A 144,179-nucleotide genomic window follows, 5' to 3' on the forward strand; every position below is an offset into this window, starting at 1 on the left:
AGCAAACAGACTACTAAAGTTCCTAGCCCAAACCCGAACTGACAGTACAGTGATGTGCACGAGATTCCAATATCTGACCTCAGTTTGGAGCAGTCAGACCTAGAGAAGAAGAAACCAGATTGGCCATTATACTGTAGGCTCTTGCTCTTGATACAATGCCTTTTCAATAAATATGCCGCTAGTTTCACACACATATGAGATGTGTTTATTTATTCCGCCTACATTATTATAAAATCTAGAAGAGGCAGTTAGTGACAAAGAGATGAGACTCAACGTTTTCAGTTCTTCTCTGCATTTTCTCTATGTGAAGATGACCCCTATTGTGTCCTTGCAGATGCGTGTGCATTGACCGCCAGTACGTCCCTCGAACCGTCCTTTTCCCAGGAGAAATACTTTGCTAGGAAATTTGCTTTACTCTGCTTCTGCTAATTTACGCTCTGCCAGGTTGCACTTTTTCTAAATTCCCTTTTGTCAACTTCTAATTCAGACAAAGGAAGGAGAGGGACAATAAGGAACACAGAAAATTAATCTATGTAATTGGTGTACAGAAAAAGTGGCAGAATGGGGAGACGCAATGTTTAAAGAATTATTGGAAAGTTCTAAAAAGTTCAAGCCTAGTTATAGACAATTTTTTTCTTTCAGTTTTGGATAGACGGGAAAAGGGTTACAAATACTATCAGGTTTTTATTTTCCTATGTGACCAAACTAAATGGATTCTCCCTCACTTCCTGTCTCTGGGAAGCTAAGTAAGGTTGTCAATGGGACAAAAGATTTATACTTTTGCCACTTTGTTAAAAATATGTTTTTATTTTTTCCTCTTTTTTTAACAGTAATATATCAGTCTTAGTTGATTGAGAAGTTATTAGTCACATAACATATATACATATATTAGTGTTATTGTCACACCACCAAAACATCTTACAAATACATTATACAAACTAACATAAAAAACAACAAAAAATAGCCACAGAGGGGCAAAAAAAAGAAAACGAAAAGATAAACCAAACAAAAAAAGAAAAAAAAAGGGGGGGGAGAGATTTCCCATCACGTCTTAGCCTGACAAGGGGTTAAAGGGGTTGTAAACCCTTGCCGTTTTTCACCTTAATGCATTCTATTCATTAAGGTGAAAAACCTTCTGTGCTGCAGCAGTGCCCCCGAGCCCCGTAATCCCCACAACGGGCACGGGCACACCAGCTCCGGCCGGTGTCTCATGTCCTGATTGGATAGATTGATAGCAGTGCAGCCATTGGCTCTTGCTGCTGTCAATCTAATCCAATGAAGGGCCAAGTAGTGCTTTCTGTGTTTGTGTAAACATACCTTGTAATAGAAAAAAAAGCATGACAGGACCTCTTAAATATGAGATCTGGGGTCAAAAAGACCTCAGATCTCATATTTACACTAAAATGTAATAATAATAAAAAAAAAATGTAATTTCAAAAAATCAAATGGCCCTTTAAGAGCTATGGGCGGAAGTGACGTTTTGACATTGCTTCCACCCTGCAGTGTCATGGAGACGGGTGGGGGCCATCTTCCCCCTCACTCATCTCCATGTCAGGCCAGGAGACAGACTCGATCGCCTCCGCTGCTGCTGGCGACTCCAGTGGGCCCCTCTCCTGCCGCCGATAAAAGTGATCTCACGGCGAATCCGCCACAGAGACCACTTTTATCTTGTACTGGGCCACCGGCCGAACACGGGGATACCAGGGTTACGGCAGCTAGTTGCTGCCATAACAACAATATCTGTCCCCAAAGTACATCAGCGGGCAGCGGTCTGGAAGTGGTTAAGCTGGCCATGCATTATACAATTTTATTATTCATTTTCCTTCAAAAGAGCAGAAGATAATGGAGGAGCCCGGCAGAAAAAACGGAGAGCGGGAGAAGAGGCCAAAGAGCGGGAGAAGAACCGGAAAGCGCGGAGAAGTCGGAAGAGACCCCCGAAGTCAGAAGAAGACCCCCGGAGCTGCCTAATAAACTACTTTAAAAACCCGTGTAGTGTGTGTTTTTTATTGACCCTTTTTCCCCCAGGTGAATGGGTAGGGGTATGATGTACCGCATAATAATTCACATAGGGTGGTGGGCCGGGATCTGCTGGCCCCCTTATTAAAGGGGGCTCCTGGATTCCGATAAGCCCCCTGCCCACAAACCCCCTACAACCAATGGCCAGGGTTGTCGGGAAGAGGTCCTTGTCCTCATCAACATGGAGACAAGGTGCTTTGGGGTGGGGGGCCCATAGGGCGCCCCCCTTCCCTAAAGCACCCACCCACCATGTTAAGGGCATGTGGCCTGGTACGGTTCAGGAAGGGTAGCCGCTTGCTCGTCCCAAACCCTTTTCCTGACCAGCCAGGCTGCGTGCTCGGATAAGGGTCTGGTATGGACTATGGGGGGACCCCCACGCCGTTTTTTCAGAATAGGGGGTTCACCTTAAAATCCATACCAGGCGATGGGGCTTGCAAGGTGTCAATTTTGCCGATGAAAGCTGCGAGATTGACTTCCCTTTCTAGTCCCGTCGTACCTGGAGTCACGTTCAAAATGTGGGCAAGTCTGTTCATTTTGAAAGTCCGTCAGACCTAGTCTGCGGGAAAGTCCGTTTGTGTGTGCGCAAGCCTGCTCATTCGTAAAGTCCGTCGGACCTCCACCAAAAGTCAGTTGGGAAGACCGTCGGACCTAGCCGGAAAAGTCCGGTCATGTGTACGCAGCATAAGCATCTGATTTTTGTCAAAAGCATGTGTGCAGGATTTTGTCTAGCATGCTAACTATCCGCAAATTGTCGTTTGACAAACACGAACGTAGTGACATATTATGAGAGTATAAAAAAGAAGTTAATTTCTCAAGCGCTACCCTTTGGGCCCCTTCTGCTAATTTTGTGTTAGTAGAAGTTTGGTGAGCGTTGATTCGCGATTTTCAGATCATACAAAACAAATGCCTTTTTAAATACGTTTGGCACAACTACATTAGTATCACCAGCAAAGCAGCTTCATTATTATCCCATTAAAGAAGATGAGAATTGTGTACTGCATTTCTACATTTTATCAATTGCCGCATCACGAATGTTAATTCTAGATTGCGAATGGTAGTTTACAAGACCGAACTCTTCCCAGCTGTTCCTTTACTCTGATCATGCGTGTTTGTACTTCCGTGTGACGATTTCTGTACTGACCATCCGAAAATCAGACGTTGAGTTCACATCCGACAAATATTTTATAGCCAACTTTTGTCTGACATAAAAGTCAAATCAGCCGTCGAAAGCACCGTACTAACAATCCGAAAATACACAGACAGCTCATCTTGTGAATTCTCCCTTCTGATTTTTGTCTCGTGCATAAGAGGCCTTAGTTCACCAGATGCATAGTTGTGGTCTCATATGGCCATTCCCTTCTCTATGGAGAAAAAGACAAGATTGCTAAATGTTCACAAAGGTGCATTATTAAACAGTTCCCACAAAGCCCTGAAATCTGTCATTACGTGTCACCAGATTGTTCCATAGTTTCATTTTTATTTGGAAACCCAGCTGATTTTTTTTCTTTTACTTTAGGATGAAGTATGAAAGAGTTGGAACTAGGGCTGCAACTAACGATTATTTTCATAATCAATTAGTTGGGCGATTATTGTTTCGATTAATCGGTTAATAACCTTAAAAAAAAGTGTGGTATATAATCTAGTTAATGTTTAAAGTTAAAAAAAAAAGCCAATTTATTCTTAAATATCTCTATGCAGTGGCAAATTTAAATAACCAACTATATGGTTAGGGAGCAACATATCTAAATACTTTATTTCTCTGCAGGAATACATGACAAAGATCACAAAAAATAATTACATAGAACAACTTATCAAATCAATTTACAAAACAAAAACGTATTAATTTGACCAATGATACACAGTGCATTCCTGACAAATTTTTTCTTTTTTTTTCCCTTATAAACAACTAACAATATTACAATAACGTTTCCCCTCAACAACCCTCTACTCCAAGGCCCTAGATCCCGTGGGGGACTTATAGAACCGAGGAGAGAGAGAGAGATGGGAAAAAAAAAAACCCCAGGGAATCCCAAATCAAACAAATAGATATAAATATGTTGCCCCTGCCGACAGAGGGACCTGTGCCACATCACTTACCAGCTATTCCTCTAGTTCCTCTCCAATTAACCCTTTCCCTTTCTCTGATTGTAAAAATGACTCCCATGGAGCCCAGACTTGCAGTAGACATTCCCTTTCCTCCAAAGACATAGGGATCAATTTTTCCATGATCCCAATTCTTCTTACTTTATTTAACCAATTAGAGATTCGAGGTGTCCCTGATTCTTTCCAACGTATGGTGATGCAGCTTTTGGCTGCATTCACCAAATGGCATAGCATTGAGTTCTTGTATCTCTCTAAAGGAATTTGTGAGCATTGTAATAAGAAAAATGCTGGGTCTTCCGGGATCTGGTAATCAGTAAATAATTGAGAGATTCTCTGAACTTCTTGCCAAAACTGTCTAATTACTGGACAGAACCAGAAAATATGGGCTATGGTGCCTCTCTACTTACACCCCCTCCAACACCTATCCGACATTTCTGAAGAGAATTTATTCATTCGAGACGGGGTGTAATACCAACGCATTACTACTTTGTAATTTAATTACTGTATCTTAGTACATCTAGATGATTTAAAAGTTAAATGTATTATTTTCTGCAGTTGGGATGGTGTAAAAGTTTGTTCAAGGTCCCTTTCCCACTTATCTAAACTCGCTATACCAAAATCCTCAGGAGGTGCTGTTAATGACGCATATATCTTAGAGATAATATGGGAGAGAGGTTCACTCTCCCCACAGTACTTCTCAAACTTAGTAAGAGGTCGACCATACCCTTCGGCGGGTCCCAATGTTTCAAGAAAGTGTTTAACTTGTAACGCCTGCCAGAAGGGCAATTCGTATTGTCCTCCTAGTCACGTTAACATTTCTATTGATGGCCACTTACCAAACCTCAGAAAGTGTGAGGCCTGGAAACATCCTTTCTTTTTTAATTTCACAAATATTCCTGATTCCAAACCGGGAGGGAAATTTGGATTCCCCAGAATAGGAAACAGGGGGGATTCTGGTGATGAAAATTTGGGGATCCGAGTAAATTTAGCACCCATACGAAGGGTAGGTCCTATTAAAGGATGTACTTTTAATATAGAAGGTAGCGCTGCATGGCACCATATAGCTCTATCTAAGGGGATAGAGCTGATATGTTGTTCCAAGGCAATCCATCTTTTACTATCTCTATGGCGGCACCAGTCAATAATTCTACCTAACTGGGTAGCTTGATAATATTTATATAAATCAGGAGCCGCTATACCACCCACCTCTTTAGATAGCGTTAACAAATTCCTATTAATCCTTGGCCGTTTACTTGCCCATATAAACTTTGTAAACGCTATTCGAGTTTTACTAAAGAAGGCGGGTGGAATCGAGATAGGTAACGCCTGGAACAAATAGAGAAATTTTGGCACTATATTCATTTTCAAAATATTACATCTCCCAAACCAGGAATGTGAGGCTTTACTCCATTCATCTAACAATATACTAACTTCCCTTAGTAAAGGTGGAAAATTTAGGGCATATACATCTATTAAATTCGGTGGAATCTGTAACCCTAAATAATTCAAAGCCGTCGTTGTCCATTTAACTTTAAAATTATTCTCCAAGTTTCTTTGGGTGGAACGCTCCAGGGATACCCCCATTGCCTCCGACTTGCTATAGTTTATTTTAAAATTCGACAGAGCGCCATAACACTCCACCTCCCTTAATAAGTTAGGGAGCGATATTTGTGGACTGGAAAGTGAAAATAAAAGATCATCCGCGTAGGCTGAAAGTTTATATTCCTGATCCCCCAAGGGGATACCTTTAATATCTGGGTTCTGTCGAATTCTATTTAATAAAGGCTCCAATGTCAGCGCAAACAGAATAGGAGACAAAGGGCAGCCCTGGCGCGTCCCATTGGATATTGAAAAATTTTCTGAATTTATTCCATTAGCCTTCACCAAGGCTTGTGGTGTTAAATATATTCCTGCTATCCAATCCAGCATTCGATCCCCCAGGCCGATCTGTTTTAGTACTCCTAGCATAAAGGGCCAGCTAACCCTATCAAAAGCCTTCTCTGCATCTGTATTCACAAAGATACTCTGCAACTTCCTCTGATTTACATATTGAACTAAGTTCAAAACTTTAATAGTGCTATCTCTAGCTTCCCGTGTGGGAACAAATCCCACTTGGTCCCAATGAACCAGCTGCGTCATAAATGGCTCTAGGCGAGCCGCGAGTATCTTTGTGAATATTTTGTAATCCGTCTTCAGTAATGATATTGGGCGGTAACTACTACAAACTGATGGATCTTTTCCTTCCTTTGGGATCAGTACAATATGTGCTCTCAATGCTTCTGCGGGGGGTAAAGCAACTTGTCCTAATGCATTAAATGTCTTGACCATATAAGGAGCTAGTAATGGGAAAAAACTTTTAAAGTATTGCAGAGAGAATCCATCTGGGCCGGGTGCCTTCCCATGCCTCATCATCTTCATTTCTGTAGATACCTCCTCTATTGTTATTGGTAACTCAAGTTTTCTTCGTATCAGAGACGACAGTCTCGTTAAATGTGAGGATTCAAGATATTCTTCTAGTAATGAAGAAGACTGGGAAGGCATCGGGAGATTATATAATGAAGTATAATATTTTCTAAATTCCTCTACAATATCCTTCGGTATTGAGGATTTTAGACCTCCTTTTGTTTTACTATAAGGTATATATGAACGAAGTTGTTGTTTTTTTAGTTTTCTGGCCAACAGCCTGCCACATTTATCTCCCGAATCATATATTAACCTCTTCCCTTGCTGTAGTGCCGCCGTTGCCTTATACCGTAAGAGATCAGAGAGTTGTCTTCTTAGATGTGCTAATTCTATTCCCATTTCCGTCCCCGTTGTCATCTTATGTTGTATCTCTATTTCCCTTATCCTTTCCAATAAGTGACCCGTCTGTTCTTCTCTGGCTCTCTTTATTCGGGATCCATGTTTTATTAGAATTCCTCTAAATACTGCCTTATGGGTATGTATCCCTACATCAATCTCTCCATTGTCATTAATTTGGAAATATGAGTCGATTTCTTTAACCACATCTTCTCGTATTTCAGGGTACTGCAGCAGGCTTTCATTTAACCGCCAGTTCCAATGTGTCTTGTGGGTAGCACCTTTCAAAAAGATCTTAATTATAACTGGTGGTTGATCGGACCAGGTTATTAGGGATGAGCCGAACACCCCCCGATTCGGTTCGCACCAGAACTTGCGAACGACCCCCGCGTTCGAAACGAACGTTAGAACCTCATTGAAGTCTATGGGACTCGAACGTTCGAAATGGAAAGTGCTAATTTTAACGGCTAATATGCAAGATAGTGTCCTAAAAAGGGTTTGGGGACCTGCCTCCTGCCTCAGGGGACATGGGTCACTGCAAAAAAAAGTTTTAAAAACTGCCGTTTTGGCGGGAGCACTGATTTTAATGACGATTAAAGTGAAAAAAAAAGGTGAAATATTCCTTTAAATATGGTGCCTGGGGGGTGTCTGTAGTATGCCTGTGAAGTGCCACGTGTTTCCCGTGTTTGGAACAGTCCCTGCACAAAATGACATTAAACGGAAATAACACCATTTAAAACTGCTTGCGGTTTTAATGTATATCTGGTTCCTGCAATATGGTTGAAAATCATTGAGAAAAATGGCATGGGTAGCCCTCCCTGCCCATTACCAGCCTATTTGGGTCTTGTACGCATATTAAGGGGAACCCCGTACCCATATTAAAAAAAGGAAATGCGTGTGGCCCCCAGGCCCTATATACAGTACTCAGAACAGCAGTATACAGGCGGTGCAAACAAGACAGGGACTGTGTAGGTTTGTTGTGTTAAGTTGAATCTGTTTGTAATTTTCAACCGGTACATTTTTAAAGTGAAGCTCCAGTCAAACAAACTATTTTTAAGCTTTTTGGAAAACATAGGGAAGGGTTATATAACCAGACCAATTTTCAGCTTTCGGTGCCCTCACATTTTGAATGACAATTACTCAGTCATGCAACACTGGACCTATAGGAAATGTTTGTCCTTTTTTTCACACAAATAGAGCTTTCTTTTGGTGGTATTTAATCACCTCTCAGTTTTTTATTTTTTGTGCTATAAAAGAAAAAAGACCGAAAATTCTGCGAAAAAATGAATTTTTCTTCGTTTCTGTTATAAAATTTAGCAGATTAGTAATTTTTTCTTCATAAATTTTGGCCAAAATTCATACTACTACATATCTTTGGTAAAAATAAGTACAAATTGGTGGATATTATTTGGTCTTTGTGAAAGTTATAGAGTCCACAAGCTATGGTGCCAATATCTGAAAATTGATCACACCTGAAGTACTGACGGCCTATTTCCTTTTTTTTTTTTTTTCCACAAAATTGTCATATTATCAGGTTATTTCACACACACAGCATATGCATACCAAAAGACCCAGGAGAATACAATGGTGGTCGTTGCAAATTTTTATCTCACACGGTATTTGCACAGCAATTTTTCAAACGCGTTTTTTGGGGGGAAAAAACAGTTTTGTGCTTAAAAAACAAACAAAAAAAACAGTAAAGTTAGCCCAATGTTTGCATAAAGTGAAAGATGAAGTTATGCTGAGTAAATAGATATCAAACATGTCACTCTTCAAAATTGCACATGCCCGTGGAATGGCGCTAAACATTGCTACTTAAAAAATCCCCATAGGCGACGCTTACATTTTTTTTTACTGGTTACATGTTTTGAGTTGCAGAGGAGGTCTAGGACTAGAATTATTGCTCTCGCTCTAACGTTCTCGGCGATACCTCACATGTGTGGTTTGAACACCGTTTTCATATGTGGGCGGGGCTTACGCATGCGTTCGCTTCTGCATGCGAGCACATGGGGACATGGACGCTTTAAAAAAAATTTTTTTTTTTTATTGTTCATTTTACTTTATTTATTTTAGTTTGACATTTTTTTCCCCAAAAATATATTTTTGATCACTTTTATTCCTATTACAAGGAATGTAAACATCCCTTGTAATAGGAATATGGGGTGACAGGTCCTCTTTACAGTGAAATCTGGGGGTCAATATGACCCCACATCTCACCTCTAGGCTGGGAAGCCTGAAATAAAAAATAAAAAAAAGATTCTGGCTTTGATCGTACTGGCGAGTTGGTAGAAGCACCGGAGGGTGGTGAGGGGTGGGGGGCGTCTATGGCTGGGTATTTCAGGGTATCACCGAGTATGGCTGGGTATCTCCGAGTATGGCTGGGTATGGCAATTTATGGCAGGGTATTGCAGAGTATTGGCGGGGTATTGGCGGGGTACTACAGAGTAATAGCAGGGTACTGCAGAGTATTGGGGGGTACTCCAGAGTAATGACAGGGTACTGCAGAGTAATGGGGGTTACTGCAGAGTAATGGGGGTACTGCAGAGTAATGGCAGGGTACTGCAGAGTAATGGCAGGGTACTGCACTGCAGAGTAATGGCGGGGTACTGCAGAGTAATGGCGGGTACTGCAGAGTATTGGGGGGTACTGCAGAGTATTGGGGGGGTACTGCAGAGTATTGGGGGGTACTGCAGAGTAATGGGGGGTACTGCAGAGTAATGGCAGGGTACTGCAGAGTAATGGCAGGGTACTGCACTGCAGAGTAATGGCGGGGTATTGCAGAGTAATGGCGGGGTACTGCAGAGTAATGGCAGGGTACTGCAGAGTATGCACTGGTATTGCAGAGTATTGGCAGGGAATTGAGGGGTTAAATTCAGTGAGCAGCGATGTGGGCACTGCAGATGCAGCCCACATCGCTGCTGACACCGATCTCTTTCCCCTCCGCTGTACCGATCGGTACAGAGAGGGGAGGGAGGAACCGGCGTCATAACATGACGCCGGTTTGTTTACCACGTGATCACTCCGTCACTTGACGGAGCGATCACGTGTTAAGCGGCCGCGACGAGTGGCCGTTTACCGTGATCCGTGATGCTCTCGAGTGCGCGCCACAGGGGGCGCGCGAGAGCAGAATTCTGGGAGGCCGTTAATTAACGGCCTCTCAGAGTTAAACAACCGCCCTGAAGCCGTTAATCGGCAATGGGCAGTTGTTAAGTGGTTAAAGCTAGATCACTAGCTATATAGGTGAGGTGAATATAGTGGTGTATACTGCAGTCAGGGCACAGACAACAACCACTACACAGCAGCAAGATAGGAAATCAGCTAAAAACGATCGGTGTGTACTGCGTTGAAGGTACACAGAACACCCACTGCTTCAGATGCTAACACACTACACGAGGCCGCCTCAAAGGCGGCCTTATATAGTGTGGGGCGTGCACTACACAGCCTGAGCTATGATTGGCCACAGGCAGGATGCCTGTGGCCAATCATGGCTCTCCTCGCTGCTGGCGCTACGATTGGCCAAGCATGCGGGGTCACAGTGCATGCTTGGCCAATCATGAGCCAGCAATGCACTGCGCCACCGCAGTGCATTGTGGTCCGCGCGCGCGCCACTCGAATTTTGATGCGAACGGCCCAAACGTTCGGAATTCGCCGAACGGCCGAACAGCCAATGTTCGAGTCGAACGTACGTTCGACTGGAACACGAAGCTCATCCCTACAGGTTATATTACCTATCTGAGTGTCCTGTACTAACGAGAGAATTTGCTGTGGCAATAAAAAGAAATCGATTCGTGAATATCGTTGATGGGGATTCGAGAAATATGTAAAATCCCTCTCTTCTGCATGAAAGGCCCTCCAGGCGTCAACCAATTGAGATTCATCTAATTTCCGAAGGATATTTTTCCTAATTCTCCCAGAAACAGAGGATGTCCCATTAGAGGTGTCTAGCTTAGGATCTAGTGGGACATTAAAGTCCCCCCCTATGATCAATATTCCCTCCCTAAATACCATTAATTTGGATAGAACTTTATTCAAAAAACTATCTTGATGTATATTTGGGAGATAAACTGTTGCAAGAGTCACCTTAACATTTCCTATAGACCCTTTAAGGAATAAATATCTTCCCCCTGGGTCTTGACATCTATCCAGCAGAGACCACATAATACGGTTAGAAATTAAAATAGCAACTCCCTTGGTTTTAGCCTGTTGATTAAAAGCATGATATACGTTTGGAAAATGTCTACTTTGGAGATAGGGAAATTTTCCTTCTTTCAAGTGTGTTTCTTGCACCATGCCAATATCAATTTTAAGACGTTTTAAATCATTTAATAGCATTTTACGTTTTTCGGGAATATTAAGTCCTCTAGCGTTCAGTGATGTGACACATAATCCCTCCATCTTCTCCAAGATGGGGGCCGTACTAAGGGGAGAAGAAAAAAAAAAGGGGGAAAACAAAACAACACCTACCTAGGGGTACACAATTACCCGTAGGCGTTGGATATGGGGGCAGTGGCTAGCAAGTGCAGGGTAGGTGGAGCACTACTTCCCCTCCAGAGAAACTCTTTATATTAACATCCATAAAGACAGCAACTATAATTTATTTTCAATTAATCCCACATTCCCTCCCCACCCATTTAATAACACATATCACATAATAACCTGGTCTCCCGCATCCCCACCCTACATTTCCCTTTCAAGTCAACCTATAATGTCCCAACCAAAACCAATAACCATATCATACCTTGGGGAGAGAAGAAAAAAAAAAAAAAAGAGCAACATATCTAATCCACTCTGAGAATAACAGACAGAAGAGCTATACTGTATATACTATTAGAGGAGAGATATAATGTATATACTATTAGAAGAGATATACTGTATATACTACTAGAGGAATTGACTGTATATACTATAAAGCCCTGTACACACGAGCGGACTTTTCAACATCCAAAGTCCGACGGACTGATTCCGTCAGACTATTCGATCGTGTGTGGGCTGCAACGGACTTTTGACTCGCCAAAGTCTGAAGGACTTTAGAATATGGAACATGCTTCAAATTTTTCCGAAGGAACTCCGCCGGACCCGGTCCCTTCGAAAAATTCGCTCGTGTGTATGCTATTCCGACGGACTAAAACCGACGCTAGGGCAGCTATTGGCTACTGGCTATAAACTTCCTTATTCGAATCCAGTCGTACGTCATCACGTTCAAATCCGTCGGAGTTTAGTGTGATTGTGTGTGGCCAAGTCCGCTCAGCCGAAAAGTCCATCAGAACTCTGTTGGAACTCCGGCAGAACTCCGGCAGAACTCCTTCGGAAGTCTGTCGGACATAAGTCCTCTCGTGTGTACGGGGCTTTAGAGGAGATATACTGTATATACTATTAGGAGATATACTGTATATACTATTACAGGATATATACTGTATATACTATTCGAAGGAGAGATATACTGTATATGCTATTAGAGGAGAAACACTGTATATACTATTAAAGGGTGAATATGGTAAATATCAGACTCAGAGATTGTTTTCCTTCGAAAAAAAAATATTTTTTTAATTTTATGAACGTTTGTTCAATTTTCTAATCGTTAGTGTGGTCAAATCGACGTTCAATTTTCAACCACAGTGACGGGAAAATTTGGAAATAATAGAAAACTTTTTGGTGAAAGGAATTTTCAGGCAGTGTAAGTGGTTTTCGTTCAGAAATTACATTCTTTTTAAAAACAGAATGTTAAAAAAAGTGAAAATTTTAAGCAACATTCTTTCATTCAGCGAATGTACTAAGATTTTTCGTCTGAATAGTCTCATTTGAAAATTGATCCGTGGACAGCATAAGGTTCGGTACACACCTATGCAGTTTGCTTTTGATCAGTTTCTGCAGCATTACATGCTTTTCTGCAGCTTCTCCATTGATGTATATTGAACCAAAAAAGCACAGTCCCTGACCCTTTCCAAATACGCAGCGGCTGAAAAAAGCATAGATTTGAATGTGTCCCATAGGAAACCATGTAAATGAACTGTAATGCGTTTCTGCAAAAATCATCAAAAAACACATTCATGTGAACCAGGTCTAAGACATTTAGTAAAATATTGGGGTTAAAAAAAAACAAAATTAGCCATTTATAGTACAAAAAAGCAGATAATCACTACTGTAAGGGGTTCATTTTTTTTACTGTAGAACTGTGAAAGTACATATGTATATGTACAGTAACGATTATTTGCTCTTTTTGTACTATAAAGGACTAATTTTAGTTTTTTGGTTTAACCCCATTATGTTACTGGCCGATTAATCAATTATGAAAATAGTAATCGATTATGAAATTAAATGAAATAGAAATGGTCGATTAATTGAGTAGTTGTTTCAACCTTATGCCCCATACACACGGTCGGACATTCCGACCACAAAATCCATCTTATTTTTTCCGACGGATTTTGGGCCAAACTTGTCTTGCATACACATGGTCGCACAAAGTTGTTGGAAAATCCAATCGTTCAGAACACAGTGACGTAGAACACGTATGACAGGACTATAAAGAGGGCAGTAGCCAATAGCTTTCGGCTCGTAATTTATTCTGAGCATGCGTGGCACTTTGTCCATCGGAATTGTCTACACACGATCGGAATTTAAACGATCGGATTTTGTTGTGGGAAAATTTTAGATCCAGTTCTCAAACTTTGTGTGTTGGAAATTCCGTGGGAAAAAGTCCAATGGTGCCCACACGATCGGATTTACCGACAAGATCCAATCACACATTTTCCGTTGGAAAGTCCGACTGTGTGTACAGGGTATTAGTTGGAGTTAGTTGGAACCTCTGTTTTAATTGCAGGAGGTGTCCCGGTATAGAAAGAGCTTTCTCATTTCCTGCTCTAGTGTGGCTGATCAGCGAGACCGGAAGTGAAAAGAAAGTCCTCCCTAGTGGGGACACAGCAAAAAAAAAAAGAAGGGGGACCAAGTTTCTAACCTTTCCATATGGTATTCAAAAGTATAAAAAAAAAAAAACCTTGGCTGGAGTTCTACTTTACAGAGCTGAAGAACGAGGAGAGGTAAGTATAAACAAACCTCTCCTCGTGCTTCCTACTGAGGCTGTCACTGATCGTCTGTTCCCTGTTATAGGTAAAGACGATCAGTGATGTCAGACGCCAAACCATACCCCCCTACAGTTAAAAAAAAACACACACACACACACACACACACTTAACCCCTACACTGCCCCTAGTGGTTAACCCTTCACTGCCAGTGACATTTGTACAGTAACTTTTAATTGCACTGATTGCTGTATTAATGCCAATGGTCCCAAAAATGTGTCAAAATTGTCCGACGTGTCCGACCATAATGGCGCAGTCACAATAAAAAATCGCTGATCCCCGCCATTACTAGTAAAAAAAAATGATTAATAAAAATGCCATAAAAGTATCCTGTTTTGTAGATGCTATAACTTTTGCGCAAACCTATCAATAAACGCTTATTGCGATTTTTTTAACCAAAAATATGTAGAAGAATACGAATCGGCCTAAACTGAGGAAAAAATAAATTTTTTATATGTTTTTGGGGGATATTTATTATAGCAAAATGTAAAAAATAATAAGTTTTTTCAAAATTGTCGCTCTTTTTTTGTTTATAGTGCAACAAATAAAAACCGCAGGGGGGATCGAATACCACCAAAAGAAAGCTCTATTTGTGGGAAAAAATGTTGTTTCTGAGCCACGTCGCACGGCCGCGCAATTGTCAGTTAAAGCGACGCAGTGCCGAATCGCAAAAAGGGGCTTGGTCCTTTAGCTGGAAAATGGTCCGGGGCTTAAGTGGTTAAATGGTAAGTGTGCCTTTATGTTGTCCTGGGCCACAACAGCATTTTGGTGCTCCACAACCATCGATGTTTTTTTTCTTTTGTTGTCCCAGTCTTGTTAAGGCCAAGCAGCCTAAACAAATGGTTATCGTCCCATAAGACAATGTTTTATTTCATGAATACATTTTGAATATGTTAAAGAGAATAATATTGTTATAATGCAAAAATATTTATGGCTGGAAAATGTCATTCCTTCTGAATATCAAGAAGTGGGAGTGAGCAATAAGAAGACATAACAGATTTGGACATAAGTGGTCCTGATGAGAGGGAGGATGATGGTGGGAAAAGGACAGGTGAGAACCATGCTGTGGACGGTGAATGTCACTGATGGGGTGTCAGGTGTGGGATGAGCAAACATAGCGATACAGTGAGAGGCAGAAAATGTTTCTCCTCCTTCCCTCCCACCCTGCTGGCATTTCTCATACAGGGCACTAGAGACCCCCCACTGCTTTTTCTCCATCTCTCCCCACTCTCCGCTATCACACATGGCACCCAGCCCTCCTCCCCCTCACTCACACTTCCCAGATGGATTACAGCCTCATAAGCTCTGACAAGAAGATCTCCTCTCCTTGCTCTCATCTTGCACCGTATCCCATGGGCTGGAGGCTGCCGGGGTGGTAAGTGAGCACAAGCCCCTTAGTAATGAAACTCTTGGTTCAGGAGAATCTAGATGGCTTCAGGCAAGGGACAGGGTTAAAGCACAAGTGGCTGTGAGGAAAAGAAGGCAGTTTTGCACTGAGGTCTATGGGGTTAAGAATTGCTGCTAACGAGAGCAAAGTGCTAATGACAGACTGGGCACCTCTGGAAGAAATCTCTGGCAGAGGAAGAGTTAAGCCAGCTGTCCAAGACTGTGGCAGGCGGGAGGGAAGGAGGAATAAAATAAAGCTTTGAATGAGCAAACGCAGTAGGAGAGTTTGCTGCGCTGCACGTCTATAGTAGTGGAAGGGTTAACAGTGGAGCGCAAGCCCACGGCAGAAAAAGGGTGCAAAAATAGGTGCCAGCAAATATATTTATTGTATGGTGTAAGTGTAAGAGAGACCCCACTCTAAAAAGAGAAAGCCCCTTTTTCAGGATGCTAAATGGCCACCTTTAATTTTTTCCGGCTGCTCACCGTGAAAAGTCTGAGATTTTTTTTTTAATCCTGTAATTATCACTTTGCCGGAGTCTCAACTCCACCTCCCGACACTTGTTGGACTTCTGCCTGACCTCTGCGTGCTGTTCGAACACCTCCCACGCCTAACTAAAAATATTAAATTTATTCCTAGTGGTAGGACCAGAGATCTCACTCCGGTGAAGGACTACTGGAAACTTCATCGCTTGTCATGTCTTCTTGGTCAGTCATGGCACAAAAAGCTGGCAACTGATTCCAACCTACTGTGGACTAGGGGCCAGTATCCTAAATCTGTGTTAATGGGCTACTGAAAGTCACCTCCTATTGAACGTGAAAATGTACCCAGCCGATTACTGCTGTAAATGTACAGGGTAAAGTCACCTGCCAAGAATCTTCTGTGGGGTCATTAATCATATAAACATCTATTGCATAGTTGCCAAAATTTAAGAAAATTTCCACGGGCTTTGCATGTGGAGAACCACAACAAGCTCCCAAGCTGCCCATACATAGTTAATTTTATTTAATTGCAAACCTTTTTTTTTTCCAAGTTTAACCTAAATATATATTTATGCGGTGTGATCGTACACATTGTATAACCTGTATAATATATTGTCCTTTTCAAAAAATAAAACCCCCCAAATAACAAACGTAAAGGTTAAAATTGTTCACTAACTACTATAGAAAACATATTATGTAGAATTGTACTGTAAGCCTATGTCACCCCACCCATAGTACAATTTCAGTACCATTTTACAATGTACAATCTAAATGAGACGTGTGAGAACTTTTACATTTTAAATTATTAACCTGCAAAAATTTATTTAAATTTTAAATTTGCAGCTGCATTGCAACTTCATTTTAAATGTTGATTTGTAAGAAATATGAAAAACTAGAGAATACATTTCCCAAGGAGAAATCAGAGGCGTACCCTTGAAATCAGGGCAGGTGGGGAACTATGATAGTAAATGATGGCGGGTGTGTCGGTGGCCAAACATCCGTTTTTAGTCTTGTAGGCGCTACTCAAGGGCTTAGCGGCTTCGGCAGATTTATAATAATCAGCTGGTGTAAACTATGGTCATATATGATGACTGGGAGATTATTGAGACTTGTGAAATGAATTATCATGAGATCCATTCTACAGAATTAAAGGAAACACAAACATCAATAGAGGTGCATGCAGTTTTGCATATGTAATAATCCTGGTGTATGTATGTTGAAACACATTTCATTTTAAGGCTCATATGAAAGAGTTAGGGTTAATAGTAGTGGAGCTGCTGACCAATGTAACTGAATATTCCAGATGTAGCTTTTCTAGTGTTGGATATAACATGACAATTCAATTATGTATCTGTCTCTATACTGGCGTCCATATTGATCTTCCCACTTATCTCCTTCTACTCTTCACCCCCCACATACTTTTATCGCCCCCTCCTCTCTTTTATCACTTTCTCCTCTTTACCCCATTTCCTCTTCTGTTTAACTCCCTCCCCCATTCAGTCTCTCTTACCCTCTCTGTCTCTTTTTCCTCTTTCTCTCTTGCTTTTTCCCTCTCCTCCCCTCCCTTCCTCATTCAGTCTCTCTGTCTCTGGTTTTTATTTTCCTTTTCTCTTTACCCAATTCTCACTCTCCCTTATTCAGTCTCTGGCTCTCCCTTTCCATCTTCTCATTTATTCTCTATCTCCTTTCTTCTTCCATTCAGTCGCTCTCTCTCCTTTCCTCTTCCATTCAGTCGCTCTCTCTCCTTTCCTCTTCCATTCAGTCGCTCTCTCTCCTTTCCTCTTCCATTCAGTCGCTCTCTCTCCTTTCCTCTTCCATTCAGTCGCTCTCTGTCCCCCTCAACCCATTTAGCCACTCTCTCCACCATTTAGTTCCTTTTCCATTTAGTCACTCTCCTTCAATCTCTAATTAAGTCTCTCTCTCACTGGTTCTGTCCCTCCCTCTTCCATTCAGTCGCTTTCTCCTTCCCTCTCTAATTCAATCTCTCTCTCTCAGTCTCTGTCTTTCCCCTTTCCATTCAGTCTCTCTCTCTCTCTCTCTCTCTCTCTCTCTCCCCTTCCCTCTCTAATTCAGGGTCTCTTTCACTGTCTCTGTCCTTTCCTCTTCCATTCAGTCTCTCTCTCCTTCTTTCCCTCTCTCATTCAGTCTGTCTTTCCCTCTTCCATTCAGCCTCTCTCTCCTTTCCGCTTCCATTCAGTCTCTCTATCACTGTCCTTCCTTCTTCCCTTCAGTCTCTCTCTCGTCATCCCTCTTTCAGTCTCTCTTATTGTCTCTGTACTTCCCTCTCTCACTCAGTTTCCCTCTCGCTGTCTCTGTTCTTTGTTCTTCAATTCAGTCTCTCTCTCTCACTGTCTCTGTCCTTCTCTCTTCCCTCTATCATTCAATCTCTCTCTCCCTTCTTCCCTCTATCATTCAGTCTCTCTCTCTCCTCCTCTCCACTCTATCATTCAGTCTCTCTCTCTCCCCCTTCCCTCTATCATTCAATATCTCCCTCCTTCCCTCTATCATTCAATCTCTCTCTCTCCCTCCTTCCCTCTATCATTCAATCTCTCTCTCTCCCTCCTTCCCTCTATCATTCAGTCTCTCTCTCCCCCTTCCCTCTATCATTCAGTCTCTCTCTCTCTCCTTCCCTCTATCATTCAATCTCTCTCTCTCTCTCCTTCCCTCTATCATTCAATCTCTCTCTCTCTCCTTCCCTCTATCATTCAGTCTCTCTCTCCCTCCTTCCCCCTATCATTCAATCTCTCTCCCCTCGTCCTTCTATCATTCAATCTCTCTCCCTCCCTCTATCATTCAGTCTCTCTCTCTCTCTCCCCCTCTCCACTCTATCATTCGGTCTCTCTCTCCCTCCTCCCCTCTATCATTCAATCTCTCTCTCTCCCTCCCTCTATCATTCAGTCTCTCTCTCTCCCCCCCCCCTCCATTCTGTCATTCAGTCTCTCTCTCCCTCCTTCCCTCTATCATTCAGTCTCTCTCTCCCTCCTTCCCTCTATCATTCAGTCTCCCCCCTCCACTCTATCATTCAGTCTCTCTCTCTCCCTCCTTCCCTCTATCATTCAGCCCCCCCCCCCCCTCCACTCTATCATTCAGTCTCTCTCTCTCCCTCCTTCCCTCTATCATTCTGTCTCTCTCTCCTTTCCTCCCTCTATCATTCAGTCTCTCTCTCCCTCCTTCCCTCTATCATTCAGTCTCTCTCTCCCTCCTTCCCTCTATCATTCAGTCTCCCCCCTCCACTCTATCATTCAGTCTCTCTCTCTCCCTCCTTCCCTCTATCATTCTGTCTCTCTCTCCTTTCCTCCCTCTATCATTCAGTCTCTCTCTCCCCCTCTCCACTCGTTCTCTCTCCTTTCATTCTCTCTTCTCTTTAGTCTTTATTTAGTCTTTATTTCTTCCTCTCCATCCCCCCCCCTCATTCATTCTCTTTCATTCTCTCTCTCTTTTACATTCACTCTCTTTCTTTCTTGCTTTAAGCTTTGAAATTCACAAAGTTATATGATTGTTATTTGCCATACCCACCATTGCTTTAAGCTATAATGGCCAATGGGTGCTGAAAATAACCAAAATAACCATAAATCACCAAGACATGTATTATAGCTTGGTGAATTTAGCCCCCTTCCCTTCTCATTTTCTCTCTCTCTCCTTCTGTCTCACCCTGTTTCTCCCCAACATCTGTTGCCTTCCTTCCACTTTTAACCAGAACTTTCACATTTGTTATCTCACCCGATTCTCTGTTGATAGCCCCACTCTTTTCCTCTCCATGTCCTGCCTCTGGATGACAGTTATGGCCTCCTACTCCAAGCACAACGTTCAGATACCGGACCTGTCTCCTCTGTGGCCTCCGCACTATCAGTATTTCACAGATGGTAATCGGCTCCCAGTCATCTGTAAGTTGTTACCAATGTTCTTCAACAGTTTCCTACACCCACAATATATTTATCCAGTTCCCTCCATTTCTCCACACCTTCAGATCATCTCTCCAGTGTGCACTGTGCCAAAAATACGCCTTCCATAGCATCCCAAATGCATTACATCTGTGTTCCCCTTTATACAACTACCCATCACATACCTTCCTGCCCTAACCACTGTTAGAGGAAAATAATCATTATAATTATTCTGCCAGAAATGTTCCCATTTCCTGGCATAACCTTCTCTGATATGAAGGATGGGTGTGCATGAGCCATCTGCTAGCTAGAGAGGAACAGGCCTACAGAAGAGATGGAGAGCGATGTGGGAGAGGCAGATGGAGAAAGGATGGAGAGGGTGCACGAGGGAAGGAAAAACAAGAGAGGTGGGAGAGAATCAAACCAGACAGGGGAGAGAGAGGAGTAAAAACTACGGGGGATGTACTAGAAACATGAGATACTTAAAGTGTGACTCTAGTTTTGTAAAAAAAAAATGTAAATCGCATTGCAAGGATTTTCAAACTTTTTGATAATTGAAAGATTCTAATACCCTGAGCAATCTCATAGTTGTAATGAGAAAAACTGTCATGTCTGCCTTCTTGGGCCAGGTTTAAATCTATTTGTCTTTGTCCGATTGTTTAGTGCATGTTGTAGCACAGTGACACGCTTGCATTATGCGTTGCGCTGCCATGTGGTTCATTTTTGCTGCATTAATACGCATTTTCTCGCATCTTGCATTTTTGGTTTGGCCAGTGAGGATGGAGTTCCTGCAATAGTAACATTCTTGTGGAATTTGAAAGGACCTTCTTCCATGGGCTGGCAATGCATTAAAATATACTATGCGTTCGTTTTCACGTTTTTACTTTTGTGTGCCTTTCACATGTCCCATTTTTCTGGTTCAATAAATGTTTATTATAGTTTTGCAAAAGTAAAACAGCATGTAACATAAATGCAGATAGGAAACACAAGGTACAAGAGCTAGGCGGCCACAACACCTGTACCAAATACAGATGGGGGTCATAAAGAAGACCACATCAGACAAAGAAGATCCAGATACAACACACTAGTAATAGCTTGAGTGTGTGTTATCAAATTATCACATATCCACTCTAACAAAACAAGGAGGGGGGGGAATAAAAAAAAGGGGGGGGGGCGGCAATGAAGAAGAGAGGGCAAGAAGAAGGTGAAGGAGGGAAGAGGAGGTGCAACATCCTATGATCAGGCTGGGAGAAGTCTATCCACATGGTCCAGCTTTTTAGAACAGTGCTTCTCACCTTCTTCAGTCAAGCCACCCTTTAAAATTCTGCATCTCAAGGCACCCTATTCTAAAATGTAAAAAAAAAAAAAAACTAATATTTTAACCCAGAGTTTCTCAATGAGGGTTCCATGGAGACTTATGCCGCGTACACACGACCGGACTTTCCATCAGTATACACTCTGACGGTCTTTCCGACGGAGTTCTGACGGAGTTCCGCTGAAACGGACTTGACTACACACGATCACACCAAAGTCCGTTGGTTTATAACGCGATGGCGTACGACGGGACTAGAGAAGGAAGTTCAATAGCCAGTAGCCAATAGCTGACCTGGCATAGTTTTTGGCCGTCGGAATAGCATACAGACGAACGGTTTTCCCGATAGGAATTGATTCAGTCGGAAAGATTTAAAACATATTTCTAGGTCCGTCAGAATTTCTTTAATAAAAAAGTCAGCTGAAGGCCACACACAATCTCAATATCCGATGAAATTATTCCGTCTGACCTTTTCTGCCGGAAAGTCCGGTCGTGTGTACATGGCATTAGGGTTCTTCCAAAGGTTGCTAGGGATTCCTTGAGCAATGTTTGCCTCTCAGATAAGTTCCTGCTGACATCATTGATCTTTTTTAGCTATCTGTAAGAGGGTGAAGTTATATCAAGGGTTCCTCTGTGTAGATGAAGTTGAGAAAGGCTGGTTTAACCACTTGCCAACCACTGCACGCCGATATACATCGGCACAATGGCAGCGGTGGGCAAATGGGCGTACGTCACCTGTACGTCACCTTTAATTGGTGGGGCTAGTGGGCTACAGCATGACCGTGCCCATGGACTTAATGTCCACCGGTGTCACGGAGCCACAGAATGGGGAGATGCGTATGTAAACAAGGCATTTCCCCAATATGCCTAGTGACATGACAGGGATCTACTGCTCCCTGTCATCGGGAGCAGTGATCGTTGTCATGTCAGTGGTAGCCCATCCCCCCCACAGTTAGAATCACTCCCTAGGACACACTTAACCCCTTGATCACCCCCTAGTGTCTAACCCCTTTCCTGCCAGTGTCATTTACACAGTAATCAGTGCATTTTTATAGCACTGATTGCTGTATAAATGACAATGGTCCCAAAATAGTGTCAAAAGTGTTCGATGTGTCCTCCATAATGTCACAGTCATGATAAAAATCGCAGATCACCTCCATTACTAATAAAAAAAATTATAATAAAAATGCCATAAGACTATCTTTGTAGACGCTATAACTTTTGCACAAACCAATCAATATATGCTTATTGCGATTTTACCAAAAATATGTAGAAGAATACATATCGGCCTAAACTGAGGAAAAAATTCATTTTTTTTATATATTTTTGGGGGATATTTATTATAGAAAAAAGTAAAAAATATAGAATTTTTTTCAAAATTGTCACTCTATCTTTTGTTTATAGCGCAAGAAATAAAAACCGCAGAGGCGATCAAATGCATCCAAAAGAAAGATCTATTTGTGGGAAAAAAAGGACATCAATTTTGTTTTGGTGTAACGTCGCACGGCTGTGCAATTGTCAGTTAAAGCAACGCAGTGGCGAATCGCAAAAAGTGCTCTTGTCAGGAAGGGGGTAAAATCTTCTGGGGCTGAAGCGGTTAACATAACACAGCAACATCCACACATGTAGTTCACTCAAAGTTAGAGGCCATTTATTCTTCCAAATCAAATACACCTTTGCACACTGGTATTGTCTAGTATTCCAATGTTTCTCTTCTCCCTCAGTTTCGCCTCCTCACTCTCAACTAATCTGACCCCAGTGCTAATGGAGAGGGGCAGGGGAGGGGCAAACAAGGATGCTGTGCAGGCGCCTGATGTTTCCTTATTAACCAATGATAAAATTGGTTGTTGGCGGGTGGATGGTTTTCATTGTGCACCATTAGAACCTTGCAGCCGCCAGCTGATATACAATTTTGGGGCAATTTTTAGGCATGTTTCCAAGGCATCCCTGAAGAAACCCAAAGGCACCTTGATTAAAAAAGGCTGTTTTAGAAATTCGTCATGCTTGCCTTCCATGGCCATTAATTTCTCATTAACCAATATGCCATTCAGGTGGGTTTTAACTTCCTGGAAATTGTGCACTTGAGATGTCCAGGAATGGGAAATAGTTTGTTTAGTAGCAGTAAATCTAAAAAGCAATGAGTGTGGCCTGCTTTCGACGTACGTGTAGGATGGGTTTATTTTACAAGGCCTCAACCGGGTCCTTCCTTAAATGGGTTGTAAACCCTTGCTGTTTTTCACCTTAATGCATTCTATGCATTGAGGTGAAAAACCTCCTGTGCTGCAGCATCGCGCCCCCGAGCCCCCCTCCTACTTACCTGAGCCCCTTAATTCCCATGACAGGAACGAGCACACCAACTCTGGCTGGTGTCTCGTGTCCTTATTGGATAGATTGATAGCAGCGCAGCCATTGGCTCCTGCTGCTGTCAATCAAATCCAATGACACGGGAGCTGAGGGGCGGAGCTGAGTCCTGCTGTCTGTGTCTACGGACACGGAAGCACGCCCGTACGGGTGTCCCATCAGAGATCGCTTCTCCAGCGGGACATTCGAGGAGCCAGAAGCGCCGCTGAGGGACCCAGGATGAGGAGGATCGGGCCACTCTGCATAACCAACTGCACAGCGGATGTAAGTATGACATGTACTGAACCTTTGCAACCCCCTTAAGACCTGTGCACACGATATGAAAATCTGAAGTAAAATATTGTCTGACAAACAATCTGTCGATTTTTGGATCGTTAGTATGGTGCTTTCGACAGCCGATTCCAATTTTTCTAAAACGAAAAAAGCTGGATGTGCAGACTATAAAATTTTTCACATACGTGAACTCAACGCCTGATTTTCGGTTAATTAGTACAGTTTTTTTCCAAAAAAAAAATCATAAGAGCAAGACTACGCATGCTCAGAAACGAAAAAATACATGCATAACTATTTAACAAATTACGTCACTTCTGAAGTTGTATTCTGTCGTATGAGAATTTCTGTATGGTGAGTAACCACTTCAATTTCAACAAAAACAGATGGATGGTCATCCGAAAAATTAAGAATCGTGTAGATCAGGGCACATGTCTCATTTTTCAGCATGTAGTGAGTGGCTTCATTGGTTAACGCATTCCTATGACACATCGGTTATTTCACATTCTGATATTAGCTATCACGAAAAGGTGTGAAAAAATGCCTTATTCCCTTATTATACCTGTGTGAGTTGTCATGCTTCAGACTTTGCATAACAATACATGACAAGAGGAATCCTATTATTGTCTATGGGGCCTGTTCACACATTTGCAACATGCTTCCTTGCAATTCGGGAAAGGGTGCAGGGGCTTTTGTTTAGACTGTACATTTTTGGTCCCACTATAGGCTTCAGTGGGAGCCCATGAAAAATAAATTTGAATCTCATAAAAGAATAAGGAATAACAAATGCACGGAAATGCAGATGCACAAGTTGGAATTTAGATGCAGATGAACATTAGAGATTATCTCTCCAAAAACACCTGTTACCTCGAATTTCCTAAAATTTGAATTGTAATTGAAATGCAGATTTCTTGTAAAAGTAATGAGCCCATCATCAGAATTCTGTACAACTTCTCTGAACAAAACACCTACAAGCGACATTTGAAATTTTCTTTAGTGATTTCGAAAATGACGACAGCTGTAGATTGAAATTTAAAAAAATAGTAAGAACATTAAAGTAGATGTAAACTGAATGAGATGTAGCTTTGGTTTACGCGGAAGGCGGGTTTGAACAGGTGAACTCACACGATTTCACACCCGCATTTCACTCCAACTTCGGGAGCAATTTTAGAGCCGTCTGTGCAGGTTCCAAATCGCTCCCAAAGTTGTCAAAAGTAGTGCAGGAACTACTTTTGGGAATTGGTGCGGTGCTGATTCGGACGGCGCCATTGCCGGCAATAGGCAGCGATTTGACATGTGATATGACATGAACGTGGGCTTAACCTAGAGATTCGCGCTATAGCCGAATGACGAAAAACCTTCTTCATTCAGAGGTTTGCAGCCAGAGGCGGCTCTCTAATTAGGCAAATTAGGCGATTGCCTAAGGCCCCGCAGTCTCAAGGGCCTCGCAATCGACTAATTTGCCTGTGATCAATGCGGTGGCAGCAAGTGCGGGGAGCGGGACAGTAGAGTCCTCTAGGTGGCGCAGTGGCTGGATGACAGACGGCATTAGGGCGGCATGTCCATGTGGGACCCTCACCTGAGCTTCTCTCTTGTGCCGCTCACCAGACCTCTCCTCCACACCTGCCTCCTATTTGGTTCTGGAGTGGGGGGGGGTTGCTGAAAAACCACCCAGCTGGATAGTCCCACCATGAGTGTGAAGAGGGAGGAACTCTTATGCTGCCGACCAGAGGAAAGGTGAGTGCCCATGCCGTGCAGCCTTCCCTGTGTGCCTGAATAGGAGCGGTGGGGAGACTGCACATAGATAGTGGAATTGATTTTTCCATATTACTCCATACAGCCGCTGAATGTCTGCAGGGATGAGAGGTGATCATTCAGCGGTTGCATGGAGGAATATGGAAAAATCAATTCCACTATCTATGTGCAGTCTCTCCACCACTCCTATCTAACTTTTTCTGCATCCCCCGTACTCTCCGGCCCCTCTGTGTACTCCCTGGCTCCGCCCCTCTGTGTTCTCCCTGGCTCCGCCCCTCCGTGCGCTCCCTGGCCCCGCCCCTCCTGCTCTCCGGCCCCTCCGTGTGCTCACTGGCTGCACCCCTCCTGCTCTCCAGCCCCTCCTTGTGCTCCCTGGCTCCGCCCTTTCTTGTACTCCCTTTCTCCATGCATCCTGCTCTTCACCCCCTCCCTTTGCTCCCTAGCTCCGCCCCTCCTGCTCTCCAGCCCCTCCTTGTGCTCACTGGCTCCGCCCCTTCTTGTGCTCCCTTTCTCCACGCCTCCTGCTCTTCAGCCCCTCCCTTTGCTCCCTGGCTCCTCCCCTCCTGCTCTCCAGCCCATTCTTGTCCTCGCTGGCTCCACCCCCATTTCGCTAGCACCCCCTGCTCTCCAATTCTTTCTGCCTCCCCTCTCAAGCTCCCCCCAGCACTCTTCACCCCCCACCCTTAGCACTATCTGGCCCCCAGCACTCTCCACCCTACACCCCCTGCGGCTCTCTCTGGCCCCCAGCACTCTCCACCCTCCACCCCCAGCACTCTCCACCCTCCACCCCCAGCACTCTCCGGCCCCCACCCCCCAGCACTCTCTGGCCCCCAGCACTCTCCCCCCCCACCCTCAGTACTCTCTGGCCCCCAGCACTCCCTGCCCCCCACCCCCCAGCAATCTCTGGCCCCCACCCCCCAGCACTCTCTGGCCCCCAGCATTCTCTGCCCCCACCCCCAGTAATCTCTGGCCCCCACCCCCAGCACTCTCTGGCCCCCAGCACTCCCCGCCCCCACCCCCCAGCAATCTCTGGCCCCCACCCCCCAGCACTCTCTGGCCCCCAGCACTCTCTGCCCCCAGCACTCTCTGCCCCCACCCCCAGTAATCTCTGGCCCCCACCCCCAGCACTCTCTGGCCCCCAGCACTCTCTGCCCCCCACCCCCCAGTACTCTCTGGCCCCCAGCACTCTCCGCCCCCCACCCCGAGCATTCTCTGGCCCCCAGCACTCTCCGTCCCCCCACCCCAAGTATTCTCTGGCCCCCAGCACTCTCCGCCCCCCACCCTGAGCATTCTCTGGCCCCCAGCACTCTCCGCCCCCCCACCCGAGCATTCTCTGGACCCCAGAACTCTCCACCCCCCACCCCGAGCATTCTCTGGCCCCCAGCACTCTCCGCCCCCCACCCCGAGCATTCTCTGCCCCCCAGCACTCTCTGCCCCCCAGCATTCTCTGGCCCCCAACACCCTCCAGCCCCCACCCCCCAGCACTCTCTGGTCCCCACCCCCCAGCACTCTCCGGTCCCCACCCCCCAGCACTCTACAGCTTCTCCCTGCTCTTTGCCCCCCCAGGGGCTACAGACAGGGACAGATCTCTAGATCTCTCTCACCCCCTTTCCCTCACCCCCCTCTTTCTCACTTCCCCCTCTCTCTCTTACCCCCTCTCTCCCCCTCTATCTTTCACTCCCTCCCCCCTCTCTCTTAACCCTCTCCCCCTCTCCCTCCCTCCCCCCTCTTTCTCTTACCCCCTCTCCCTCCCCCTCTCTCACCACACTCCTCTCCCTTACCCCTTCCCACCCCTCTCTCTCTCCTTTCCCTCCCTCTCTCCCTTCTCTCCCTTCCCTCCCTTCTCTCCCATCCCTCCCTTCTCTCCCATCCCTCGCTCTCTGCCTTCCCTCGCTCTCTCCCATCCCTCGCTCTCTCCCTTCCTTCACTCTCTCCCCTCCCTCACTCTCTCCCCTCCCTCACTCTCTCCCCTCCCTCACTCCCTTCCCTCAATCTCTCCCCTCCCTCACTCCCTTCCCTCGCTCTCTCCCTTCCCTCACTCCCTTCCCTCGCTCTCTCCCCTCCCTCACTCCCTTCCCTCGCTCTCTCCCCTCCCTCGCTCTCTCCCCTCCTTCTCTCCCTTCCCTCCCTCTCTCCCTTCCCTCTATCCCCCTTCCCTTCCTCCTTCCCTTCCCTCCCTCCCACTCTCCCTTCCTTCCCTCTCTCCCTTGCCTCCCTCTCTCCCTCCGCTTCCCTCCCTCTCTCCCTCCCTCCCCTTCCCTTCCCTCTCTATCTACCTTCCCTCCCTCTCTCCCTTCCTTCCCTCCCTCTCTCCCTTCCTTCCCTCCCTCTCTCCCCTCCCTTCCTTCCTTCCCTCCCTCTCTCCCTTCCTTCCCTCCCTCTCTCCCTTCCTTCCCTCCCTCTCTCCCCTCCCTTCCTTCCTTCCCTCTCTCTCTCCCTTCCTTCCCTCTCTCTCTCCCTTCCTTCCCTCTCTCTCTCCCTTCCCTCCCTCTCTCCCTTCCTTCCCTCCCTCTCTCCCCTCCATTCCTTCCCTCCCTCTCTCCCCTCCATTCCTTCCCTCTCTCCCCTCCATTCCTTCCCTCTCTCCCCTCCCTTCCTTCCCTCTCCCCTCCCTTCCTTCCCTCTCCCCTCCCTTCCTTCCCTCTCCTCTCCCCTCCCTTCCTTCCCTCTCCTCTCCCCTCCCTTCCTTCCCTCTCCCCTCCCTTCCTTCCCTCTCTCTGTCCCTTCCCTTCCTTCCCTCTCTCTGTCCCTTCCCTTCCTTCCCTCTCTCTGTCCCTTCCCTTCCTTCCCTCTCTCTGTCCCTCTCTCTGTCCCTTCCCTTCCGTCCCTCTCTCTCTTCCCTTCCTTCCCTCTCTCTCTCCCCCCTCCCTTCCTCTCTCCTCCCTTCCTCTCTCCTCCCTTCCTCTCTCCTCCCTTCCCTCCCTTCCTCTCTCCTACCTTCCCTCCCTTCCTCTCTCCTACCTTCCCTCCCTCTCTTCCCCCTTCCCTCGCTCTCTCCTTCCCTCTTCCTTCCCTCTCTTCCCCCTCCCTTTCCTCCCTCTCTCCTCCCTCCCTCTCTCCTCCCTTCCCTCCCTCCCTCTCTCCTCCCTTTCCTCCCTCTCTCCTCTCTTTCCTCCCTCTCTCCTCTCTTCCCTCCCTCTCTCCTCTCTTCCCTCCCCCTCTCCTCTCTTCCCTCCCTCCCTCTCTCCCTTCCCTCTTCCCCCTCTTGCCCACCCTTTCTCTCCTCCTCCTCTCTCTCTCTCTCCTCCCTCTCTCTCCCCCTCCCCTCCTCTCCTCTTTCCACCACTCTCTCCCCCTTTTGTGCACCCTTTATCTACCCCTCTCTCACCCCCCTCTCCCCCTCTCACTCACAATGTCTTGCTCCCCTCCCCCTCTCTCTCTTTCCCACCCCCTATCTCTCACAATCTCTCTCTTCCCCTCCCCTCTCTCTCCTCTCCTCTCTGTCTCCCCTCCCCACTCTTGCTCCCCCTGCACTGTGCTGGGATCCCCCCGCTCTACTTTCTCTGCGGATATGGAATGGCTCAGTGACATCTCCTCCCCATTCTCCCAAGACACAGGAAATTCTTAGAGGGGTTGCCACCTTGGTGGGCCCCAGATGTTTTAATGGCTGCATATGTCTGATGGGTGAGGAGGGTGCCCTGGAAGTGGTGCAGATGAACTGTTTGCTAGATCTGTGCATCTTTTTGCAGCCATTTTTATTGCTTGAATTTTTTTCCCATTATGGGCGTGATTGGGGCCTCATGTGTAAGTTTTGCCTAAGGCCTCACAAATCCTAGAGCCGCCTCTGTTTGCAGCCAATGGCTGCAGCTGCTGATCAGTGTATTTGGTGTCAGAATACAATAGTGCAGAAGGGAGATTTTCCGCTTCCACTTTGCTTTGTGGATGCAATAATCAGTTTTTTTTTCTTCTATCATTTATCCTGTACCTAGCTTACATTTGCTAAAGCAGTGTGTATTATAACCAATTGCCATTTTTTAAATTAAGTAATTTTGTTCTTTTTTTTCACCTTTTACTGCTCCTGATCCTCTGCAGCCTGCTTGCAGACCCTTCCTACCTAAAATGTACAAAAGCTGCATTGCATTTCCTGCTGGTGACAACAGTAAAGAATGCCTGCTTAATCACTTCCTGACCAGCCGCCGCAGTTTTACTGTGGCAGGTTGGCTGGGCTGGGCAAATCAACGTTACCTTATGTCACTTCCCATTGTGGCTACTAGGGGTGAGCACATGTCACCAATCGTGGCAGAGCGAGAACAGGGATCTGTGTGTAAATACACAGACCCTGGTTCTTTCAGGGGAGAAGAGACAGATCGTGTGTGCATACATTTCTCTCTTCCCCTAGTAAGTCCTATCCCCCCTTCAGTAAGAACACAATGAGGGAACACAGTTAACCCCTTGATTGCCCCCTAGTGTTAACCCCTTCCCTGCCAGTGACATTTATACAGTAAATCTAAGGGGTAGATCTAAAATGAGTGGAAGCTCTGCTGATTTTATCATCCAATCATGTGGAAGCTGAAATGCTGTTTTTTATTTTCCTTGCATGTCCCCAGCTCTATTTGTGGGGAAAAAAACGACGTCAATTTTGTTTGGGTATAGTGCCACACGAGAGCTCAATTGTCAGTTAAACGACATAGTGCCATATTGCAAAAAATAGCCTGGTCATTGAGCAGCCAAATCTTCCGGGGCTGAAGTGGTTAATGTGTGTTGAAAGGGTGAGTTGTATTCTCAGTTGGAAACTGCTTGAGTGACATGGACAGTGGACACAGTTGTCACTCTACAATAGGAAATCCCAAAGTTCAAAGTTTTATATTTGTCACTGCAACAGAAACAGAGAGGAGTCTTTTAATGGGGAAGCCTTTTCTGGTGACATCAGTCCAAGGCCTTTCGCAAACTTGTTGCCGCCAGCAACAGGATTACTAGAGAGAGAAAAGAAAGCACTTATATGTTTCTACAACATCGCTTGCTGCTGAGCAAGATTCTGAAACATTTCAGCCATCAGGGGAACACTGTAGAAACAGGTGGGTGCTTCCTGTGTCCTGGTGATCCTGTCACTGATCCATTACACTGGCAATGAACATCATCACTAGTGTGACATAGATCTAGTCTGTTTTCCTTCATACTAATGCCTGGTACACACGTTGAGCTAATCGGAGAAATGATCGTCCGCTTTTCTTTTTTTTTTTTGCATGTTAGTCTCTACCGAAAATGAAGAGTTTACTAAATTTACAAAAATGATCGTACAAAAAAAAAAAAAAATAAATCGGAAGGGATCTCATGTGTTGTAGTGTATTTGTATTGTACTTTCAAACTACAACTGCACTGATTAACCACTTGCCTACTGGGCACTTTTACCTTCCTGCCCACGCCAAGTTTCAGTTTACAGCAGAGGATGTCATATGACGGCCTCCTGGCAAAGTGTGACCACACTGTAGCTGTCATTCGTCTATAGCTCGGTCGTGAACAGGTTAGGCTTTGACAAAAAAAACCTGGAAGCTGATTGGTTTCTATTCAGAGCTGCACTAGATTTTGCACTCTCTAGTTTTAGTAAATCAACCACACAGAGTTCTGATTTGCAAAGACAGTCCGGACAGTGCAGGTCAGTCAAATTCTTCGTCCCTAAACTCGTTATCCATGTCTTGATGGACTTTGCTTTGTGCACTGGTTAAAATCATTTGGTGGGGGGGGGGGGATTATGGTGTGGGGTTGCCCCCTTAGTTCCAGTGAAGGGAACTCTTAAGGCGTCAGCATACCAAGATATTTATAACAATGTCATGCTCCCAACTTTGTGGATACAGTTTAGTGATGGCCCCTTCCTGTTCCAACATGACTGTGCACCAGTGCACAAAGCAAGGTCCATTATGACATGGATGAGCGAGTTTGGGGTGGAGGAACTTGACTGGCCTGCACAAGGTCCTGACCTCAACCCGATAGAACACCTTTGGGATGAATTAGTGTGGAGACTGCAAACAGGCCTTCTCGTTCAACATCAGTGCCTGACGTCACAAATGCACTTCTGGAAGAATGGTCAAACATTCCCATAGACACACTTCTAAACCTTGTGGACAGCCTTCCCAGAAGTGTTGAAGCTGTTATAGCGGCAAAGGGTTGGCCAACTCAAGATTGACCCCGAAGACTGAGATGCCATATGTAGTGTATCTCCTTATTTGAGATAGTAAATACGTCTACTGCTGCCTGTGCAGTGGAATGATATCTTTCTCTGGAGTAAGGCTGGGTTGACACTATTGCGTATTGAATGTGAGTTTCCCCACATCCAATTCACATAGCAGGAGATTGTGACCAGCTCTCTAAGGAGCCGGTTCACACATCTCCACAGCGGCTTGGTCCATTACAGGAGTGTATTCAGCCCAAAATTCGGGCTGAAATTAGACTTGAAACGGCGAAGGAAGATGCAACGGACTCTTGCTGTGAGCCGCTGCGACCGCTAGTGTGAACCCAACCTGACTCTTCTTTTGCAGGGAGAGCTTTTTGGCTCATTTAGTTTCCTGGCAGGGTTGCATTAAAGTCTGTATTTAGCTGTCCCAGAATAAACCTAAAGAGGCTTCAAGAAAGCTGCTTGAGGACCCATTAGGGTATTCTCACATGGGCATGCTCGAATCCGTTCAGCAGGGAATCCATGAGCTGATCCTCTGCTGAATCAGAGCACAATGGGACAGATTTCACATTTGTGACATTTGTGACTTTTTAGTGTTTTCTTCACATTTTGACCCTTGTTGGATCTATGGGCTGCCAGATCTATTTTGACCAGGGCCGGCCCTACCATGGTTCCAGCTGGCATTTTAAGAGTGGTGGCAGTGACAAGTTGTACCCGTGCCGCCTGTCTCCCAAGATCTGCCTGTGGGACTGCTGTGAAAGGCTGCATCCAATGAGTGTGCAGTCCATGCTGCCTGTGAGAGACTTTCACACTAAGCCGATATCAACGCTTGCCAGAGCTTTTGAGTGTGTGAGACTGTCATGTAATGTAACTAAATGCAGAGAGAGAGACCAGCTGTCATAATTGTGCGTTGATGCAGGGGGTGGGCGGGACCCAGCAGCTATCAAACACCAGCCAATGGGATGGGATCTGGGGGGGCCACTATGTGTATGTGGCCCTGCCCCCTTTCTTAAGCAGCCCAATCATTCGCTGGTGTTCGATAGCTTCCAGGTGAGCTGCTGCTGTAGGGATTTACTAACTGCTGCTAGAGAGAATGAGCCCTTTAGGAACTGACCATATAGCCATCTAGTAGTCTTATTTCTGCCTGCAGGCTATTCTCATGTGTATCAGTGGTACAACTGGTCACCAGCGCTAGCCAGCTGAAGAGTTAGGACTAAAGACTGCCCCTTTACAGCTGCTACACATAGACCTTAACCTATTGCTTATGCTAAGATGTACTGTACCTCTCAGGGGACATTACATCATATTCTAGCCATTCTCCTAGAGTGTACTCTAGACTAGTTATAGTATTGTTGTTTGCATTGCAGTTAATGCTTATATGCGCTGTTTATTGCTGATTTACAGTATCTCACAAAAGTGAGTACACCCCTCACATTTTTGTAAATATTTTATTCTTTTCATGTGAAAACACTGAATAAATGACACTTTGCTACAATGTAAAGTAGTGAGTGTGCAGCTTGGATAACAGTGTAAATTTGCTGTCCCCTCAAAATAACTCAACACACAGCCATCTGAACTGCTGGCAACAAAAGTGAGTAGACCACTAAGTGAAAATGTCCAAATTGGGCCCAAAGTGTCAATATTTTGTGCGGCCACCATTATTTTCCAGCACTGTCTTAACCCTCCTGGGCACAGAGTTCACCAGAGCTTCACTCGTTTCCACTGGAGTCCTCTTCCTCTCCTCCATGACGACATTACGGAGCTGGTGGATGTTAGAGACCTTGTGCTCCTCCATCCTCCATTTGACAGACATCTCAAGTCTCCCTGAAGGTGCGGGAGACTCCGGAATTTCTGTGGCGGCTCCCGCACACCCACAATCACCTCCCGATTTCCCAGGAATTATCGTGCAGCAGGGATCAGCTGTGGTCACGGATCTCCTTTGTATAGATTTTTAGCTGACAGCTGCTTCTCTTTCTCTCCCTCCCGCGGCTGTCAACTAAAAAGCTATACAGGGAGATCGGGGATCACAGCTGTCCCTCCAGCCTCACCAATCATCCCCAGCTGCTCTGTGTGCTCCTTCCGGGGCCACCTCCATGTCCTTCTCTGACCCCATTCTTCTCCTCTGGCCCCCTCCATGTCCTTCTCTGCCCCTGTTCTTCTCCTCTGGCCCCCTCTATGTACTTCTCCACCCCATTCTCCTCCGGCCTCCTCCATGTCCTTCTCCACCCCGTTCTTCTCCTCTGGCCCCCTCTATGTACTTCTCCACCCCGTTCTCCTCCGGCCCCCTCCATATCCTTATCTGCCCCCGTTCTTCTCCTCCGGCCCCCTCTATGTACTTCTCCACCCCGTTCTCCTCCGGCCTCCTCCATTTCCTTCTCCACCCCCCGTTCTCCTCCGGCCCCCTCCATGTCCTTCTCCACCCCGTTCTCCCCCGGTCCCCTCCATGTCCTTCTTCTCTTCCACCTGTTCTCCTTTGGCTCCCCTCATCCCCCGCAGCCGGATCCCCTCCTCTCCTCTCCCGCCGGCTGCGAGGGGAACTAGTTAATGGACACGGTGATAAATTAACAGAGTAAATTGTGTTTACTCTGCTCAGTTTATGAATGGACAGGAGCCTCTGTCTCCTGTTAATTCATCTTTAGTTCCCGAGAAAGGGACTGGGGAATGTGTGTCCCCAGTCCCTTTGTCTGTCTCAAAGGGGAGATGTCAGGGGTCTGTTTAGACCCCTGACATCTTACCAAAGCCCCCCAAAAAATATAAAAAAAAAAAAAAAATTGTAAAAAAATATCAAAAAATATCAAAAAGTGTAAAAAAATTTAATAAAAAAAAAAAAAAAAAACTACTGACACCACTCTCCTCTGCCATACTAACACTGTCCACTGCCCCACCCCCTCTCCCCAAAAAGCATTGTGAAAAAAATGAAAAACAAATTTAATTGTAAAAAAAATATCAATTATAAAAAAAAAAAAAAAAAAAGAAGGTACTGACACGGTCCACATACCACCCACCCTACCCTCTTCCATAGCAGCACTGCGAAAAAATATTGAAAAAGTGATTTAAATAATATTTTGCTGAGGGGGGGTGGGGCGTTTGTGGGCGCGAAGCGCCACTTCCCAGAAATGAGTTTGCCACCTCCCTGAAATTAGTTTCTGCAGGTTGGGATGTCTGATTTGAGGATGCCCCGCAGATGCTAAATAGGGTTTAGGTCTGGAGACATGCTTTACCAGTCTATCACCTTAACCCTCAGCTTCTTTAGCAAAGCAGTGGTCGTCTTGGAGGTGTGTTTGGAGTCATTATCATATTGGAATATTGCCCTAAGGCCAAGTCTCTGAAGGGAGGGGATCATGCTCTGCTTCAGTATGTCATAGTACATGTTGGCATTCATGGTTCCTTCAATGAACTGTATCTCCCCAGTTCCGGCAGCACTCATGCAGCCCCAGACCATGACACTCCCACCACCATGCTTGACTATAGGCAAGACACACTTGCCTTTGTACTCCTCACTTGGTTGCTGCCACACGTGTATGACACCATCTGAACCAAATACGTTTATCTTGATTTCATCAGACCATAGGACATGGTTCCAGTAATCCAAAAAAGTCTGTTTGTCTTCAAACTGTTTGTAAGCTTTCTTTAGAAAACGCTTCCTTCTGTCACGACAGCCATGCAGACCCAATTTCCCAATTTGATGTAGTGTGCGGTGTATGGTCTGAGCACTGACAGGCTGACCCCCCCCCCCCCCCCACGCACACACACCTTCAACCTCTGCAGCAATGCTGGCAGCACTCATACGTCTATTCCCCAAAGACAACCTCTGGATATGACGCTGAACACGTGCACTCAACTTCTTTGGTCAACCATGGCGAGGCCTGTTTTGAATGGAATCTGTCCTGTTAAACCGCTGTATGGTCTTGGCCACCATGCTGCAGCTCAGTTTCAGGGTCTTGGCAATCTTCTTATAGCCTAGTCCAGGGGTGCTTAACCTGTGGCTCTCCAGCTGTTGCAGAACTACAAGTCCCATGAGGCATAGCAAGACTCCGACAGCCACAAGCATGACACCCAGAGGCAGAGGCATGATGGGACTTGTAGTTTTGCAACAGCTGGAGAGCCACAGGCTGAGCACCCCTGGCCTAGTCTAGGGGTAGGCAACCTGGGGCCCTCCAGCTGTTGTGGAACTACATTTCTCATGAGGCATTGTAAGGCTGGCAGTTACACAAGGCTGGCATGATGGGACTTGTAGTTCTGCAACAGCTGGAGGGTCCCAGGTTACCTGGCCTATACCATCTCTGTGTAGAGCAACAATTATTTTTTTCAGATCCTCAGAGAGTTCTTTGTCATGAGGGGCCATTTTGAACTTCCAGTGACCAGTATGAGAGAGTGAGAGCGATAACACAAAATTTAACATGCTTGCTCCCAATTCACACTTGAGACTTTGTAGCGAGGCACACGACACCGGGAGGGAAAATGGCTAAGGCTTCATGCACACGAGACGCAGATGCAAACGCTGCTGGACACATGTTGAAACCGGCGTTTAGAAACGCGCGTTTTGCCGCGATTTTTACCGCGATTTAGCAGCGTTTTACCGCGTTTTACCGCGTTTGCGTCTAGAAGCGTTTAGTTAAGCTAACATCATAGACCCTCCCCAGCTCAAAAAAACAGTATTATTAACTATTTCAGCAATTTTGTGAGACCAGAGTGAGTAGCAGCAGCTGTGAGAGCTGCAGTGTACTTGTATTTAGCGTGTCACTTGCCACGGCACCTGCCACGAGTTGTGGATTGTCCACTTGCCACGTCACTTGCCACGTCACTTGCCACGTCATCTGCCACAAGTTGTGGATTGTCCACTTGCCACGTCACCTGCCACAAGTTGTGGATTGTCCACTTGCCACGTGACTTGCCACATCACCTGCCACGTCACTTGCCACGTCACCTGCCACAAGTTTTGGATTGTCCACTTGCCACGTCACTTGCCACGTCACTTGCTACAAGTTGGGGATTGTCCACTTGCCACATCACCTGCCACGTCACCTGCCACAAGTTGTGGATTGTCCACTTGCCACGTCACTTGCCACATCACCTGCCACGTCACTTGCCACGAGATGTGGATTGTCCACTTTCCACGTCATCTGCCATGCCACCTGCCACAAGCTGTGGATTGTCCACTTGCCACGTCACCAGCCACATCACCTGCCACAAGTTGTGGATTGTCCACTTGCCACGTCACTTGCCACATCACCTGCCACGTCACTTGCCACATCACCTGCCACAAGTTGTGGATTGTCTACTTGCCATGTCACTTGCCACATCACCTGCCACGTCACTTGCCACGTCACCTGCCACAAGTTGTGGATTGTCCACTTGCCACGTCACCTGCCACGTCACCTGCCACAAGTTGTGGATTGTCCACTTGCCACGTCACTTGCCACGTCACCTGCCACAAGTTGGGGATTGTCCACATCACCTGCCACGTCACTTGCCACATCACCTGCCACAAGTTGTGGATTGTCCACTTGCCACGTCACTTGCCACATCACCTGCCACATCACTTGCCACAAGATGTGGATTGTCCACTTTCCATGTCACCTGCCATGCCACCTGCCACAAGTTGTGGATTGTCCACTTGCCACGTCACCAGCCACATCACCTGCCACAAGTTGTGGATTTCCACTTGCCACGTGACTTGCCACATCACCTGCCACATCACTTGCCACGTCACCTGTCACAAGTTGTGGATTGTCCACTTGCCACATCACTTGCCACCTGCCATGTCACTTGCCACAAGCTGTGGATTGTCCACTTGCCACGTCACTTGCCATGTCACCTGCCACGTCACTTGCCACGTCACCTGCCACAAGTTTTGGATTGTCCACTTGCCACGTCACTTGCCACGTCAGCTGCCACGTCACTTGCCACAAGATGTGGATTGTCCACTTGTCACATCACCTGCCACATCACTTGCCACATCACCTGCCACGTCACCTGCCACAAGTTGTGGATTGTCCACTTGCCACGTCACTTGCCACATCACCTGCCACGTCACTTGCCACGAGATGTGGATTGTCCACTTTCCATGTCATCTGCCATGCCACCTGCCACAAGCTGTGGATTGTCCACTTGCCACGTCACCAGCCACATCACCTGCCACGTCACTTGCCACATCACCTGCCACAAGTTGTGGATTGTCTACTTGCCACGTCACTTGCCACATCACCTGCCACAAGATGTGGATTGTCCACTTTCCACGTCACCTGCCATGCCACCTGCCACAAGTTGTGGATTGTCCACTTGCCACGTCACCAGCCACATCACCTGCCACAAGTTGTGGATTGTCCACTTGCCACACCACTTTCCACGTCACCTGCCACGTCACCTGCCACAAGATGTGGATTGTCCACTTGCCACGTCACCAGCCACATCACCTGCCACAAGTTGTGGATTGTCCACTTGCCACATCCCTTGCCACGTCACCTGCCACAAGTGGATTGCCCACTTGCCTCATCACTTGCCACATCACCTGCCACAAGCTGTGGATTGTCCACTTGCCACGTCACCAGCCACATCACCTGCCACAAGTTGTGGATTGTCCACTTGTCACGTGACTTGCCACGTGACTTGCCACATCACCTGCCACAAGTTGTGGATTGTCTACTTGCCACGTCACTTGCCACATCACCTGCCATGTCACTTGCCACAAGATGTGGATTGTCCACTTTCCACATCACCTGCCATGCCACCTGCCACAATTTGTGGATTGTCCACTTGCCACGTCACCAGCCACATCACCTGCCACAAGTTGTGGATTGTCCACTTGCCACATCCCTTGCCACGTCACCTGCCACAAGTGGATTGCCCACTTGCCTCATCACTTGCCACATCACCTGCCACAAGCTGTGGATTGTCCACTTGCCACGTCACCAGCCACATCACCTGCCACAAGTTGTGGATTGTCCACTTGCCACATCCCTTGCCACGTCACCTGCCACAAGTGGATTGCCCACTTGCCTCATCACTTGCCACATCACCTGCCACAAGCTGTGGATTGTCCACTTGCCACGTCACCAGCCACATCACCTGCCACAAGTTGTGGATTGTCCACTTGTCACGTGACTTGCCACGTGACTTGCCACATCACCTGCCACAAGTTGTGGATTGTCTACTTGCCACGTCACTTGCCACATCACCTGCCATGTCACTTGCCACAAGATGTGGATTGTCCACTTGCCACGTCACCAGCCATGCCACCTGCCACAAGTTGTGGATTGTCCACTTGCCACGTCACCAGCCACATCACCTGCCACAAGTTGTGGATTGTCCACTTGCCACACCACTTTCCACGTCACCTGCCACGTCACCTGCCACAAGATGTGGATTGTCCACTTGCCACGTCACCAGCCACATCACCTGCCACAAGTTGTGGATTGTCCACTTGCCACATCCCTTGCCACGTCACCTGCCACAAGTGGATTGCCCACTTGCCTCATCACTTGCCACATCACCTGCCACAAGCTGTGGATTGTCCACTTGCCACGTCACCAGCCACATCACCTGCCACAAGTTGTGGATTGTCCACTTGTCACGTGACTTGCCACGTGACTTGCCACATCACCTGCCACAAGTTGTGGATTGTCTACTTGCCACGTCACTTGCCACATCACCTGCCATGTCACTTGCCACAAGATGTGGATTGTCCACTTTCCACATCACCTGCCATGCCACCTGCCACAATTTGTGGATTGTCCACTTGCCACGTCACCAGCCACATCACCTGCCACAAGTTGTGGATTGTCCACTTGCCACATCCCTTGCCACGTCACCTGCCACAAGTGGATTGCCCACTTGCCTCATCACTTGCCACATCACCTGCCACAAGCTGTGGATTGTCCACTTGCCACGTCACCAGCCAAGATGTGGATTGTCCACTTTCCACATCACCTGCCATGCCACCTGCCACAATTTGTGGATTGTCCACTTGCCACGTCACCAGCCACATCACCTGCCACAAGTTGTGGATTGTCCACTTGCCACACCACTTTCCACGTCACCTGCCACAAGATGTGGATTGTCCACTTGCCACATCACCAGCCACATCACCTGCCACAAGTTGTGGATTGTCCACTTGCCACATCACTTTCCACGTCACCTGCCACAAGTTGTGGATTGTCCACCTGCCACGTCCCTTGCCACGTCCCCTGCCACGTCACCTGCCACAAGTGGATTGTCCATTTGCCACATCACTTGCCACATCACCTGCCACAAGTTGTGGATTGTCCACTTGCCACGTCATCTGACACAAGTTGTGGATTGTCCACTCGCCACGTCACTTGCCACATCCCCTGCCACAAGTGGATTGTCCACTTGCCACGTCACTTGCCACGTCCCCTGCCACAAGTGGGTTGTCCACTTGCCACATCACTTGCCACGTCACCTGCCACAAGTTATGGATTGTCCACTTGCCACGTCACATGCCAGTCACCTGCCACAAGTTGTTGATTTTCCACTTGCCACGTCACCTGCCAGGTCACTTGCCGCGTCACCTGCCAGGTCACTTGCCGCGTCACCTGCCACAAGTTGTGGATTGTCCACTTTCCACGTCACTTGCCACTTCACCTGCCACGCCACTTGCCACAAGTTGTGGATTGTCCACTTGCCACATCACTTGCCACCTGCCATGTCACTTGCCACAAGTTGTGGATTGTCCACTTGCCACGTCACTTGCCACCTGCCATGTCACTTGCTAACGTTAGACATTCACGGTGTGGCTGGTGTCGGTCCTCCACACTGGAATGTGCAAGGACACTGTGATATAAAGGGAACTGCACTATAAAGGGGCACTGCAATGATTACTGTTCAGTCCCCTTTATATTACAGTATACAAGTCCTATTGTGGCCATACAATGCCAGTACTGTCTGTCTCCTATTGTGTCCACACGGACCAGTGACACTGACCTGCTCTCTTTCTGGTGGTGCGGTACAGCTTGGCTCTCTCTCTCTCTCTGGTGACGCGGGTACAGCATGGCTCCCTCTGGTGGTGTGGGTACAGCGTGGCTCCCTCTGGTGGTGCGGGTACAGCGCAGCTCCCTCTGGTGGTGCGGGTACAGCGCAGCTCCCTCTGGTGGTGCGGGTACAGCGCAGCTCCCTCTGGTGGTGCGGGTACAGCGCAGCTCCCTCTGGTGGTGCGGGTACAGCGCGGCTCCCTCTGGTGGTGCGGGTACAGCGCGGCTCCTTCTGGTGGTGTGGGTACAGCGTGGCTCTCTGGTGGTGCGGGTACAGCGTGGCCCTCTCTCTGGTGGTGCGGGTACAGCGTGGCCCTCTCTCTGGTGGTGAGGGTACAGCGTGGCCCTCTCTCTGGTGGTGAGGGTACAGCGTGGCCCTCTCGCTGGTGGCGCGGGTACAGCGTGGCCCTCTCGCTGGTGGCGCGGGTACAGCGTGGCCCTCTCTCTGGTGGCGCGGGTACAGCGTGGCCCTCTCGCTGGTGGCGCGGGTACAGCGTGGCCCTCTCGCTGGTGGCGCGGGTACAGCGTGGCCCTCTCGCTGGTGGCGCGGGTACAGCGTGGCCCTCTCGCTGGTGGCGCGGGTACAGCGTGGCCCTCTCGCTGGTGGCGCGGGTACAGCGTGGCCCTCTCTCTGGTGGTGCGGGTACAGCGTGGCTCTCTCTCTTGTGGTGCGGGTACAGCGTCGCTTTCTCTTGTGGTGCGGGTACAGTCTGGCCCTCTCTCTGGCGGTACAGGTACAGCGTTGCTCTCTCTCTGGTGGTGCGGGTACAGCATGGCTCTCTCTCTGGTGGTGCGGGTACAGCATGGCTCTCTCTCTGGTGGTGCGGGTACAGCATGGCTCTCTCTAGTGGTGCGGGTATAGCATGGCTCTATCTTGTGGTGCGGGTACAGCGTGGTCCTCTCTCTGGTGGTGCGGGTACATTGTTGCTCTCTCTCTGGTGGTGCGGGTACAGCGTGGCTCTCTCTGGTGGTGCGGGTACAGCATGGCTCTCTCTTGTGGTGCGGGTACAGCGTGGCGCTCTCTGGTAGTGCTGGGGCTATTAGTACCCCAGCACAGTCCTCTCTTTCATTTTCCATGTCTCCTGTAGTAGCTGCTACAAGCACTCCTCAGCTTGTTTCCTGGTTTTCTCTTTCTCCCCCAGCAGAGTACATGCTGGGGACTGTAGTCTGTTCCCTGCTGATAACAATTGGGCCACCTATCTCAGGGACTACATTTCCCATGATGCCCCTTTAGTTGCTTCTGATTGGCCCTCTGTTATGGCCATTGGGGAGAGAAAAACAAACAGACAGGAAAGCCTTCTGTTCTCCTGCTGCCAACATGAGAAGGGGAGGGAAGGCGAGGGGGGAATATCGTGACACGGCTGGAGGAGAAGAGTGGAACTATCAGCGCGGCTCTGAGGCTGAGCTGTGTGTGAGAGAGACACACAGCTCAGCCCATGCAGCCACCAGAGATGACACAGGCACGGCTGTTTAGCGGCAGGCGAGCGGCGGCCTGCGATTACCGCTTACCTCCCGCTGTGTGGCCTGATCAACAGGCCACGGTCGGCGTCCCCGGCCCACCTATGGCCAGTCCGGGCCTGTGGCTGATGCATCAGCCAAATCAATTAAGATGTTAGCAAGGTCGTCAGCGCTGGTGAACTCAGCCAGACGTGCTGTCTGGCTAAAAACTTGGTCTGGTAACACAGCTTTCAAGATAAAATTATGTGGCCTACCTTTTTCCCGTGATCTTCTTTTTGGTCCGGACCTTGAAACGGTCTTGTACAGGACAGCTGACAAGAAAAAGGCTTTCCTGACACAAAGTATGACACTATATACGTATGGGTAAGCTCCGCCCCCGGCCCTATTCCAGGACCGGTTATACTATATAAGTAAGTCTCCTCCCTGCAGACAGCATTCTCCTTTTTTTCCCTCACTGCTACAGCCGGTTACGCTGCTGCTGAAAGCAGGATTTTTCTTTTCCTTCACCTTACCGGATTCATCTGGCCAAGCCACACAGGTTCAAGCCTCTCCTGTGGCAAAGCTCCTTGCTGTACAGGCTGTAAATCTCCTATATGGGAAACAAATCCCCCCTCGGGATCCAGGATGAGGGAGGTGATGGCATCTGGTCTCTAGGGATTGCTCCTTCATCATGACTCCATGGATGGATATTTATTGGACTTCCTGATTGACCATGAAGCGTGCAGGTGGTAAGGCACCACATGGTGCACAAATCCATAGTATTAAGTTACTGCTGCAAGTATGTTATTAACTTGCACCACTGAAACATATGCCGCACATGTGAATTTTTCTGGCTTGTCCATAGTTTCAGTCTGTTTACTATTTCCTCACAGGTTGTGGTTTGTGTCTGCAATACTGCTAATGCTGATAGCAGGTGTGCTGTGCTGGGCTGAAGCCTTCTTATTAACTACAGGCTTGACTTATTGTATGCAGGTATGCTGTTAGCTTGCACCACTAAAAGCATATATTACACATGTGAATCTTATTGGCTGTCCATAGTGCCACTCTGTTTACTAACGCTTCACAGGTGGTGGTCTGTGTCTGCAGTATTACTAATGCTTAGGGTCGGTTCACACAGGGGCGACCCGTCAGGCGACTTAGCCGCCTGGCAAGTTGTGTCCCGCTCTATGCAATGGAACCATTCTAATCGGAGCGACTCAAGTCGCTCCGACTTAGAAAAAGGTTCCTGTACGACTTTTGGGGCGACTTGCATTGACTTCTATACAGAAGTCATTTCACAAGCCGCCGCTAAAGTCGGATCCCGGTCGCCTGAGGCAGTCGCGCTGCAAGTCGTGCTGCCTCAGTGTGAACGGGCTCTTAGGCTGATAACAGGTGGTGCTGAGCCTTTCTTATTACTGCAGGGCCTGGTCCTGTAGGCTGGACTTACTGTGTATTAATGCTTGGTTGTGGTATGGACCTTTTGCGGTACATGTTTCTAAAGTAGGTTTAAAGGGGTTGTAAAAGTTTGCATTTTTTCACCTTAATGGATCCTATGCATTAAGGTGAAAAAACATCTGACAATACCGGCCCTTCCAGACCCCCCCCCCCCCCCCCGTTTTACTTACCTAAGCCCATTTACCTACTGCGCTCGCCCCTGATGTGCTCTTCGCCGCTCAGCCTGCCCGTTGATTGGCTAGAGTGAATGGATTAAAAGCAGTGCAGCTATTGACTCATGCTGTTGTCAATCACATCCAATGACGTTGCGCACCGGGGGTGGGGCCGAGTGATACAGTGAGCTGCTGTAGCTCCCAGCTGCATCACGGGAGCGCGCCCACAAGAACTAACCACCATGCCAGTGAGCTCGCATGAAGGTGGTTATTTCTTGTGGGGAGGAGCTGAAACAGCTGCCGAGAGATCCCAGAAGACCAGGTTCGGGGCCACTCTGTGCAAAACGAGCTGCACAGTGGAGGTAAGTATAACATGTTTGTTATTTAGAGAGAAAAAAAAATACCTTTACAACCCCTTTAACCTGCTAGTGGTAATTGTCTGATGACTATTAACCTGTGCTGCCTACCTGTGATTACATTGACTCTACAGTACTATGACTACTATGCATTTATTACTATGCATTTACATGCTGACCTTGATGCTAAAATGAAAGTCAGGATCTGATTAGTTACATTTCCTTAGTCCTTTACCTGTTAGCAATGTGTAATTGCTTCTGTTATTTGTGGTACGCATGTATGGCTTAGGTGGCCAGGCGGTATGCCACTGCTGGTCATGTGGTTTGCTGCTTTTAGTAGTTACTACTGTTGGTTGGTTAACAGTGTTTCTCAACTCCAAGTCCTCAAGGCGCCCCAACAGGTCATGTTTTCAGGCGTTCCATTATTTAGCACAGGTGATTTGATCAGTTTCGCTTCCCTAGTAATTACTACAGCCGTTTCATCTGAGGGAAATGTTGAAAACATGGCCTGTTGGGGTGCCTTGAGGACTGGAGTTGAAAAACACTGGGTTAACAAATACTCCCAGGCATGGCTCCAGTCTTTCAGCTCATCCATGAGCCAGTAGTAGTCAGCCTTCTTAGAGACCAGCAACCTTCATTAAGGTGAGGGCAGGTAGGTATATTCTATATCCTAAAAGAGTGCACATTATAGGCATAATGGATTTTAAATCTCTTCAAGCCAATACCAACACCACTTCTCAGGAAGAAGAGTCAACCTGCCTCTGCAACAGGGACAGGTCCTCTTAAGCCCCGAAGGAGCCACTATGTATTTAACTTCCAGAAGAGGCAGACCAAGGAAATCTCTACAATAATCATCGGGGCGATAGTGGACTGGTGGTAGCTGGTGTGTCGGCCAAAATGCATGCCAAGGTGCAGGCCAGAGACAGTGGCAAATGGGCAGAGACTGAGAAGGCCTATAGTCACTAATGGTTCCATACCAAGCCTTAACTCTGTCCAAACGGACTGTGTGGATCTCTATTCAATAATGCTCAGGTACTAAGCTAATCAAACAACTAAGTGGTTTAAAGCGTACCTCTGCCTCAAAGCAGCTGGCCAAACAGGCTTCAGCAGAAAAGCAATATCATTTGCAGAGGCCCTAAGACAGTGAATGGATCTGGAGATGAAGAAGGTTCATATTACTATTAGTAGTAATAAGTAGTGTTTTGTGGCAGTTGAGGTCACTTCAGTAGCCAGACTGTCAGGATCTCGGACAAGATGAAAGCAAAGCTCTGGCCAGTGATAAACTCTCTATGATGGCTGATCCTAAAGTGAAAATGAAGTAGCCAGTGATGCAGTTCAGACACTGAGGATACAATACTGTATGCTGTTTCTCTGGTAGTCCGTTGTGGTCAGTTAACCCTTATGGGTTATCCCACAAGAAACACATACCGGTTCAGAGTGGTAACTGTTCAAGTCGGATCTGGTGACATCGAGAAAAGGGATTAATCCCATTTATGTTAAATTACCAATGACCAGAGGATAGCCAAAAGGCAAAGTATTGTAGATTGAATGACAGGTTAAACCTGGGAAAACTATATAGGAGAATAAAGAATCAATAATCCTCTTTATTTGTCTGCCTAAACCCAAGTCTACCCAAGTCGCCCGGTAGGGTCGGCTGACAGAATTACATGTAAATTTGAGCTTTAAGATCCGTGGGTCCTGTGGATTAAGGAAGCCATTGGAATTGTCATTCCTCTCATCCAAATCATTGCATTTCCTCCATGACGCATTAGAGCAGAAGGGTTATAACTGGATGTTCTTTAGTCAAACGTAAGACTTGGTCAACAAGCAGAAGGATTAGGATCCGAAACTGCATATGGCATTGTTGCAATCAATCTCTACAGCCACCAGTAAGGCTTGGCTTCCACAAATCGTACCCCATGATTTTCAAGGAGGACTGTTCATAGCGGTGCGACTTCAAATCGCAGTGACATCAAAGTAGTCCCTGCACTACTTTGATGCGACTTGGGCAATGGACCTCAAGAATACACAGGCATTGCTTTAAGTCTTAAAAAAGTCAAAATCACACTACTTTAACCACTTCCCACCCGGCCAATGCACATATACGGCCGGGTGGGAGCCGTCTACTTCTGATAGGACGTTCAGGAACGTCCATCAGAAGGAGCGGGATCGCGCACGTGCCCGCGCAGCGGCGCGATCCCGATGCGCCCGTGTCACCCGGACACGGCTCATCTCAGATCGGCAGGAGGGCTCTCTGATTGGCCCTCCTGATCACATGACGGCCGTGTCCAATCATGGCCGTCATGTGATGTAAACAAACAGCCGGTTGCTAGGCAATCGGCTCCTCCTCTCCTCACACAGAAGTCATTGCTGAGGAGAGGAGAGCAGATCGCTGCAGCCGGCTGATGATCAGTGAGTATGAGCTGTTTTTTACAGCTTTTTACTCACTGATCACCAGTCTAGTGTAATACACAACACACCACACAGTGTAAACACAGTCCCCACATATGTCCCCATAACACACATATCCCCAAAACATACATGTCCCCAAATAATAAAAACACATGTCCCTAATAATAAAAACATGTCCCCCACATATGTCCCACTAAAATCACATGTTCCAATGATTATCTGCACATATGTACATGATCATTTGCGTACATATGTCCGTGATCACACAAACCAATTATTATACACTTAACGGAATTTTTTTTACCAAAAACATGTAGCGGAATACATTTTGGCTTAAATTTATGACAAAATTTGATTTTATTGGATTTCTTTTAAAATAGAAAAAAGAAAATATTGTTTTTTTTCCAAATTTCCGCGTTTTTGCGCTTATATCGCAAAAAATAAAAAACGGAGTCGTGAATAAATACCACCAAAATAAAGCTCTATTTGTGCGAACAAAATGATAAAAATTTCATTTGGGTACAGTGTAGCATGACCGCGCAATTGTCACTGAAAGCGCTAGAGCGATGAAAGCTGAAAATTGGGCTGGGAAGGAAGGGGGCGAAAGTGCCCTGTATTGAAGTGGTTAAGGTCGCAATAGTGGAAACCTAGGCTAAGATTGTAGATTGCCTTTAGACCTAGAAGGTGTGTGTGTGTATGTGTACTATATACACACTTCGAGACACCCATGCTTTTGCAAGTGCCTTCACTTGGTTGTTCGAGAGTTCACCACGAGTTGATCTGGCAGACTTTAGCCTTTCCACAAACTCCGGGCATTTCCCAGGATATTATGTCCAGTAGTGGCCGCCTTGCTGGAGCAAGGACTTCTAGTGAGCCTTGTTTGGGCAACAACCTGGCACAGAGCTTTTTTCCCAGGACCTGGAAAACATTATTTCAGACTCTGATCGAATTGGGAGGAGCCATCAGCGAGAGACCAACTAGTCTCATTACAGCAATGACCTGCCTGGAAGCAGTTCTGAATCTCTGAAGAATACAGTAGAGTTACTCTCAGAGAGAGCAACAGTATAAGTATCTCACTTGAACAAATTATAGCTCTTTCCCATTGGTTGCATCCTACGGTCGCAAAAGGATAAAGAATTAACCAGTAGTAACCCATGTGGTCAGAGGGGCCCAATGGAAGGTTGACAAATGTATTAACTGGTTTTGTAGTAATTGAAGACTTGCTTCCTGCACCAGGAACAGTGACTCCACAGAGGAGACAAGTCCATTTTGGGAGATAGCTAAGCTAGATAATCTTTCAGTTTATCAACTACTAGGCATACCAATCATCGCAATCTATTACTTGTCGGGTATTCATGCCAATGGAGGACAAGGTGTCCAAAGTCAGAGTTGCAGCAGTCACAGACTAAAGTCCTTCCAAATATGCAACAAAGAAAGCCTCAGCTATGCTGCAAAGGCTCAGCAAAATGGGCAAGTCAGGTCTGCCAGTCCTTTTAGTTCAGGTTTGCTAGAACTTCCTGCCAGACGGCATAAGGTACAAAGTCGTTGGATGCAAAGGGATGGTCTCCAAACCAACAAGCCGTTCAAGGGATTGGCAACAAATAAGGCTATCAGGATATTAATCTGACAGTAACCTTGGTGGCTTCCCAGAGGTAGAAGCAGTGAAACTACATATTGGCTAATCTGCAGACCCAGCTGGATGTCAGTAGCGTGAACAAACCTAATAGTCTCCAGGATCCTTATCAGGATCTGCAGTCGTTCAGTGGTGGAGGACAATTGCCTGGTGGCCTGCAGGCCATGATATCCGTGGATACAGTCTCAGATCTGAGAACCTCCTATTTTCCTTCCTGAGATCCAGCACCTCATACAGCGTGGCTAACGGTATCTTCCACATTCAGACAAGTTATAGCTAGATGCTGGAGACCAAGAAGTGAAGGCTCACCTAGAGATCCAGCTCTCAAATTTTGACAACAAAATCCATTGTCGGAAATGATGATCCTGTGTACACAATTCCGCCGCACAAAATTCCATGCATGCTTGGAATCAAGCAGAAGAGCCGCACTGGCTATTGAACTTCTTTTTATAGTCCCGGCCTACGTGTTGTACGTCACTGTGTTCTTGACATTCGGCATTTCTGACATTTGTGTGACTGTGTGTATGCAAGACAAGTATACTTTACTTAACGGTGACGGTATTTCTAACTAAGCATTTTCCCCACAAATAGAGCTTTCTTTTGGTGGTGTTTGATCACCTCTTCGGTTTTTATTTTGAATGACAATTTTGAAAAAAAATACAATATTTTGTAATTTTTGCTATAATAAATAACCAAAAAAAAAAAAAAAAAGCTAATTTCTTCATCAGTTTAGGCAAATATGTATTCTACATATTTTTAGTAAAAAAAAAAATGCAATAAGCGTATATCGGTTTGCGCAAAAGTTATAACGTCTACAAAACAGGGGATAGATTTATGGCATTGTTATTATTATTTTTTTTTTTTACTAGTAATGGTGGTGATCAGCCATTTTTTTTTTTTTATCATGACTGCGACATTGCGGTGGACAGATCGGACAATTTTGACACTTTTTTGGGACCAGTGACACTTATATAGCGATCAGAGCTAAAAATAGCCACTGATTACTGTGTAAATGTCATTGGCAGGAAAGGGGTTAACACTAGGGGGCAATCAAGGGGTTAACTGTGTTCCCTAGGTGTGTTCTAACTGTGGGGGGGGGGGGGGACTGACTAGGGGAGGAGACAGATCGGTGTTCCTACTTAGTAGGAGCACATGATCTGTCTCCTCTCCCCTGAGAGAACCGGGATTTGTGTGTATTCACTCTGTCACAAGCGATCGTGGGTGCCCAGCGGTCATCGAGCCCGTGGGGACACGCTGCAGGCGTGTGCCTGCTACAGCGCCAAAAAGAGCCGACGTACAGCTACGACGGCTTGCGCATGGGAGCCAACCTGCCACAATATAACTGTGGCAGCTGGTCAGGAATGGGTTAAACTACTTTGACCGTCAGCTGTGGGAAAACACAGCAAAATGACTTTGCGATTTTGTGGCCCGCGGTTAAAACATTCCTATCCTGAACACGAGAGGGAGGTTGAACCTCCCTTAACCACAGCGCCTCCTAAACGATCCTAAAAGCCTAAGTGTACATGGACACATAGGCTTTTATGAAGTTGAGTTTAGAAGCTTTGGGAAATAAACGCCAAAAGCTCCTAAACTCAAGTTTAGGAGCTGCTAGTGTACATGGAGCCTAAAGCCTCATACACACGATAGGACTTTGTACAAACTTTCCCTTGGATTTTTGTACAAAGGGCGTCGGCCCTGAACTTGTATTGCATACACACGGCAGGACTTTTTCAGCCAACTTTCACCAAATCATGTGGTTTTTCTGCTCTTTACCGCCACCTTTGGTCAACTTCTGTATTGTTGTCTGATCTTTTGCATTGGTTCTGAGCATGCCTGTTTTTAGTTTGTACAAAAGTCCTATGGTTTTCTGTACACACGATCAGACTTTGCTCCATCGGACTTTTGTTGCCAGAAAGTTTGTCCATTCCCACAGCCAACAAAAGTCTGATGAAAACCAAAAAAGTTTGTCCGATGGAGCGTACACACAGTCGGATGTTGCTCCAAAACAGCTAAATTGCATGTTTGTTGTCAAAAAGTCTGATCGTGTGTATGGGCCTTAAGACTGCCCTGTATTTGGCTCCATCCATCTTCCTATCAACTCTGACTAGGTTCCCTGTCCCTGCTGAAGAAAAGCATCTCCACAACATGATGCTGCCATCACCATGTTTCACAGTGGGAATGGTGTGTTTAGGGTGATCTGCATTGTTAGTTTTCTGCCACACATAGCTTTTTTATTTTAGGCCAAAAAGTTCAATTTTGGTCTCATCTGACCAGAGCAACGTCTTCCACATGTTTGCTGTGTCCCCCACATGGCTTCTTGCAAACTGCATACGGGACTTCTTATGGCTGTCAATGGCACTCTTCAATAAAGGCCAGATTTGTGGAGTGCTCCAGAGTTACCATGTGCCTCTTGGCTGCTTCTCCGATTAATGCTTTCCTTGCCTGGGCTATGAGTTTAGGGGGACGACCATGTCTTGTTAGCTTTGCCGTTGTGCCCTACTCTTTGCATTTTCGGATAATGGATTGAACAGTTCTCCATGAGATGTTCAAAGCTAGGGATATTTCTTTATCACCTAACCCTGCTTTAAACTTCTCCACAATTTATCCCTGACCTGTCTGATGTGTTCCTTGACCTTCAAAATGCTGTTTGTTCACAAAGGTTCAGTATTAATACTAAGATTAAATCACACACAGACGATTTCTGAAGGCAATTGGTTCCACTAGATTTTAGTCAGGGGTGTCAGAGTGAAAGGTGCTGAATACAAATGCACACTGCATTTTTCAGATATTTATTTGTAAAAAATGTTGAAAACCATTTAATCATTTTCCTTCCACTTCACAATTATGTGCCACTTTGTGTTGGTCTATCACAAAAAATCCCAATAAAATAGATTTACGTTTTTGGTTGTAACATGACAAAATGTGGAAAATGTCAAGGGGTATGAATACTTTTTCAAGCCACTGTAAATACATTATATATAGACTCTTCCTATTGGATCTGTGAAAGTTTTTATCTCAGCCTTTGTCCGCATTGGGAAGATTTTCTCTCACTTCCTGTCCACATGACACCAGGACAAGAAATGGGAGGGTTCAGGAGTCTCTGGGGTAGGAAGCTTTGGCTGGTGTTGGCCCTAATATTTTTTTTTTTTTTTTTATAGGAAACTGTTGTGAATTTTATTAGATCTTTCACAGAGGGTAGCCTTTGTGTCTTATGCCGCGTACACACGGGCGGACTGTATGGCCTACTTAGTCCGTCGAAACACATTTCAGCGGACAGTCCGCTCGTGTGTGGGCTTCAGCTGACTTTTTCAGCGTGCAGTCTGGCGTACTAAGTATTTCGGATTTTTCAAAATTCTGTCCGTCATACTTTGGTTTCAGCGGACAATCCACTTGTCAGTAGGCTAGTTCAACGGACTAAGAATGGCGCATGCTCAGAAAGGATTTACACGGCGGAAGGGTGCATTGCTGTGTATTGGACTTCCTATTTCTAGTCCCGTCGTACGTGCTGTACATGTCATCACGCAAGCTTTCAACGGACTGTTTGTGCATCCGTGTGTGGTCAAGTCCGTTCATTCGAAAGTATGACGGACTGTCCGTCGGATTGTATGACGGACTAAGTAGGCCATACAGTCCGCCCGTGTGTACGCGGCTTTAGTTTGGATTTTCAATTTTAGACCTTGACTGGCCATGATAATGTTGTTCCATGCAAGATCCAAGTGTCTGGTTGGAAGCAGAATAGAAAAAAAGTAATAAATTGACTGAGTGCCTTTTTATATTTTTTAAAATTGGCTAACATGGAAGTATGGCATTTGACAGGGCAGCTTCTTATTTCTCTGCAGCCGGAGGCACCTGTCGAGTGGTGTCTGCTCATCGCTGCTGCAACAGGAACCGCATTGAGGAGCGCTCACAGACGGTGCAATGTTCCTGCCTTCCTGGAAAGGTGGCCGGGACAACTAGGGACAAACCATCCTGTGTAGACGGTAAGTTGTTTATTGATAATTCATTATCTGTGCTGGTGATAAGTGGCCAATTTAGGGTTGTAATTAAAAACCTTTGCTGCTCTGCATGTAGGCTGGGCCAGCTGATTGGTACTCAAGATGGAGTAAATAGAACCACACAGAATAGTGCACACATACAAAAAAAAGTTACTTTCAAATCTTATAAGGCTACTTAAAAACACCTGATCTTAATAAGTAAATATGGGGATTTTGTAACACCATAAGGCCATACTGTGGTTAAGCCCACCACTGTGTCAAAGTACCCCATGGAGATTGAGTAAAGGTACATGAGACCAAGGAAGGTGGCACAATTATAATTTGGTAAAGCAAAATTAACAATTAACATGTGGAAGACAGTGGAAAGGAGCTTACATACAGTTCCAAACACTATGGCAAATAGCTTCATTATTACATTCAACCTGGGTCTAACAGCTATTAACAACGCTGGCCACACTTTAACACAGTACAGTAGTGCAGGTGCCTTTAGTAACAAAGTAGGCAGGTCCTTGTCCCAACTACTTAGTGTTCCCAGATGGTATAGTGTTCCTGCACTGCCCCTCCTCAGATGCACTCTCCCTAGCACTGTCCCTAGCCAGTGAGGATCCTATCCCTATACTATCCGCCTTGCAGATGTGCGCCAACCGAAGTGGGACGGTGCTATTTATTAGCATTGCCCTCACTAAAGACAGTCGTGGAGGTCAGCCAAGGCAGCAGCCTCCAATTGGACCACTGCTCCTTTGATGACATCTATGGAGGCTTCAGAGGAGCGAAGCTCCTCTCAACTCCCATTCCCCTCTTCACAGCGGCCAGCTGAACAGCGCTACCTACAACAGGAAGGATAGACTGCACCTGCCTACATCATATCTGAATAAAATCTATATTTTTTCTGTGACACTGGGCCTGGCATATTCTGCATTTTCCAAAAAGAGCAAACCAAAGAAAAAGCCTTCCTTTAGGCATTTTTTTCAAAGATATTTTTACTAATCTGCATTACCAATTTTACTAACACTGCAAGGCCACAATTGTACATTTTACAGCCTAAAGTGCACAAGTCATGATAGAGATGTGGGCTGCCATTGCTGGCCTTCCTATTAAAATTCTAGTTGCCTTACTAATGCTGGCATCAAACCTTCTGGGAAAATGCTAGCACTTTCAGAAGCAGAAAAAATGTAGGCCCACAATTTTCTTTTATGACAGGTTTCCCTTAAAGTGTGTGTAAACTCTAAATCTATTTTTAAGAATGATTGGCATCACACCGCACCTACAGCAGTGTTTCTCAACCAGAGGGCCATTTGGGTTCCTCCGGGTTGCCACAAACACAGGACCAAGTTTGCCCTGGATCATTCTCATGAGTTCCCATGGTGCAGATGGGCCAGCTGGCAGCCAGCACCATTACAACCAGTGACACTCTAGGGCTGGAACAGGATGCACAGCATAATTCATTGCCATGGTGTTATGTTAGCACCTGCACCATGGCAAAACAATGATACTGATCCAGGGCAGGTGGCATGCATGGCCCCTGTATGATCGGGGGACTTTTTGATGGGGGGGGGGGGGCAAGAGTCTGTAGTGATGGGGAGACTGATCTGGTGGAGAGCCCACATGTAGAGGGGCATTTTAAAGGGGTTGTAAACCCTTGTGTTTTTTTTCCCCTTAGTGCATCCTATGCCTTAAAGTGAGAAAACTTCTGACACTGACCGGCCCCCTAGCCCCCCGTTTTACGCACCTTGGTGGAGACATACTGAACCTCTCTGCTGTGGTTCTCGGCTCTTGATTGGATAGATTGATAGCAGCACAGCCATTGACTCCCGCTGCTGTCAATCAAATCCAATGACGCGAGCGCCAGGGTGGCTGGGCCGAGTCCGGCATTCTGTGTGTATGGACACAAATACTGGACTCGGGCGTGCGCCTGCAAGGTAACCCCCAGGGAGAGCGCTTCTCCTAGGGGGTTTACCAATGCAAGGAGGAGCCGCGAGTGCCACTGGGGGACCCCAGAAGATGATGATTGGGGCCACAGTGTGTAAAACCAACTGCACAGTGAAGGTATATGTTTGTTATTTTAAAAAAAACAAGGGTTTACAACCCCTTTAACATGAAGAGGGACTTCTAGCATGAATGGGAGGCCTCCGATGTGATGGGGGGACCTTTGACATGAAGGGAAGCATGTTATGTGAAATGTATTTCATCAAAGTGGTTGTGTGCATTGTCCCAAGCTCAGGTTTGCCATTGATAAGTAACATTTATGTTTTGTTACATTAGACTGGGGTGCCTCAGAGTTTTTAAAATGTGCTACGACTGAAGAAAGGTTGATAAACACTGATATACAGTTTTCTAAAGAAAATCACTTTTGGTGAATGTATTTCAAGGTGTCTTACCTTGAGATCTTGCCAGTAACTTAATTAGAGATCTTTTATGAAAACATAGAAAAGGAAGCACTCCTGAATTTTATAAAGAAATTGATTCATTCTAACAATTCCAGATCTTTTTTCAGCTTCCATCGTGATGGGGAAATGGTGGTGCGACATGGAGCCCTGCCTGCAGGAGGAAGAATGTCAAACGCTGCCCGACAACTCTGGATGGATTTGTTTCCAGGGAGGGCGCATCAAAACCACTAAGGTTAGCGTGATTTGTCAACAAATCAAAACAGTCCTGCACCCTTCGGCTGTCATATTCCGTAACATCAATATTTCCAGCTACATTCCAGCATACTCTACCATGACATACAGTAGTATTTGATGCTAGGGCTATATTCACCATGATGCATTTTTGTATCTACTTAATTTCAATGCGCAATAGCTTATGGCAGAAGAATCAAAATACATCTTAAAGTGGATGTAAACCCTCACATATACCCAGTGAAGTGAATAGCCTCAGATGGTACACCGAGATTAAACAAATTCTCCTACATAAGTTTTGCATGTATATCTGCTGTCTTCCCTTTCCACAATCTTTGGAAAGTGCAGATCGTGTTAGAAATCTTTCTTCCTCTTTCGGCAGTGGGTGGGGAGTCTGGGTTTACACTGTGTGTGAGCTGGAGCAAAGGGACACCCTCCCACATAGGCAGAGGAGGGAAGGAACTTACAGAGCTGTAGCCTGAATAGACATGCTCCCTGCTAATCTCCTGGTTGGTGAGAATACTGCTGCAGTACTTGCTTCAGCTACTCACGGTGGTCCCTGGTAATATGGTGGTTGGTCCTTTAGTGGCGACCGCTTCCCTTCAACCTCGGACCACGACAGGCTCTCCGGCCGGCAGAACCGTCACTTACAGTTGGACTGCAAGCCGCGTTCTCACTCCCTGCGCTGCTCTCTTGCTTCTAGATAGGCCCTCAGACAGCCTAGCGGCCAGATGTACCCGGGATAGGCCCAAACTCCAGCCTAGCAGCCCGGGCAATGTAACACACAGCCACCCAGACACTGATCACCTGACTTCACCCAAATATATAGGTTCTCCCAGCAAGCCAATGGATTCAAGAAAACTCCTGCCAATTGGCTGAGATGCCCCATATACCCATAATCTGACCTTGCATTGCCCTTCTCGTATCTATTGCCTCTAGGTACCTGGCAACCGAGCGGCAGAAGAGAAAAGTGCAGCAATGCCAGACTTAGGGAGAAATCAATTGATCCCTAACAATTAGCCAAGGTAGTTACTCCTGGCAGGTAAACTTATATAGCACCCTGGAGCTTAGGGTTGCTCCTATGTAAAACACATATTATACATTTCTGAATCTGTCTTTTTATGAGCTCTTGTAATTCCCCACAAAGCAGGGCTCAGACTAGGAAAGAAAGGGGTAGCACTGTGAATCAGTCAGGGTTTGCTACATTGCAGAGTGTTGTCACTCTTTTGGCTTTGGCTTGTGTGTCAATGATATCGGTTTGGGACAATTGACCTTTTTCTAGTAGGTTTTGTAGTCTCATAGACTTGTATAGGAATGCAAAACTCGTTGCAAACAAAAGCCCATCAACACAGGACTTAACCCTTAGCTCTTCCTGACAGTGGAAGAGAGCAGAGTGATGATGTAATGCTTTTTCCTAAAAAAACACATTCCTTACTGTATTACCTGCTGCTGTTTTCTTCAAGCCAGGAAAAATGTTTAATCACTTGCCGCCCACCCTATAGGCAAATGATGGCTGCAAAGTGGTTTCAAAATCCTGACTGGGCGTCATATGACGTCCTCAGGATTTTGAGCCGCTGTGCGCCCCCGGGGGCGCACATCGTGGCGATCGATGTTGCGGGGTGTCAGTATGACACCCCGCAACTACAATCTCGGTAAAGAGTCTCCGACGGAGACTCTTTACCATGTGATGAGCCGCGTCCAATCACGGCTGATCACAGTGTAAATAGGAAGAGCCGTTGATCGGCTTTTCCTCACCCGCGTCTGTCAGACGGGAGTAGAGGAGAGCTGATCGGCTGCCCCTCTGACAGGGGGGTCTGCGCTGATCGATTATCAGTGCAGGCCCCCCGAGGATGCCCACACTGGACCACCAGTGACGCCACCAGACCACCAGGGATGCCCAGCACCAGGTATGCCACCCTAGACCACCAGGGATGCCAATCAGTGCCCACAATGGGCATCACTGATTGGCATGCATTGTTTGGCACTGATTGGCATCCATCAGTACAAAACAATACAATGCCGCCTATCAGTGCCCATCCGTGCTGCCTATCAGTGCCCATCCGTGCCGCCTATCAGTGCCATCCATGCCCATCTGTGCCACCTATCCATGCCAATCCGTGCCAGCTATCAGTGCCAATTTGTACCACCTATCAGTGTCCATCTGAGTCGCCCATCAGTACCACCTATCAGTGTCCATCTGAGTCACCCATCAGTACCACCTATCAGTGCCGCTTATCCATGCCCATTCATGCCGCCTATCCATGCTAATCCGTGCCAGCTATCAGTGCCAATTTGTGCCACCTATCAGTGTCCATCCGTGTCGCCCAGTGCCACCTATCAGTGCCGCCTATCCATGCCCATCTGTGCCGCCTATCCTTGCTGCCTATCCATGCCAGCTATCAGTGCCAATTTGTGCCACCTATCAGTGTCCATCCTTGTCGCCCATCAGTGCCACCTATCCATGCCCATCAGTGCCGCCTATCCATGCCAATTTGTGCCACCTATCAGTGTCCATCCATTTCACCCATCAGTGCCACCTATCAGTGCTGCCTATCCATGCCCATTCGCGCCACCTATCCATGCCCATTCATGCCACCTATCCATGCCAATTTGTGCCACCTATCAGTGTCCATCCGTGTTGCCCATCAGTGCCACCTATCAGTGCCCATCAGTGCCGCCTATCCATGCCCATCTGTGCCGCCTATCCATGCCCATCTGTGCCACCTATCCATGCCAATCCGTGCCAGCTATCAGCACCAATTTGTGCCACCTATCAGTGTCGCCCATCAGTGCCCATCAATGCCACCTCATCAGTGCCACCTCATCAGTGCCCGTCAGTGCAGCCCCATCAGTGCCCATCAGTGAAGGAGAAAACGTACTTATTTACAAAGTTTTGAAACAAAAAAATATTTTTTTTCAAAATGTTCTGTCTTTTTTTTATTTGTTTACCAAAAAATATAAACCGTAGAGGTGATCAAATACCACCAAAAGAAAGCTCCATTTATGGGGAAAAAAAATTATAAAAAATTCAATTGGGTACAGTGTAGCATGACTGTGCAATTGTCAAAGTGTGACAGTGCTGAAAGCTCAAAATTGGTCTGGGCAGGAAGGTGTTTAAGTGCCCGGTATTGAGGTGGTTAAGAAAGCAACAAATACACAAATTCACATGGTGCAGATCCGTTTTGACGGACTCAGTGGGGGATTGCTCCGCTGATCCCTGCTGAGCAGGCGGATAATTGGTCTGTCTCCGGTCACTGTGCTGAGATGGACCTGTTGCTCTCCTATATGCAGATGCGAGCCACTAGATGGATGTTAAAATGACCACCATCCGTCTGGATTTGGCAGACAGGATCGTATATCGGTGGATGTCACTGGATATGTTTTTGTGCTGACATCTGCCACTCCATAGAGCTAATTGGATGGTCCGATCAGGTACGCCTGAAAAAACGGACAGGCGGACCTGATCAGACAGCCCGTGTGAACGGGGCCTAAGGTGGAAGCTACATGACAATGGGGTTGATTTACTGAAAATGAAGAATCAGCTTCCAGGTGTTTTTGTCAAAACTTAATTGAATAAGCTGATGTTAGAAGCTGATTGGTTACCATGCAGAGCTGCACCAGATTTTGCACTCTTCCAGTTTATCAACCCCATTGTGTAACAGCAGTTAATCGCTCACAATCCCACCATGCTGCAGCTCACTGTTCTATACTGCTGTGCAATTTACGCTACAGGCAGCCATGTATTTCATCAGTGAGCAATCAGTCGCTACTCTTCCATTAGTCGCTACTCGTCCATACTCACTTGCAAGTTATTTTAGAAGTGTGATTGAGCTGTTAAAAATTGTCCCTGTAGCTTTGGTCTAAGTTTTGATAAAATAACCCGTCTACAATTTTTGTTTCCTTATTTCAGATTCACCCTAGATACTGAACTCTTTGGAGAAATTCCTGCAGAGGATTGTATACCTCCCCACACCATGTAGAGGTGCAAAATCCCCGTAGCACAGGTACCATGGTCATGTGACCCCCCTGGGACAGAGATGAAAGTGCAGCCTGGTGTAATGGAGTCTGATGGTCTACGGCGGGTTCTCAGAAAAGCTCTTCTATTAATACCCAGCCAACGTGAAAGCAATTAATAAATAATGTAATCATGTTTGTAAGTACTTGAAATAATCACAACAAAAATATACACAAATCAAGGCCTTCTGCTGATGTGTAATTACTGGATTTTTTTTTACATATTTTATAATCTTTTGCTGTTTGGTCTTTCCCAACCACCTATGTCTGTATAATACTTAAATGGGTCAATTTATAAAAAAAATCCGTGCACACCATGCCATACACATTCCTGCAGGCTGAACAAATTTGGGCTGTAATAAATAGATTTGTCTGCTCCATCTAGTGGCCAAAATGCAGTATATCCTCTCATTAAGGTATTTCAGAATATCATACTGCATTTTGGCCACTAGATGGAGCACACATTACTAGGAATTCATTTATTATAGAAATTATGACCAAAATGTGTGCAGCTTGCACAAATGTGTGTGAGATTTGTCCAATAAATGTTTTATAAATAGGCCTCAGCAAAACTTCTTCTTTTTTTTTTTTAAGTTTTAGATTTTAGCATGCAGGGAGGTTACATCCTCTTGTCATGATTATTTCCTATTACAATACTCTTCTACTAGTATCCAAAAAACATCAAAAGGCACACTTTAACAGCTCCTTATATAGGTCATAATAATACACATACCCTTACATGTAGAAAGTTGTTATTTCTTATATCAAATTGTCAGAAATATGTCCCCAGGCGATCACAAGTAGGTAAGTATAATGCATTAATCTTCCTTTCAGGATTCCCAAAGGAATTTGGTTTGTTCGCAGTTATAATATCAAGAGATAAATATGCAAAGACGGCACATAATTAGTTCCAGTGCTTATTATATGTATGTCACTGTGATCTATAAAAAAAAATGTAGACAAAATTAGGAGCTTTCTATGGACAGATCCTTAGTTCTGAATACATCATAAAAGAGCGATAAGTGAATAAATGCCCCAAATATATTTCTCCCATCATGAGATTACAATCATAGTTTGATAAGGGTATCTGGCATGAGATTCACTTGCATGTATAGTCAAACTGTATATGTTGAGTATCCCAGGCTGTAGTTTGGCAAACGTAAAGATATGATTATATTTGGTCCCCTAAATGCACAGTGCCTTGAAAAAGTATTCATATCCCTTGATATTTTCCACATTTTGTCATATCACAACCAAAAAATGTTAATCTATTTTATTGGGATTTTATGTGATAGGCCAACACAAAGTGGTACATAATTGTGAAGTAAAAGGAAAATGATACATTTTTTTAAAATGTTTTACAAATAAATATATGAAAAGTGTGGCGTGCATTTGTATTCAGCCCCCTTTACTCTGATACCCCTAACTAAAATCTAGTGGAACCAATTGCTTTCAGAAGCCACATACTAGTAAATAGCGTCCATCTGTGTGTAATTTAATCTCAGTATAAATACAGCTGTTGAAGCCCTCAGAGGTTTGTTAGAGAACCTTGGTGAACAAACAGCACCATGAAGGCCAAGGAACACACCAGACAGTTCAGGGATAAAGTTGTGGAGAAGTTTAAAGCAGAGTTGGGTTATTAAAAAAATATCATAAGCTGTGAACATCTCATGGAGCATTGTTCAATCCATCATCTGAAAATGGAAAGTGTATGGCACAACTGCAAACCTACCAAGACATGGCTGTCCACCTAAACTGACAGGCAGGGCAAGGATTATCATTAATCAGAGAAGCCAAGAGACCCATGATAACTTTGGAGTCCACAGCTCAGGTGGGAGAATCTGTCCACAGGACAACTATTAGTCGTGCTCTCCACAAATCTGGCCTTTATGGAAGAGTGGCAAGAAGAAGCCCATTGTTGAAAGAAAGCCATAAGAGGTCCCATTTTCAGTTTGTGAGAAGACATGTGAGGGACACGGCAAACATGTGGAAGAAGGTGCTCTGGTCAGATTAGACCAAAATTGAACTTTTAGGCCTAAATGCTATGTGTGGTGGAAAACTAACACTGCACATCACCCTGAACACACCATCCCCACTGTGAAACATGGTGGTGGCAGCATCATGTTGTGGGTATGCTTTTCTTCAGCAGCAGGGACAGGGAAGCTGGTCAGAGTTGATGGGGAGATGGAAGGAGCCAAATACAGGGCAATCTTAGAAGAAAACCTGTTAGACTCTGCAAAAGACTTGAGACTGGGGTGGAGGTTCACCTTCCAGCAGAACAACGACCCTAAACATACAGCCAGAGCTACAATGGAATGGTTTTGAAAGCATTTTCATGTGTAAGAATGGCCCAGTCAAAGTCCAGACCTAAATGCAATTAAGAATCTGGGGCAAGACTTGAAAATTGGTGTTCACAGACACTCTCCATCCAATCTGACAGAGCTTGAGCTATTTTGCAAAGAAGAATTGGCAAATATTTCTCTCTCTATATGGTAAACACATCCCCAAAAAGACTTGCAGCTATAAATTGCAGCAAAAGGCCGTTCTACAAAGTATTGACTCAGGAGGGCTGAATACAAATGCATGTCACATATTTATTTGTAAAAAAAACTTTTAAAACCATTTATAATTTTCCTTCCACTTCACAATTATGTGCCACTTTGTTGTTGGTCTATCACATAAAATCCCAGTAGAATACATTTACGTTTTTAGTTGTAACATGACAAAATTTGGAAAATTTCAATGGGTATGAATTATTGTGGACAATTGTCCTGAGTGAATCACAAATAACTTGAGAAAAGCAATTTTAAGAAACAGTCCGCTTCATTTTATGAAAGAGACTCAAATGCAAATCAAGTTCTTATATCCCAGCACTCCCAATGATTCACAGTTCATCACATCATTAGGGCCACAATTGTCCATGTACCACATATACATACATACATACATACATACAACAAAAAGTCGCTGAAGAAGTGTTAAACCCAAAAAGCAAAATTGAATTTCCTGGTGCCTCCATGGCAGCAATCATGTGATCGTAGCCCCACCTACTTCCGCCCACAGGGCCAGTGAATAGCTATAAAAAGTTAAGACCCACACAACAGCCTATTCCCTGTACATCGCTAGGAAGTGGAACTAGGTGGGTTCTGTATGCTGCCAGAGAGGCACCAGGAAAAACAAAAATTGTATGATACTTACCGTAATTTTCTTTTCCTGCTGCCTATCCCTAGCAGCATGCTGAACCCACCTAGCGATTTTTATAGCTACAGTGGTTATAAAAAATCTACACACCCCTGATAAAATGTCAGGTTTCTGTGATATAAAAAATGAAACAAACTGAAATCTTTTAGGTGGAGGATAGTAAAAATAAAAAAATTTAATAATATGGTTTCATAAGTATGCAAACCTTTAACCAATACTTTGTTGAAGCACCTTTTGCAAAAACACTCCAAATCTGCCAGATTGGATGGGCATCTCCTGTGCACATCCCTCTTCAGATGACTCCACAGATATTCAATCGGATTCCGGTCTGAGCTCTTGCTGGGCCATTCCAAATATTTAATCTTCTGGTGAAGCCATTTCTTTGTTGATTTGTATGTATGCTTTGGGTCGTTGTCATGCTGATAGATTAAAGAGGGAGTCCGCCTAAAAAAAATAAAAAAAAAATATTAAAAGCCAGCAGCTACAAATACTGCAGCTGCTGACTTTTAATAAATGGACACTTACCTTTCCCAGGATCCAGCGATGTCGGCAGCCAAAGCAGAGCAATCGCTCGGCTCTTGGCTGCTGCCGCCACCATTCTCATTGAGGGAATCAGGAAGTGAAGTGTTGCGGCTTCACTTCCCGGGTCCATAGTGCGCATGTGCGAGTCACACTGCGCATCGTAAGTGGTCCCCGCTATCTCCTGGGACATATGTGTTTCCCAGGAGACAGCGGGGGGTGCGGGAAGGGGCATCTATTCCCAGAAGTGGGTGCAGATACCTGTATTAAATAGGTATCTACACCCCCCACCCCCCTGAAAGGTGCCAATTGTGGCACCGGGTGGGGGGGGGGGGGGAATCAAATGAGCAGAAGTTCCAGTTTTTGGTGGAACTCCGCTTTAAGTTCCTCTTCATGTTCAGCTTACTAACAGAAGCCTGAAGGTTTTGTGCCAATATTGACTGGTATTTGGAACTGTTTGTAATTCCCTCTACCTTGACTAAGGCCCCTGTTCCAGCTGAAGAAAAGCAGCCCCAAAGAATGATGCTGCCACCACCATGCTTTACTGTGGGTATGGTGTTCTTTTGGTGATGTGCAGTGTTGTTTTGCCACCAAACCTATCTTTTGGAATTTTGGCCAAAAAGTTCAACCTTGGTTTCCTCAGACCATAACACATTTTCCCACATGCTTTTGGGAGACTTCAGATGTGTTTTTGCAAAATTTAGCCAGGCTTGGATGTTTTTCTTCATAAGAAAAGGCTTCCATCTTGCCACTTTACCCCCTAGCCCAGACCTATGAAGAATACGGGACATTGTTGTCACATGTATCACACAGCCAGTACTTGCCAGGTATTCCTGCAGCTCCTTTAATGTTTCTGTAGGCCTCTTGGCAGCCTCCCTGACCAGTTTTCTTCTTGTCTTTTCATCAATTTTGGGGGGACATCCAGTTCTTGGTTATGTCACTGTTCTGACATATTTTGTCCACTTGATAATGACTGTCTTCACTGTGTTCCATGGTATATCTAATGCCTTGGAATTTCTTTTGTACCCTTCTCCTGACTGATACCTTTTTAACAATGAGATTCCTCCGATGCTTTGGATGTTCTCTGTGGACCATGGCTTTTACTGTAGGTTGCGACCAGGAAAATGTCAGAAAGGACCGACTAGAACAGCTGAACTTTATTTGGGGTTAATCAGAAGCACTTTAAATGATGGCAGATGTGTACTGACTCCTATTTAACATCAGTTTGAATGTGATTTCTTAATTCTGAACACAGCTACATCCCCAGCTATAAGAGGGCGTGCACACTTATGCAACCACACTTTTTTATTTTTTTTATTTTTACATCCCCCTCTAAAAGATTTCAGTTTGTTTTTCAATTGAATTGTACAGTTTATAGGTCACATTCAGGCTCGCTTCACACCTAAACTGGCCGCGCATCGCACAGCATCGCTGTCTGTCCCTGTTCTCCGTTTCAGGGAGGAATCAAGGCAGAATCTTTCCTTAATTTGGCCCTGAAACGGAGGCAAAGAAGCGTTTCTGTGCATTGCGCTCCACAGCCGCCCCGGAGACATGTGAACCAGCTCCATAAAGAGCCGATCACATTCTCCTGCTATGTGAATTGGATGCGCAGAAACCGCATCCAATTCTCATAGGTGTGAACCAAGCCTAAAAAGGTGGAAAAATTTCTGAAATTATTTATCTTTGTCTCATTTTTTTTTTACATCACAGAAACCTGACATTTTAACAGGGGTGTGTAGACTTTTTATATCCACTGTATGTACTGGTCCTGTGGGTGGAAGTAGGCAGGGCTACTATGACATATATGCCGCCATGCAACACTGTACCCAAATTAAATTTTTATAATTTTTTGGAGACAGATAGAGATTTCTTTTGGTGGTATTTAATCGCCATTGAGTTTTAATTGTTTTGCTAAACAAATGAAAAAAACATTTTGAAAAAAAAAACAAGTTTTTCTTAGTTTCTGTTATAACACTTTACAAATAAGTAAAATTTTTTTCTTCGTTGATGAGACTGCAGTGATAATCAGCGCACTCATGAACAGAACTCTGATTATCAGTTGCCCTCTCAGAACTAGAGTACCGCGCTGGAGCCGTTTTGGTTACAGCACGGTACTAAAGTGGTTAAATGTGGCAGCGGCTTTTTTTTCCCCTCTTTATTTTCACCTGGTGATCCGGCCAGTTACACACTTTCTATGTTATGGTGACTCCACTCTGGATGGAGGAGTCACCTTGGACAGCAGCATTGTCAACCTATGAAGAGCTTAGTGTTATATGTACTAGCAGATTTAGATGGTCTTAACTAACAAGCTAAAGTTGAACTCCAGCAACAAATTTGTTTCCTTTTTGGGATAAAGTCTTTACATAAATGAATAAATTCTCACAAATATCTTAACACTATCTGACATTTTTACTGGATAACTTGATTTTTATTTTTTGTTACCTTCCTTTAACAAAATAGACGGTCAGGAACAACAGCTAAACATAAAGAAAAAAAAAACTGCAAAAAAAAAAAAAAAACGAACACAACACCACATCTAAGAATAAATAATCTGAAATATACACAAATACATTCTTGTTTTGGGGTTTAAAAAATGCTTTAACCACTTGACCTTCGGAAGGTTTTACCCCCTTCATGACCAGGCCATTTTTTGCAATACGGCACTGCGTTACTTTAACTGACAATTGCGCGGTCCTGCAACGCTGTACCCAAATAAAATGTATGTCTTTTATTTCTCACAATCAAAGCTTTCTTTTGGTGGTATTTAATCACCTCTGCAGTTTTTATTTTGTGCGCTATAAACACACTTTTTTGCAGATTCCTTCCTACTGTTATTCTGGACTTTGTTTGTCTGTGTTCAAGTGAATATGAATGGGCGTGATTTAATAATTATTAAGCAGCTGATTCACTTCGCAGGGTTCTAATTAGGAAAGTGAAAGGGTCTGCCTCCCTTTAGCTGAGATTTTTCTTTGGGATTCTCTCACCAAAAAAGTGCAGGGGATGCTAAAAAATCTGACTTGATTCTTATGCCTTGTACACACGGTCGGACATTCCAACCACAAAATCCATCTGATTTTTTCAGAAGGATTTTGTCCAAAACTGGTGTTGCATACACACGGTCCGACAAAGCTGTCGGAATATCCGATAGTTCGGAACGTGATGATGTTCATTGTGTACGACGGGACTACATAGAGGCTAGTATCCAATAGCTTTAGTGTCGCAATTTGGTCTGAGTATGCGTGGCACTTTGTCCGTCGTAATTCTCTACAAATGATGGGAAAAAGTCAGATCTGATTTTTTTTGTCTGGAAATTTTAGATCCAGCTCTCAAATTTTTTCCGTCTGGATTTCCAACGGAAAAAGTCAGAGCCCACACACGATCGGATTTTCTGACAATATAATCCGATCGGACCTTTTCCGTTGGAATTTCCAACCGTGTGTACAGGGCATTAGGCTGCATTCACACCTGAACGTAGCATCTTTGAGCGCTTTTCCCGCATTTTTATTCATAACTTACATGTTTTTATACAGCATTTTTGAGCTTTGGTGTTTTTTATTAGCCAATAGAGAAAACTTATCTGTTGCATCATTTGTTGCTAGGCATTTCAGCTTTTATTTCTTCTTTTAGAATTATTATTATTCTTTTATTATAATGTTTTTTTTTGTTAGGGTAAGGGATTAAAAGTTCAGTTTAGGTTAGGTTGGGGGGGGGGGGGTATTATTTTATTACTTCTACTATTACTACTAAATAAATGTAAAATACACAATAAAAATAATCAATTCAATACATTAATACTAAGTAACAGTAAAAAAATGAACCCTTAACTAACCCTTACCCCTTAAAAAAGATAAAACAACAATAACTAAACATCCTAACACAAAATAAATAAATAATTATTAATATATCTCTTTTTCAGGTTTGGGCATTTATTGTCATTTTATTTGTGGTATTAATAATACATTTATTTTTTTAAGGTTAGGGGTTAATTATTATTTGTGTATTATTACATATTAATTTATGATGATTTTTAGCCATTTGTGTATTTATTTTACATTTATTTATTCATACGTTATTACTTTTTTATTTTTGACTTTTTTTCATTTGAGCAGAAAATCGTGCATTTTCATTCATTTCTATGAGAATAAAAATGCAATGAAGTTTTTTGAGTTTCAGGCGACTTGGAATGGAGAAGATGTGGAGAAGATGTGAACCATCTCCATAAAGAAGAATTTATTTATTTATTTTCCCCTCTCCAGCGTTTTGGAGCTTCAAGCTCCAAAACGCTGAGGTGTGAATGGGGCCTTAGGCTGGATTCGCACCTATGTATTTTTAGTGCTTTTTGCATTTTGCAGATTTGCACTACAGATCGTGTTCCATAGGAAACCATGTTAAATGGACTGTAGTGCAAATCTGCAAAAAGCACTAAAAATGCATACAATAGGTGTGAATCCAGCCTTAGTGCAGACTTCCTGGAAAATTACATTTTTGGGGGCATTCTGTATACCATCTGTGTACAGAACACCTCCAAGTTGCCATATTGCATTCCATTTTAGAATAAGAATAAAAATGACAGAGCTGTAGTTTGAAAAGAAAAGGGAATTTTTAATAACATTCCATTACAATATGACTTGTGTAGCAATTTTATATGCTAGGGTTATTTATTTTTTTGCCACTTTTTCCCCACAAAAGTGGAGTTACCCTTTAATGTTCTGTACAATATTACACTAATTCAGATTCGCCCCGATACTAAACTGTTTGGAGAAATTACTGCGGATGACTGTATGCCTCCTTAGTTGATCACAATTATTATTATACAGGATTTATATAGTGCCAACAGTTTACGCAGCGCTTTGCAATATACAAGGGAGACAATACAGTTATAATACAATAAAATACAAGAGGATTGAGAGGGCCCTGCTCAGAAGAGTTTACAATCTAATAGGGTGGGACAGGTGGTACAAAAGGTTGTAACTGTGGGAAATGAGCTGATGGAAGTGGTAACAGATTAGTTGGAGGCATGATAGGCTTCCCTGAAGAGATGAGTTTTCAGGGATCGCCTGAAGGTAGCAAGAGTAGGGGATAGCCGGACAGTTGGAGGTAGCGAGTTCCTGAGGATGGGAGAGGCTCTGGAGAAATCCTGGAGACGAGCATGGGAGGAGGAGAGGAGAGAGCTTGAGAGTAGGAGGTCTTGAGAAGAGCGGAGAGGACAATTTGGGTGACATTTGGAGACAAGATTGGTGATGTAGCTCGGGGGAAAAGTTGTGAATGGTTTTGTATGTTGTGGTTAGTATTTTGAATTTAATTTGCTGGGTGATTGGGAGCCAGTGTAGGGATTGGAGGAGAGGGTTGGCAGACACTGAGCCATTGGTAAGGTGGATAAGTCTGGCAGCAACATTCATGATAGACTGAAGAGGGGATAGCCTATGGAGAGGCAGGCCAATGAGAAGGCCAATTAGATACGTTTAACATATAACTCTTCCGTTCATGTTTCGTAAGGTCATTTGGGAACACGAAAACTTTTCCATTGTAGTGACAAAACTCATACACATGGTGCTTGTTTTGGCTTACTTTAGCCCGGGGACCACAGAAGCGGCAATCTCTGCTCTTTTAGGCACCACATTTGGATGATGCATTTTTAGACCTTGGCACTGGGACACGTAATATCTTATTTTTAAAGAACTGCAGTTGGTTGATGTAGAGTAATGTGAATTGCAATATTATACAGAATTTTGACATTTTTATAATTTAACATACAGTAACACCTTTATTACGAGCATAATTCATTCCAGACAAATGCTTGTAATCTAAAGCACTCGTATATCAAAGAGTGTTTCCCCATAGTAAATAATGGAAACTAAGATAATCCGTTCCACAGCCACTGCTTGTCTATGCAGTACCACATGTGGCCAGAGGTGCGGGGGAACTGAGTGTCACCCCCCGCCCCTCTGGCCAAATGCACACCCCAGTGGTTTGAATCCTGCTTGTCATGCGAGCCAACGCTTGCAAAGCAAGTCAGGATTTAAAAAATAAAATAAAAATAGCTTGTATTGCGAAACGCTCGTAAACCGCATTATTCGCAATCCAAGGTTCCACTGTACTTTTATTATATAATTGGTATTGCATGTAAGGTGAAGCTTTGTCTTTGCTATTTGATAGAAAAAAAATGCAGCATTGGAACTAATTAATTATGTGCTGTCTTTGCATATTTGTCTCTTGATAATATAACTTGGAATGACGGAAATTCCTTTGGGAATCCTGAAAGTATGATTTATGCATTATGCTTACCTACCTGTGATCGTCTAGGGAAATCCTTCCGACAAAGATATAACACCCTACAAGCAAGTTTATTTGGATTATTGTGGTTTGGATAAGAGTATTTTTTTTTGTGCTTTTAATTATTGGTGTTTTTTTTTGGCTAATAGTAGATGAATAGATATTGCAATGAGAATAAGGTTTATATTGCGGTCTTTGCCCTTGCTGGGGAGATTCACCTCTTTTTTTCCTGGTTGCCACAGTCGCTGAAATAATAAATGAGGGGAAATCCACAATTATGGAGTTGGCACAGGACTAGGTATTGAGGGTAAATAATCCAATGGGGACAAAGTTTTTCAATGATAGCTCTCTTAAATTTTAGGAGATTTCATTACATTTCCTGTAATAAAAGTATAGGAAATCTCACCAGTGGGACACCGACAGAAAAACCCAATAGTAATGTTAACCATTCCCTGCTTTAACAAAAAAAAATTGTTTTGATTATGCGTAAACTTAAATGGATAGAAAATAAGTAGATTGCAAGGTTCTCCACTAACAGTATTATGCACATGGCCATAATGAAGAAATGAAATAATTATTTTTAAGTTATGTATTCATTAAAAACATAAAACAAAAAAAAATAATAATAAAAAAAGGATTACCTTAATCTGTTTTTTATATGATCTCTCGTAACCCCTTATTGTTCTTTTAAACCTGTGTTGGTCTCTGAAGAGTGGTTCGCAATAAATTGCTTTTCAGCTGACAGGCATTCAGGAGGCATTATTTCTGCTTCCCGAATGCCTGTTTTGTATTTTAACTGGCGAATCAGTTTTTTCCAAATTGAGCCGTTTTACTGGACTTTGACTTTAAAGTGTTACTAAACCCAGGATCCTGCATTCACTATATCTGGTCTCCCACAGTACATGGGAATGCAATCATTTTAGTAAATATAAACCTTTTCTAATTAGTTGTATATAGCGGTCTTGTGACTTCTGTCAGAGTCTGGTTAAAGCCTGAAGCAGGGGTTTTCACTCTGCTCTCACTGTCCTATGAGGCTGCATGACCCCTGATGCTCTGTCTGGACAGTGCTGATCACATGCACTCTCCCAAGAAAAAGAAAACTCTCTAACAATAGACACCAAACTGAGCATGTGCAGAGTGCCCCAAGCATCTGTTCTATCAGCAGATGGATTGGGGACAGTGGAAGAAGGGGAGGATCAGAGAAGACAGGATCAAACAGTCTTTTTACACATTGGATTAACCCCTTAGGTTCCACAGTGAGTGAGCAAAACAAGCACGCTTTACTGCATATATAGACTGATTTTACTGTTGTGGGTTTAGGAGCATGTAAATGACAGCAGGCGACTAATCTGGACACATTTTCAGACTCTTATGCTCAGACTGAAGAATGGGAGATGATGTCAGCACAATGTGATTGTAACATCATTTCTTTTGCATTATTCCAAAGTCCTTTCAGGACTTGCTTGTCCATCTTTTTAAGCTGAGCATACCTAGTTAGAATTTCCATCAAAAATGTTCAGTTTTTAAAACTTTTGTTTGACTTTTTATTGGTTAAAGGAGAAAAAAAGGCAATCATTTGCAACTGCAGTGACAAGAAAAGTCAAGGAGTTTCTTATCTGAGCAAAATAAATTCAGTTTTTTTTTTTTATTCACTACAACTCCATTGGCTGAAGAATCAGCAATACAAGTCTACCAGGTGAGAATTGTTCACTTTAACCACTTGCCGACCGCCGCACGACGATGTACGTCGACAGAATGGCACGGGCAGGCATATGGGCGTACCTGTACGTCCCTGCCTTCCTGCGGGTGGGGGGCCCGATCGGGCCCCCCCCCCCGGTGCCAGCGGCGGTCGGTATCCGTTCAGGAGCGATCCGGGATGAGGGGGCGGCCATTCGTTCATGGCCACCCCCTCGCGATCGCTCCTGAGGAATGGAAGTGAGGCGTGACATCACTTCCTCTCCTGTAATGTAAACACAGGCAGAGGAAGTGATGTAATCTCTCCTCCGTGTCGGTATTTTTCGTTCCGGCACCGAGGAGAGAGGATCGGTGAGTTGCACCAACACGACACTACACAGTAGAACATGCCAGGCACACTCTCACCCCCCGATCACCCCCCCAATCACCCCTGCCCCCCCAGTCACAGTGACACCAATTGCATTTTTTTTTTTGCATTGGTGTCATTTGTGACTGTAATAAATGTTCGGGCAGTTAGGGTTAGCCCCCTTTAGTTCTAATGTACCCCCCCAATGAAGGTTTAACCCCGTGATCACCCCCCGTCGCCAGTGTCACTAAGGCTGGGTTCACATTGCAGCGGTTTATGAGAACGGATGTGATTCGCACCGCACTGCAAATCACATCCGATCTCTGTGCGATTCGAGTTCAGCCATACAGATAGTATGGCTGAATTCGCGTCGCACCCGCCGCAAACTCGCACAGGACCCTTTTTTTGGTCCGCAGCAGAATCGGATCGCATGGGTGTTCACACCATGCGATCCGAGTTTGCAGATCGCACTGCGATATGCGAACTGATCTGGGGGTGTCATTAACATTTCACTGACACTCCCAGCAGTTCGCATAGGGCAGTGAGAACTGCCGCCGGGAGGCATGCGATGCGGGAACCCGCCGCGGATTCGTGGCGTTCCTGCATCGCTCCAGTGTGAACCCAGCCTAATAAGCGATCATTTTTCTGATCGCTGTATTAGTGTCACAGGTGACGCTAGTTAGGCAGGTAGGTATTTAGGTTCGCCGCAGCTTTTTATAGCGCCAGGGACCCCCCATATACTACCGCATAAAGCCCCCTGATTGCCCCCTAGTTAACCCTTTCACCAGTGATCACCATATAACTGTTACAGGTGACGCTGGTTGGTTAGTTATTTTTTTTATAGTTTCAGGGCACCCGCCATTTATTACCTAATAAAGGTTTAACCCCCAGATCACCCGGCGGGTGTCATTTGTGACTGTAATAACTGTTAGGGCAGTTAGGGTTAGCCCCCTTTAGTTCTAAGGTACCCCCCAATAAAGGTTTAACCCCGTGATCACCCCCCGTCGCCAGTGTCACTAAGGCTGGGTTCACATTGCAGCGGTTTATGAGAACGGATGTGATTTCCACCGCACTGAAGTGCAAATCACATCCGATCTCTGTGCGATTCGAGTTCAGCCATACAGATAGTATGGCTGAATTCGCGTCGCACCCGCCGCAAACTCGCACTGGACCCTTTTTTTGGTCCGCAGCAGAATCGGATCGCATGGGTGTTCACACCATGCGATCCGAGTTTGCAGATCGCACTGCGATATGCGAACTGATCTGGGGGTGTCATTAACATTTCACTGACACTCCCAGCAGTTCGCATAGGGCAGTGTGAACTGCCGCCAGGAGGCATGCGATGCGGGAACCCGCCGCGGATTCGTGGCGTTCCCGCATCGCTCCAGTGTGAACCCAGCCTAATAAGCAATCGTTTTTCTGATCGCTGTATTAGTGTCACAGGTGACGCTAGTTAGGCAGGTAGGTATTTAGGTTCGCCGCAGCTTTTTATAGCGCCAGGGACCCCCATATACTACCGCATAAAGCCCCCTGATTGCCCCCTAGTTAACCCTTTCACCAGTGATCACCATATACAGTGGTGTGAAAAAGTGTTTGTCCCCTTCCTCATTTCCTGTTCCTTTGCATGTTTGTCACACTTAAGTGTTTCGGAACATCAAACCAATTTAAACAATAGTCAAGGACAACACAAGTAAACACAAAATGCAATTTGTAAATGAAGGTGTTTATTATTAAAGGTGAAAAAAAATCCAAACCATCATGGCCCTGTGTGAAAAAGTGATTGCCCCCTAAACCTAATAACTGGTTGGGCCACCCTTAGCAGCAACAACTGCAACCAAGCGTTTGCGATAACGTGCAATGAGGCTTTTACAGCGTCCTGGAGGAATTTTGGCCCACTCATCTTTGCAGAATTGTCCTAATTCAGTTACATTAGAGGGTTTTCGAGCATGAACGGCCTTTTTAAGGTCATACCACAACATCTCAATAGGATTCAGGTCAGGACTTTGGCTAGGCCACTCCAAAGTCTTCATTTTGTTTTTCTTCAGCCATTCGGTGGTGGACTTGCTGGTGTGTTTAGGATCATTGTCCTGCTGCAGAACCCAAGTTCGTTTCAGCTTGAGTACACGAACAGATGGTCGGACATTCTCCTTCAGGATCTCTTGGTAGACAGCAGAATTCATAGTTCCTTTTATCACGGCAAGTCTTCCAGGTCCTGAAGCAGCAAAACAGCCCCAGACCATCACACTACCACCACCATATTTTACTGTTGGTATAATGTTCTTTTTATGAAATGCAGTGTTCCTTCTACGCCAGATATACTTGGACACACACCTTCCAAAGAGTTCCACTTTTGTCTCATCGGTCCACAGAATGTTGTCCCAAAAGTCTTGGGGATCATCAAGATGTGTTGTGGAGAAATTGAGACGAGCTTTGATGTTCTTTTTGCTCAGCAGTGGTTTTCTCCTTGGAACTCTGCCATGCAGGCCATTTTTGCCCAGTCTTTTCCTGATGGTGGAGGCATGAACGCTGACCTTAACTGAGGCAAGTGAGGCCTGCAGTTCCTTGGACGTTGTTGTGGGGTCTTTTGTGACCTCTTGGATGAGTCGTCGCTGCGCTCTTGGGGTAATTTTGGGCGGCCGGCCACTCCTGGGAAGGTTCACCACTGTTCCATGTCTTCGCCATTTGTGGATAATGGCTCTCACTGTGGTTCGCTGGATTCCCAAAGCTTTGGAAATGGCTTTATAACCCTTTCCAGACTGATAGATCTCAATTACTTTCTTTCTCAATTGTTCCTGAATTTCTTTGGGTCTCGGCATGATGTGTAGCTTTTAAGGATCTTCTGGTGGACCTTACTGTGTCAAGCAGCTCCTATTTAAGTGATGCCTTGATTGTGAACAGGTGTGGCAATAATCAGGCCTGGGTGTGGCTAGAGAAATTGAACTCAGGTGTGGACAACCACAGTTATAGTATGTTTTAACAAGGGGGGCAATCACTTTTTCACACAGGGCCATGATGGTTTGGATTTTTTTTCACCTTTAATAATAAACACCTTCATTTACAAATTGCATTTTGTGTTTACTTGTGTTGTCCTTGACTATTGTTTAAATTGGTTTGATCTTCCGAAACACTTAAGTGCGACAAACATGCAAAGGAACAGGAAATGAGGAAGGGGGCAAACACTTTTTCACACCACTGTAACTGTTACAGGTGACGCTGGTTGGTTAGTTATTTTTTTATAGTTTCAGGGCACCCGCCATTTATTACCTAATAAAGGTTTAACCCCCTGATCACCCAGCGGGTGATATAAGTTTGAGGGTCAGATAAGGTCTGCGTCGCCCCAGGCAGCGTCAGGTTAGTGCCAGTACCGCTAACACCCACGCACAAAGCATACACCTCCCTTAGTAATATAGTATCTGGTCAGATCTATATTAGCGTCGCCAGCAGTTTAGGTTTCCCAAAACGCATTGTTAGCGGGATCAGCCCAGATACCTGCTAGCACCTGCGTTTAGCCCCTCCGCCAAGCCCAGACCAGCCCACCCAAGTGCAGTATCGATCGATCACTGTCACTTACAAAACACAACACACATAACTGCAGCGTTTGCAGAGTCAGGCCTGATCCCTGCGATCGCTAACAGTTTTTCTTGTAGCGTTTTGATACAGTCGCTGACAGCCTAGGTGCTTTTTTACCTGTGAGTCTCACTAGTGTACCCCTAAATTTAGGGGTGTCTACTTTCCAAAATGGGGTCATTTGGGGGGGGGGGGGGGGGGTTTGTGCCATCTTGGCATTTTATGGCCTTCAAAACTGTAATAGGTAGTGAGGAGTGAAGTCAAAAATTTACGCCCTTAGAAAGCCTGAAGGCGGTGCTTGGTTTTCGGGGCCCCGTACGCGGTTAGGCTCCCAAAAAGTCACACATATGTGGTATCCCCGTACTCAGGAGAAGCAGCAGAACTTATTTTGGGGTGTCATTTCACATATGCCCATAGCATGTGTGAGCAATATATCATTTAGTGACAACTTTGTGAAAAAAAAAAAAAAAAAAAAAATTTGTAATTTTCCCGCAACTTGTGCCAAATATAAAATATTCCATGGACTCAACATGCCTCTCAGCAAATAGCTTGGGGTGTCTACTTTCTAAAATGGGGTCATTTGTGGGGGTTTTGTGCCATCTTGGCATTTTATGGCCTTCAAAACTGTGATAGGTAGTGAGGAGTGAAATTACAAATGTATGCCCTTAGAAATCCTGAAGGCGGTGCTTGGCTTTCGGGGCCCCGTACGCGGCTAGGCTTCCAAAAAGTCCCACACATGTGGTATCCCCGTACTCAGGAGCAGCAGAATGTATTTTGGGGTACAATTCCACATCTAACCATGGCATGTGTGAGCAATATATCATTTAGTGACAACTTTGTGTAAAAAAAAAAAAAAAAAAAAAAAAATAATTTTTTTTTTGTCATTCAATCGCTTGAGGCAAAAAAATAAAATATTCAATGGGCTCAACATGCCTCTTATCAATTTCCTTAGGGTATCTACTTTCCAAAATGGGGTCATTTGGGGGGGTTTTGTACTGCCCTGCCATTTTAGCACCTCAAGAAATGAGATAGGCAGTCATAAACTAAAAGCTGCGTAAATTCCAGAAAACGTACCTTAGTTTGTAGATGTGACAACTTTTGCGCAAACCAATAAATATACAGTTATTGACTTTTTTTTTACCAAAGACATGTGGCTGAATACATTTTGGCCTAAATGTATGACTAAAATTGAGTTTATTGGATTTTTCTAATAACAAAAAGTAGAAAATATCATTTTTTTTCAAGATTTGCGGTCTTTTTACGTTTATATCGCAAAAAATAAAAATCGCAGAGTCAGTCAAATACCTTTAAAAGAAAGCTCTATTTGTGGGAAAAAAAGGACGCAAATTTTGTTTGGGTACAACATTGCATGACCGCGCAATTACCAGTTAAAGCAGCGCAGTGCCAAATTGTAAAAAGACCTCTGGTCATTGACCAGCAAAATGGTCCGGTCTGAAAGTGGTTAAAGAGGAGTTCTGCTTTAAAAAAAAAAAAAAAAGTATAAGCAGCTACAAATACGGCAGCTGCTGACTTTTATTAATTAGACATTTACCTGTCCCACAGTCCAGCGAATTGGGGTAACGAAGCCCCGCTTGTCTCCCCTCCGCTTTGCAACTTTCCAACTGCACATGTGTGAGCCGTGCCGCGCAAGCATTTGGGACCTGTCACGTGTCCCAGATGATTTCCGAGAGGGAGGGGGGAGAGGTGATCTTCCTTCCAGTGCTGAGGGTGCGCCAGAAGGAAGTGGGAGCTGGAACCCTCTGAAAAGAGAGTATAAGCGCCACCCCCCCCCCCCCCCCAAAAAAAAAAATTACATGCCAAAATGTGACATGTCAGGGGGTCACCTTCTCTTAAAGCGGAAGTTCCATTTTTGGGTAAAACTCTGCTTTAACGAAAGACTAACATTTTTCTTATAGGTGGATAAGCTACTGTAAATTCTCTGTAATCCAAAGCAAACACAGTCCACCTCACAGGGTCAGTGGGAGTGCATCAGAAGCCTCTGCTGTGCGACTTAGCCTCCCCCCCCCCCCCCTCCCTCTCTCCCTCTCTCTCTCTCTCTCTCTCTCTCTCTGCATCACCAATCACATTGAAAACTACAAGACTGTTTTGGATCCAATTGGTGGCTGTGAAAATCACCTTAGTTCTGACAATGTACTGAATACTGTATGTGAGAATCAGCAGGCAGGATGTCCTATCACCTGAGATGACTAAGCACCATATCTAGTGTGAAACGCGTCTGCAGCTGTGCAGATAGTCTGTGATGCTTTAATATATATATATATATTATATATATATATATATACACATTTATTTTTTTTTGGAGTGCGGCTATCCAGCGTTCTATTTTTCCATTATCTCAGTTGCAAACAGAGCCAGCACCCTGCCTGATTGCCGAGACAGATGTCCTTAGGAGAGGTGATCACTTTGGAGCAGTGCACTCCCATGCTGTATTTGAGAATCAGCAGGGAGGATGTCCTATTGCACCAGAAGGTATGTTCCAAGATCATCACATTACCAACAAAGGGGAGAAGGGTGGCACAGGGCAGAACACTAATACCAAGATGAACACCTGGAGTGGTGGACAAGTAGCCCGGTAAATAGCTAAAGGGGTTGATTTACTAAGTGCAAATAGGCTGTGCATTTTGCAAGGGAAACTTCCCCAGAGCTTAAGGTTTGTGGTGAAGTGTCACTTTGTAAAGAGCACCCAATCACAAGGAATATATATATATATATATATATATATATATATATATATATAATAAAAGTAGTATTTTTACTTGCAGGTGATGGGACTGAAGCACATCTTTACCAGACTTTGAATCACTTCCTTGGAGTCCTTAGTGCACCTTTAATCTCCAGTCTGGAAAAGCTGAACACAGGCTAAACTTTTTAATTGTATTTTATTTATTTTTTTCAAACCTACAATTCATTGCCTACAAATTGGCTGCATGCGTGCTAAACTACCAGTGGTGTTCTTTGCAGCAATGCCACCTCTTCTCTCATTGTGCAGTAAGCTTATCCCCTCTTTCTGTTGCTGGGTGACATCAGTCTGTTTAAAGGAGCAGCAGTGTCACCCAGGAGGGGTCCTTCCTGCTTCAAACTAAGAGCATATATGCATGTACACTTCAGTCAATCTACTTTGAATGCTGGCAAGGGTAGTTTTATTACAGTGTCCCGAGTGCGGGTACACCTAAACAAAGTGGCAGCAGGTACATGAACAAAGATTTTTGCATATAACAATCTTCACAAAACGGCAAAAAAATAATGTATTTACCGGCTAGCTTTAAAGTGACATTAAACTCTTATAAAAGTTAAAAGCATATAGTGCTGTATACTTGAGCATTTACAATGTTTGATGTATGTACTTCTCTTTCAGGTGGCTCCACTCCCTTACAGGGATCTACGGAGCCACATTGGAGTGCATGCTGCCATCTGTCTGGCTTTCTCTACACTGCATGCATCCACAGCAGCACATAGCCCCAAAGCCTAGGGCAGATATCCTGTCCTCAGCTCCCATCTCCTCCCTCCACTGTTTCTTCTGAACAGTGCATGTTAAAGTACACAAGGCACACTCTGCCCTACTCATATTCAGGGAAGCAGCTCTGTGCCACCTGGCGTTGTGAAAATGAACATCATAGCAGAAGGTGTTGGCCAAAAATAAAAGCAAAAACTTTTTTGGGCAATAATTTACTACTTTCCTGGAAAGCATTAAGCTGCTAAGTGCTGAGCATTTATTACTACTTTAAACTCCAGCCAAAAGTTTTTGTTTTTTTTAATTTGCTTTGGACAAAGCCAAAAAAGGATAGAAACCTCTGTCAGGTTTTGCCATTTCTGCAGCAATTGAAGCTAAATTCTCCCTCACTTCCTGTGAGGTCATCAAGACAGGAAGTAACCAAAATGTCTTCAAAATAGACACAGAGGGGTTGTTTTACTAAAACTGCAGAGTGCAAAAATCTGGTGCAGCAGTGCATGGTGGCCAATCAGCTTCTAACTAGAGCTTGTTCAATTAAGCTTTGACAAAAATCTTGGAAGCCGATTGATTTCTATGTAGAGCTGCACCAGATTTTGCACTCTCCAGTTTTAGTACATCAACCCCAGAGAGTAGTAGAACATAAGAGTAAAGCCCCATACACATTATCAGATTTTCTGCAGATGTTTGTCTTCAGATTTACCAAAACCATATAATATGAGGTCAAACCTAAGAGTTTCAATTTGTATGCAATCAGGCAGTCCCTTGCACTACATGGTTTTGGTAAATCTGAAAACAAAAATCTGCAGAAAATCTAATAGTGTGTATGGGGTCAAAGGAAGGCTATGAACCTGGACAGGAAAATCAAGTGAGATCTCTCCAAAAAGGGACCAGACCGTAATAAAAACCATTATAGAACTTATATATTTCACGTTATAATCAAAAAAAAATGTATATAAAAAAAAATTTTCCGCAGAAATTGGGCTGTGAGCAATGCAATGGTGCAAATGTAAAAAATGCATTAATCCATAGCAGGCAATCAGAATATTAAACCAAACTAACATCGAGACAAAGGCCTGGTTGTTGATATTCTGGAGAAGCATGTCTGTATGAGCAGCTTGTAGTGTTACGGCCTCTAGCAGTACATAGTACAGAGCCCACAGTTTTACTAGGAAGATTGTTTATTTCTAACAAATAGGAACATTTGGTGAGTACACTCTCCATACTCCTCTTCCACCAGCAGCAGGGATGGTGAAGTGCCGCGGTAACAGCTTCAGCAGCCGCTGTACGTGCTGTCACAGTCAGTGTGGTACATTTCCTGGCTCCTCTCCAAAAGGGTTGGCTGCAGAACAGAGAGCGACATATGAAGGGAAACGCACCGTATTTCACATGCAGGATGTCGATGAACAGCAGATACAATGATACAAATTTATTAAAAAGAATACACTGGGGACAAACACCAAAAGCGAATGTGTATGCCCAGCTATTTGGTGAAATAAGATTTCAAATTACAGTTGGAATAACTAAAAAAATGTGTTATTTACCTTTTCCCGGTTTCATGTTATTTCAGCAACGGCTTTAAAACTGTGCTTTTGGAAATGGATTCGGTCTCTAAAGCCTAGTACACCTGGGCCGAATGCCAGTTCAATAAAAACCAGCCGGCATTCGGCCCGTGTATATGGCAGCCGGTCCGACAGAAGCTGGCCATTCTGTTGGACGAGTATGCTGGAAAACCAGCAGGTGACCGGCTCCCGATCAGTGCTTAAGGCATGCCACACATTATATAAATGTACAATCACTGTGCAACTTCCTATAAAATTTGCCAACAACAATGTTTTGAAAGTCTCAAACCTGAACTGATTCCCCATCTACACATTTGCACTGGATGTGGGAATCCTCCCCACTGCGCTATTGTATTCTGACAGCGTGGAGACTCCCAACCCCCCTTCCTCCCATTCCCTTTCCTATCAGAATACACAGATCAGCGCTGCAGCCATTGGCTACAGCTTCTGATAGAGTGGCTTTTATATCGGACAGGGCAGTTGAATAGAAGTCAATTAGTAGATCGACTTCTGTTCAATTGCAGCAGTCACACAAGGATCGAAATTCAGCCAGACCCTGCCAAACAGGCTGAATTTCGATCCATCCATGACCATCTGTATGAGCTGTGCATTTTTATGGAAAAATATTTTGTAGGATACATTTTCAGCAGTCAGCTCTTTCAACTCTCTATGCCCTTGTACACACGGTCGGATATTCCGACAACCAAATCTGTCGGATTTTGTCTGAAACTGGTGTTGCATACACACGGTCGGACAAAGTTGTTGGAAAATCCGATCGCTCAGAACAGGATAACGTTATTTTGTTTCGACGGGACTAGGTTCAGGCTAGTAGCCAATAGCTTTGGTCTAGGAATTTGATCTGAGCATACGTGGCACTTTGTCCGATCGGAATTCTTTACAAACGATCGAAGAAAGTCCAATCGGATCATGTTGTCGGAAAATTTTATAGCCCAGCTCTAAAACTTTGTTGGTCGGATATTCCGACGGAAACAGTCCGATGGAGCCCACACACGGTCGGATTATCCTACAACACGGTCTGATTGGACATCTTCCGTCGGAATATTCGACCGTGTGTACAAGGGCTAAGGCTAGCACAACTCTGAACCCTGGCTTGGACATCCTTCCCATCTTCAACACAGCCATGGCAGCATGAGACAGACTAAGCTAATCATGTCACTAGACTTTAAAGAATATATACAACTTTGTTGCGGATTACTACTTGTATGACCATGTTCTGTGCAGAGTAATTCTGAATTGGAGGGTATGGTTCATTATAATCAGCTGATGCACTTTCAGTGTCCTGAAAGTGGTAGTGTCTGCACTGCACCCCTTTAGAAGTAAATAACATGTAGGAAGTATCTCACCAAAGACATTGTTGTTGCAGAGGATGCCTAAAGTCTGACCAACAGTGTACAGAACACCTCCAGGTTACTATATTGCTTAAATTTTACAGAAAATCACAGAACTGCAGATTAAGATTGAATTATTATTTTATCATCAAATTACATTATGGCTTGTGTAGCAATTGTATATGCTATATATTTTTTTTAAATTTGTATTAATCTTCGAGTTATATTTCATATTCCTATCGCACACATTCCTGGATAAGCTCTCAAAATTCGGGTGCTGCCAACCAGCTGGATACTGGTTCAAGTCACAAAGTAGATATTTACCAGCACACCGTGGATCAACAAAGTAGCGCCCAAACGGATTATTTATTACATGATCGCAACACAAGGAGAGTGCAATGGAGTCACGCATGACCCCCTTCGCTCATCACATGCCTGACGAAGGGGTCCTGCGTGACTCCGAAACGCTGCACTCTCCTTGTGTTGTGATCATGCAATAGATAATCCGTTTGTTGAACGGATCATATTAGAGGGGCTGATCTCAGACATATCAGATTCTAAATGCATAGCCAATACCAGTACGAGGTAAACAGGCATACATGTTACGCTGGGAGAGGGAGTTGGGAGAGGAACTCCCAGTGGAGGCATGGCAGGCAGTCTGCCAAAAGTTCCCCATGTACCCTCTTATAAAGAAAATTCATATAAGATTCTCTCCATACTGTACGCCATAAAATTTACCCCTCCACCTCTAACGACGTTGGCGCTGCCAACGAGACAGAGGCTCTCTCTTCCACATTTACTGGTCGCGTCCTCTCATAGCGCCGTTCTGGAGTTCAACCCAACAATTATTAACCCGCCTCTCCCAACCAAAAATAGTTAAACCATGCAAGAAATTGCTTACACACACTCTCACAGCAGCCTGGTGCCTAATTGCCCTTAATTGGAAGAAAAATTCACCCCCCTCCCAAGAAGCCCTGTACTCCAGAATCAAAGACGTGGAACCCATGGAGAAAATGACGGCCAGAATACAGGATAGGTTGGACAAGTACAGCATAGTCTGGGAGAGGTGGCATCTCCGGGAGGACTTGCGGTGATCCAATACAGGAGCCGAAGCGGTAATCTACAGTCCTCTTATCTTATTTCTTCTATCTTTCCTCCCCCACCCTTTTCCTCGATTCGCAGATTATCTCTGCACAGTTATATGTGATATCAGTTCTAAAAAAAGATACTATTTACTATGTTGTGCTCTATTGACATTATTGCTATAGGAGTTGGATTATATTTCGTACGCAAACAGTTTACTCCCCCTCCCCCAACGCTACTGCGTATAGACTGCGCATAGCTTTGTTCTTGCATTTGCTTTTACAGACTCCTTTACATCTGTGTATTGTTAACCTTATTGAAACAACCAATAAAAACCATTAATTGAAAAAAAAAAAAATATATAATAAATATTATATATATATATATATATATATATATATATATATATATATATCAGACGCTACTTTGTGTCGATCCATGGTGTGCTGGCAAATATCTACTTTTTAAGTTCTCCCATATACTGTATCCCTACTGAAAATCCATTAGAGGGTTTAAAAAAAAAAAACAAACACACACATCATCTGCCATCTAGTGGATACTCCATAGGAGCGTATAAAGAACTTACTTTACCCAATGACTCTGCAGTAACTTAACTGAAATGCCAAGTTGATTTTGTCAGTGCTTTGTGAGGAGTAAGATGGAAACCTCTCTGCCAAGGTCCCCAACTGCTAGGGAGGATCAAATGTTCCCTATTTTAACAGCGCATATAGGGTGGCAGTTTGGGCTCACTTTACAAACTACATTTATATTCTATTATTTGTAAAAAATGTTTACTACCTGCATACCTGTAATATTAGCCACTTTCAGACCGGACCATTTTGCTGGTTTAAGACCAGACCACTTTTTGCGATTCGTCACTGCGTCGCTTTAACTGACAATTGCGCAGTCATGCGAAGTGGCTCCCAAACAAAATTGACGTCCTTTTTTTTCCCACAAATAGAGCTCTCTTTTGGTGGTATTTGATCACCCTTGCGGTTTTTATTTTTTGCGCTATAAACAAAAATAGAGCGACAATTTTGAAAAAAATAAAATAAAAAACGCATTTTTTATAAATATCCCCCAAAAATATATAAAAAAATATTTTTCCTCAGTTTAGGCCGATACATATTCTTCTACATATTTTTGGTAAAAAAAAAAAAAAAACGCAATAAGCGATTATTGATTGGTTTGCGCAAAAATTTATAGTGTTTACAAAATAGGGGATAGTTTTATGGCATTTTTTATTAATAATTTTTTTAATTTTTTTTACTAGTAATGGCGGCGATCAGCGATTTTTATTGTGACTGCGACATGGCAGACACATCGGACATTTGACACGTTTTTGGGACCATTGTCATTTATACAGCAATCAGTGCTATAAAAATGCACTGATTCCTGTGTAAATGACACTGGCAGTGAAGGGGTTAACCAGGGGGTGGCAGCGTAGGGGTTAAGTGTGTCCTAGGGGCGTGTTACTAACTATGGGGGGGCTGGGCTGTGTGTTAGTGAACACCGATCTCTGCTCCAATCACAGGGAGCAGAGATTAGTGTCACTTGTTGCTAGGCAGAACGGGGAGATGCCGTTTACATCGGCATCTCCCCGTTCAGCCTCCCCGTGAGACAATCGCAGGTATCCCCACGGCGATCAAGTCCGCAGGACCCGCGATCGGACTCACAGGGGGTCCCGCCGGCAGCACGCACACTATAGCAGGGCGGCAATTACAAATGGACGTACCTGTATGCCAATTTGCCTGCCCGTGCCATTCTGGCGACGTACATTGTCGTGCACCGGTCGGGAAGTGGTTAAAGGTCTTGGCTAATGTTTTCAAATGCATATTTGTCTGTGTATAGGATGCCCATGCTGCACTGCAGATACACTTGGTTTCATGTACTTGTAGTATACTCACGGTTTTGAAACTGTGCCGCTGTGTAGCGAGTGAGGAGGATCCCAACACCTTCAATAAGAGCCAACAAAATGCCTCCCATTAGGGCTGAGCCCACCATTGCCAGAGGGCCACCTAAAAAAAAAAAAAAAAAAGGAGGATATATAAATAAAATCTTAAGTGACCTATAAAAAAGGTCACAAAACTGCTTTACCCTATTTTGCAGGGGTAAACTTTTCTTCAATGTATTGACGTTAAAGAGGAGCTTTAGTCTTCCCCAAAAAAATTTAAGTCAGCAGCTATAAAATACTGTAGCTGCTGACTTTTAATATAGGGACATTTACCTGTCCACGAATCCAGTAATGTCATCACCCAAACCGATTCTTCAATTGGTTTTGGGTCCAGGCACTGGCATCTCAAGTATTGGAAACATCACAGCCAGTTTCCTCCTGCACATGTGTGAGCCACGCTACGCCTTGGAATGGTCTCAGTCTTCTGGACTGTGGGTGTGTCCCAGAAGGCTGCGAGGGAAGGAGGGGGGGTCTGTCTCATAACGGCACATCTGACCCGAAGTGGGAGTGGATATCTGTCAAAAACAGGTACCTGCTCCCCCCTCCCCCCCCCCCCACATAAAATGCAAAATGTGGCAGTGGAGGGGGGTACTGCCACAGTTATATGTGGCTGTTCGCAAAGCCACCGATTACCAGCAATGATTGCTGCTGGATGCACATGAAATGGCACACTGTGCATCCAGCCGCAACCACTGCAGGTAATCGCTGGCTGTGTGAACAGTCACAAATACAGCGCCTTGAAAAAAATATTCATACCCCTTGAAATTTTCCACATTTTGTCATGTTGCAACCAAAAACGTAAATGTATTTTATTGGGATTTTATGTGATAGACCAACACAAAGTGGCACATACTTACATACTTTTGAAGTGGAAGGAAAACGATAAATGGTTTTCAACTTTTTTTTTTTACAAATAAATATGTGAAAAGTGTGGCGTGCATTTGTATTCCGCCCCCTAAAATCTGGTGGTACCAATTGCCTTCAGAAGTCACCTAATTAGCAAAGTCCACCTGTGTATAATTTAAGAGCAGTATAAATACAGCGATTCTGTGAAGCCCTCAGAGGTTTGTTAGAAAACCTTAGTAAACCTACAGCATCACGAAGGAACACACCAGATAGTTCAGAAATAAAAGTTGTGGAGAAGTTTAAAGCAGGGTTGGGTTATAAAGAAATATCCCAAACATCTCATGGAGCACTGCTCAATCCATCATCTGAAAATGGAGAGTATGGCCCAACTGCAAACCTATCAAAACATGGCCGTCCCCCTAAACGGACAGGCTGGGCAAGTAGAGCATTAATCAGAGAAGCAGCCAAGAGGCCCATGGTAACTCTGGAGGAGATGCAGAGATCCACAGCTCAGGTTGGAGATTCTGTCCACAGGACAACTATTAGTCGTGCTCTCCAGAAATCTGGCCTTTATGGAAGAGTGGCAAGAAGAAAGCCACTGTTGAAAGAAAGCCAAAAGAAGTCCCATTTGCAGTTTGGTAGTAGCCATGTGGGGGACACAGGGCTCATGCATACTGCAGTTCAAAGAAGCGGCTGCTACAGCCTTCTGAGCTTGTTTTTTCTGCCCCTACGATTTTTCAGTCGTATGCTTCTACAGGGAGAAAGAACCCCCCCCCCCCCCCACGAAAAAAAAAAACCCTGCATTTTTGAGAGAAGCTAGTGCCACAAAGATCTTGAAAACGCATGAAAACATTTGTTCCAGCTTTTTGTTTTGTTTATACAGTGGTTAAAATATCTAGGAGGGTTTGTGAAAAAAATAAATGCTTATGCTCGAAAAGCTCAAAAGGAGCTTGAAGAAGCTCAATAAAAACGTGCACAAGAGCACAAAATAAGCACAAGCTTCCTCAAGCTGGGGGTCACAGACAAATTAAAAAGGTGACACAGGATTTACTGTAATCTCTGAATGCACTATACAAAGCTACTACAAGTTTTGGCTGGCTCCCTAGAAAGATCATTAACTGGGGTTTTAGGACCTCTCATGTTTCCCTGCAGGCGGGAACAGTCTTCACGTTTTTTCATTTTCGTGGCGCAGATGTATCATTCTGCACCAGCCACAAGGAAGTGAACAAGCAAACTTATGCGTACACACGATCGGAAATTCCGCCAGCAAAAGGGAGCTGCTGGTCGGAACATGCGACCATGTATATGCTCCACCAGACTTTTGCTGGCTAAATTCCAGCCAGCAAAAGATTGAAAGCATGTTCTAAATTTTTCGGTCGGAAAAAGTTCCGATCGGAAATTCCGATAGTCTGTACCAATTCCGACGCGCAAAATTCCTACGCATGCTCGGAAACAATTCAACGCATGCTTGGAAGCATTGAACTTAATTTTCTCGGCTCGTTGTAGTGATGTATGTCACCGTGTTCTTGACAGTCAAATGTTCAGCGAACTTTTGTGTGACCGTGTGTAGAGGTCGACAGATATATCGGACGATATCTGGCGTTTTGTAATTAATCGGCATCGGCCTACTGTGCTGATAAAAAAGGCAGATTAGCGCGACTTGCAAATGACTTGTAATAGAAGTCTATGCAAGATGCCTGAAGTCTGTGCAGCAACTTGTTTCCTCTCTGGGCAGTCTGCCAAGAAAAGATCAGAGAAAATACAGCTACAGTCACATCAAGAAAAGATCAAAGAGATACAATGTTTATAGTGATCAATGAACTGAACTCCCTGTGTAAAGTTCTCAGTTTAACCATTTAAAGACTAAATCTTTTCTGACACTTGATGCTTACAAAGTAAAAATCCTGTATTTTCTGCTACAAAATCACTAAAAACACCCAAAAATTATATATATATTTTTTAGCAGAGACCCTAGGGAATAAAATAGCGGTTGTTGCAATATTTTATGTCACACAGTATTTGTGCAGCGGTCTTTCAAACGCATTTTTAAAAATACACTAATGATTTTTTTTTTTTTTTTAACTAAAAAACAGTAAAGTTAGCCCATTTTTTTTTCGTCCAAAAGTTTTGAGTACCTGTTTTTTTTGTATTTAACCACTTGGCACCCAATCTACGTCATATGACGTTGTGGGCTTTGTGATGTAATATCTGAATGATGTTTACAGACATCATTCAGATAGCGATTCCCTGCACCATAAGAACGATCATAGCGGCTGTTCCGCCGTTTGGTTGTGCTTACAGGCGGCAGGAGGGGACGCCCCCCCCCTCCGATGCTTGTACCAACTCACCGCTTCCATCGGTGAGTCGATCACAGGATCCGCCGGCCCCCGGATGATACCATAGAGATTTACGGCAGACCAGATGGTCCCTGGAGTCTCTATGATCGCTCAGAGGCCGGGCACGATGTTATGACGTCACTCCCGGCCTCTGCATTCAAATCAACGGCACCACTTTGGCTGGGAAGCCAGGATTGTTTTTTTGTTTTTCTTGATTTTATGCTTTCCAGCCTAGAGGTGAGATGCGGGGTCTTATTGACCCTATCTCACTGTAAATAGGTCCGATCGTGCTATATTCCTATTACAAGAGATGTTTACATTCCTTGTAATAGGAATAAAAGAAAAAAAAAAAATTGATTAAAGTGTCAAACTAAAAATTTTTTAATTTTTTAATAAAATTAACAAAAAAAATAAATTTAAAGCACCCTTGTCCCCGTGAGCTCGTACGCAGAAGCGAACGCATACGCAAGTCCCGCCCACATATTAAAACGGTGTTCAAACCACACATGTGAGGTATCGCCGCGAATGTTAGAGCGAGAGCAATAAATTATAGCCCTAGACCTCCTCTGTAACCTAAAACATGTAACCAGTAAAAAAAATGTAAAGCGTCGCCTATGGGGATTTTAAAACAACAACGTTTGGCGCCATTCCACGAGCGTGTGCAATTTTGTAGCGTGACATGTTGGGTATCTATTTACTCGGCGTATCTTCCTCTTTCACATTATGTAAAAAAATTGGGCTAACTTTACTGTTTTTTTTTTTTTTTTTTTAAAGCATTAAACTTTTTTCTGAAAAAAACGTGTTTGAAAAATTGCTGCGCAAATACCGTGCAAGATAAAAAGTTGCAACGACCGCCATTGTATTCGCTAGGGTCTTTGCTAAAAAAAAAAACATATATAATGTTTGGGGGTGTAATTTTCTAGCAAAAGTTATAAATTTTACATGTAGGAGAGAAATGTCAGAATTGGCCTGGATGGGAAGTGGTTAATATATAGTTTTTTTTTTTTTTTTTATCTAAAATTATACATACAAGTGAACTGATTGGAGGTTTGTTTTGTTTAATAAAATGTTTAAATGTAAGAAATTTTCTGTATCACTTATTACTGAAGGCTGCTTTCCCACCTTTCTCTAACCGTGTGCATGCAAGGCAAGCTTAAACGGAATTCCATCTGAAAAACCACCCAAGATTTTTCTGACGGAAAATCCGCTCGTGTGTATGGGGCACTAGTGAAAAGTGGGTGGATTTACATCAACAGGATGCCGGTAAATTCTTTTGTGCTCTGGAATTCAGCTTTCTTATGGCAGCCATGAGCAACTATGAGACAATACTGACATAATTCAGATGTCTGCAAGAACCAAATGGTTGAAGGGTTTGCTCATTTTAAGATTTTATTATTCTACAAGGTAAAAAAAGATTTTAAAATAAAAAGGTTAAGTTTGGTTCTTACTTCGAGAGGCCAGTATGGCTCCTGTAAGTGCTCCGCTGGTGATGGAGTTCCATGGATCCTCCTTCCCTCGTACCCTCACTAAGCTGCAATCAATGGTGGAAAACAGGCCACCCCATACTGCAAAGCTGCCTGTCAGAGAATGCAAAGTGCTAGTTAGAAAGGAAAACATGTGAAAAGGAATTTTATTAAAAAACATTTAATTCATTGGCCAAATGTCATAAGCATTCACACAAGCTGAATGAAAAATTTTCCTAAACTTTTTCTAATAGATTAATTCCTGTATCATAAGCTCCAACTAGTGGCCAAAATTAGGTATTTTTCTCATTGAGGTATTTCAGAAAGCTATGACCCATTTTGTCCACAAGGGGGAGCTAAATGATACAGAAATGAATCGATTAGAAAAAAAACAGTGAAGTTTTATTCAATTTGCATAATTGTTTTAGAAGTATGCCATTATAAAAGCTGCCATCTGTTATCCAAACGGGGGGGGGGGGGGGACAGTATGGAAGCCAAAGGATCAGCATTACATTTTTTTTTGTGAAAAGAAGCACGTGGTTGTAGCAAGTCCAAGGACAGGCCCCAGACTGCTTTAAATTGCCATTGATCCCTTGTCAGGTTGGTGCAGACACTCAGGCTACCTGGGAGTAGTAAATCACAGGACTGCAAATGTGGAACAAATCCCAATCAGGACACTACCTGCATAGAGGTTGCATGTTCTTCCAGTGCTACTATGGCAATCCCCCTACATTTCAAACATGTGCTGGTAGGTGAATTGGTCCTAGTATGTACTGTACACTATATTGTAAAAAGTATTGGGATGCCTGCCTTTACATGAACTTTAATGGCATCCCAGTCTTTGGCACAAAATGCAGAGTGTCAGACACTGGACTGCATGTCATTTTCCCTGTTCTTGCTGAAAAATTTAGCAAAAGTGTGGATACGTGCTTCAAGCCACCAGGTGGAGCCTTAAGTTCCCTTGTACATTTTTGCCCATGCTTAAACTTGGGAGAGCTTCATCCAAGTGAAGTTGTCTTTTAACAATGCTACCAGCATCTACTACCAGTTGACAGGAGGCTGGGGTATACAAGCACAGGCCATTAGAAACCAATTTAGGTGCAGTAGCTTCTCATTGTGCATAGACTCGGCAGCACTCTAAAGCCTTGTACACACGGTCAGAGAATCCGTCGGAATGCGTCTTATCGGACCGTGTCGTCAGATAATCCGACTGTGTGTGGTATGCATCGGACTGATTCCGTCCGAATCTCCGTCGGACCCAATTTTCCAACATGTTGGAAATATTTCCCGACCAACTGGTTTGATCGGACATACTCCAATCATGTGTAGAGAATTTTGATCGGACCAATTGCCACGCATGCTCAGATCAATTTCCTACATCAAAGCTATTGGCTACTAGCCTGAATGTAGTCCCATCGTAACGAAATTACGTCATCACGTTCTGAAAGATCGGACTTTTCGACAACTTAGTCCGACCGTGTGTATGCAACAGTTTCGGACACAATCCGACGGATTTGGTTGGCAGAATCTCCGACCGTGTGTACAGGGGCTAAGACAAAGTTGCCTTTGGATAGCAAAGTTGTAAATACACTATATTGTCAAAAGTACTGGCACACCTGCCTTTACATGCATATGAACTTTAATGGCATCCCAGTCAGTTCATAGGGTTCAATATTGATTTGGCCCATCCTTTGCAGCTATAATAGCTTCAACTCTTCTGGGAAGGCTGTCCACAAGGTTTAGGAATGTATTTATGGGAATATTTGACCATTTTTCCAGAAGCGCATTTGTGAGGTTAGGCACTGATGCTGGGCCAGAAGGCCTGGCATACAGCCTCCACTCCAATTCATCCCAAATTTGTTCTATGGGGTTGAGGTCAGGACTCTGTGCAGGTCAGTCAAGTTCCTCCACCCCAAACTTGCTTGTCCAAGTCTTCATGGATCTTGATTTGATTTGTGTTGAAACAGGAAGGGGCCCATCCTCAAACTGTTCCCAAAGTTAGGAGCATGAAATTGTCCAAAATGTCTTGGTATTTTGATGCCTTAAGAGTTCCATTCACTGGAATGAAGGGGCCCAAGCCCAACCCCTGAAAAGCAACCTCACACCATAATCCCTCCTCCACCAAATGATTTGGACCAGCGCACAAAGCAAGGTCCATAAAGACATGGATGAGCGAGTTTGGGGGTGGAAGAACATGGCCTTCTCATCCAACATCAGTGCCTGACCTCACAACTGAGCTTTTGGAAGAATGGTCAAACATTCCTATAGACACTCCTAAACCTTGTGGACAGCCTTCTCAGAAGAGTTGAAGCTGTTATAGCTGAAAAGGGTGGGCCAACTCATTATTGAACCCCATGGACTAAGACTGGGGTGTTCATGTGTGTGTGTGTGTAAAGGCAGGCGTCCCATTATTTTTGGCAATAAATTGAATCTTCCTATAGGGACCATAGACTGTAAGCTCCTTGAGAACAGAGATGAATATGAAGGTACAGTATGTAAAGTGCTGCATAAATTATCTGCACTATATAAATACCTGTAACAGCCATTTCATCTCAGTCTACAGTTTATAAGGGTTAGTATTTTCGTTTTACACAAATAGTGGCTCTCACCTCCGATCTGAGGAGCGCGAATCTTCACAGCGCTAACACTGCCCCGAAACCGATGTCTCATTCCCTAACAAGCAAAGAACATGCTGAACATGGAATATCTGCGGTTCCCCCCCCATTTCAATTTGAATAAACATCACTGATAAAATGAATAATAAAAATACATACCACTGGGGCATTCCTAAATCCTTTAATTGCCTGGAACACGCCGCCACCAATAATGCCCATAGTAAAAGCCCCGCCACAATCATCCACAATCCTCCATGGACTGCAGAAGGGAAGAGATATAATAAAGAAAGAAAGAAAGAAATTGTAGAATTAGAAGTTTCAATGCTTTAAAGTGGCTCTTGAGGCTTAAAGTACAGTGAGGGAAAAAATATTTGATCCCCTGCTGATTTTTATAGTAGAATTATTTTAACAGGGAGAGACAGAATAACAAAAAAATCCAGAAAACCGCATTTCAAAAAAAGATATAAAATGGATTTGCATTTTTTTTTGCAAAACATGACTTCGTACTGGGTGGCAAAACCCTTGCTGCCAATCACAGAGGTCAGAGATTTCTTGTAGTTGGCCACCAGGTTTGCACACATTTTGTCCCACTCCTCTTTGCAGATCCTTCCCAAGTCATTAAGGTTTTTAGGCTATGTTCGGTAACTTGAACCGTCAGCTCCCTCCACATAATTTCTATGGGATTAAGGTCTGGAAACTGGCTCGGCCACTCCAGGACCTTAATGTGCTTCTTTTTGAGCCACTCCTTTGTTGCCTTGGCCGTGTGGTTTGGGTCATTGTCATGCTTGAATACCCATCAACGACCCATTTTCAATGCCCTGGCTGAGGGAAAGAGGTTCTCACCAAAGATTTGACATTACATGGCCCCGTCCATCGTTCCTCTGATGCAGTGAAGTTGTCCTGTCTTCTTAGCAGAAAAACACCCCCAATGCATGTTTCCACCTTCATGTTTGACTGTGGCGGTGGGGGCCAAAGGCAGCATTCCTCCTCCTCCAAACACGGCAAGTTGAATTGATGCCAAAGATATTGATTTTGGTCTCATCTGACCACAACACTTTCATCCAGCTCTCCTCTGAATCATTCAGATGTTTATTAGCAAACTTCAGACGGACCTGTACATGTGGTGTTTTTTTTTTTTGAGCAGGGGGACCTTTTGGGGGCGCTGCAAGATTTCAGTCCTTCATAGCTTAGTGCGTTACCAATTGTTTTCTTGGTGACTATGGTCCCAGCTGCCTTAAGATCATTGACCAGATTCTCCCGTGTAGTGCTGGGCCAATTCCTCACTATTATTATGATCATTAAAACACTACAAGGTGAGATTTTGCATGGAGCCCCAGACCGAGGGAGATTGACAGATATTTTGTGTTTCTTTCATTTGCAAATAATCACGCCAACTGTTGTCACCCTCTCACCAAGCTGCTTGGCGATGGTCTTGTAGCCCATCCCAGCCTTGTGTAGGTCTACAATCTTGTACCCCACTTTCTTGGACAGCTTTTTGGTCTTTGCCATAATGGAGAGATTGGAATCTGATTGCTTATGTAATAACCAATAGTATGTAAACTCTTGGAGGGGATGATAAGGGACTATATATAAGATTTTAGTAATGAGAACGGTATCATTAGCAGTAATCAGCATGGGTTCATGACAAACCAATCTACTAACTTAGGAGGAGGTGAGTTGCCAGCTAGATAAAGAAAGGCCCGTAGACGTGGTGTATCTGGATTTTTCAAAAGCATTTGACACAGTTCCCCATAAATGTTTACTGTACAAAATAAGGTCCCTTGGCATGGACCATAGGGTAAGTACATGGATTGCAAACTGGCTACAAGGGTGAGTTCAGAGGGTGGTGATAAATGGGGAGTACTCGGAATGGTCAGGTGTGGGTAGTCGGGTCCCCCAGGGTTCTGTCCTGGGACCAATTCTATTTAATTTATTCATAAACGACCTGGAGGATGGGGTAAACAGCCCAATCTCTGTATTTGCAGACAATACTAAGCTAAGCTACACTGGGGGGAGAACCTCTGGGGGAATCTAGGATGGAAAAGGACCTGGGGGTCCTAGTAGATGACAGGCTCAGCAATGGCAAGCTAAGCTGCTACTAACAAAGCATACAGAATATTGGCATGCATTAAAAAGGGGATCAACTCCAGAGATAAAACGATAATTCTCCCGCTCTTCAAGACTCTGGTCCGGCCGTACCTGGAGTATGCTGTCCAGTTCTGGGCACCAGTCCTCAGGAAGGAGGTACTGGAAATGGAGCGAGTACAAAGAAGGGCAACAAAGCTAATGAAGGGTCTGGAGGATATTGGTTATCAGGAAAGGTTGTGAGCACTGAACTTATTCTCTCTGGAGAAGAGACGCTTGAGAGGGGATATGATTTCAATATACAAATACCATACTGGTGACCCCACAATAGGGATAAAAAAAAATTCAGAAAAGGGAGTTTAACAAGACACGTGGCCACTCATTAAAATTAGAAGAAAAGAGGTTTAATCTCAAACTATGTAGAGGGTCCCCAGACCAGTAATAGAGGGGCGGGGGTGGGATCTTCTTATGGGGACGCTAGTTCTAATGACTTGGGTGTCCCCAAGAATTCCCTTAATTTGCAGGGATTTCCTCTCACTTCCTGTTTTGGCTATGGGACAGGAGATGAAGGTAAATCTCCCCAATGGGACACAGATGCCAAAAGAAAAAAAAAAAGAAAGAAAATGTAGACAGGGGTTATTGGGTTATTACCATCTCTTACGCCATCCAAAATGAAAGAAAAAAAAAAAAGTTTTGTCTATAGTTAAACTTTAAGGTAAAAACAAAAACAAAAAAAAAAAAACCTTCTGTGCCACAGGATCCCCCCCCCCCCAGTCCCCCCTTAAACTTATGTTAGCTTGATCTTGATCCAGTCCTGTGCACAAGAACAGCAGCTTTCTCAACTGTCTCCCTCCCCACAGGGCAGACTGATAGCAACAGGAGCCATCGGCTCCTGCTTGTGTCAATCAAATCCTGTGACGAGGGAATGGAGGCGGGACAAGCTCCGCTGTCTGTGTCTATAGACACAGGCAACAAGGCTTGGCATTGAGCCCGCACGAGTGCCCCCATATGTAGTGACTTTCTATGGGGCCACTTGCCAAACAGGTGAAGCCAGGAGTGCTGGCAGGGGCCTCAGAAGAGGAGGGTTGTGGTTTCTCAGAGCATGTAAATGTGTTCATCAACAAAAAATAAAAAGAAGTGGACTGTTTTGCATAAATAAATTCCTGACCTATCACAGTATAATCTTTTTTAAAAAGCCACACTTTATATCATTAAAAGCAGTCTGTGGGCTTCCGCCAGTGACACTGTCTAAAAGGAGTTAAAATCATTGGTCTGCTGCAGGCAGGAGGAATCATTTTCTCTGTCGCTTCTCCCCCAATAATCACCAAGACTGTACATTGTAAGTTTAAAGTTGGTGGCGAATTGAGAAAAGGAGATGAAGGCATTGCCAGCAGGATCTGTGATCCTGTGTGTAATAAATAACAGTAAGGGCCAGATTAAAAGGCCAACTTCACCTTCAGGAAAAAAAAGTGCATTTAATATTTTTTCCACAGGAGACTGCAAAGCATTGCACCCACAATCTGTGGTTCGTGGGTACAAGGTCAGGCTCCTGCAGATACTTTTTCTATCTTTCTGCCTGTACCATAGTACATTCTTTCAGTTACCCTACGTTCACACCTATGCGCTTTTTTGTGCGTTTTCCAGAAACACACTACAGCCCATTTAACATGGTTACATCTATGCATTTTTCAGCCAGTGCGTTTTTGGAAAGGTTCAGGGACTTTTTTTCCCCTCAACAAATTACGTTTTGGGTGCAATAGGCTTCAATGGAGTCGCACCACACTGTATATAGCTGGCTGCTAAGAAGTGGGCCGGGAAGCTGGACGTCCCGTCCTTAACAACCAATGAGTCATCAGCTGTCAGCAGCTTCAGGTCTGCTATGGATTTGGAAGGGAACCCCATGACGAAATTTAAGGAAAAAAAAATGGCGTGGGGCCCCCCGAAATCCATACCAGACCCTTATCCGAGCATGCAGCCTGCCAGGTCAGGAAAGGAAGGGAACGAACAAATGCCCCTGCCTCCTGGACCATACCAGGCCACATGCCTTCAACGTGGGGGGGGGGTGGGGTGCTTTGGGACAGTGCCTTGATTATCAGTGCAGCCCGAACAGTGCCCAGCAGTGATGCCAGTCAGTGCTTCCTACCCGTGTCGCCTACCAATGCGATAGTGCCACCTATCAGTGCTGCATACTATTGCCCCCTCGTCAGTGCCGCCTCATCAGCGCACTTCAGTGAAGGAGAAAAATTACTTGTTTACAAAATTTTAGAACAGAAACTAGGAAAAAAAAAAAAATTTGGAAATGTTTTCGTTTTTTATTTTGTTTTTTTAAGGAGTGGTGGTTAAATACAATCCAACGAAAGCCCTATCGGGCTCAAAAAAAAAAAAAAAGTAATTTGGGAGTAGCATGACTGCACAATCGTCATTCCAAGTGCAACAGGGCTGAAAGCTGAAAATTGGCATTTTTGAATTCAGAATAGACAGGGTTAAAAATCAATTAACCAAAGCTTGTTGATACCGGTTACCAACCCATGAAAACACATATGCATTTTGGTGCGCTGCCATTGACGTCTACGGGCTTTCCAATGCATTAAAGAGCAGGGAAAAAAAATGCACATGCCCTTTTTTTTCCAAATGCACTGCACTACAGAGATGGGAACAGGCACTATTTTTATTTTCGTAAGGAAGTTGGACATTCAGATATGAAAAACGAACAAAGTACATCCCACTATAAGTTGTGCAAATCTAAATCCAAAGCACCAAGTCTGCTTTCTCTCTGATCTCTCCTCTTTTTTCTATCTACATAAGTCACTGATAGAACTCTGCTTCCCAGCTTTACCTCCAGCTTCTTCCTGGCAGCAGCACAAGGTAAGGGGGGTGCACTGCGATGTAAGGGAGGGTGGGGGACTCAAGTTTTGAGGGTGGGGGGGGGCTTTTGACATCTAATGTGGGGGAGTTGCTCTGGATATTTAGTCTTACAGATACAACTGCTTCTTTTAGGGCAACCATAATGCAGATATGGCCAGCAATGAAATTGAGGTTGACACCCCTGGTGTAAACAGTCCCTATACCGTCTCTGACTGATACCACCAGAGTGAACTGACTTCTGAGGACTGCTCTTGCTATACCATCGATACTCTGTGAGCGGCATATGAATAAGTTCAGGGGATTTCCTCATTTTACAATAGCAGCCCCCAATATATGTGATTCTGTAGACAGAGCTGTACCTAATAAACCTGAAAAAAGCCCCCTGGACACAAATAAGAGACCTTGCACACACATAATGTAACAAGGTCAGAAATAAATACTATAAATATACACTATATTGTCAAAAGTATTGGGACACCTGCCTTTACACGCACATGAACTTTAATGGCATCCCAGTCTTAGTCCGTAGGGTCCTATATTGAGTTGGCCAACCCTTTACAGCGATAACATCTGCAACCCTTCTGGGATGGCTGTTCACAAGGTATAGGAGTGCATCTATGGGAATGTTTGACCATTCTTCCAGAACTGGATTTGTCAGGTCAGGCACTGATGTTGGAGGAGAAAGCCTGGCTCACAGTATCTGCTCTAATTCACCCTAAAGGTATTCTATCGGGTTGAGGTCAGGACAGTCAAGTTCCTCCACTCCAAACTCACTCATCCAGGTCTTTATGGACCTTGCTTTGTGCACAGTCATGTTGGAACAGGAAGGGGCCATCCCCAACTGTTTCCACAAAGTTGGGAGCATGAAAATGTCTTGGTATGCTGACAAAGAGTTCCCTTCACTGGAACTAAGGGGCCCAAGTCCAACCCCTGAAAAACAATCCCACACCATAATCTCCCCTCCACCAAATGATTTGGACCAGTGCACAAAGCAAGGTCCACAAAGACATGGATGAGCGAGTTTGGGTTGGAGGAACATGACTGGCCTGCCTAGAGTCCTGACCTCAACACCTGTCACCCTTCCTGGATGCTCTTGCCAGCAAGTGAGTCACCGACCCTTGCTGTACCACATTGCAGCCAACCCTGCTTTGCCTAGATTACCACCTGTGTGCTGGCCTTAACTCTTGCTGTGCCTGGATTACTGCCCTGTGTGCTAGACTTCGCTCTTGCTGTGCCACTGTCAGGGTCTGGACTTGAACCTGGGACCCCTGCTGGGTCTGGCAACGGTTCTTCTCACTGAGCTACCTGAGATGCTGGACAGCACCCTCTCTGATCCATTGGAAAACCTTGTCTTGTGCCTTGACTTCTGCTGAACCTTGAACCCTTTGCTCCTCCCATGAACGTAAAGGGGTTGTATAGTCACATTATTTTATCTTGATGCATTCTATGCATTAGGATAAAAGACTTCTGTGTGCAGCAGCCCCCCTCATATTTAACTGAGCCCCATCTCCGTCCAGGAGTGTCTCGGCTGTCCGAGGCTCTCTCTCCTGATTGACTGAGACACAGCAGTGGCGCTATTGGCTCCTGTCAATCAAAGTCAGTCAGTCAGAAGAGAGAGGGAGGGTGGGCCGCAGCTCCTTGTCTGAATGGACACACGGAGCTGTAACTCGAGTCAGGTGCTCCCATAGCAAGCTGCTTGTTGTGGGGGCACTCGACAGGAGGAAGGGGCCAGGAGAGCCGAAGAGGGACCCGGGAAGAGGAGGATCTGGGCTGATCTGTGCAAAACCAACTGCAACAGGGCAGGTAAGTAGAACATATTTGTTATTTTTAAACAAGAAGAAAAAAAAAACCCTAAGACGTTACAATCACTTTAATGATTTAAGCCATGTGTCTGCACTTCCTGTTTGCCAGATTATTGTGCTCTCTTCAGCCAATATTGAACTCTGGTCTTCCCTGCTGCCTTCCATATTTTGCTACCACTCATTATTGACCTTGGCTTGTTCCTTAACTACGTTTCTGCCTGATCCCAACCTGCATCTAGTCGTTACTGACCTTTGGCTTGTTTACTGCCTACGCTCCCGTTTGATCTCTACTTGCTATATCTTCTACTGGACCTCAGTTTGCTCACCTCCTGGAGGGGAAATCCTGAGAACCGTGACTTGGTACCAACATGCAGCAAAATCCATCTCCATTAGGAGCTCCGGTTAGCACTTAAGGCCAGTACACAAGATACGAAAATCGGAAGTAAAATTTAGTCTGGTGAACGATCTGCCAATTTTCAGATCATTAGTACGGTGCTTTCGACAGCCGATTACTGTTTTTCGACAGACAAAAGCTGGACGCGCAGACTATATAATTTCTCATATGTGAACTTAACGTCCACATTTTGTTTAATTAGTAAGGTTTTCGTACAAAAAAAAAATATCCTAAGAGCAAGACTATGCATGCTCAGAAACAAAAGGATACATACAAAACTACCCAACACATTACGTCACTTCTGAAGTTGTATTCTGTCTACGATAATTTTCGTATGGCGAGTAAGCGCTTCACTTTCAACATGAGAATAGCATGCAACAAAAAAAAACGGACAAACGGTCTTCAGACTCCACACCTCAGGCTCCGCTAGGGTGACTGCCTGCATACCTATTCTTCCTGTTTGGTGGTAGTCCCACTACTGCTATAGCAACTGGTCTTCGAGCCTGACCCCTGATCGTGACAGCCATATTACTGCTATCCTGCTCTGCCCTGTGTGCTGGACTTAGTCCTTGCTGTGCCACAAGCTACCTTTCCTTGCTGCGCCCAGATTACTGCCCTGTGTGCTGGACTTAGCCCTTGCTGGGCCACATTGCTGCCTACCCTGCTGTGCCTGGATTACTGCCCTGTGTGCTGGACTTAGCCCTTGATGTGCCACATTGCTGCCTACCCTGCTGTGCCCAGATTACTGCCATGTGACTCTGGATTCAACTCTTATTGTGCCAGATTGCCCTGATTTCCTGCCTGTGCCAATATGGCCCTTGAATCTATCCTTGCCCAATTCTCTGTTGGCACAATTTCTCAATAAAAAAAACTCTTGTGATCCCTTCTGCTGTGTGTGTTCTCTGCCCACACCTTTGTCACAGTTTCTTCCAACCTATTCAATGAGCTGCAGCCAAGTCATTCCAATCTTAAAACATAAACAAAGGGGTGCTAATGACCAAGCTGCAGTTCACAGATATATAAAAAGAGCACAAGTTCTGGGGATGCCCAAGCTCATCTCTACTGACTTGTTTTTAAAGGTGACGGCCCAGGTGGAAGACTCTTGATGGGAGTAGGACACACTTAGACCCACCTAGCCAACAGGCCCGGTGGACCCCTCTCTTCACAATCACCCAAAACCAACAGCTGAGAACTAGGCAGGAGGCTCTCCTGAAAAGCATTCTCCTCATGGCAGGAACCTGATGGCCATGCATCCCCCCCAGGATTGCCACCTCATTGCTTTAAAATGGAACACATATCAATTACACAGGTTCCGGGGCTAATTTAATACAGGTAAGGCATTCAATTAAGTTATTACCACCTTAATCTGCCACAGAGCCTGTGTAATTAAATGTAATGAATGCTTTGAAGGGACGAGGCGACAACCCAAACCCCCTGGAATTCAGGGTAGGCTTGAGGACCCACGCCCTACAATGCAGTAGGTAAGGATATAGAAGTATAATCGCAAGGTGACACAGGTAGAGAGCAAAATAAATAAATATGCAAAATGAAAAAAAGTGCAGGCGTTAGGCCTTGCAACCCGGTAACACAAATTGCCTGGGCCTAACAATGGTTCAGCGGTCCACCAAGCAAGGGAGAGGGAGACCGCACCATAAAAACAAGCCAGAGGCCCCCATTATTTCATGCCATCTGCCTTCTGTTAACCATGCAGTGGGGGTTACCAACCAGCCATGCCATCCACAACTGGCCAGCATCATAACATCCCCCAACATGCCTTGCCCCTGCCCTACAGAATGCATTGACCCCCAAATCCCAGAATCCTCTGCTTGTGTAGCCAACCTCCCAGCATGCTGTGCGCCATGTTGACATTCAACCTCCCACAGCTGGGTAGTCAGTCTCCCAGCACCCAGAAATAGTACAAAATAGAGAAAAAAAATCTCCCATAATGCCCAGGTTACCATGGTTCCCGCACATATTCCTCCATTCTGTCAGGAGAGGAGTAAATCTGCAGTCATTGCCCTTTTAAGAAGGCGGGTCACGTGACGTGAAGGTTTACTCTCTTTGATGACCAATCACAACTGGGAACAAGGTGTTGGACCGAGGCGTGGAACGCAGCGCGCTTTTGTTGGGTCATGATGTCATCAAGCTGCGCCGCCGGGTTTTCAGGGCCTGGAAATTGCAGAGTGGGAGCTGGTGAGTCGTCCGTAGTCCGCTCGCCCGGTACACGCACACAGAGGGAGGTCAGTGTTGCTACTTGTAGTTCACCATTAGTAGAGGAGTGGGGGTTTCTGCCTATGGTGGCAAACTCGAAATCAAATGCATGCAGCTGAATTATTTCATTTCATATTGTATTGGAGAGTCGTTAGAGGCGCCCTTCTGTGTTATTCATTCTAATCCTTCCTATTGAGGAATGCACAATGGTGTCACTGGCAGGGCTTGTAGTGATGCAGAGATGATCTGCTCCCTGAGTCCCCTCACACCTAACCCCAGCCTAACCTTTGTTTTCTGCCCCTCCTCATATCATAGGTCAGCTCCTCACCCTGACTCCGAGATAAGCTGACATGAGGAAAGAAAACCGATGGGAAGTATATGAAAACAAAACAACTTAAATTGGAACTTTAGACAGAAAATAAAAGCGTTTGTGCTGTGTCATTTGTCCCATTGTAATGATGTAATATACCTGGTTGATCTTGTGTGTGCTGACCACGGTAATCATGGCTGCTGATCCATGATACCGTGGTCAGTTTACATGCCTCCATCATCCCACTCTCTGCTCTGAGTCTCTCCTCTCTCTCCCTGCCTGTCCGTTCTGAAGCTTGTGGTGGGAATGAATCTCCTTCCTGCCCCTCTCCTCCTGCTGCATCAAAAGCACGTAGAAAGTGCGATCAGATCCACGGTATTCCAGCCCCCCCCCAAAAACAAAGTAGAATATCGATGGGCTCGGGTATGTTCAAAATCCTACCTGCCTGATCCCATCAGGAAGGCTACACTCCGCAGCGCTAATCACAGGCAGTAAGACATTTTCCAGTCCGTAGATGCACAGATCGGAAAATGTTTCACTGCCTGCGATTAGCCGTGTCGTCTTTCTGCTGGGGTCAGGCATGTGGGATTTCAAACACACCGAGCCCATCTCTAAGGTAGAACATGCTGCACTTTTCCTGTACTGGGATGCAGGAAAATGCATCAAAAACGCCAATCCCCAGTACAGTGGGGAAAAAAACAGGAAATTAAAAAAAACACAATGCATCTGGAAATGTAAATTAAATCATGCATGCAGAAGTGCATCCCTAACGTGATTTTTGTGGTGTGAACCAGCCCTGAAAATATTCTAAATAACTGCCACCCCCTCTGTTTTATCAAGATCAAGTACTGTGTGTCCGTTTTTTTTTTTTTTTTTACAATTCTAATCCTGAATACTTTCTCTCACAGCACTGATGTGCGGTCACGTGACCTTCCTCTGCTGGCCGGCTGACGTTAGAGGGTTATCTCGGCCCCTCCCTATGCATTCCTAAGATCAGGAATGGAGAGAAGAGGAATGTCACGTGACTGCACATCGGTGCTGTGAGAAAAGGTATTTAGGATTAGAATAATAAAAAATAAAAAAACAGACACAGTAATTTAGATCTTGGTAAAACAGAGGGGATGGCAGTTATTTATTATCCTGACTTTACAACCACTTTAAGTCCTGCTAGATGACTTCAGGCTGGTCCCTTTTGCAGGTATGTCAACCGGGCAGTAAAACTCCAGAATATGATATTAAACCATGTTGCCTTCCAACATATAGTTATATAAAACATTAATAAGTGCCTATACTGCTTAAAATCCAGTAATACACTGTCTCAACCTGCTCTGCACATGCTCAGTTGGTCTTCATTTATTGGCACTGCTGAATTTGTAGAGGTCGATCTGATGAAGGCCTTAAAGTAAAATTAAACCCTGCTATCCTTTACAGCCAAGAAAGCTGCAACTGCCATATTGCTGCATATGTGATCAGTTATGACACCAGCCGTTTGACAGTTTGGTTGAGCACACAAGAAAATGGGACAGTTGGCATTTCCAACATTCCAGGAATGTAACAGTTTTTTCTTTTAACTAATAAATGGGTTTAGTTCCACTTTATGATTAACTGCTGTTCAGGTGTTTTGGGCTTCAGCAAAATGGCCACCTCCAGCGATATTGCGTTGGACACTAACTGACACTTTCGACCGTGGGAACCAGTGACACTAATACAGTGATCAGTGCTAAAAGATATGCACTGTCACTGTATTAATGACAATGGCTGGGAAGGGGTTAACATCTAGGATGCTCAAAGGATTAACTGTGTGCCTAGCCAGTGTTTTACTGTACTATGTATGCTGCTTTTACTCAGGGAAGTGATGGATTTTATTCCCTGCTTTGCATATGCTATGTTTACATAGGAAGATCTCTATTTTGTATTACTGCCCGATTACTGGCAGGTGCTGGACATCCACTGGCTGGCAACTGTAGATCAGTTTCTGCTGTGAGCAGACGCAGGAGAAGCAGCCCGCTGATGGCGCGCGTGCTACCCCCTAGGCAGATGTGCGGAATCATGTGTATATATACGTGATTCTGCGCAGGTGAGGGGCGCCCTGTAGCAAATCTGCTATAGGGCGGTCCTTAACTGGTTATCTATTGCTATTTTAGGTGTGAAACATTTTTAAGGGGAAGCAGTCAATACATAGAAGCTGGGCACTCGGATGTCAGCGGCCAGCAATGAGCTCAAGGACACTGCGTCGCTGGACTGAAGGTGAGTATAGTTCCGCTTTAACTGTTTCTTATGACATTCAAGGCATTTTGTGAATAACAACCATGCTGCAGGCGAGATTAGGCTCCACAATCACATCTCAGGTGCTGGCTTGACTCGGCTCCATCAAAGCAACCAATTTACTGGCTACAAGAATGCCACACACCAAGATGCAAAATAATATTCTTCCTTTTATTAACCACTTGACGACTGCAAGATGTCGTATGATGTCCTTGGCTTGCAGTGGTTATACTAGGATGATGCCTGCAGCTACAGGCATCATCCCGCTATCAGAATTTTCAGCCAGTGATTCTGTTTTAGGCAGAAGTTATTCATTTCTTCACTACTCAGCCACTCAATCGCTTCTGCAGGCAGTGGACTCGAGGTTCCCCCCACCGCTGCTTTTCTTGGGCTCTCCTGTCTAGCCCAGAAGCACTGCCGCCAGCGGCGACGGCTGCACAGACAGAGGAACTGACATTGTTCCTCCCTTGCTGTGACAAGGATTTTGTCACTTCCAATTTCGGCTCTTTGTTTAACGGATAGGAAAACGGCCAATCAGACTGATCTGTGTCTGATCGGCTGCGTTGGAGGCCAGAGGAGAGATTTGGGGTCTAATAGACCCAAGATCTCTCTATAAAGAGGACCTGTCAAGGCCCATGCTTTCACAAGGGATTTTGTTCATCTTGTGCTTCCGTAAAGTATAGCTAAAGGAAAAACCTTTTCCCCTTTTTTTTTTTTTTTTTTTTTTTTTTTTTAAGGTTTGGATAGATTGGAGATGAAGTAAACCTGTCTGTCCCCCATTAGCTAAATTCATCTTTTATTTTTGTCCTGTTTACCATTATCCTTGAAAATGAAAGTAAAAGAATAATTCAAAATTTTTGGTAGATCTTGTTCCCAGAAAATGAACTGAATGGAAATCCTCCAATAGATACACTAGTTATGGTGATCTGGGGGGCCCAAAGAGATTTCCTATCATTTCCTGTTTGGCTATGGGACAGCAAGTGAAGGCAACTTTCCCAAATGGGACACAGATGACAAAAAAAAAAACCTGACGGGGGTTATAACCCTTCCTTACTCTATCCGAAATGCAAACATAAAGTGTTGCCTATAGTTGAACTTTAAAGCTTATTGCACAGAGATGACTCGCTGTTGTCTCCCACAGGATGCCGGTCCAGAGCAAAGACATGTAGCTCATACTGGAGCTAGTGCATGTTGACAGGAAATAGCTGACAGAGATTGGATGAGATCAGCAGCACTGAGGTGTATCTAAAAGGGTCAAAGCAGTATTTTATAGGAAAAAAATGGTTTATTAAACTTGGTTCTTTAGCAAACTCCATGTCATCCAGTCAGGACTTGGAACTAATTTAATATAGTTATAATGGTGATAATTTATATGTGTAATCACAGGACTTGTACTGCAGCAAGACTCTGACTTCGTATGGGAACATCATTTTTAATTTAACCCAATCTCTGGCTGGCGTCAGCTGAAACATACCATTACAAAATTATCTCCATTTGAAAGACCCTGGAAGAGAATACGATCTGTGTTCTATCTTTCCAAAATCAATGTAATGCTTTAGCTTACGCTGAGCTTTACTCATTGGTCTGAAAAAGAGAAATCTCACAGTGAATGTTTCTTTCTCTAGCAGGTTAGTGGTCCAAAATGCCCCTTCCATTGACTCTTCAGGCTCGATTAGCCAAGAGAGGGATTCTGAAGCATGTGGAATCAGGTGAGTGGATGTCTGCTTGTATCATTTTTAATATCTACACCTGACACTATATAGACTCTTCTCACTCAATTCTTGTCTGCCATATCTGCTTAGAACCAGCAGAAGAGGTCATCGCAGAGGATTATGATGACGATAATGTTGATTATGAGGCAACCCGGATAGAGAATCTTCCTCCAAACTGGTACAAAGTGTTTGATCCAGACTGGTGAGTCCCAGCTGCTGCTTATTCTGGCTGACTTGTGTAACGAGTTGGTTAAAAGCCAGTTCACATTAGCCTGCATAATAAATACAGAGTTTTAAGCCCCTTTCACATGAGCGATCCGATCTGCCTGTCAGTTCTTCAGGCGAACCTGATCGGACCCTCCAGTCTCGTCTATGGAGCAGCAGATGTCAGCAAACACATGTCTGCTGACACCCGCTGCAACTCGATCCGATTCAATCTTGTCTGCCAAAAAATAGACGGATGAGGGACCTATTCCCCATTCATTTGGCGGGTCGAATGAAAAAGGACAGACGGTCCGTTTCCATCTAATTGCCCCATAGACAAGAGCGGACCTGTCACCCGCCTGCTCAGCAGGGATCGGCAGAGACATCCAGCGCTGAGCAAACGGATCATGCTTCACAGAGGCACCAATGTGAAAGGGGCCTAACTGTCCAGACAGCTGTCAGAGTGAGGCCTGGCAGGGAGAGGTGCCCATGCGGTGACCAGTGGTATCACCCAGTGCTCTGTGGAAAAATGCAACATACACTGAGCAAAATTTTATAAATCCATGTTTGCCCCTATTTATCATGAGCTGAACTCAAAGATCTACAAATTTTTCTATGTACACAAAAGGCCTATTGCTCTCAAATATTGTTCACACATCTGTTAGTGAGCACTTCTCCTTTGCCGGGATAATCCATCCACCTCACAAGTGTGGCATATCAAGATGCTGATTAGCATCTTTAGCATGATTATTGCACAGATGTGCCTTAGACAGGCCACTCTAAAATGTGCAGTTTTACTGGGGGTCCGAAAACCAGTCAGTATCTGGTGTGGCCACCATTTGCCTCATGCAGTACAGCACATATCCATCTCATAGAGTTGATCAGGTTGTTGATTGTGGCCTGTGGAATGTTGGTCCAGTCCTCTTCAATGGCGGTGCGAAGTTGCTGGATATTGGCAGGAACTGGAACACTTTGTGGTATATGCCAATCCAGAGCATCCCAAACATGCTCAATGGGTGACATGTCTGGTGAGTATGCTGGTCATGCAAGAACTGGGATGTTTTCAGCTTCTAGGAATTGTGTACATGGGGCTGTACATTATCATACTGCAACAAGAGGTGATTGTTGTGGATGAATGACAACAATGGGCCTCAGGATCTCGTCACAGTATCTCTGTGCATTCAAAATGCCATCAATAAAATGTACCTGTTCGTTGTCCATAGCATATACCTGCCCATACCATAACCCCACCGCCACCATGGGCCCCTCGATCCACAACATTGACATCAGCAAACCACTCACCAACACAAAGCCAATGTACAGTGAAAGCCGGGATTCATCCGTGAAGAGAACGCCTCTCAAAAGTGCCAGACACCATTGAATGTGAGCATTTGAACACTCAAGTTGGTTACGACTACAAACTGCAGTCAGGTCGAGGCTCCTATGAGGACGATGAGAATGCAGATGAGCTTCCCTGAGACAGTTTGACAGTTTGTGCAGAAATTCTTTGGATATGCAAACCGATTGTTGCAGCAGCTGTCCGGGTGGCTGGTCACAGACTATCTTGGAGGTGAAGATGCTGGATGTGGAAGTCCTGGGCTGGTGTGTTTACACGTGGTCTGCAGTTGTAAGGCTGGTTGGATGCACAGCCAAATTCTCTGAAATATCTTTGTAGACTGCTTATGGTAGAGAAATGAACATTAAATTCAAGGGCAACAGCTCTGGTGGACATTCCTGCAGTCAGAATGCCAATTACACGCTCCCTCAAAACTTGTGATATCTGTGGCATTGTGCTGTGTGATAAAACTGCACATTGTAGCGTGGCCTTTTATTGTGGCCAGCCTAAGACACACCTGTGCAATAATCATGCTGTCTAATCGGCATCTGGATATGCCACACCTGTGAGGTGGATGGATTATCTCGGCAAAGAAGTGCTCACTAACACAGATTTAGGCCGGGTTCACACCGCTGCGATGCGGGAACGCCGCGAATCCGCGGCGTTTTCCCGCATCGCATTACTCCCGCCGGCAGTTCACACTGCCCTATGCGGACCGCTGGGAGTGTCAATGATATGTTAATGACACCCCCAGATCCGTCCGCATATCGCAGTGCGATCTGCCGACTCGCACAGGAATCGGATCGCATGGTGTGAACCCCCATGCGATCCGATTCTGTTGCGGACCAAAAAAAGGGTCCCGTGCGAGTTTGCTGCGGGAGCGATGCGAATTCAGCCATACTATCTGTATGGCTGAACTCGCAACGCTACGGAGATCGGATGTGATTTGCGGTGCGAATCACATCCGGATCTCCCCCCGCAGCAGTGTGAACCCAGCCTTAGACAGATTTGTGAACAATATTTGAGAGAAGTAGGCCTTTGTGTACATAGAAAAAGTCATAGATCTTTGTGTTTAGCTCGTGATAAATAGGGGCAAACGCAAAAGTGTTGCGTTTATAATTTTGTTCAGTGTATATAGTTACATACTTAGGTTGAGAAAAGATACAAGTCTATCTAGTTCAACCAAAAAATCTAAAAATCTTACAATCCTATATTCACAGTTGATCCAGAGGAAGGTGAAAAACTCCAGCAAAGCATGATACAATTCTTCCTGGTCCTCCGAGAGGCAATCAGATTTTCCCTGGATCAACTTTATCTATAAATGTTATTACCCAGTTATGTTATGTACATTTAGACCCCTTTCACACTGAAGCGTCGCTAAAGCACTAGCTGTTTTTCCGGTGCTTTAGCGATGTTTTAAAGTTGCTTTTCGGGCATTAGCGGGGTGTATGTTTGTTTTGTTTTTTTAAGGTAGCGTGACCTAAAAAAAAGGTAAAAAGGCCCATTTTGCGGTGCTTTCAAACCGCTTTTAAGGAGGTGCCCATTCATTTCAATGGGCAGTACCACCACAAAGATGCTGCCCGAGTGTGAAAGTACACATTGCAATGAATGGGAGGTGCTAAATGCCTGAAAACTGCTTTAGTGTGAAAGGGGTCTCGGGAAAGAATCCAGGCCTTTGTTGTTTGCTTTAAAGCTGGCCAGAACCACCTCTACATATTTCTGCATGGCACCATATATCAGACTGCCATTGTGGTGTAAACCAGAACACAGATAACAATCGTTTGGAATGAACACTTGCAGTGATCTGCATAGAAGACTGACTACTATAATGTCAGAGGTCCTTAGGAAGTGCTGGCAACCGCGAAACGTGTAGACAAGCTTAAGTTAATGCATGTTCTGGATGCTTGTCATGTACTTGATTGTTTTTATTATGGCATCTTTACATGATTTTAAGGCTTTGTATAATAAAAGGAGCTCCTGTTTTAATTCTTTTTGCTATGGTATGTATGGTTCCCCAGTGGCATACAACTAAAAGTTCCCATAAATGTAGGAATTTTCTATTGACTATATGGGATGATGCCCTGGAGACCTCTCTGAACTGAAAATAAATCATCCTCCCATCTTTTCAATTATTATTGCAGTAGATACACATATCCTTCATATTCCACAATCATTACAAGATTAGACAAACAAATAACACAGGGAATATACCTACACTAATACCAAGTTAAAACAACGTGTACAATGCCTTTTTAAAGATGTTTTTATATTGGTGTGTGTGTGTATATATAGGTTTGTTATAGGGCTGGCATCTTTCTCTGTTAGTATACAAGAGAGGACAGTTGATGTACCTAGGCTGGTATCACAGATGATCAGAGAAATATTTGTGTTCAGATTTGTGATTTTTATTTATTTTTTCTCTCCCCCCCCTTCTCCCAACTCTCCTTAATTCAGGGGCCTCCCTTATTACTGGAATGTGGAGACGGATATGGTGTCCTGGTTGTCTCCGAATGATCCCACTGCTATTATCAGCAAAAGCACATTCAAACACAAAGGTGATGCTCTCTGTATGTCGTTGTTTGTGAGGCGTCTCGTGTATAGAAATTGGGGTTTTTATTTTTCTCCTTCATCCTTTCCTTTCATCATACTCCATTTTCTTCCTCTTCTTTCCATTCCTCCCTGCTTCTACACCCTTTCCCAGCTCTTCTCTTGAAATTCTCTTCTCCATTTCTCTGGATGGAAGCGATTTGCATTTTTTTTGTAAACATGTATTATTGTTATCATCTTGTCTTATTTGTGTATACACTATAAGAGAATTTAGAAGAACGATTTTTATTTTATTTTTTATTTTTTGCATGCTAGTCCCATCTCGAAGAAAGTGCCATATGTGGTACAAAAATTCTCATATGACCGAATACAACTTCCCACGTATATGTGGCTAGAGTCTTTGTCTTGTCTGTGGTTGCACTTTGTTTCTGATCATGCGCAGACTTGCTCATTCAATTGTGATAGGGCGATTACTGTACTAATGAAACAACATACCCCTTCAGAAATTTTCATCTGAACAGTCCATACCGGCTCTCAAAAGCAATGTTCTATTGAAAAGAAAATTGAACAATTTGTTCTAAATACAGATTTTCGAATAGTGTGTATTAGGTTTTAAAAACCACAGAAGTAGTCACTAACATCCATGTTTACTTATGTGTGCTATATAATATAATATAATTTTTCATCTTCAAAGATTTACTTACACTGCTGTTTACATTCTACTGTTGCTCTTCAGCCAGTGTTTGCAGTGCTGGGTGTTGCAGGATGTGGATATCAACTCATATTGACATGCTTCCTTTTTATTTTATTTTTTTCAGTGTGTTATATTAAAACACATATTTTCTTTCTGTCAGCCTATATCTCTCATGGGTAAATATGTTTATCTTCCTGCCTTTCAATCTCCAGAATCCGAGGAAAGGTTGGAGCGGTCTGATAGACTGGAGAGGCCAGAGCGGTTGGAACGGTTAGATCGGTTGGAGCGGGTTGAGAGGGAAGAGGTAAAAGAGAGAAGACACAGCCGAAGGGATGAAGTGGCTCCTTATCCTAAATCTAAAAAAGGTGACACAGCTGAGCAATATTTCCCAGTTTGGACGTAATACCAGCTTCCTTGAGATTAACTGATGTGTTTACTCTTCCCAGGGAGGAAAGATGAAGAAATTGATCCCATGGACCCCAGTGCTTACTCTGATGCTCCAAGGTAACTATATACTGTACATATCCTCATCATTATGATCATTCTTCTAATTACAGCAATGAAAAAAAGGATTAAAGAAAGAGGTTCACTTTTTAATATACCCTCCTCCTCCAGTAGCATATACTGTACAGTACTTGCCTACCTTAATGCGGTATTTAACCCAAAGCCAAATATATATTGCAGCTTACCAATCATTAGATGTGGTTGCTGAATTAATTTATTTTATTTTAGCCTTTTTTTCCTTCTGTTTTCACCTGGTGATCTGGCCAGTAACATACCTCCTATATTAGCATGTCCAAAGGAGCAGTGAAGGCACCTTTGGACAGCTGCATTTCAAGTTTGGGCGCAGGGGACTGTTAGATGAGCTAGCAGATTTGGATGCACTAACAAATTGAAGCTGAATTCTAGATAAGACTTATAATCAGTTACAAAAACGTTTTGTTTTTTTGAGATCAAAAAACGTATCCTCCTAAGCACCCCTGTCGGTGGTTAATGGTTTGTCTCAACCATGTAACTGCTATATCTGCAAGAGATCTTGTTCTTTTGAAAAACAACCGACTGAAAAAATGGGTTTTACCCAGGTGGGAAAGAAGAGGGGAAAAAAAAAAAAGGAAAGAAAGCCTAAAAAATAATGATGCAGCCATCACATCTAAGAATTGGTAAGCTGCAATATAATCAACGTTTGCTTTTGGGTTTAATACTGCTTGAACTCTCTCACCACTCTGCCATTAAAGTATAATTAAAGGAAAAACTTTTTTCTTTTCTTTTTTTTTGGATAGAGTGGGGAGGGATTAGAAAACCTGTCAGGTCTTTATTGCTGTTTGTGCCCCTGTTAGGCAGTGTCATACTCTCTATTTGTCCTGTTTACTGTTTTTCATTGAAATAAGTAAAAGAAAATCCCAAATGTTGGGTTGACATCAGAACACTAAGGCCGCGTACACACGGGCGGACTGTTCGCCCAACTTTGTCCGTCCAACAGTTTCGGCAAACAGTCCGCTCAAAATTAGCATGGACGGACATGGCCACACACGACGAACGAACAGTTTGCTGAAACCGTGCGCGATGACGTGAACGGCACGTACGACGGGACGAAAAATACGACGTCCTATACACTGCATTATAGCTTTCGGCGTGAAAATCCTTTCTGAGCATGCGCGCAACTTTGTTTGACGAACAAGCCTACACATGAGCGGACTGTTCGCTGAAACAAGGTTTCAGCGGACAGTTTTTCGGAAATTCCGAAAAACCTTGTCCGTCCAACTGTCCGCTGAAACTGTCCGCTGAAAGCCCACACACGAGCGGACTGTCCGCCCAAACACTGTTCAGCGGACAAAGTTGGGCGAACAGTCCGCCCGTGTGTACGCGGCCTTATAGGACAATTTCCAGTGAGGACACTAGTTCTGGTGACACACCAGGATTCCCTCACTTTGGAGACCTTTCCTCTCACATCCTGTTTTGGTTATGGGACACAGATAGCGTTGACGGGGTTATAACCCTCTCTTACTCTATCCAATGTAAAAAAAATAAAAAAAAGTTTTGCCTTTAGTGACACTTTTACAACAGAAGTATATCTAGAGCAGCATATATGCCAACGAAGACCATTAAAAACCCAACTTTTGCCAATATTTGGATAGATTAGGAAGAGTTACAATCTCTCAGGTATTCTTCAATTGCTGTCCATCTTTTGCGTAAAATCTGTCTCCTTGTGAAATGACTGCAAACTGAAAGTCATATTTACATTAAAGTTGGATCTGGAGAGATGAGTTACTCACTGGTTTCTTATAGCTCATAGGAACTGGCATATAGATAAAGGTCTGTCTCTTTTCACTCCTCCTGCTAAGAGGTTTCATTAACCATTTACATTGGACCAATTAGTAACTTTACAAGACTCCAAATTAATACATTAATTCTACAAATTTTCTGTCACCTTCCATATATATATATATATATATATATATATATATATATATATATATATATATATATATATATATATATATATATATATATATATATATCAACAGTATCATTTTACAAAAAAAGTACCTTTTTAACCACTTCCCATCCAGGGTACGTCCGGCGACTTCCTTGACTTTGCAGGGATATATCTGAATGATGGCTACAGCTACAGGCATCATTCAGATGTCGGCTTTCTCAGCTGGCTAATCCCTACACCATAAGAACTATCATAGCGGTTGTTCCCCAACACCCCCCCCCCCCCCCCACTACTTGATCGTTCTCTGCTTCCATCGGTGAGTCAAACACAGGATCCGCCGGCCCCCGGATGGTGATCATAGAGATTTTCGGCGGACCAGATGGTCACTGGAGTCTCTATGAATGTTCAGAGGCTGGGCGTGATGTTATGACGTCACACCCGGCCTCCGCATTTAAACAAATGGCGCCACCTCGGCTGAGAAGCCAAGATTATTTATTTATTTATTTTTTGATTTCAGGCTTCCCAGCCTAGAGGTGAGATGTGGGGTCTTATTGACCCCATATCTCACTGTGAAGAGGATCGATCATGCCATATTAAATTTTTTTTAAAGTGCCCCTGTCCCTGTGAGCTCGCACGCAGAAGCGAACGCATACGTAAGTCCCGCTCGCATATGAAAACGGTGTTCAAACCACACGTGAGGTATCACTGCGTTAGAGCGAGAGAAATAATTCTAGCCCTAGACCTCCTCTGCAACTCAAAACATGTAACCAGTAATTTTTAAAATGGGGATTTTTAAGTACCAAAGTTTGGTGCCATTCCACGAGCGTGTGCAGTTTTGAAGTGTGACATGTTAGGTATCTGTTTACTTGCTATAACTTCATCTTTCACATTATGCAAAAAAAATTGGGCTTTAACGTTTTGTTTTTTTAAAGCATGACACTGTTTTGTTTTGTTTTTTCCCCCCAAAAAAGTGTGTGAAAAATTTACTGCGCAAATACCGGAATATGTTTTGGAGGTTCTATGTAATTTTCTAGCAAAAAAATATGAATTTTACATGTAGGAGAGAAATCTCAGAATTAGCCTGGATGGAAAGTGGTTAAAATATCAAAGGCACAGAGGTAATCTCCATCACACAGTGCCCGATGTCAAGCCAAAACTCGTTGGCTACCAGATTTAAAATTGGCTGGAGATTATGAGGAATGACAACATTCTGCCAATGTTCACGGGTTCATTTTGCCGGTGTGCAATATATCCTGTGTAGGAACTTAAGTTTAATTAAGTGATCTTTTAGCTGACACCAAGTGAGTGAAAGGGACATGCCACCTATTGTCCCACTCCTCTCTTCCCAAATCCGGAACCTCTGTCACGCATTGCTCCCTGCACCTGGTTACCAAGGGGGGGAAGAGACCAGAAAAAGTTCTTTCTATAGTTCTGATAATGTTTTTTTTTTCATGGGTTTGTCCAGTATAATGGAAGTGCTAAATTTACATGGTACTAAGCCTGCATGCATTAACCACTTGCTGCCCACCATATAGCAAAATGACGGCGGCAAAGTGGTTTTAATATCTTGACCGGACGTCGTATGACATGATCAGGATATTAAGCCGCTGCGTGCCCCTGGGGGCGTGCATCGCGGCGATCGTTGTAGCGGGGTGTCAGTCTGACACCCCGCAACTATGATCTCTGTAAAGACCACATGATGAGCCATGTCCAATCACGGCTGATCACCTGTCAGACGTGAGTAGACGGGGTCTGTGCTGATCAATTATCAGCACAGCCCCCCCAGGATGCCCACACTGGACCACTAGGGATGCCCAGCACCAGGTATGCCGCCCTAGACCACCAGGGATGCCAGTCAGTGCCCACAATGGGCATCTCTGATTGGCAAGCATTATTGTTTGGAACCGATTGGCATCCATCGGTACAATATAATACAATGCCGCCTATCAGTGCTCATCCATGCAGCCTATCCATGCCAATCCATGCCAATTATCAGTGCCACTTCATTGGTGCTACCTCATCGATACCCATCAGTGCAGCCCCATCAGTGAAGGAGAAAACTTACTTACTTACAAAGTTTTGAAACTGAAGAAAGCTCTAATTGTGGGAAAAAAGTTATAAAAATTTCATTTGGGTACAGTGTAGCATGATTGTGCAATTGTCATTCAAAGTGCAACAGTGCTGAAAGCTCAAAATTGGTCTGGGCAGGAAGGTCTTTAAGTGCCCAGTATTGAAGTGGTTAAACATGATAAATATATCTGACACCTGGGCAATTTTGATGCATCTCATATGTGATGCTCTCTCTGTTCTGCATTATACTTTGCATTTTGAGCTTGCCTAACTCTGTTTTCTGCACTCCAGGGGTACTTGGTCCACAGGACTCCCTAAAAGAAACGAGGCCAAAACTGGAGCAGACACCACAGCTGCAGGACCCCTGTTCCAACAACGACCATATCCCAGCCCAGGAGCTGTGCTTAGAGCCAACGCCGAGGCGTCCCGCGCTAAACCCGTGGAATAGGAATATCTGCTGGAGTGCCGTTCTGTGTTTTCCTACCCTGTACAGTTTTCTGCTTGGAAGTTTAGTGTGTGTGTGTGTGTGTGTGTGTGTGTGTATAAAATAAACTGTCTTTTTATTAAACATTGGTACACGTGTATATTAAGAGAAAGTGACTGTTTCCAGTGGCAGCTCAATTCCAGGTGACTTATTTAAAGGTCAGTCACAAAATTTAAGAGCAACTTAAGGGTACCAGCAATGTTCAGAGGACATGGACGTTCTGAGTTCAGCACAATTCTATCAGTTAATTGTACCCTGAGTTTTATAGAATTCACTGATACTTCAGGATCCTTCCATGTTCTGCTGGGTGTTAACACCACTTTTGGGGATTTTCCCTGTCCACAAAAAGACAGTAAGGAGCTTTCAGTGGGTTGTTATTGCAAATACATGGCCTGAGTATTGGCATAAGCCTGCAACTGATGCTCCCAGAACACAAGGTTACTGACAGAAAGGCAGCACACTGCCTTGTTGCTCTTCATCTTGGATTTCAATTCCTGGAAGGGACAGTGGGGTTGATTTACTAAAACTGAAGATTGGTTTCAATGCAGAACTGCATTAGATTTTGCAATCAGGTTTAAAACGGTTTTATTGTCCAAAGATTTAGGTTCTGTTCGCATCTTGGCATTCCGAATCGCCACGATTCTGCCCCGCAATTCGATATAGCTAAAAATCGAAGGATGCCTGTCCTATCCCAGTCGCTTCCAATGGCGTCCCACAATTCTGTTTGCGCGACTTTACTTGCGATTGTTGCCTGACAAATTGCAGCAAATTTGCGCCGCACACAGGGTGCCATTGGAAGTGATGGGGATCGCACAGACGTCCTGCGATTTGCCACTATTTTGAATTGAGGGCAGAATTGCTGAGATTCAGAACGCCAAGATGTGAATGGAGCCTAAATGTAATGGCTGAAGTTAAAAGATGATTGGCTACCATGCACAGCTGCACCAGAGTTTGCACTCTCTAGTTTTAGTAAATCAACCTATGTTTGCATGCAGTTTGTTTTTCCCCCTCCTCCGTCCTTCTGGTTTCATTGTACAACCAAAAAATAAATAAAGATGGTTACCAGACTAATTGCCCTCTAAGGCCCCATTAACAACTGAACAATTTTCTGCTTGTAGCTCTAAAACCCTCAACAAGCCAAATCCCATTCATTTCAATGGTCCCCGTTCACATCTGCACATCCTGTCGCCTGAAGCAAAACACCCGTTGCTCAAAAAAGTACATGAGCTTCATTTTGGCAGATTACAAGTGTTTTTGGCCCCATAGACTTCAATAGAAAAGCCTGACTTGAGCATCTTTCAATCATTATATGAGCATTTTCTGCTCAAATAGCAGCTCTCCCCCTAGTGCTTTCTATTGGCTAAACTAAAACGCTTGTAAAACAAATGCCTGAAAAACGCCAGTAAATCGCTACTCTCAGGTGTGAATGTAGCCTAATCTAATCCTTTCCAGAATGTGTGGCCATGATTGTGCTGCTATTAGATTGTGAACTACGAGACAGGCTGTGTAGGCTGAAAAAGCTGTGTAACATGTTTGTCCTAAATAAATACAAGAAATATTAAATATAAGTGCAGGGCCAATTACATTTAATATTCTATTTAGGATTTGCATATATAAATGTTCTCTTGCTAGCCACCAGTATATGATCAAGAAGCACAGACTTCAGTTCTTTTTAAAATGCAGTTATTAAAATGAAACTAGATTTTAAAGTGTTTTAACGCAATTTTGATTTTAAAGTATACCTTCCATGAAAAATAGAAGGTCCACTTTCCTGCCAGCCTCCAGATGTACAAACAAAAGCAGGAAGGCTGGGTTCACACTATTGCGAATTGGATGTGGGTTTCCTCCACATCCAATTCGCATGACAGGAGAGTGTGACCAGCTCTCAATGGAGCCAGTTCACAAATATCCGTGGTGACCGCGGAGTGCACTCTAGAATAGTCCTGTGCGTCTTTGGCTCTGTTTCAGGTCTGAATTCAGTCAAAAATTTGGACGTGAATGGGGATGCACTGAACCCCCTGCTGCGAGCCGCGCCACACACACACTCTGAACTCAGCCTAAGAAAAAAAATTATAATAAACATTGAACAAGGATAATTAACAAATAACTTGCTCCCTGCTTCCAGGAGTCCCTTGGCAACCTGGCTCCCAGTCCAGGAAATCTTTCTCGCTGGATTTTAAAGTGGAGGGCCACTCAAAAAAAATTGCCTAAAAATGTTCCTAATAAATTTATTTATTTTTTTAACTTGCCAGAAATGCCTGTTGCTAGGCAGATCCTCCTAATCTCCCTCTCCCTCTTCCTATTCCGCTGTGATCTTCAGTCTTCTCCTCCTCATGTTGTCTTCTAGTGAATGGGGTGCGGTGTGTTCTGGGCCACACACAGTTCCCAGAACACAGCGTGCCCCATTCACAAAGTGCTGTGCGACTCACTCATGCACAGTAGGAAATGGACAGTGAAGCCACAAAGCTCCACTGCCTGTTTCCCTTAGTTGGAATGGAGGCACCGGGACCTGAGAGCCGAGGGATGGGCGGCTGACATCACAGGCCCCCAGGCAGGCAAGTGTCCTTATTAAATGTCAGCAGCTACGGTGTTTGTAGATGCTAACGTTTAAATTTTTTTTTTCCCCGGCTGGCCCTCCCCTTTAAGTGGCCAAGAGGAAGCAGTAAAGGGTGGTGATGTAATCTGCGCCTCCTAACAGAAGGGGACCCCAAGTTGCAGGTGTACACCCCTCGTGAGGGCTACAAGTGTCTCTGTAGACACAGTGAGCAGGTGTACTCCCAAATGTGAACTACAAGCAGCTGTATCAAACATTAGGCAAGTATACTCCCCTCATAGAGACTACAAGCAGGCTCTATTGACACATTGGGCAGATGTGCTGAAGCATTGGGCTGGCATGCCCCAGCCATAGAGACCACAGTAATCTTTGGTGATGTGTTGGGCAGCCATGCTTCATTGTTACATGAAACCAACACGGGAATGATTGCATGTAAACAGAAATCAACTGAAGGAGGCGATCAGGAGTACTGAGTTGCAAAAAAGGGTCCTTTCACATGTAGTAGAGTCCGCTCTGATAAGCACAGGATCTGTGAGCAGGTCTCCTGCTGAATTGGAGCAGAACAGGATGAATGCCGCTTTTTTTTTTAACCTGTGACAGCTCTATAGATGGACTTTGCTGTCCGTTTACATTTGGCTACCTCCTATCCATCACGTTTAGGTCTGCGAAAACGGATCCACACAGATCCACGTCCTGGCTCTGTTACCGGCAATCGCGGGTGCCCAGTGGACATCGCAGCTGCCGGGCACGTGAATCGGGTCCCCAGAGATGCGGTTGAGCGCACGCGCTATCCACAATGCTGGGAAGCAGAGGACGTCATATGACGCCCAACCCGGAGGAACGGTTTCTGCCACTGTTACAATACGGCGGTAGGGAACTGGTTAAAGAGGATTTAAACCTTCCTATCCTTTACAGCCAAGAAAGCTCCTTCTGTTTGACCTGCAACTGCCATGGTGCTGCACATGTGATCAGTTATGACACCGGCCATTTGATGGTTTGGTTGAGTACACAACAGCAATCAGCAGCAAAAGAACATTATTATCTATCAGGTTGTTATGGGTAAAGTTTAAAGAGCCTCCTGCATGGAAGTGACTGAAAAGTAGGGTGACCAGATGTCCCCGATTTCAGGGGACAGTCCCCGGATTGATGACACTGTCCCCGGACCAAATCTGTCCCCGGTTTTGTCCCCGGATTTGACTTCAACAGGAGCTGGGGCAATTTTCAAAGACAGTGCAGAATAAAAAAAAAATCAGAATTACACACCCCCACTCCTATTATCTTAGTGGGTGTATTTTTCCCATTATCTTTGTCCCTTTCTGATGATGATGTGCTTCTTCAGTTTCCGGCACATGCCCATTCAGCTCCGCTCACATGTTCTTCTGCCTTGGCTCAAATCCCAGCCAGCCGCCTACCTGCTTACCTCCTTGCCTTCCCCAGCAAAGTAATTTTCCTCCGCTCCCCACCCAGTAGTAGCCGGGGCCCGGAGAGTGAGACCTGAGAGGCTGTGAGGCAGGTGGCGGAGGCGATGGGCAGAGAGAGGCAGCTGATGATGTCCAGCAGCAGGAATAGAGGGGAAGCAGATCCAATCGTGGGGCTGCCAGTGCCTTCAACACAGGTGTGCTTTGGGGGTATCTGTGAATAGACTACATTGCACTGTGTCTGTCTCTCTGGCATAATGGATGGTATCAGAACTCACAGGCAGGGGGCACTTATTGCTCATAAGTTAACAAAATCAGCACCTAGCAGCCATGTTACATAGTAGGTGAGGTTGAAAAAAACACAAGTTCATCAAGTCCAACCTATGTGTGTGATTGTATGTCAGTATTACATTGTATATACCAGTATGTTGCGGTCATTCAGGTGCTTATCTAATTGTTTTTTTAAACCATCAATGCTCCCTGCTGAGACCACCGCCTGTGGAAGGGAATTCCACATCCTTGCCGCTCTTACAGTAAAGAACCCTTTATGTAGTTTAAGGTTAAACCTCTTCTTATTTTAATGAGTGGCCATGAGTCTTGTTAAACTCCCTTTTGCGAGAAAGTTTTATCCCTATTGTGGGGTCCCCAGTATGGTATTTGTATATTGAAATCCTATCCCCTCTCAAGCGTCTCTTCTCCAGAGAGAAAAAGTTCAGTGCTTGCAACCTTTCCTCATAACTAGTATCCTCCAGACCCTTTATTAGCTTTGTTGACCTTCTTTGTACTTGCTCCATTTCCAGTACATCCTTCCTGAGGACTGTTGCCCAGAACTAGACCGCATACTCCAGGTGCGGCTGGACCAGAGTCTTATAGAGCGGGAGAATTATTGTTTTATCTCTGGAGTTAATCCCCTTTTTAATGCATGCCAATATTCTGTTTGCTTTGTTAGCAGCAGCTTGGCATTGCATGCCATTGCTGAGCCTATCATCTTCTAGGTCCTTTTCCATCCTAGATTCCCCCAGGGTTTCTCCCCCCACTGTATAGATTACATTCATATTTTTTCCACCCAAATGCATTATTTTCCATTTTTCTACATTGAACCTCATTTGCCATGTAGTTGCCCACCCCATTCATTTGTTAATGTTATGTGACTCACTGTGGCAGAGCTATGATAGAGTGCCTGCTGCCTGTAAGTTATAATGCTGATGATCTTAACCAGATGCCGATTGCCTGATAGCAGATTTACTGCTACAGGGTGGTTGCACTGTGCAGGATCACTTATATACGTGATCCTGCATTTCTGGGTGTCAGAGCCAATCAGCGGATCCGGCGGACTCGCCTAGTGGTCTGCCTGTAAACTAGGCAGTTCACCATTCTGTCAGTGTGGAAGACATTGATCCTGTGTTCCTGCAAAGCAAGTACAGGGATCTATGTCTTCCCTTAGTAAAATCGCCTCCCCCACAGTGAGAAAACACTTGTTAGGCACACATTTAACCCATTGATTGCCCTAGATGTTATCCCCTACCAAGCCAGTGTCATTGGTACAGTGACAGTACATATTTTTAGCACTGATCACTGTATTAGTGTCACTGGTTCCCACAAAGTGTCACTAATGCCACGTACACACAAGCAGAATGTCAGACAGAAAAAGTCAGACGGAATCTTTTCATCGGATATTCTGATTGTTTGTATGCTTCATCTGACTTTTTTTTTTTTCAAAAAATTCTGACGGATCTAGAAATAGAATATGTTTTAAATATTTCCGATGGAACCAATTCCTATCGGGAAAACCGCTCGTCTGTTCCGACAGACCAAAAACGACGCATGCTCTGAAGCAAGTACAAGACAAAAGCTGTATATAAATATGTATGTGGTGGCACCACTGCAGTTTGTGTCTGTTAGCCAGACCCCTAATCCCTGCACCGGTGTCACTAAACACAACCTATCTTACTCAGACTACAAACAACTAAAGTGCTCCAACCCCAATAGTTATATTAAAAATTATATGCAAAACCTGTGAAAAAAAACATCCACAATAAATAATTTCAACAGTGTGAAAAATGTGTGAAAAAACTGCTTGCTGCTTACTCTATAACACAAACAGTATATGCCACAATAGGCTCCAATGTACCATCAATGTTACAAGTGCTTAAATATCTCCTGTAAGAAAAATTACAAGTGCTTAATGCGGGAGTCCGCCGTTTTTTTTTTTTTTAAAGCCAGCAGCTACAAATACTGCAGCTGCTGACTTTTAAAATAATGACACTTACCCGCCCAGCGCGCCCGCGATGTCGGCACCCGAAGCCGATCTCTCGATCGTCTCTCGGGTGCTGCCGCTGCCATCTTGAGTATGGGAATCAGGAAGTGGAGCCTTGTGGCTTCATTTCCCGGTTCCCTACTGCGCATGCGCGAGTCGCGCTGCACAATAAGTATGGTCCCCGCTGTCTCTGGGATCCGTGTGTTTCCCAGCAGGCAGCGGGGGACCTTCGGAAAGGGGCGTAGATTCTGCGGAAAGGGGCGTAGCTTCTGCAGAATCTACGCCGGAAGTGGGTGCAGATACCTGTACTGTACAGGTACCTGCACCCCCTCCCCCCTGAAAGGTGCCAATTGTGGCGCCGGAGAAAGGGAGGGTTCCAATGAGCGGGAGCTCCACTTTAGGGTGGACCTCCGCTTTAAATATCTCCTGTAGGAAAAAGTGCTGCGTGCATATACTACATAAATCTAAACAGTCTCTTCAGTGCTTAAGGTTTTCTTGATAATGCTTCTATTTCCACCCAAAGTGTCAACCAGGGACAAAGACCAAGTGCTTCACCACCACCAGAAAGATTGGCCACTCACCAGACCTAGTCTGTGTTATCGCCTTTGGTTCATTTAAGGATAACCATTCCTTCACTGGTCACATCAATGATTTCTCCCCAAGGAAAGTAAAAACTTCTTGTACTGATATGGCTCAAAAAGACATGCAAAGGACCATCATAGTGTAGCAAGTAAATGCAAATTTATTGAAAATAACATTTAAAATCAATCAGATGTGCACTCACATGGACCAGTGCCCCAGCTGGCACTAAGCTTGTCCCGCAATGTACGTGGATGTGGGAAACAATTCTACCTCACCCTCCGTTCACAGCCTTCAGTGGTGTTCCATGGATGCACGAATCTCTCTTCCAACTCGTGGGATTCAGACAGCCGCTACGCGTTTCGCAAATTGGTAATTGCGTCTTCAGGTGAGCCACCTGTAACCAAATGAACCAAAGGCGATAACACAGACTAGGTCTGGTGAGTGGCCAATCTTTCCAGTGGTGGTGAAGCACTTGGTCTTTGTCCCTGGTTGACACTTTGGGTGGAAATAGAAGCATTATCAAGAAAACCTTAAGCACTGAAGAGACTGTGCCGCAGTCAACGGTGATATGCCGCGAGTGGCGGCTCCCATGCGCATGTGCGAGAATGACGTCAGTGAGACCCACCGAGAAGATGGATGCGCCGGACTACAGGGGACAGCGGTGACTTCGCTGGCTCCTGTGTCAGGTAAATGACACATAATGGACTACTATGCGATGCATAGTAGTCCATTATGCTTTACCTTTGCAGGGAATGAAAGAGGAAGTAAACACATCAGGGTTTACTTCCTCGTTAAGCACTTGTAATTTTTCTTACAGGAGATATTTAAGCACTTGTAACATTGATGGTACATTGGAGCCTATTGTGGCATATACTGTTTGTGTTATAGAGTAAGCAGCAAGCAGTTTTTTCACACATTTTTCACACTGTTGAAATTATTTATTGTGGATGTTTTTTTTCACAGGTTTTGCATATAATTTGTTATATAACTATTAGGGTTGGAGCACTTTAGTTGTTTGTAGTCTGAGTAAGATAGGTTGTGTTTGGTGACACCGGTGCAGGAGTTAGGTGTCTGGCTAACAGACACAAGCTGCAGTGGTGTCACCACATACATATTTATATAGTGCCTTGCAAAAGTATTCAGCCCCCTTGAACTTTTCAACCTTTTGCCACATTTCAGGCTTCAAACATAAAGATATAAAATTTTATTCAGCGAGGATCTCTGAATGATCCAATGTTGTCCTAAATGACTGATGGTGATAAAAAGCGCAGAGAGCATCATGAAGACCAAGGAACACACCAGGCAGGTCTGTAATACTGTTGTGGAGAAGTTTAAAGCCGGATTTGGATACAAAAAGATTTCCCAAGCTTTAAACATCCCAAGGAGCACTGTGCAAGCGATCATTTTGAAATGGAAGGAGTATCAGACCACTGCAAATCTACCAAGACCTGGCCGTCCCTCTAAACTTTCAGCTCAGACAAGGAGAAGACTGATCAGAGATGCAGCCAAGAGGCCCATGATCACTCTGGATGAACTGCAGAGAACTACAGCTGAGGTGGGAGAGTCTGTCCATAGGACAACAATCAGTCGTACACTGCACAAATCTGGCCTTTATGGAAGAGCGGCAAGAAGAAAGCCATTTCTCAAAGATATCCATAAAAAGTCTCGTCTAAACTTTTCCACAAGCCACCTGGGAGACACACCAAACATGTGGAAGAAGGTGCTCTGGTCAGATGAAACCAAAATCGAACTTTTTGCCCACAATGCAAAACAATATGTTTGGCGTAAAAGCAACACAGCTCATCACCCTCAACACACCATCCCCACTGTCAAACATGGTGGTGGCAGCATCATGGTTTGGGCCTGCTTTTCTTCAGCAGGGACAGGGAAGATGGTTAAAATTGAGGGGAAGATGGATGCAGCCAAATACAGGACCATTCTGGATGAAAACCTGTTGGAGTCTGCAAAAGACCTGAAACTGGGACGGAGATTTATCTTCCAACAAGACAATGATCCCAAACATACAGCAAAATCTACAAAGGAATGGTTCACAAATAAACGTATCCAGGTGTTAGAATGGCCAAGTCAAAGTCCAGACCTGAATCCAATCGAGAATCTGTGGAAAGAGCTGAAAACTGCTGTTCACAAACGCTCTCCATCCAACCTCACTGAGCTCGAGCTGTTTTGCAAGGAATAATGGGCAAGAATTTCAGTCTCTCGATGTGCAAAACTGATAGAGACATACCCCAAGCGACTTGCAGCTGTAATCGCAGCAAAAGGTGGCTCTACAAAGTATTAACGCAAGGGGGCCGAATAATTTTGCACGCCCCACTTTTCATTTTTTTATTAGTTAAGGTTTCAAAAATCCAATAGATTTCGTTTCACTTCACAATTGTGTCCCACTTGTTGGTGATTCTTCACAAAAAATAAATATTTTATATCTTTATGTTTGAAGCCTGAAATGTGGCAAAAGGTTGAAAAGTTGAAGGGGGCCGAATACTTTCGCAAGGCACTGTATACATTTTTTTCTTCTTTTTTGGTTTTATCACCTGTAAAAGTGGTGGTTTAGCTGGTAGTGATATCAGTGTATTTTATGGAATTTGCCCTTGGAAATAAGACACCATCATAGTAAATAGAATTAGCGCAACCCCCATTACACGCATATATTAATTAGATTGACTCACATAGTGATATTTCTATATTAGGTTGCAGCAAACAGATATTTTTTATATTTTCTTGTTCCTAGTGCGCCGGTATTTTTTCAATTTTTTTGTTACAAGACGAATGAAAGGTTATGTTAAGCATCCATCTTGTTTCTGTCAGCCATCTTAATATTCACAAACTTCCATTTTACAATATGTACAGTTTGAACACCCCTTTAACTTCTCAGATAACTGTCTCAACATGAGATTCTTCTAACTCATTTGTTCTCACACACTTATCTATAACTTTCACACATTTTCTCAGCATTGCTTTAGCTACAAAAGAAATCATGTACTGTCTCTTATCTTTTTTTCATATTAATTTAGCTAGCTTAGAACAAAGAACAATAGCGTTTTGTCTTGACCAGCTGTAATCGTCTTGATGTCTACTGCGCATGTCTTATTCTGTGTGACGCGAAATTTACTATATCAATCGCTTTGTAATAACTCAATACAATTAGTTCTCGAAGGACGCCATGGTGTGTGTGTGGTTTTATTTGTCCTTTGAGAATTGATTCCAGAGCGCTCTGAATTTATACAATACATTGGATCTAAGGTCTGAGAGGTTGAAGGGACCACCCTAGACACTGGATTAACCCTTTCAACGAAAGCTATTGGCTACTGGCTATTGAACTTCCTTTTTCTAGTCTGGTGTGATCGTGTGTACACAAGACAGTTTCAGCGGAACTCCGTCGGAAAAACCATCGGAGTTTATTTAGATGGGAAAAACCGGTGGTGTGTATGCGGCATTAGTGTCCGATTTGTCCACCGCAATATCCCCGCTACGAGTCACTGATTGCTGCCATTACTAGTAAAAAAAAAAAAAATGTCCCCGGATTTCATTTTAAAAATCTGGTCACCTTACTGAAAGGAGAACTGTCACTCCCGACAACAATTCTCCAGTCTTCCCTTGTTATATTCCTGCTGCAGGTAAGAAAATGAAATGAAGTATGAGGTTACTAAATGCCAAGTTATTTTTGGTAATAGAAACTGACTAGAAGAAATAAAGTTTCCCATAGCCATCAATCACTTGTTTGAATTATCTATGAGACATAACATGTGTGCCCTGATTGGATGATAGGAGCAGCACATGAACTACTAGACTAGAGGATTCCGTTTATCCTAGCTACAAATAATGAGGGCTATTTGCCCACAGAAAAGATGGCATTCCCCTCAGAACGACGTAATTATTCCTATTGGTGGAGCGGGCGGAAGGACATCCATGCAGCCAATGTGAGTTGAGTTCTCAGCTTGCCCTCTTCCTGATTGGCTAAGAAGTGGGGAGAAGGCGGCCTGTCTCCGTGTCTAGCGTGAGTACGCTCAGGCAGCGGAAAATATGGCGATGTCCTTGTGTGTGAGGGCGCTGCGTCTCACCCGGGCCGCCCGGCCGCTGCTGAGGGGACCCGCCGCCCTCACCCGCTCCGTGCACACGGCACCCCGACCGTCCGCCTCCTCCTCCGTCACCGCCGAACACCAACACGCGGGGGGACCCGAGGAGGAGCCTGAGGATGAGGTGAACAACATGTTCCTGAAGGTGAGTCGGGCGGAAGAGGGGTGTTATTATTATTCTGTATGGGGTGGGTATTAACAATAATCTGTATGGGGGGAGGGATATTATTATTATTCTGTATGGAGGGGAGGGATATTATTATTCTGTATGGAGGGGAGGGATATTATTATTCTGTATGGGGGAGGGGTGTTATTATGTATGTGTGGGGGTGTTGGTATTATTATTATTCTGTATGGGGGAGGGGTGTTATTATGTATGTATGGGGGGGTTGGTATTATTATTCTGTATGGGGGAGGGGTATTAATAATAATCTGTATGGGGGGGGGGATATTATTATTCTGTATGGGGGAGGGGTATTAATAATAATAATAATAATAATAATACCCCTCCCCCATACAGAATAATAATAATATTCTGTATGGGGGAGGGGTATTATTATTCTGTATGGGGGGTATCCTTCTGAAGAATCCATTAAAGGAGTTCTCTGACCACAGCATACACGTCCATATTATAACATCAGATTGTAATAATAATACAAACAATATTTATATTTGATCCAATATGGGATTACATGAAAAATCTCCTTTCATGTTGTGAGTTCTGCCTGTCTGCTGATATCTCTTCCCACAGCCTCCTGTGCTCCCTTCATGCTTTGCAGCTTCTCCTCTGCTGTTTACTTTCCATTTCAAAGGACTACATATCCCATGGTACCTTGCTGCCTACAAGCAGCGATTCCTGTTATGACTCCACCTCCTGAAACTCCTATCAGCACCTCTGTAGATCAGAAGGAAAACCCTAGGTGCCAGGTTGCCATGGCGATCAGTAGTTTTGACCTGGTGCTTGGGCTGCTGCCCGAATGCTCCCTATGCCATCAGTGGACCCAGGACCAACATATCGGGTAGAGGGGAGAGAGGAGAGCAAAACACATGTCCGCCCACACCTAGAAAAATGAAGTCAGCAACTACAAATACTGCAGCTGCTGACTTTTAATATATGGACACTTACCTGTCCAGGCAGCCCCCGATGTCGGCACCGCAGCCGATCTTCCGATTGAGTGTCGGGTGCAGCCGCCGCCATTGCTGGTAAAGGAACCCGTTGGTGAAACCTTTTGCCTTCACAACCGGTTCCGTACTGCACATGACCGACGTGCGCTGCACTTTCTAATTGGCCTGACGGCAGAGGAAGGAGGAGGGGGGCCGAACTTCCGAGAGATGGTGCAGCGGCCCCGTCTCCCAGAAGTAGGGAAGGGATTCCTGTCAAAAACGGGTCCACCTTTCCCCCTCCCCCATGAAAGGTGCCAAATGTGACATCGGAGGGGGGAGGAGACGAGAGGAAGTTCCACTTTTGGGTGGAATGCCGCTTTAATGTTAGGGTTAGAGATTTCATTTCATATTTTTTTTTTTTTTACCGAGTGAGGGGGAGAGAGAGAATCCCTGTCATGGTTTTTGCTCTCAATCTGTATCTCCAGTGGGGAAAATCCCCCTCACTTGTCTGGACTGGAAGTATTTGGAATTCTCCTCAGTGGGTATGCAGTCTTCATCAAGTCTAAGGTTACTGTCTATATCTCCGTGTCCCATTGACAACTAATCTCAATTCTTGTCCTGTTGTTGTCACAGAGACAGGAAGTGAGGGAGAAATCTCCACACTACAGTCCAGACACAAAAACAAGACAGATGTATTTATTCCTAAGCTGTACATCGGCAGAATGGCACGGCTGGGCAAATGGGCGTACCTGTACGTCCCTTTAACCCCTTCCCGCCGAGCGTATGCAGATGTACGTACTCGGCTTCCGGGGGGTATACCGGGCACCTGCAGGCATTATCCCGTTACCGTTTTTTACAGCGGGCGTTTGGCTATCCAGCCATAACAACCGAAGCGGCTAAAAGCCGCTCGGCTGTTATGCCGGAGGAGCGGGAGGGGACGTCCCCCCTCCCACCGCTGTTACCGGTGCTCCCGCTCAATCGGGAGCACCGATTCACGCTCCGATGTCTCCGGCTGCTGGGGAGGAACTGGAACAAAGACATAATCGGCTTCGTTCCAGTCTCCTAATAGTAAACACGGAAGCAACGTCATGACGTCACTTCCCGTTTACTCGGCTGCCAATGGCGCCGGTTTTTAAAAAATATACAGTATTCAGAATCGCCGTTTTCAGCGATCTGAATACATTGAAGTGTAAAGGAGGGATTGGGGGTCTTTTAGACCCCCGATCCCTCCATAAAGAGTACCTGTCACCACCTATTACTGTCACAAGGGATGTTTACATTCCTTGTGACAGCAATAAAAGTGATCAAATTTATTTAAAAAAAAACTATTTATTCATTTCAAAAAAAAAAATTTTTTTAAAGCGCCCGCCGTCCCCGCGAGCTTGCGAAACAAAGAAAACGCATACGGAAGTAGCGCCTGCATATGTAAACGGTGTTCAAATCACACGTGAGGTATCGCCGCGATCGTCGGAGCGAGAGCAATAATTCTAGCACTAGACCTCCTCTGTATCGCTAACCTCGTAACCGTAATTTTTTTTTAAAGCGTCTCCTGTTGAGATTTTTAGGTACTGTACTTTGTTGTCATTCCACGAGTGTGTGCAATTATAAAGTGTAGAGGTCGACCGATATATCGGCCGATTTTTGCCGTTTTTTAATTAATCGGCATCGGCCGATTGTGCTGATAAAAAGCTGATTTAGAACTACAGCGGGACTTTGAAATGACTTCTGTATAGAAGTCAGTGTAAGTTGCCTGAGTCATCATAGAAACATCTTTCCTCCTCTCTGGGCAGGCTGCCAAGAAAAGAACAAAATGATACAATGTTTACACTTGAATGAATGAACTCATCTCAGTGTGTAGAAGTTCTCAGTTTAACCATTTAAAGACTAAATCTTTTCTGACACTTGTTGCTTACAAGTAAAAATCCTGTATTTTCTGCCAGAAAATCACTTAGACCCCCCAAAATTATATATATTTTTTTAGCAGAGATCCTAGGGAATAAAATAGCGGTTGTTGCAATATTTTATGTCACACGTCATTTGCACAGAGGTCTTTCAAATTTTTTTTGGGGGAAAAAAATACACTATTTAAAAAATAAAAATAAAATAAAAACAGTAAAGTTAGCCCGTTTTTTTTTTTTTTCTTTTTTTTTTGTCCAAAAGTTTTGACCTGTTTTTATTTAATACATAGGTTTTTTTTTTTTTTTTTATCTAAATCATACATACAAGTAAACTGATTGGAGGTTTGTTTTGTTTAATAAATGTTTAAATGTAAGAAATTTTCTGTATCACTTATGAAGGCTGCTTTCACACTGGAGCAGGCAGGCGTTGATGGTAAAACGCAAGTTTTAGCTTCTCTTTACCATAATTTTAGCGGTGCTATTTGGCTGCTAGTGGGGCACATATAACCCAGCTAGCGGCCAAGGAAGAGGTTAAATGCGCCCATGAAGCACTGCTGCCAAATCGCAGTGCAATGCGCTTCGGCAGTGGTGCCCATTCATATCAATGGGCAGGAGTGGTGGAGGAGCGGTATACACCACTCCAAACGTGCTGCTTGCAGGACTTTTTTTTTTAAGATCCTGCCAGCGCATCGCCTCAGTGTGAAAGCACTCTGTCTTTCACACAGACTGCAGGGGAGCCATTTTGCAGGCACTTTACAGGCGCTATTTGTAGCCCAAAAGCGCCTGAAAAACGCCCCAGTGGGAAAGGTGTGTTAGATCAAGTGGAATAAAAAAAAAAAAAAATAATATATAAAAAAAAGGAAAAAAATAAAGAAATAAAATAAAATCGGGCCTAACATATCGGCCCAAAAAAATCGGCATCATATATCGGCTATCGGCCGCCATGATTTCTAAATATCGGCATCGGCCAGAGAAAAACCCATATCGGTCGACCTCTAATAAAGTGTGACATGTTTGGTATCTATTTACTCGGCGTAACATTATCTTTCACAATATGCAAAAAATTGGGCTAATTTTTACTGTTTCGTTTTTTTTTTTTAATTCATGAAAGTGTCCCTTTTCCCAAAAAGTTAAAAACTGCTGCGCAAATACCGTGTGACATAAAATATTGCAACAATCGCAGTTTTATTCTCTAGAGTCTCTGATAAAAAAAATATATAATGTTTGGGGGTTCCAAGTAATTTTCTAGCAAAAAATATGGATTTTAACTTGTAAACACCAAATGCCAAAAATAAGCTTGGTCATGAAAGGGTTAAATTTGTCGCTGTGCCATTGCATGCACACTGGCCGGGACATCCGTGAGTCGCGTCGCGGATCCTGGGGACTCGATCGCCGTGGGGATACCCGCGATCATCTCACAGAGGGGAAGAATGAGGAGATGCTTATGTAAATAAGCATCTCCCCGTTCTGCCTAGTGACAGTGTCACTGATCACAGCTCCCGGAGATGAGTGATGTCACACGTAGCCACGCCCCCACAGTTAGAATCACTCCCCAGGACACATTTAACTCCTACACTGCCACTTAGTGGTTAACCCCGTCACTGCCAGTGTCATTTACAGCAATCAGTGCATTTGTATAGCACTGATTGCTGTATAAATGACAGTGATCCCAAAAATGTCCAATTGTGTCCACCATAATGTCGCTGATCGCCGACATTACTAGTAAAAAAAAAAAAAAAAGTGGTGAATAAAAATGCCATAAAACTATCCCCTATTTTGTAAATGCTATAACTTTTGCACAAACCAATCAATAAACGCTTATTGCAATTATATATTTTTGGGGGATATTTATTATAGCAAAATGTAAAAAAATGAAAAACTTTTTTTTTTTTTTTTTTTTTTGTTTATAGCACAAAAAATAAAAACCACAGAGGTGATCAAATGGCACCAAAAGAAAGCTCCTATTTGTGGGGAAAAAAGAACATTGATTTTGTTTGGGAGCCACGTTGCACGACCGCACAATTGTCGGTTAAAGCGATGCAGTGCTGATTCACAAAAAGTGCTCTGGTCTTTGGCCAGCAAAATGGTCCAGGGCTTGAGTGGCTAACAGAAAAAATACAGTGCCTTGCGAAAGTATTCGCCCCCCTTGAACTTTTCAACCTTTTGCTACATTTCAGGCTTCAAACATAAAGATATAACATTTTTATTTTCTCAAGTCATCTTCCAGGACGGCACACCTGAGAGATGAGAGGCTCCTCCCTACAGGAAACACAATCAATCGACAGCTGTTTTAAGTCCCCACCCTTCCCCTTGATCCTCAGTTTTTGATTGTGTTTCTCCCTACACAGCGAAACTGTTTGTTTTTTTTCCAAATGACCCGAAGCCTGGGGCTGGTGGTCTCCCCCTGGGAGCCGGACCACAAGCCTGGGAAGCCTCTGGGTCTGGTAGGATATTCTTGTCCTTCCTGGGGGGTTCCCCTATCTTTTCCTCAGGGCGGGCAGCAGAAATTGGAAGAGCCCCCCTGAGAGCTGAAGGACCCTGGGTACAGTGGTGTACCCAGAACTTCAGGGGCCATTATCCTGTCTCCCCCCTCCTTACCTGTACAGGTGGCTGTTCAGACGGGGGTGCTGGCCATCGGTTCTTTCCAGGGGGCTTGTCCCCGACTCCTGGGTCCCCGGTAGCTCGCGTGGGCTGCCGGAGAGGGCGTGGCAACAAGCACCCGCGTCATTTTCAAACTTCGGGAAAATGGCAGCGGCGTTCTTACCCAGGAGGGAAGGCTGAGAGTCAGTAGGAGCAGGCGCCCACATCCTCCTTTCTCTAGAGCGAGGAGGCACCAGTTTACTACGGTGGATGTCTGCCTTAACCACCTCAGATATGAAGATGGGAATGAGGAATGGAAGGCATTGCCCCCCCCCCCCCCATGTATATAGACTGACTTCCCTATGGGGACAGCAGTTGGGGGGGGGGAGCACTTTGGCGGCTATCCTCCTTGCGTGTGGACCATAAGGATGGAAAAGCAAGCCCGCTGGCTGTGGCAAAAAGAGGAAGACGACAACGGTGAGTACTTTACTTTCCTTTTGCCGTGGGAATTTAGCTGCAAAATCCCCAATTCCAGCCAGAGGGTTCCTGGGCATTTGAGATCTCACCTGGGGTCTGGATTCAAATAGCCCTTAAGCTTCTGCTAAAAACACCAGCCGCAGCTCCCTCTTACATCAGAGAAGCTGTATGGTGGACAGGTGGTGCAGAGGAACGAGTGTGCCTAAACCACTTCAGATGAGAAAGAGGTAGGTAGGCCATTGCTCCCCCTTCCCCGTGTATATACTGACTGGTGCAGTGCAGAACCTGGGGTCGGGATACAAATAGCGCAGACGCCACTGCTAAAACCACCAGCCACAGCTCCCTCTTACAGCAGAGACACTGGTTATCGCAGCAGTAGGTTGCCAGCCTCTCCCTACATGCCCAGTTGTGGTACATTTAGTAGGGATGAATATAGCGTACAGAGGGGACCTGGTAGATACAAAGTTACTTACAGGCCAGGTATACCACTGAACAAGTTATTAATTGGGCAGTGGTTGGTGGATTCAGAAGCTCCCCTGGTCAGCAGGTGCACTAGGTTACCGGCCCTATTAGCCCAGCTGCTAGGAATCTGAAGTTGCTTCACAATGTTTAAAAGCTGACCTAACATTCAAGGATGGGCAGAGACCAAGCTACTGTGTGGCACAGTAGGGGTTCCCTTGTCACAGATCCTCCTTTTGGGGGTTGCCTGCTATAGTTAACTTTCATAAGCTCCAACCTCCCACTCCACCTTTACACTGTGTTTATATTATAGTGTAGGAGGTAAGAAGAAACTTATTTTTTATTGGTTTGGGCTACAATCCACGCAGTGGCAGATCTAAAGGCGATTCACCATAGATCGCTCCCTACATCCTTTTAATTGAGGATTTTCTGTGCAAACCTATGCAAGAGCTACATAATTAATTGTTTGAAGCCTGCAAATAGCTATTTACCTCCCAGGCTAAACTGGTAACCACCTCTTCTAGAGAGGTCTTAAATTGGTCTCTAGGGCTGGGCTCATTGAGACTTTAGTTGCTAATCAGCACCACCTGGATATGTGCTGGCTAGCGTTTGCTCAGTCTATGGAGGTAAGGTAGGACAACAACTACTACTAATAGTAGGGTGTCCAACCATTTTAGGATCTGTTCCTTCTCTGGTGGTGAAGGTTTAGTATCTACAGCCCAGGCTATGCCTATGAAATAAATTGCCTGTTGGTTATTTCATAAAGGGATAGACCATGACTCCTCATTGGCTGCACACCAGTAGACCTCAGTAGTGAAGGTTTGTGCTTGCTGGGATGTTTTTGTGGCACAGCAGAAATACACATTGAGATTTGTGACATCTCTGCTTATAAGGGCTATATTGCTGTACATCAGAAATGCACTGCACTGAAGCTTGTTTGCTGTCCTTTATATACTAAAGGTACTGCTTTGTTTGGCTACAGATCAGAAAAATACAACAGTGAAGGTGGTCTGTACTTTCTGGTTTTGTGTTGCACAGCAGAAATGCACATCATTGTGTCTGGTGACATCTCTGCTCATAATGGTTATATTGCTGCACATCAGACATACACAAGATTGAGGTCTGTCTGTGGGGCTTTGTGTCCTGTTTTACTGCCTTGTTGGTTACTTATCAGAAAGGCAGCAGTGAAGTCTGATGGTCCTGATTTGCAGGGCGCTGTGCTGATTCAGACAGTGCTATTAACAGCAATGGCTGCCGAGTTTAAACATGCGATTTGACATGTTGAGTCGCATGACAAATCATTTCAATATGGATGTGCTATCTCTATTCATAGTGTTTTATTGTTGCACATCAGATTTGTACAGCATTAAGGTCTGTGAGGTTTTGTGTCCTGTATTACTGCCTTATCAGAAAGGCAGCAGTGAAAATTGATGGTTCGAATTTGTTGGGCTACATAGTAGAAATACAAATTGAACCCCTGCCAGGTGTAGTACATATACTGCCTTTGGTAATCCGTGTAGCACCACAAAGTGGTGTTGTGCTGATTTTAGCCATGCGATTTGACATGTTGAGTCGCAAGGCCAAATCGCTTCAATATGCATGTGCTATCTCTATTCAGAATTGTTATATTGTTGCACATCAGACATATACAAGATTGAAGGTTGTCTGTCCTTTTATGTCTTGCATATTCTGCCTTATTGGCTGCATATCAGAAAGGACACAGCAGTGAAGGTTGCTTGTCTTTTTCTGATTTTGTTTTTGCTGCTCAGCTGAGAGACACATTGAGGATGGTGGCCTCTCTGCTCAGTATTGGTATATTACTACACATCAGACATACACAAAGATTGAATGTTTGTGTCCTGTATGTCCTATATTTACTGCCTTATCGTTTGTATATCAGGCTAAGCAGTGTTTCTCATGGATCTACCTTTCTGCATCTTAGGGATACACAGCAGGGGTTTGTTGGCTGCAATCCTCCAGGGAGTCACAGCATTGGGGACCCCTTACTGGTTCGACCTGAAAATTGCTATTTGTTTTTTTTTTTTTTTCCCTGCGACCTGTGTAATCTTGAGGTCTGTGGATCCAGGAATCAGGGACTGCTGGTGTCGCACAGACACAAATGGTACCCATTGGAAGCCATAGTATATGACTTCTCATGCGTCTTGCAGTCCCAAGTCGCAGGTTGGGTCTCACGGGTGTGGGAACCCTAAACTTATCTGTCCCTTCTGATTGAGGTTTTGCTACACAGCAGGAATACTCATCATGGCGTTATTGTTTTATTTTGCAGCAGACCAGAAAGATTGCAGCTGTAAAGGCTGTCTGTCTTTTTCCTCAGTGTCTGCTTTTATGTTGTTGCACAGCAGAAATACTCAAGATTGAAGCTTGCTGGTGCTTTCTGTTTCAGAAAAACACAATGCTGCAGGTTGCTCGTGTCCTTTCTCAGTGTTGTTTCTATCTGAACTACACTACAGAAGTGCATGACAGAAAGGATTGTCTTGTGTTCCATATTTTTCCCTGTGGCATAGCAGAAATGCACAACACGGGAGTTGGTGTTCATATTAATCTTATAACTGTGGTGGTTTGTCAGAAATACACAACATGGAAGTTTTGGGTCTTTCTGTCTTTATAGCCTTGTTTTGCTGTACATAGGTAAAGCACAACAGTAAAGGGGGTTCCTGTCCTTTCCGTATTTATATATCAGTTATGACCTAGCTAGCTGCACTAAAGAAATACGCAGCATTTAGGGTTTGCTTGAGTCTTAATGTTTTTACGTCTTGGCAGCACATCAGAAAACCAGACTATGAGGACTGTTTGTCTACGTTGAGGTTCAGATTTGGGTCTCTTCCCATATTTGATATATTGGTTTAGCTAGTCACACTCAGGCACACAACATTGTTGTCTATGCTTGTGTCCTTTCTGTCTAAATCTATTGTGCCGTGCCCACAATCTATGATCATTTTATTTGTGATATTAATAATGCATGTATCACCTTTTGTATTTCAGCCTTCTTTTCCATGGAGGGGCCAGGAGTTCGGGCTGCAGATGCCACATGTCAGAAAACCTTGACCACTTGCATTCAGGGATGCCAGAACCATTTCCTAGGGTTGAAGCCCTGTAGGGTTATGGGACACTGGAGGAAGGGGATAATGAATCGCCCTGTTTAGTAAGAACTTGGAGAGTTCTGTTCAGAGGAGTATTAGGGCCTGAGGATGAAGTATAAAGATGTATACCCGATCGAATAGGTTTCGGCTTGGTGCATGGCCTTCATTTTGCCCTTTTAGCAAAACTAGACATAGCAATATGGGTAGTCTACTCCTGCTAGGGACTTTAATTCTCCTGAAGAAGGCTCTCAGGCGTAAGTAAGGACATAGATTGGGCATGCCTTAAACCCAGGGTTCAAGCTTCTGTTAATCTATTTCCCTTAAGTAGGCTTCCCTTTAGTCTTTTGCTGACATAAAGATAAAAGGGAAGCAGTTTTATTTCCCTCAACAGGATAGTGTTAAGACAGGCCCTCTTATTGATTAATGTAGTGTCCTTGTCTTACACAGGTCTCTTATTTATCTTTTTAGTGGTTCTAAGTAGCACCTACAGGCATAATAGGCCATGGTTGTTAGATGTGTGAGATAGGCAACATTGCTAACCTACAAGTTTAACATGTTTTCTGATTCCATTTTTAAGAGCCCATTTCACCTAGATACTGCATCTGAAGCGGAAAAGGCAGGAAAATCTGTGGAGCAGACCTGCAGATCAGCCGCATGATCCAGCTAACATGCCTTCATCAAGCATATGAGCGTATGGAGTGGAGGTAAAGCTCACTGCAGAGCCAAGGTTCGCCAAGAGGGTTTTGCAGTGGCCCCACCCTAAGGTAGGCCTGAGGTACTTGTTTATCCTCTCAGGTGTGCCGTCCTGGAAGATGACTTGAGAAAAGTACCAGTTACTTACCGGTAACTGTCTTTCTGGGAAATCTTCCAGGACGGCAGGCCTACTTCCCGCCCGTTGGAGGAGGGAAAATTCTAGAACACTAGAAGGTGAGTACCTATGAGGAATGATTTCCCTTGTGAACCTGGTTCAGGAGTTACTTCTCTACAAACTGAGGATCAAGGGGAAGGGTGGGGACTTAAAACAGCTGTCGATTGATTGTGTTTCCTGTAGGGAGGAGCCTCTCATCTCTCAGGTGTGCCGTCCTGGAAGATTTCCCAGAAAGACAGTTACCGGTAAGTAACTGGTACTTTTTTGTGAAGAATCACCAACAAGTGGGACACAATTGTGAAGTGGAACGAAATCTATTGGATAATTTAAACTTTTTTAGCAAATAAAAAACTGAAAAGTGGTGCGTGTAAAATTATTCGGCCCCTTTACTTTCAGTGCAGCAAACTCACTCCAGAAGTTCAGCGAGGATCTCTGAATGATCCAATGTTGTCCTAAATGACTGATGGTGATAAATAGAATCCACCTGTGTCTAATCAAGTCTCTGTATAAATGCACCTGCTCTGTGATAGTCTCAGGGTTCTGTTGAAAGCGCAGAGAGCATCATGAAGACCAAGGAACACACCAGGCAGGTCCGTAATACTGTTGTGGAGAAGTTTAAAGCCGGATTTGGATACAAAAAGATTTCCCAAGCTTTAAACATTCCAAGGAGCACTGTGCAAGCGATCATTTTGAAATGGAAGGAGTATCAGACCACTGCAAATCTACCAAGACCTGGCCGTCCCTCTAAACTTTCAGCTCAGACAAGGAGAAGACTGATCAGAGATGCAGCCAAGAGGCCCATGATTACTCTGGATGAACTGCAGAGAATTACAGCTGAGGTGGGAAAGTCTGTCCATAGGACAACAATCAGTTGTACACTGCACAAATCTGGCCTTTGTGGATGAGTGGCAAGAAGAAAGCCATTTCTCAAAGATATCCATAAAAAGTCTCGTCTAAAGTTTGCCACAAGCCACCTGGGAGACGCACCAAACATGTGGAAGAAGGTGCTCTGGTCAGATGAAACCAAAATCGAACTTTTTGCCCACAATGCAAAACGATATGTTTGGCGTAAAAGCAACACAGCTCATCACCCTCAACACACCATCCCCACTGTCAAACATGGTGGTGGCAGCATCATGGTTTGGGCCTGCTTTTCTTCAGCAGGGACAGGGAAGATGGTTAAAATTGAGGGGAAGATGGATGCAGCCAAATACAGGACCATTCTGGATGAAAACCTGTTGGAGTCTGCAAAAGACCTGAAACTGGGACAGAGATTTATCTTCCAACAAGACAATGATCCCAAACATACAGCAAAATCTACAAAGGAATGGTTCACAAATAAACGTATCCAGGTGTTAGAATGGCCAAGTCAAAGTCCAGACCTGAATCCAATCGAGAATCTGTGGAAAGGGCTGAAAACTGCTGTTCACAAACGCTCTCCATCCAACCTCACTGAGCTCGAGCTGTTTTGCAAGGAAGAATGGGCAAGAATTTCAGTCTCTCGATGTGCAAAACTGATAGAGACATACCCCAAGCGACTTGCAGCTGTAATCGCGGCATAAGGTGGCTCTACAAAGTATTAACGCAAGGGGGCCGAATAATTTTGCACGCCCCACTTTTCATTTTTTTATTAGTTAAAAAAGTTTCAAAAATCCAATAGATTTCGTTCCACTTCACAATTGTGTCCCACTTGTTGGTGATTCTTCACAAAAAAATGTTTTTTATATCTTTATGTTTGAAGCCTGAAATGTGGCAAAAGGTTGAAAAGTTGAAGGGGGCCGAATACTTTCGCAAGGCACTGTATGTTAGATTTACTGGTAATGCGGCTTCTGTGAGTCTTTCAGGACAGCGCCCACAATTTCCAGGAAACATTGCAGCTCAATCCTTTAAAACAGAGGTCTCCAAACTGTAGTCTGGATGTAGTCCTTTGTTTTGTTTTTATCCAGCCCTTGGGGCACTATGTAATTCACTGATACCAGCCAAGGGGCACCGTTCCTCCCAATGACGCCAACAATGGGGCACAGTTCCTCCAAATGAATCCAAAATGAGGCCCAATAAAGCCAGGGATGGGGGCCCAGTTCCTCCCCCATGATGCCAGGGATGGGGCATTTACTTCTGATGGCCAGAGTTCCGCCACCCTAAAGTCTAAAGAACATTAAACAAGCCCTTTGTTTAGAAAGTTTGTAGACCCCTGCTTTAAAGAGAGGGTTAGCCACATAGCTCTTCGGTTGTAGAAGAGTACCTTAACAACCTAGATGACAAAAAATAAATAGGGTGGGCAGTAGCTGTTTTCCTGAAAGACTTCTTGAAACAGTTACTGGTAAGGCTAACTTGAGTTTTTCCAAATCTGCTATCAGGACAACAGCTGAGAGAAGAATAGTTGATGTAGCAACTAGAGGAAGAAAGACACTTGGTGGAATTTTCTAATGAAGTACTGCCCCCTGGCTGACAAAAGGTCCAGCCTCTAATAGTGGATAACGTTTGGAAAGCTTGACCATGTAGCCGTTTCACAGAATAAATATGGACTGACATCAGCTCTTACCTCACAGGTGGTTATCGGAGCTCTAGCAGAATGGACGGAAGTCCCTAGTGGAAAATCCAAAGTTATGATCATATAAGATTTCCTAATACCCAACCTTAACCATCTGGTTATAGAATTCCTGTATGCTTTCTGACAAGATAAGACAGAGGGTGTGTGTGTCCTATTAACCCTATCTGTTCCCAATGGACCCATCCCCCCAGTGGCTTTGTTTCTTCTATCCTTACTGGTTTCATTTTATTGGATATTCGCCACCTGGGAGTGTCACAGGTTGTTCCATTGTGTATATTAGATGCTCTCTGACCTTACTTGTTACAATCAAGAGTAAGGAATCCAGCTTCCTGAAGTCTGTGGTTACTTTAAAGAGGAAGTAAACCCTTACAAACCACTTTGACCTACAGGTAAGCCTAGATTAAGGCTTACCTGTAGGTCCAAGAAATATCTCCTAAACCTATATGGTTTAGGAGATATTTGCCCGAAAACGGGCACCGCTGTCTACGGCGCATACGCTGTAGACAGCGGCGCGCAGGTGCACTAAACGCGGCAGTTCCAAGAATGGAGCTGCCGCATTTGTCGACTCCCGTGCGCATGCGCGGGAGTGACGTCATCGCGGCTTCACCGCTGTCATTCGGCGGAGCTGCGAGACGCCACAAGCAAGATGGATGCGGCGGACTACAGGGGACAGCGGCGACTTCGCTGGCTCCTGTGTCAGGTAAGTGACACATAATGGGCTACTATGCGATGCATAGTAGTCCATTATGCTTTGCCTTTGCAGGGAAAAAAAGAGGAAGTAAACTTATCAGGGTTTACTTCCTCTTTAAGATAACAAAGCGCACATCTTACATTCAGTGTGTGAAGTGTTTCTCTTGAGGATGAATTGGATTTGGACTGAACTAGGAACCATGATGTCCTGGGTGCAATGACAGACAGAGGATACCTTAGGCAGATAAGATCTGCGTTAGAAAAATTAGAACTGGAAAGATCAAAAAACAAAAACAAAGGTTCCCTGATGAAAAGCGCTTCCAGCTCTCACACAGCGGGCCAAAGTCACTGCCACCAAAAGCAGAGTTTTGAGGGTAAGAAGCTTTTAAGTGAAACTAAACATTCTCCCTAGTCTCAGAATAATCCAGACACATCCTCTACTTAATGGCCCAGTAATGTACAGTAAACCTTGGTTTGAGAGCATTTTGCAAGACCAGCAGAATTTGTTTAATACATTTTGACTTGATAGACAAGTAGCATCATGTCACAACAAGTGTAGCAATATAGTTGCATTTAATGAAGGTACAACATTTAGCAACTTATTGCTACACTTCGAAGTGCTTCTCTTTTATACTCTGTAGCTCCTGCTGGATTTTTCTTCTAATCCCCTTGTGGAGACTTCCATTTGTGGATGGACATTTTATGGTTACACAACCTATCACATTGCTATAATCTTTTTATAAGGACTATAAACTGAAGGACCTATGAATAAATGGTTGTGGAACAAATCATTTGAGTTTCCATTATTTCTTATGGGGAAATTCACTTTGACATGCAAGTGCTTTGGATTACAAGCATGTTTCTGGAATGAATTATGCTCGCAATTTAAAGTATTTTTCATAAAGAAAAGCCAGATTGCCTCGAAGTAAACATGTGGCTACCTCTCTCAACCTTTTAAGAAGGAAGATCACCTATTGGTGGTTGATGGTGCAACCAAGAAATAATCTTCCTGAGAGCAGCGTTAAAGAGAAGCTCCAGGCTCCTTCAGAAAAAAAAAGTGTCAGCAGCTACAAATAATATAGCTGCTGATTTTTTTATTTATTATTTTTTTTTTTTTTTTTTATTTTATATTGGGACACTTGCCTGTCCACCAATCCAGCAATTGACTTCACCCAAGCCAATTTTCCAATCGGCTCTCGGGTGCTGCCGCTGCCATCTCTGGTATGTGAAACCAGCAGTGAAGCCCTGCTACCTGCTCCCCCACGAAAGGTGTTAAATGTGGCAGCGGAGGGGGGCAAAGAGGAAATTAAGTGGCGCTTCGCTTTCATTTTCTTGCTGAAAATATTTTCATCATGAATTCGAATTGGGTCTATTGACGAAAAACTACAATAAAAATCGATTCCAATTTTCATCAGCTACAAAAATGTGAGGGGGGGGGGGGGGGAGGGGTTATTCTGGTTCCACCTCAACTTCCACTTTCCTAGGAGCTCCAACCCCCTGACTGAATTGCAGTCTCCCATCAATCATTTCACGCTATCTCTTTGGCACCCTCTGCTGGCCTTTATTTATTTATTTTTTTAATCGGCAACCTAATTCTATCCCCAGCCTATAATAATAGCACATTTTAACGTTTTTTACCAAACCCAGTAATATGAAAATAGTTCATCTGACCCCCCCCCCCTCCTCTCCCCACAGTGCCTGCAGCTTATAAATCTTCTTTTTACATTAAAATATTACCTCTGTATACCACGGTCAATGATGAACTGTACAATTTTTCCAGTGCTGAGAGTTTAGGTAGGAGGAGATTTCCATTATATCCTGTATTAGAGGTCACACACTGGGGGGTTTTCAGGCGCTTTTGGGCTAAAAATAGCGCCTGTAAAGTGCCTGCAAAACGGCTCCCATGCAGTCTGTGTGAAAACCAGAGCGCTTCCACACTGAGTTTAATGTTTAAAAAAAATCCTGCAAGCAGCATCTCTAGAGCACACAGCTCCTCCACCACTCCTGCCCATTAAAATGAATGGGCACCGCTGCCGAAGCAGCTTAATAGCACCGCTAAAATGATGGTAACGTGCCGCTAAAACTAGCAGAGTTTTACTGTCAACACCTGCCCACTTAAGTAATAACGCCTCATGCACACGGACATTTTAACATTGGCTTTTTTGAGATTTTTTGCTGCTTAAGAACGCCACTCCATGTTATTCAATGGGCTCATACACACCATGGTGTTTTTGAGCTGTAACAGGCATGGTCGTTTTTAAGCTCCCAAAAAAAAGGACCAGCACTAGAGCTGTTTTGACGCTAAAATAAGCACAAAAACGCGCATTAGCGCTATACTGACATTTTTTAGTGTCAGTGTTTTTTAAGCTGTAAAAATGTTTGTGGGTAATTTGGGAGAGGAAAATAGCAGAGGGATGTTTTTCTTTTAAAAAATGCGCCTTGGCGTTAATGCTTACAAACGACATTAAGCGCGAATTGACGCCAAATCGAAACGCTAATAAAATCGCGTTTTAACATTAGCTTTACAGCCTGTTTTTTAAAACGTCTGTGTATGAGGCCTAAGTGATACAGAAAATGTCAATTTTATTAAACAAAACAAACATCCAATCAGTTCACTTGTATGTATAATTTTAGATTAAAAAAAAAAAAACTCTATCTTAAATATTAAATACACAAAAACAGGTAATCAAAACTTTTGGATGTAAAAAATGGGCTAACTTTACTGTTTTTTATTATTTAGTCTTTCCCAAAAAATTACGCTTGAAAGACCGCTGTGTGAATATTGTGTGACATAAAATATTGCAACAACCACTATTTTTATTCCCTAGGGTCTCTGCTTAAAAAATAAAATAAAAAAATAAAAAATGTTTAGGGGTTTTAAGTGATTTTCTAGCAGAAAATACAGGATTTTTACTTGTAAGCAGCAAGTGTCAGAAAAGATTTTGTATGTAAATGGTTAAAGCGGGGTTCCACCCTAAAGTGGAACTTCCGCTGATCGGATCCCTCCCCCCCCCCCCTCCGGTGTCACAATTGGCACCTTTCAGGGGGGAGGGGGGTGCAGGTACCTGTCAAAGACAGGTATTTACACCCACTTCTGGGGATAGACTCCCATGGGAGTCTGCCTCTTCCTGTCCCTGCGCGCTGTCTGCTGGGACACACACGGGTCTCAGAGACAGCGCGGACAATTCCTATTGCGCTGCGCGACTCGCGCATGCGCAGTAGGGAACCGGGAAGTGAAGCCGCAGCGCTTCACTTCCTGATTCCCTCACCTAGAATGGTGATGGCAGCAGCCAAGAGCCGAACGATCGATCGGCCTCAGCTGCCGGCATCGCTGGACCCCGGGACAAGTGAGTGTCCATTTATTAAAAGTCAGCAGCTGCAGTATTTGTAGCTGCTGGCTTTTAATAATTTTTTTTTTTTCCACGGTGCAATCCCACTTTAAACTGGAAACGAGGTTTGGTCCATTGATAAGTATAAACATTGTATCTCTTTGCTTCTTTTCTTGGACTTGGCAGGCTGCCCAGATAGGAGAGGAGTAGCTCCACAGGAAGACTTCAGGCAACTTGCATGTCATTTGCAAGTCTGGTTGAAGCTTTAAATTGGCCATGCTGATTAATTAAATGACAAACGGCTGATATATCGGTCGACCTCTAGCCTGTATACATGCCCACATGTGTGATGCCAATATCATGTGACCTGGCTAGCTCTGAGAATAAGTAATTATTCTCTCCAGCATAAGACACAACTGAGCATGTGCAGGTCGGCTACCCTGCCTGTGTTTGCTGGCTTTCCCCGATGGTGCAGGAGGGGGAGGATCTGTACATACAGGATAAAACGGCCTTTTCACACAATGTAGAGGATTAACCCCTTAAGTTCCACAGTGAGTATAACAAGCATGCTATGCTGCATATACAGGCAGATTTTACTGCTATGGGTTTAAGCATGTATTGCACTACCACATAAGAAGCAGGGGGCATCAACTATCCTGCTGAAAGGGAAAAAAAGTGTTTAACTCAAAAAAACAAAACAAATGCCTTATCCTGTCCCCTTAAAGCATGTTATACAGCATGGTGTTTGTGCTGTCATTTGGCCCCCTTTATACCCTAAAAAAAAACTAGCTGATCCTGCCTGGCTATACCCTTCCCCCCTCCCTGCAAAGAAACCATGATAATGATGGCTGCTAAGCCCCTGAAACCCGGATTTATTTGTGTTCTCTGTCCAAACCCCCCCCCCCCGCTCATACCTGGGCTCACATTACAGTGGCTTAACCACTTGCCGACTGGCTCACGCCAACTTACATTGGCACGGGTGCGCAGGAAAACGTATCCGTGCATCATCCGCGGAAGCGTGCCCACGGACTCTTTGTCCGCCGGTGGCCCACGATTGTGGCACAGAGAGATGTAAACAAGGCATTTCCCTGTTCTACCTAGCAACATGACAGGGATCTACTGTTCCCAGTGATCAGGAGCAGTGATCTGTCATATTCTAGTGAGCCCAAACGACCCCCCCCCAAAGTTAGAACATGGACCACAGTTAACCTCTCGATCGCCCCCCTAGTGTTTAACCTCTTCCCTGCCAGTGACGTTTACACTGTAATCTGTTCATTTTTATAGCACTGATCGCTGTATAAATGCTAAGGGTCCCAAAATAGTGTCCAATCTGTCTGCCACAATATCGCAGTCAGGATACAAATCGCAGATCTACTAATAACAATATTTGGTACAACGTAGCACGACCGTGCAATTGTCAGTTAAAGCAACGCAGTGCCTTATCGCAAAAAGGGGCTTGGTCAAGGAATGGGGCTGAAGTGGTTAATGCATAATTTTGGTAAAAAATTCAGGTAATGTGCAATGGCGTTACAGCCAATAGAGTTCAGTGTTTTTTTTTTTTTAGTTTTTTTTTTATATATAGTTTAAAGTTGCACTTCTGTTTGTCAAAAATTGTTTGTGTCTGTAGTGCATATGCAAACCTTAAAGTGGATGTAAACCTGATTCATGAAATTTTGAGCTGCATTGCATTGTTTTCTCCCTTGTGTCCCTTAGCTGTCTTCTGCACCATTCCTCGGTTATCAGCCTGATAACCCGACAAGTTCTCCATCACATATGATAAAAGCAGCCAGAGATTTGTGTTGGGGAGGATGCTATAAATAGATAAGCAGAGCCTTGAACTATTCAACAAACAGAGCTGAAAGTCTCTATCTATGAGGAGAGGGGGAGGGGGGGGGGGTGTGCCAGACTTCACTGCA

At 44.4% G+C, this 144,179-nt stretch overlaps 4 protein-coding genes across 8 annotated transcripts in view; 3 read left to right on the top strand and 1 right to left on the bottom strand.

Moving 5' to 3' along the window:
* The first annotated feature begins 15,214 nt into the window (after positions 1 to 15,214).
* Positions 15,215 to 64,724, top strand: LOC143974710 (chemokine-like protein TAFA-1). The gene is made up of 5 exons (XM_077476346.1): positions 15,215 to 15,369; positions 19,599 to 19,744; positions 51,823 to 51,963; positions 54,473 to 54,597; positions 58,507 to 64,724. Exons 1-5 carry the CDS (start codon positions 15,278 to 15,280, stop codon positions 58,522 to 58,524), a joined length of 522 nt encoding a protein of 173 aa, XP_077332472.1. The 5' UTR covers positions 15,215 to 15,277; the 3' UTR covers positions 58,525 to 64,724.
* A 14,119-nt stretch (positions 64,725 to 78,843) lies between these two features.
* TIMM17B (translocase of inner mitochondrial membrane 17B) lies at positions 78,844 to 100,134 on the bottom strand. Its single transcript, XM_077476414.1, has 6 exons — positions 99,993 to 100,134; positions 91,048 to 91,147; positions 90,883 to 90,946; positions 88,259 to 88,387; positions 83,582 to 83,692; positions 78,844 to 79,022 (listed from the first exon to the last, which is right to left on the bottom strand). The coding sequence occupies exons 1-6, from the start codon at positions 100,016 to 100,018 to the stop codon at positions 78,982 to 78,984; spliced, it is 471 nt and encodes a 156-aa protein (XP_077332540.1). The 5' UTR covers positions 100,019 to 100,134; the 3' UTR covers positions 78,844 to 78,981.
* A 7-nt stretch (positions 100,135 to 100,141) lies between these two features.
* On the top strand, positions 100,142 to 114,388 carry PQBP1 (polyglutamine binding protein 1). Of its 5 annotated transcripts, none has more exons than XM_077476378.1 (7): positions 100,142 to 100,227; positions 104,446 to 104,529; positions 104,623 to 104,734; positions 108,527 to 108,627; positions 109,526 to 109,678; positions 109,760 to 109,817; positions 114,112 to 114,388. In XM_077476378.1, exons 2-7 carry the CDS (start codon positions 104,463 to 104,465, stop codon positions 114,266 to 114,268), a joined length of 648 nt encoding a protein of 215 aa, XP_077332504.1. In that variant the 5' UTR covers positions 100,142 to 100,227; positions 104,446 to 104,462; the 3' UTR covers positions 114,269 to 114,388. The 5 variants fall into 5 exon arrangements, with proteins under 5 accessions (XP_077332504.1, XP_077332493.1, XP_077332484.1 ...); XM_077476367.1 differs by having other exon boundaries at positions 100,163 to 100,274; positions 104,449 to 104,529; XM_077476358.1 differs by having other exon boundaries at positions 100,164 to 100,274.
* A 10,718-nt stretch (positions 114,389 to 125,106) lies between these two features.
* NDUFB11 (NADH:ubiquinone oxidoreductase subunit B11) overlaps positions 125,107 to 144,179 on the top strand; it is a 38,151-nt gene continuing 19,078 nt past the window's right edge. The window contains exon 1 of the mRNA XM_077476424.1: positions 125,107 to 125,351. Coding sequence (XP_077332550.1) covers positions 125,154 to 125,351 — 198 coding nt within the window. The 5' untranslated portion in view covers positions 125,107 to 125,153. The remainder of the gene's footprint in view (positions 125,352 to 144,179) is intronic.

This window comes from Lithobates pipiens, unplaced genomic scaffold (genome assembly GCF_037356315.1).
Source record: "Lithobates pipiens isolate NorthernLeopardFrog02 unplaced genomic scaffold, aLitPip1_a1.2 Scaffold_1, whole genome shotgun sequence".
In the NCBI taxonomy this organism is placed as follows: domain Eukaryota; kingdom Metazoa; phylum Chordata; class Amphibia; order Anura; family Ranidae; genus Lithobates; species Lithobates pipiens.

What these genes read in the sequence shown, in the direction of transcription:
- LOC143974710 (XM_077476346.1), top strand. Translation starts at nt 15,278, where the DNA reads ATGGATTACAGCCTCATAAGCTCTGACAAGAAGATCTCCTCTCCTTGC. An exon ending in GGCTGGAGGCTGCCGGGGTG is followed by an intron (nt 15,370 to 19,598) that starts GTAAGTGAGCAC and finishes CTCTGTTGATAG; the next exon opens with CCCCACTCTTTTCCTCTCCA. An exon ending in CAAACCATCCTGTGTAGACG is followed by an intron (nt 51,964 to 54,472) that starts GTAAGTTGTTTA and finishes ATCTTTTTTCAG; the next exon opens with CTTCCATCGTGATGGGGAAA.
- TIMM17B (XM_077476414.1), bottom strand. Translation starts at nt 100,018, where the DNA reads ATGGAGGAATATGTGCGGGAACCATG. An exon ending in GATTTAGGAATGCCCCAGTG is followed by an intron (nt 90,947 to 91,047) that starts GTATGTATTTTT and finishes TTTGCTTGTTAG; the next exon opens with GGAATGAGACATCGGTTTCG. An exon ending in AGCCATACTGGCCTCTCGAA is followed by an intron (nt 83,693 to 88,258) that starts GTAAGAACCAAA and finishes TTTTTTTTTTAG; the next exon opens with GTGGCCCTCTGGCAATGGTG.
- PQBP1 (XM_077476378.1), top strand. Translation starts at nt 104,463, where the DNA reads ATGCCCCTTCCATTGACTCTTCAGGCTCGATTAGCCAAGAGAGGGATT. An exon ending in AAGCACATTCAAACACAAAG is followed by an intron (nt 108,628 to 109,525) that starts GTGATGCTCTCT and finishes TTCAATCTCCAG; the next exon opens with AATCCGAGGAAAGGTTGGAG. An exon ending in GCTTACTCTGATGCTCCAAG is followed by an intron (nt 109,818 to 114,111) that starts GTAACTATATAC and finishes TCTGCACTCCAG; the next exon opens with GGGTACTTGGTCCACAGGAC.